The sequence below is a fragment of the Leptosomus discolor genome, chromosome 13 (assembly GCF_034619465.1).
Source record: "Leptosomus discolor isolate bLepDis1 chromosome 13, bLepDis1.hap2, whole genome shotgun sequence".
In the NCBI taxonomy this organism is placed as follows: domain Eukaryota; kingdom Metazoa; phylum Chordata; class Aves; order Leptosomiformes; family Leptosomidae; genus Leptosomus; species Leptosomus discolor.
The window spans coordinates 16,563,795-16,689,976 of NC_141403.1; the positions used below are offsets into that span (position 1 = coordinate 16,563,795).

The 126,182-nt window shown below is 39.9% G+C and overlaps 1 protein-coding gene across 1 annotated transcript; it reads left to right on the forward strand.

Moving 5' to 3' along the window:
* Window positions 1–14,270: 14,270 nt before the first annotated feature.
* LAMA1 (laminin subunit alpha 1) lies at window positions 14,271–121,355 on the forward strand. The gene is made up of 63 exons (XM_086472474.1): window positions 14,271–14,442; window positions 34,622–34,792; window positions 35,143–35,255; window positions 44,006–44,248; window positions 49,089–49,268; window positions 52,152–52,241; window positions 52,712–52,829; window positions 53,908–54,086; window positions 55,568–55,673; window positions 56,168–56,328; window positions 58,239–58,379; window positions 59,346–59,519; window positions 61,136–61,237; window positions 61,979–62,190; window positions 64,228–64,339; window positions 65,239–65,349; window positions 66,117–66,244; window positions 66,837–66,923; window positions 67,173–67,384; window positions 67,931–68,037; window positions 69,027–69,207; window positions 70,495–70,631; window positions 73,256–73,492; window positions 75,918–76,061; window positions 76,439–76,618; window positions 77,240–77,425; window positions 78,266–78,393; window positions 79,200–79,320; window positions 79,457–79,594; window positions 81,303–81,424; window positions 82,330–82,416; window positions 82,668–82,861; window positions 83,844–83,986; window positions 86,803–86,901; window positions 87,882–87,993; window positions 88,156–88,318; window positions 90,640–90,850; window positions 91,084–91,200; window positions 91,293–91,456; window positions 92,643–92,781; window positions 93,466–93,559; window positions 94,836–94,952; window positions 97,954–98,136; window positions 98,452–98,606; window positions 100,328–100,471; window positions 102,025–102,158; window positions 102,376–102,526; window positions 103,046–103,170; window positions 104,148–104,298; window positions 105,423–105,567; window positions 106,186–106,327; window positions 107,465–107,579; window positions 107,788–107,958; window positions 108,656–108,807; window positions 109,316–109,501; window positions 109,972–110,134; window positions 111,249–111,361; window positions 112,335–112,524; window positions 115,333–115,491; window positions 117,313–117,466; window positions 118,082–118,215; window positions 119,300–119,522; window positions 121,195–121,355. The coding sequence occupies exons 1-63, from the start codon at window positions 14,271–14,273 to the stop codon at window positions 121,353–121,355; spliced, it is 9,384 nt and encodes a 3,127-aa protein (XP_086328600.1).
* The last annotated feature ends 4,827 nt before the right edge of the window (window positions 121,356–126,182 follow it).

Genomic DNA, 126,182 nt, shown 5'->3' on the forward strand with positions numbered 1-126,182 from the left:
TTAAAAAAAAGGAAATAGTGTTAGGCAAGACACTGCTGCAATCATCCCCAGCCTCCTCCTGATGGGCTCCACAGCGCGTCCTTCTCGAGCTGCCCATGACCATAGTTTCCACGGCACAGCTCAGCTGAGGCGTAAGCTTTGGCAGCACCGCGTTTGTGGCGGCGGAGCTCCGGTTCCTGCTCTGCGCTGACTTGAAGGCAGGAGTGGCCCCTGATGAAGACTTACTTCCTCAGGCATTTAGATCATTTGGGGTTTGTAATACAAGTGCTGACAGAGGAGCTTTGTTTCAGACAGGAAGAATACTTGTGATACAGCGATACCGTGAAAAGACTTTTTTTAAAAAGTAAACATAGTGCTAAGTATTGCTATGACCTCTGGTTACATCTCTTTGTAGGTGGCCACTATTTTCATAAGCTATAGAGCTACACTGTGTATTGCCAGCATGATTATTAAAATTCTTATGTTCCAGAATTAGATAACATTTTTATGCAATCCATTGCATTTAGGTAATTTGAGAACACCTGTGACTGTGTGAAGGTATTTTGTATTCCGCGGCCTTACCCAGACAAAAATATTTTCTAAACAGCGGGCCAAATCCAGAATCAATGTCAGTCAATGTTGTTTATTTTGGAAGTCACACCTGTTAATTCTCAGCTGGAATGTGACCCTCTGGCTTTGCATCTTAAACATTCACACGTATCTCAAAGTAAAAAATGGGGGAGCTTTCTTACAATCTTACAATCACGTCATTGCACCACTTCCATACTTCCGACACTAGAAAGATCTCTGTCCACTGATTAATAGAAAACTGTGCCTGAGCAGGTGATTTCCTTTTATTTAAACTCTTTGTTGACATTTTAGTGGCAAATAACTGTACAACATTTTAAAATTTGTTCTGTTGGTGTGGCAGTTAAGCCGAAAATGAATAAAACCCCAGAGATTTGCACACAGTGATGGAGTTTTTAAATGTACATGGTATAATTTATTAACTGAAAGCCCATTAGTTCCCGACAAAATCTAGGAAAAAGAGTCACAGTATAAATATTTAAAGCATTAATTCAAAGACTTTTAAGGAATATGCAGATGATACTGGAGTATGGGCTTTGTGTAAGGCTTGCCGTTGTGAGATTTGTTTGTGAGATTTCTCCTCTCTAAACCACTAAGCATCCTAGTAGAACATAAAGGAGCTAATGAAATACTTCATCAATTATATAAGAATCGTTACTTAAATATACCGAAACATATGTACAGTTCAGTAGTTGTGATTTATTGATTTCCTCACATGATGATGTGATTAAAATATGCCAATGATGTATGTTTCCAGGAAATAAATTCTGCTTGCATTCAGATTAGGAAAAAAAAAAGGTTTGAAGTCAGTTATAATACTGTGGCATGTTGTCAGAATAGCTTTTATTCAGAGAGATGTTGAAACTGGAATGTTTAGCATCATGAAGTGGCTTACGGCATTGCCCACCACTGGCTCTGTGCTCCTTGCTCTTCCAGATGGATTGGGACTGCCAAAAAACCGTGGCCCCATGCCTTTTTTTTGAAAAACTAAAAAGCCACAGCATGTGGTTACTTTGCTGTTGGCAAAACAGGTGATGCCATTTGGAAACATACCCAGAACTAAAATGTTCATCTCTCTGTGAATGAAAGGCATGGAGTGGGTGTGCTCTGGCCAGAGAAGGGCGCTCAGCTCCACAGGCAGCATCTGGCCTGCCTTTTAAATCATGTCCCGTCTACAGCCACCTCTTCCTCCTCTGCCTCTGGAGGTGAAGGTGGTGATGGGCAGAGAGAGCGCATCAGCACGGCCATGCTCTGCCCAGTGGCACAGACGTGGTTGGGAGCAGAGACGCTGGGTACTTGTTGTGACCTGGAGCCTTTATTTCAGAGACGTTGCTCCTGGTTTAGCCATGCAACTCACGGCCCTGTATCCTTGTCACACCAGTGGATCCCACTCTGATTTTGAACCGGGTGCATTTCTGCATCTCCAGCATTTCTGCAAGAGGAGTTTAGCTGGTGTATGGCTACCGCTACCCTGTACGCTAATCCCCTCGTCGAGTCACTGGCCATTTTCTACCTCTGCCCTGTGAAATCTCATACATAAAGTAGAAATCTGGGATGTGGGCTCTTCAGAGAACAGGGGGAATCATGATAGCATAAATAAGTGCTCCAAACCCATTTCCTCACAGCTCCTCTGTCCCGATTTAGAAAGATCACTTTTAGAGATAAAAGGATAATTCAATCATCATTTAGTTTCTCTTCCTCTGAGACTTCCAGCCAGGAATGATTTATTGAAAATTGCCATGTGTCCTGCTTTTGCTGAGACAGAATCTCAGGCCAGCCGTGGCACGCAGGCCATTAGCAGTTTCAAGCTGGGCCGGTGCTCAGGCTAGAAGGGGCAACGGCCAGGGCAGCTGGCCCAGACGGGCTCACAGGCGTGTCCCGTACCATAAACCTCCCACTCGTGATAAAATGGGGCAGTCTGCTGAGAAGGGCAGGAGGGGGGACTTTTCCCCTTTCTGCTTCTCAGGACTGCTCTCCTGTCAATTGTGACTGCCACACGGTCATTGGGCTGAGTATAATGTATATTGTTGTCGGCATTACTGCTGTTTCATTGAACCTCTTTTCACTTCAACCGATGGGTCTTCTCTTCTTTTCCCAATTCCCCTTCCTCACTGGTGAGGGTTCATCAGGTGACAGAGCAACTTATAGTTTAGCCCAAGGTACAGGCTAAATGTAGACATCGTGATAGCTGCTATGTTTCAGAAATTCTTGGAAAGGCTCTTTCATAATGTGTAGCCAATTTGCATGGGTATGAAAATCAACTTTATTTTAAAGACAGTTGTTTTAAAATATGTATTAGAGAAAAAGACATTTGAATTTAAACTGAACAGCTATTAGCTTCCCTTGACAGTCTTTTTAGTAACAATTGCCTATTAATTATTTACTGCCAGGAAGAGATTTGATCTCAAGCAAAAATCTTTGGGTTTTGTTGGCTTTGCTGCAGTCACTGCTGCAAAGCTGGTATGTAGTCATTCCAAATTCCTGGCTCAGTTATTCACTTTTTTTCTGTGGCGAGGTTCAAATTTATTTTAATGAAATATTTGCTTCAGGAGGGGATGTGGAATTTATTATTTTGTCAGTATTACACAATATATAAAAATAAAACCTGTTACCTTGGCAAAGCAATTTAAACCCATGAACTTTCAAGGCATCCAACTTGTCAAATGCAAATAAGCTAGTTCAATATGATGCAAGAGGACCTCAACAACAGAAATTTTGAGCAAATAAAAGGCTCCACAAAGGATGTTTTTCTTTGCTTTTAAAGCAGATGAGGCTAATGTGTCATTTAGACGAAGCAAAAGGTAGATATTATTTCCTTAAATGCAGTGAAACGCTGTAGCTGGGAAGTACCCGTTATACTTGCATTCATTTTCAACCTTGCATATGAGCTCCTGCACCCACCTGCACCCCCCTCTCATCCGCACCACAACCTTCTCTGGACTATGCTTCTTACAGCAATGCCATCAGGGGAGCAGTGTGTGAAACAAGTCACCCTTCAGGCCTTGTATGCACGATGAGGACGGTCAGTAAGTTACATGAGGCAGGTGAAAAAGAAAGGCATAAAACTCATGCTTGACAAACGAAGCTAATGCTAAACTGTTCAGGAGCAGGAAAACTCCCCTACAGACAGCCTGTCTCATCATTTTTTCCATCAGAGTGGCTGTTTTGTTTGCCTAAAGCATCCAGAGCTGGCCAGCCTCGCGGTACCACCAGCACTACGCCCCAGCCTGCAGCAGGGTCGATGTAAAACTGAACCTGGGTTTTCTGCTTTGCTCTGGGAAAGGTGCAAAAAAAAAAAAAAAAAAAGTTGCCAGGAAAGAGGCAGCTGGTGGGCTCTGCTTTGCGAGTAGAGGTTGCATTGATTTCATTAGCACGTTGAGGTGGGTGTTGGTAGGAAAGGAGTAGAGGGTTTGACTTGCAGTTTTACAGTGCCATCCAGTGGCTGCTCCAAATGGCTGCAGGGTACAATCGGGAAAAGGGAGCTTACTGAAGATTTCAATACGTAGCAAGATTTTCAGATTTGAATGAAACGGAACACAGGTCTTACAAGTGAAATTACATTCAATTGATTAACTACAACATATCTGTTGGTTTTAATGATTAATTTTTCATTACGAGTATTTGGTCTTTAACAAGTTTTAAATACTTTTCTGCTTTTAAAACAAATGTATTATTTGTATTAATATTAAAAATTTGATTAAAAACCCAATTAAATATCCAGTAAGAACACAATCCACCAAGGCACAGCCTCTTTACAAATAACTTGGCAGGGTCTGAAAATTGAACCGATGCTAAAAAAAAATCTTATTAGGAAATTCTTATCCTACATGTTAGTGATCTGGTTTGGGAATTAAAGTTCTTTTTTTTTTTTTTTTTTTTTTCCTGTAGAGTCTTGTGTTTGTGGCTTCATTTTCACGCCAGTCCATTGAATCTTATATGATGTTTGTGTCATCAGCTTACAGAGCTTATAGAGTACTTTGGAAATGTTCTAGTAAAAAGTATTCACCAAAAATCACTCTGTAAACTCTGTGTGCTGACTTGTTTATTTTATAATTGGCTTGTTTTCAGTCATTTTTTTGACAGAGCAACTTTCAATCTTCTGTAGTTCCTGACATTTTATCAAAAATCCTACAGCAAAAATAGCTACTTTTTCTGTTCCTTGATAGCAGTTATAAAAGACTCTTAAAAAAAAAAAAAAAAAAAAGTTGGCTTGGTGTGTTGTGTGTGCAGTATCACTCAGGGTTTCTTTCCCCCTACTTTTACAAATGAGAGAAACCAAAAAGAGAGAAGCCAGTGGCCTCCTGGGCAGCTCAGGATGAGACACAAACGTGATCTTCAGGCTGATAGAGCCTCTTGGCAGAGGTGCACATTCCTGGGAGTACCAGTGGTGGGGTCACCTCGGGTTGCATGACAGTGGAAGGGAAAGGGGAAGGGAAAGAGAGTCTTTGCAAATGGGGAAGAATTTGAATTGCTGCTCGCAGGATGGCACCTCGGCCTGATCCCTGGGGATGACCCGAAATGGGCAGCGAGGAACGCGGGAATGCGGGAACAGTAAAGACAGCGCTGCAGTGTTGCTGCAGATAACTACTGACCAGAGCTTGACAACCTTTCCATTTGTTTAAACACAGGCACTTCTTGATTGACGCCAAAGACGAGCTAGAGCCCCCACCTCCTAAGCTCTCCCCTCATCAAGCTGATTGGCTTTGTGTCTTGTTCTCCAAAACAAACCTCTAATTAGCAATGGAGTTTACACAGAAACACTACCTTAGTAAATGCAGCCTGATGATCCATCATGTGTGTAGTATTTACGCAGACACAGTTGTCCCTTTTTGCTATGCAACTCAGATTCTAAACATTGCCAGTACCTCTTGAATTCTTAATTATAATTTAAAGTGGGGTTGATATCTTGCTGGATATTAAAAACCATTAGACTACTTCTTCACTGATGAGCATTGGCTTACACAGCACAAAAGAGACAGCAAATGCTACTGTCAGGCTCAGTAGCGTTTAGCACTGACTTTGCACTGTAGATAGCACACCAGTAGAAAGGGAATCAGAAAATAAGAACCAGTCAGTGCAACTTAACTTGACAGTAATTAAAATAAGATTGCCCCATAAACTGTCCTTTTGCCTACATTTATTTATGAATTAATAGGGCATCTGATTTCCCCTATTTTCCAAGTCAGGCTGTTCTTTCCATACAACTTAAAAGACTGATTCCATAACGACATGAAGCCAGTTCAATGTAAGTGTATTTAATTAAAAAATCATACACTTCAAATAATGCAGAGTTCATTTCAAAGATAAAATGTAAGCGTTAACTCTGCTTCCCCTCTATGTATCAATATAATGTTTGAGTAGCAGAGGATCTCTCTAAATAGCATCAGAAAGATGAGCACAGAGATTTCCAGACTACATCGTCCTTTTTTTATCCACTTGTGAAAATTCAGTTGAAATACATGTAAGAGTACCCATCAGATAGTAGGAAGGCACATTCACCTGCTTTTATACACAGGAAGAGTTAGTGGTGGCTTTGAAATAATGCTCCCTGAACCTCATGTTAGGACACTCCTGCTGTTCCCCAAATTAGGAACCTGACATAGATTTTTGGATTTTTTTTTTTTTAAATGGCTTCTGGTTTCAGTCTTCGGCAGGGCTAATTTCTTGAAAATTGGAAGCGATAAATTATTCAGTTTGCTAATAATGGCTTTCCAGATAGTGTAAGGCACTTTCTTGCAATAGCAGGAATGGCAGCGAAGATTGAAAAATAGCTCACATTATGTGCATATTTCCTCCCACATTAATAAAGTTAAATTGCCTCTTGAATTAGATTCTACAGCAAATTTCTGTAACAGAAGCTTACAGCTGACATCAAATCCATGTTCAAGTGTATAAATAAATGACTTCATTTTAAAAGCTACAGAAGACAACTGGAGATGTTCATTGTTCCACATGTTCGACTAAGGTGACATAATTAGGCTCTGGGCTTTCATCTTCTGCTTTCTTGAAGTTTTGTTTCTTGCATTATCTCTCGATATTCTACCAAAAAAAAAAAAAAAAGGTAGCAAAACCTTGCTAATCTCACACCAAGATGCCTTCTTCTAACTCAGATTTTGCATAGGCAGGTTTATGTCTCTGGGCAGCAAAATCTCAGCACTTACTGTTAAAAGCTCAACCACCAGAACAACACTGATGTCTTACGGATCTTTTCCCAACTGCATACCTGACTACACTTGAGAAGAAATGCAATTCACTGAAGAAAAGATCAGAGGGTATGATTAACTGATTAACTCCTATTTAATATTTTTTGCAAAATAATAAGTAAGCAAAAATTAGTCACAAATTTAACCTCCTCTCACAAATTAATTGTGGTTTAAAAGTATGAGCTAAATTATAAATTCTCTATCCATTTAGAAATATCTGAGATGTTAGGAGAACAAATTAAATGTCACTTAGCTTGTACATCTCTGTAAGGGCCAAGTTATAGTCTCTCCCTTTTCTAATACAAATTTGGAAGTGATGGGCTTGGATCCTTCAAGTCCCACAAGTCCAAGATCAGTTTGGAGACAATCAGTAAGATTTTTCCTGCTGTTAACACTTGTTCTTCATGTTATAGGTATCTGTCATGAACTTAACTGTGGCTGTTCCTTTGCATGCATGGGTTGCTGGAGCCTTCAATCTCTTGCAAACGGTTTAATCAAAAGGTAAAGAAAAGTCCCATGCCCAGACAGGGAACAGCATTATGGAAGGGTTGTTGCTGACTACCAACAGTGAGGCTATTGTATTCCCTATTGCCTGTGGGTTCCATTTTTTCAACAAAAGAAAAATGAATGTGAGTTCACTGTGATTTTGGGGGAGGAATTTATTCACCATAATGCAGTATGCCATCCAATCGTTCCTGTTGCACAATAATCACAATTTCCAGCCTGTGAGCTGACCACAGAAAGGATGCTGAGTCTTGCCTTCGACACCACTGATGCCAACTAGTTCTAGTAGGCACCTGATGTTCTAGTAGGAAAACAGCATAAACCAATCAACAGGAAAACATCACCAATTATTTTGTGATGTGGAATCAGTGCAGCTCTATTAAGCTATTGAATAGCTACAAACCATGCCGCCCTTTGCAGGCACAGCTTCCTGCTACCCAGCCTCTCTTGCTACCTCCATCTCCTGCTTTGGTAGCCGCGAAGAGACAAGAGTTACAAGCAGTGTCTTTGTAGTCAGGTGCCTAGGCACAATCCAGGCACGTGACATTTACCACAGTATCATGAGATGGTTCCGTATTTAATTTCAAAACAAGTAGGAGGCATTCAATCCATTCATGCCTCTTCCACTGGCCTGTGACAGCTCTGTGCAGGCCCCTGGAGCAGCTGTTTTCCAGGTTCCTCCAAAACAGCAGATTTTCTTTAATCCTCATGGAAGCCTTTATCATCTCAGAGCCAAATTATCGTAACGTCTATTTCGAGTTACAGCCTGAAATCACTTTCAGGAATAGAAAAGGCAAAGACGCTGAAGCAGAGTGTCAGGCTACCAGCCTGAGAATGCCAGGAGGGACCTGGGAGATGCCCTGGCCCACACCTCTTTCCTTGGGTTGTGCTTCCAGCCCGTCAAGCTGCAGAGGTGGTGTCTCTCTTGGGAGGAAGTTGTGGGCAGGGTGTGCTGTGAAGGGCCTTTCGCTTTGAATTTAGTCCTCTCTTTGGTCTGTCATAGCTCAGATTTATTAACCTCTGGACGTACTTCACTGACAGAGAGAGAAAAGCGCTTGAAGTGTTCTGGGGAACAACTGAAGCGTTATCTAAACCAGCTTTTAGTAGCAGCTGAACGTTTATTAGAGGCAGACATGCAGTTTACTGTTTTGGTTTTTTCCTCCGATTGCAAGTAATAATTATTTCCAGAATGCTTTTTCAGAACACTTGGGAGGTGCTTATGAGATAATGAGGCAGAGAGACAGAATGGATAGCAAATGTGTGCAAAAAAGCCCAACAAAAATCAGCTAAAATGTAGAGACTCTTGATTGTACAGTACAGCTATTGATAAAAAACCTTATTTAGCCATTAGATATAGCACTGGGTGGGATTTTTGACTGGTTATATCAGTGTACCTCCTTCTGGAAATGACTCCAAATTCCCTACCCCAGTTCCAGGAGATATTGTGTCAATGGTGTTCGCAGCTTACAAATTCCCCGATGCGTGGTGAGGAGAAAGGACCATTGAGAGCAGGATGGGTGGTAAGGTGGGATTGTGGGACATGCAAGTTATTAAATGCTATGAATGAGGAAAATCACGGCACCACTGACAGCTATGAGTGCCCCCACTGCCCTCCGGGGTCAGGAGGTGACCTCCTGCTCCTGAGGAGCCTGAAGGGAACCTGCCATTAGCACAATAGCTCTGCCTTAAGCACAGCCATACAGACAAAAGCTGAAAAAACATATTTGGTGTTCACTTGGAGTTTACTTAGGTGCAGGATAGCAGAGTGGTTCCATTCAGACTCTGTGTATTTGGGCTTTCTCCAGTCTGAATTCTCCCAAACCTCTGTTTTTGCCACAGGCAATGTCTTTATCCATGGGTTGTTATCCACAGATGGCTAGATTAACATATTCACTTTATGCTACATCATCCTAAATCCTAGGATTTTCCATTCCTTTGCAACTGAAACAGTCCTGAAGGCAATTCATGAAAACTGGTGAGAGAAACCGAGATTTTAAAAAGTTCCTTATAACCACATCTCTGCGTTTCTTCTGGGTATTTACAGACAACTTTTCTTCTCCTACATAGCAAACTTTTTTTGTTTTATTTTGTAGTAAATTTTAATTAGCAAAACCAGTAAGAGTGAGGCATTCAGAAATTATCCTTCCTAAAGTTTGTGACATCTCTGTCATTTTTTCAAGTGAAGTTGGAGCAGTAGAGACTTAATTGTTTGACAATATAGAAGTTTCCAGTGCTATGCCAATTTGCAGCACTACTATCTATGTTAAGCGTATATGATCTTGTAGCACTCAGAGTTTCAGTTTATGCAGATGGGCTTTGGGGACTGTATAAACACGCACAAAAGTGCAGTGCCCTAAAATGCCTTCATTCTCACACACATTTCTTGACTCGTTCAAGACCTTACCTGTACCACAGCATTCCATTTTCTCATCGGATTAGTTTGTCAGACTAAGAAACTTCTCATCTTCAACTTATAACACCCGATGCACTCACTCAGTGTAAAGCTGCAGTGGAGTTGCTTAAGAAGCTGAGATTCTCATCTAATGTCATAATCATTCAAAGCTTATTAGAAACCTACGTTAGGAAAGAATTGTATTAATAGTGCTGTGTCTTGAACCGGTGATCATTCTGATTGCCTGGTGCTCTGTAATACCAGCAAGGAACTCTGGAAAACGGAATGATAGAAAACACAGTAACCTTCTCCTCCAAGAAGGTATGTACTCAAATGAAATTTGAGGAGAGTCAGTCTTCTTAGGGAACAATTATAATGGACACGGAACAATGGTGATGTAGTCCTGCAGACTAATTCAGTGTATATATTTCAGTTACAAGTTGTATACAGATGTTTAGAGTTAAACTATAATAATCGAGTCAGATGATAAAGTCCAGAGCTGGATCTCAATATACACTCTCTAGCTCTTGTGGAATATTCTGATGAGTATAAATGCATGTAACAATAAACTGGCACTTCTCATCACATGGATGTAAGATAGTACTCTTCAGCTTCCTGTAATTTGAAGAAATGGTTGAACTGATTATAAAGCTGTAAACTGGCAGGATTTTATGTTGCACGGATGCTCCCTCTTCCCCTTTTGTTTGTACTTGGCTTCCAACTGGTACTTGCGAGCCTGCACAGAGGATTCCTTAACCTGACCTCCATGATACTAGAACAAATGACACCCTGGCTCTTGAAACTTGTTGACTTTTCTCTCCACAGATGTTTTCCTTTCCTCCTCCTCATCTGTCCTGAAATTTAAGAAGTTCCTGGTGTGAGCAAAGGATGGATCTGTTGGAAGGGGCAGATGTGGAGTGTTATTTATTTGCAGGCTTGAAGGCCTTTGATAAGGTTTTATGGCAGAAATTTTTCATTTTTTATCTCCTTGACCTATAGATTTTTCCTGTTTGTCTGTTTTGAATATAAACATTGCTATGCCTTCTCAAGTATAACTCATAACTCTAAGTTATATGATAAGAAGTAGCTTTATTTGACATAAAATATGTAAATCACTATTATTTCCCTGAATTTCTTTACTGTGATCAATGAAAACAATCAGCCAAACAAGCTGAAATCTGAACTGTGTTAACAGCTGCCCCCAACTTGAAGAACACACTTGCAGCCTAATTCTGCTCATACAACTCATACATATTATTGTATGGTGAAACGTGGTTTTAAAAGCAGTATCATACAGAGCAGCACAATGTTTTCCTAAAAAATAAGCAGCGTGCTTTGTCAGCAGGGATTTGCATTTGAGGGACAGTATCTGTTGACTAAAATTCCCTCACCGCAACCAACTTATTTTTGGAATACGGTTCTCTTCCCAGGAAAACGTTGCTCCTTGCTGTAACCTACTTGAAATATTTATTAAGGAGAAATGTAGATATGAGCTCTGTGACCTGACAAAGCTTAAAACAGGGAAGTCTTATGGGAATGAACTTTCCTAAAGTATTAAAGAAACGTGTCTATCTTGAGGAATTTCCACAACCAGTTTGTTATGTTTTATGCTAGTTTCAAGAGGTAACTGATCATCAAAAAGTTGCCAAGACTTCCTACGGGCCAAAAGCAGTCAGCTTCTTAGTTCACCAGCTGAGAAGGGAACTCGTTTCATTTACAAACATGGCTGATTTACTGTGTTTATGTGGAGCAGAGGCTTGAAAAACATCAGCACGGGCACGAAGTTTCAAAGTTGGGGATGACAAATTTACAAGGGAAGCCTCAGCAGCCGAATTTCTTCTAAACACGCGAATTTATCACCGCGTAGGAAAGCTGCCTATTGAACTAGCTTAGCGACGCTTCCCCCCCCCCGCACTTTCACCTCGCTATTTCCCACCCTCACCTTTCCCTTCTCCCCCTCCTCCTCACAAGAAGTCCCCGATCGTTACCCTCAGCTTTCCAGAACTTTTCAGGCACCGGACTCGGGCTCGTCGCACCCCGCGCATCCCCCGCACCGCGCGTCGGGGGCTGCGGGCGCTTCGGGGGCGGTTTTGCGGGGACGGACACGTGTGGTCCGTGAGGGTGCGTGTGTCGCCGTGCGCGTGTGTCACCGTGCGCGTGTGACCGCATGCGGGAGCGAGCCCCCGGCGGTGCGGGCGCGGGGCGGGGCGGGCCGGGGCGGGCCGGGGGAGCGTATAAGGCGGGCGCACTCGGCGGGGTGGGCAGTGTCCCTCACGGCGGCGGCAGCGGCGGCGATGGGCAGCGGCGGGCGGCGGCGGCGGCTGCTGCTGGTGCCGCTTTTGGCGGCGGCTTCGCTGCTCTGGGCGCCGGGGCAGGGCCAGCCCCGAGGTGAGCGCGGCGGGGGCGGCTCTCGGGGTGGGGGGGTGCGCGCTGGGTGCAGTGCAATGCAATGCAGTGCAGTGCAATGCAATGCAGTGCAATGCAGAGTTTGTTTGCAGCCGCCCGCCGCGTCCCGGGGCAGGCTTTCTCCCCCCTTGGCGGCGTGCCCCCAGCCCCCGCCGGGCACAGCCGGTCCGTGGGGGCCGTGCTGCCCTGCAAGGGGAGCCCCCGCGGCGGGGGAGAGGTGTGTGTGGGGTGGGGGTGGCTGGGGTCCGGCAGTGCTGCCCGCCTCGCTGCTACGCTTTTTCCCTGCGCGCCCCCCACCCCCTCCTTGATCCCTCTGCTCCCCCCACCTCCGCGCTGTGCAGCCGCCCACCCCCCCTCCTTTCCTGGAGCCCTTTCTTCTCCCTCGGCGGCGGGGGCCACCTCGCCCGGCCGCCTCCGGGGCCGCCCACTCCCTTTGTGGGAGCCGAGAGGCGCTGCGGAGCGGCACAGCCCGGGGGAGGGGGCGGCACGGCCGCTGTCCCGCTCCCCGGGGCGGGGGGGGGGGGGCAGGGCTGGCGGGCGGCCCGCGCTCGGGGAGCCCCCGGGACAGCCCCTGTCCCCCCCGGCGGGAGACCGGGGGGCCGCAGCCCCGGGGGTCCTGCTGCGGGGAAGGGAGAGGAGCGGGCAGACCCGAAGGATGCCTCACGCTGTCGCTGATGTAAACCAGATTTAACTCTCTTACAAGGGCTGAGAGGGGGTCAAAACCACTTCCCAGGCATGAGACAGAGGTAGCATGAGGGAGCAAAGAGATAATTTACTCAAGTTTCGGGTTTTTTTTTGGCACGCGGGGCTGGCCGGTGCATTGCAGCCGGGATACCGGGCGAGTTCTCCCTTTGAGTAACTTCATCGCGCGCATCCTCTTTGTTCAAAGAGCAGTAGCTTGTGTTTTCCGAGTGAGCCCGGAGCTGGTGACCAGCAGCAGTTCCCTCTGTTACTGGGTCAGCAGGAGTGGAAGCTGCAGCGTGCTGGGTGAGGAGGGAAAGCCGCGGTAGGCACCCGGGGCTCTCGTCTTTGGATGCAGCTCCTGGTGGCCTCAACAGCAGAATTCCTACTGGTCCCTGCTCCCTGCACGTTAGTCCCCAGCCGCATTAGGCATCTATTGAAAAACAAAAAATGAGAACGGAAAATGGTGGGAAGGCATATGTTGTGCAGATGCACGTCTTATTTTTCTTTACAGTGAAGCGTGGTGTTCAAGATGGGTATAGCGTGGGAGATTAGCATCTGCGTGTTCACACGCAGTGAAAGTGAGTCTGTTTATTAATATTGTTACGTGTATACAACTTCGTCCTTCAGGTAAGGATGACAAAATGAAGCCCATGTAAATTGCAGAGCCCATATATTTCAGCTTGTAAATAAATACACTTCACTTTGGTTGTGAAAATTCGGTCTTGGAAACAAATGAAAAGCCAGGCAAAACAATGAAAAACTTACTTTTAACAAATATTTGTTGGTAAGGTACCATCTTGTGCACACCAAATAACCTTAATTTGCTATTAACTTCTGTTTGAATAAGTATGTTAGTGCAGGGTTCAAAAAGGTAGGAATTTTCCTAAAGCTGATCAAATACAGGTGACGAGTCCATACTTTCTTTCACAGAAATTTGCGATGATCCCGGTGCAGTAATCTGCTGCAGCTTTTGCAAATAGGTTAGTGTTGCTATTCTAGTTTTTAGATAGCAGCTCACATTGTTAGAGGTATCTTGATAAAATGCATGTCTTTATATCAGTGATCAAAGATACCAGTACAGTTGAGTTCACCTAAGCCACCCCTCCTGGGGCTCTTTAAATTCATAATTGCATTTTTCTAGTTGAAAGATCAGGTTAGGAGACCATTCCTTCATTAGATCACGTTGATAATTTTTTTCTTCTCGGCATGAGAGCACATATCATCTGAGGAGGCAGTGAGTATCCACCCCCACCCCCCACACCCCTGGTGGATAACTGCCTTAGAAAAACCAGAGTTCAAGATAACTGATCCTACAACAATGTGAAGAATGCGATGCAGATTAGAATAGCCATGTTGCTTTTGTGGAAAGTAAACAATTGAAGCTCAAACTTGTAAGCATTGTGATGATGTAAAAAACACCGTTTATGGTGAGGCTGGGGAGGTTTCTCAGAACTGTTGCAAAAGCATCGGAGAAGTTTGGGGATAGTTATCTTGGCATGCCCGTGGAGGGTACCATGGTAGAACTCTCAGCATTTCTTGGTTTTCTGTTTGTTCCTGATTTTGCCTGGTCAGCAGATGAGGAAACTGCAGCGTATGGTGGTTGCAAGGGTCTGTCAGAAAGTGCTGAAGTCCAATCTAAGAAAGAGAAACATGGAATAGTAGTCACTGCACTGAACAACTTTGCAGGTTAATGATTGGTTCTTTCAGCCTAAAGTTTAATATCTACATACCTATAAAATTTAGTTGGTGTTTTAATTGCAGGTGTTTTGTTCAAGTGTCCCCATCATGTTGAAAAATTTGGTTTGTATGGTCAGTTGAGTCTGTTGTATCCACTAGTGGAGTAACTCTTTGTAAAGCATGTATCACTAGTGTCTGGATCCAGGTGAGAGTTACTTTACAACCTCAGAAGTCAATAGCCATTTTGGAGGCTTGTGCGGCAGCTTTGCTCTGCTGGAATGCATCGTAATTACACTGGAGGTAACAGCGATACAGGTCTACAGAGTAGAAAGGGAAATCAGTTAATGGTTTTGTACACTACTGCCTATATTTCATAAACTTAATTCTGTTACTGTTGGGTGATTTTCCTATAGTTAAGAAAACATCCTGCTACTGTAAATGTGTGGTAATGGTAACTTTCAAGCCTGTAGTTGTAGACTAAATGTTTCCACACCTGCACCTTAACTCAGCTTGTTTTTGTAAGCTGGGGTGCTGTAGTAGCCTGTGCTGTTCTTACCTGGGGTTTTGAAATCAACAGCCTGAAGTGCTGATGCTCAGGGGATTGAATGGCCCCTGGAAGGTGCCTGGGGTGCTCCAGCTGGACAGAGCTGAACACAGGTATTTCTCATGCTTATCATCACTTGGGTTTCAAACCTACCTTGCTTCAAGAATCCGGTTTAGTAAGTATGCTTAGGCTATGACTAATACACGAATTATGACATTATGGTCAGCAACCACATTTTTTGTGGAAACATTAAGTGATATGGTTTGCTTATAAATCAGATTAAGAGCACTTGCCCAGGAAGTGGGAGATTTAGTTTAACCTCCTTAGTCTGAGATGGTTTGAACCTGTGTTTCCAATTTATGTATAGTGCTGTATTATCAAGTTGCTGTGACAAGTAATGTGGGGGAGGGGGAGGCAGAGACATAGGTATGTATGAAGTATCTCCAAGCCTCTGTTTGAAATTGAGCTACTGTGCAACCAAGAATGCAAGTTTAACGGATGCAGAAGGAGAACGGACAAGAAAAAAAACCTGATGCTAGAGTTGGATCATTAGGGTACTCAAAAGTGGAAGCAGAATCAAATTGTAGGCCTTCCTCTTTTTTTATTCTTTTCTGTTGCAAGCAGCAGTTGGGCATCCAAATTCAGGAGAAAAATGTTTTTACTGTACCTGTGTCTGCTGGTGTGTGTGGTGGCTTTTTTTTACTGGGTCACTCAAACCTGGCACCACTCAGTGGGATGACTGTGCATCCAGTCATCAACTGGATGGTGAGTTCCACCTTGGAGGGGATGTGCTTTAATTGTAGGTGTGACAGCATTTGGCAGGAAGATACTTCAGTTTTGTTGGGTTTTTTAGATCTGGCCTTTAGTCTCCAAGCCTAGATCGGTAGATCTTGCACTCTTAGTTGCCTTGCTGTAGCCTCATGCATTCAAAGGTGTTTTGTACATTGATATAGTTACCTGTGACACTTTTGAAACTGAGAGCCGGACTTCTAGAATGTACTTGGATGACCATAAAACATTGATGAAAGTCTTCTTACACTTTCAGGGTGAGCTGGATGTTGCATTCTCAAATGCTTTCTGTATGAGATGGAAAAAAGTCATAGGTGCTTTGCCATAGTGCTTTGTAGGTTGGTGTATGCTAATGGCTTGAATAGAGCTTGTTTCCATCAGTCTTAAATGCCAGATTTTTCATGAAATCTGCAACAAAGAGTTGAGAGATGGGACACTAGAAGGCTTCTATCCTCTGCAAAACTTGTCTTTTATTTTTGAATGTTTTCCTTTAACACTTCTGCTATGCTTCCACTGGTGTGAATATTCTTTCCTGATAAGAAAACACTAAAAGAAACCTCAAGTCCCTTGAGACTTGTGGAAAACTTAGAGGCGGTGTTGTTTGCAACTTGCAGTGTGTGGCAGGAATCTGAGTCAGAGTCACTTAACACTGTGGTAAGCTGCAAACTTTAATTTTTGGCCGAATGGCTTAAGTTCTCGCTTTTTGCCTGGATTGAGGTCAGTCAGTTACAGTGAACCTATACACCCCTTGTGTCTCTGTGTGGGTTAAGTAGCAGGGCCACAAGGTACTTATTAACTGTCCATGCTCCGTTTAACTTGTTAGATTATGTGATGTCTCATGTCCACACACACACAAAGGAGCAAGGGGGGGCAACCCCAGTAACAAACCCAGAGAAATGAGCCCCTGCCAGGGCTGTCCCATGACAGCCATCACTGAGTTATGGGAGCAGCTCTCCAGAGTTTACAGGGTGGTGGTGGCTGTTCTCTCATGTCCTGTTTTTTTTGTTTAACTCTGTTTCTAGCTTCTCTGGGTGAGAGGGTCTCTGTGCTGTGTGCGTGGAGTTATGAGTACCAGTCAATGGAGAGGGGACCACAAATTGCAGGGCCTGCATGTCTTGGGTGCCCATGGCTGGAAAGACTGGAGTGTGTGTGTGTGTGTGTCTGTCGGTGTGCAATCACCAGCAAACATAAAGCCAGACCAGCCAGCAGGATGGGAGGCTTGGGAGCCAGGTGTCAAAGCAGCCATAATTTTGGAATGGGTACTGGAGAGACCAGAGGGTCTGCAATTTGTCTACTGAAGGGAGCAGGAGATCCAAGGTGACTACTGCGTAGACCGTGGGGTCTGGGGCCAGCCAAGAGACCATCTGCATGCATGTGTGTCTGCATCAGGCAACTGGTGATGAGAAGATCCAGGACCAGCTACAAGGTAGGCTGAATGTCTTGGCCAGTAACTGAGGGATCCATAGTGGGTGTGTGGTGGGGGTAGTGGTGTATGTGCAAGGCAGTCTGTGGACCAGCAGCTGGAGTGGGGCTGAGGGCCTCAGGGGCTTGTGTGCCTAGGCACCAGTAACAGGGGAGACCTGAGATCCAGGGTGGGCAGTTGATGGATAGACTGAGTGTCCAAGTCCAGCTACTGAAGGAATCCACATTGCACATATATCTGTACACGAATATATGTTTTCTACTTAAGGTCTCTTGTCCTGATCAGCTGGAGCAGGGAAGAGGAGGAGACTGTGGCTCATGGTTGCATTTGTGTGTTTCTGTCTTCGTTGATCTCTGTGGCAGGCAGTATGTGTATGCATATATGTGTTGTATGAGATGTGTGTGTGTGTGGCTCTGTACGTGCCTGTTGGGAATACATACTCAGCTTTACTACTGATTGGACCCGGGAATATGGAGCTGCAGCAGTTGCCTCTCTTGGGCTACAGGACTTGGCACACCCCAGTAAAATGTTATAGAAGAGCAGATGTAATTCTAGAGCTCTGGGCTTTTGTTTTCTGACACAATTTGGCTGTTGAGGCCTTGGTGTAATGGACTTTGATCTATATGGTACTCTACAAAAGCCAATTTTAAATGACTTGTCTATGAAGTCACCTCAAACAGGGGCCATGTTGCATGTCCCCAGGAATGCTGACTTTGTGGGTACCATTGTGTTAAAATAAGGTTCCCTGAATTAAATAAACACTAGAAATATATTTTAAAACCTTTATTAAGAATAAATGGGACTTGATCATATTAAAAGGAATTTGTAGTGTAAAAATTAATGTAACGTGATGGATCTCAACTAGATGCAAATTCAGCTGACTTGAGGTCTGACTTGAGGATGGGAGAGAAGGAGAAAGAACCATGAGAAATTTCAGTTTTTCTGGTGGTCTGCAAAGAACATCTTGGACATTCTGTGGGGAAAACATTGTACTTGGCCTTGATTATAAAGTCCTAAATTTAAGATCTGCTTTGTTTTTTTTCCTCATTTTACAAGAAAGCACCAACAAGCCACGGACTGCTTCTTTTCTGAGTACAAAGGTATGTGACAGAAAAATCCCATGAAAGCATTCTAAGTAGACTGAAGATTAAGATAAAAAAACCCCATTTGTCTGCCATAAATATTTTCTCCATTCCCTGAGGGCTTAGAAAATGTATCTCTGGAAATTCAGGACTATCAGTGTGTGTTGATCAGCTGTTGGTATTTACAGCAGTCTCACACAGGCTGTTCAGGTGGGGTTTGATGCCTTTTCCTATGTCTGTATTATCTGTCTTCCAGGCACCCCTTCCTGAACCAAACAGGAATAGTGTGTTGAAGTTTTGTGAGAGGAGATTGGTTAGGTCAACTTGCAGGAACTGTGATTTGTTAGTTGGCATAAATCTTAGGTGCACATCAATCAATCTTCCCATTTATATGTGGTTTTAGGTACTTAAGTGATATCTCAGAGGCTGTGTACAGTGCTTCTAGGCATTAGGCTAATGGGTACAGCTCTCTGGCTTTGAGGTTTGAGGTGAGTGCTTCATTGGCTTGTGGGTTAGAGCAAAAAAAAAAAAGGTTGGGTACATCTGTGTTCATTCTTTTTTTAGTTAATTCTGCTATTTAAGGACTTCAATGATTTCACAATCGTTTTGTATTGTTTTTCTAGGATGAGGAAACCTGCTTTTGCCCTGAGATATAGTTTTTGTACACATTTTAGGGTATTAAAAGTTGTATACATCACAATTTTACAGGAAAACTAGAAGACTTATTTTGTTGTTACAGTAGATTAAAAACCACTAAAAATAGAAAGCATAAGAGTGTTAGATTATAAAAATACTATCAAAGTATAAACTTTTGATATTCTTATTATAAAGATATGTAGATGCCTGTAATTTAGACTTCCCCTCCTGATGGGAAGCAGCAGTTAAGGATTCTGGAGAAGTTTTTGTTGTGTTCCTGGCAGAGCAAAACAAACTTGGGGGATGTTTTGGTTTTTAAACTCTCCCTGGAAACTCGCTCCTGCTGTAATGGCCATGTGAGCTCAGAGGGCTGTTGGAAGGGCGGGGGATGCGTGGCAGGCAGTCTGACCTGCTGCCTTTTCCAAAGTGGTCCAACCTTGCAGGCTGTGTAAAGCAGCAGCTAACGTGGGTTGATGGGCTGAGTTGGTTTGTCTTGTCTTTTCTGGGATTTTCTTACTGGGCAAGGCCATGAAGATCCCACTGCTGCTTTCTGTAGGCAGAGTAGATTTCAGCCTTCAGCGGTTTCTGCTGTTTTATCATCTTTAACTTGTTAGCTTTTGAGGCTTTTTAAACTGTCATTTAATACAGTAACCACTCCGGCAGAGATTTTCCCTAAGCAATTCTTTTAAAGTTTCAGATTTGAAAGTCGTTTTGCAAGCATAATATAATTCCTTTCTGTGAGCTCATTTATTGTGCTGTGAGATCCAGCCCCCCGCGATTCCTGCGTGAGAATAAAGGTTAAAAAGCTGTTTAAGAAATGGTCTTCCTGAAGTGGAAACTTTATTTTCCCCTTGGCTCTTCTTGCATTTTTACTGCTGTTTTGCTCCAAAATGACCTTGAAGATAGTCCCATGTCTGCTGCCTCTTATCATACTTGTATAAGCTTTCATTTGCTGAGAAGCTGAGGGGACAGTGCAGAACCTGTATAAGTAATTCAAAACAACTTCTGTAGTCTTGATTTGATTACTGGATTATTATTTTTTTTCTTGCGGACCTGTTGAAGCAACAAGTTTTTAATAGCAAAATCCTCAGTCTTTAGAAATGAGGCAAAGTCCTGCTGACTATAACAAACCTTGGAATTCAACTATTGAACATAAATGCAAACTGGATCTAGTACTGATGCTTGCTTACGTGAGTATTGATTGTTTTTATTTGGTTTTCTGAAAGCATAGCTGGCATTTGCCTTCTGTCACAAAATTCATCCGATCAAAAAACGTGCGTGTGGGAAGGAGAGGGGAAAAAACCCAGTAGCAACTGGCACTTCCAGTGTGGTTTGATTGTGGCCAAATGCTGCCTTACCAGGGAGGACTGGAGCAGGGGTCTGAGTGGTCCCTCATTTTGTTTACACGAGTGCTGGTGGAATGGGCTTGGCAGCCATGGCACAGGGCGGTGAGCAGGCTGGGGAGCCTGGCTGTGCTTGGTGCTCCTCCAGCTCTCCCTGCCCAGGGCAGAGCTGCTGTCAGGCTGGATGGAGCCCGGCCAGTCTTCACTGTCTTCTCAGGGTTGTTCCAGCTCCATCTAGACAGCGAGCGAATCGATGAGAGTCTAGCACCAGCCCTAGGCCTGTGCTTGAAAAGCCAATTAATCGAATTCAGCATTCCCTGTTTCTGGCTGTTGCTTTACAGAAGTGAGAAAACCGGCTCCTGAAGGCATCTCTCTGCTGACAAAACTGTCCACTGGTTTATCATGTCCAGTTTTCAATTCCAAACGTTTCTCATTCAAATGCATCAATAGCTACTGTGTGTTTTGTTATTCACTGTGCCACACCATTCATAGATTTTACTTGCCTTTATGGTGCTGTCCTTTGTGCATATCTTGCACTGTTGTAAGAGGTGTGGGCAAAAAAAGGCTTGTAACTGTGTGCTAATGCCTCTGGTGACTAGATTGTTTCTACTTTATTGGCTGAGAAGGGCTAGATAACAAAAGCTTGATGTGAAGGTTCTTTGAATTGTCAGGATCTGTGGAAACCCTGCTTTAAATTAGGGTTGTGAAATATATGCTGTTGAAATTTCTAGCATTCCTTTTATTTGCTTTAGCTTGTAGAGTCTCTAAAATGTGCACTCAATGACTTCTAGAGAACACCCTTTAAAATATGCTGAAGAGGTAAAAATTTTAATGGCAAAACGAGGGATTAAATGAACTCCACCGTCTTCAGGAGAATCGTAGTGAATTTGCATTTATCTACAGACAATTGTTCATTTATTACTTCAGTAGTTACTAACTAATGTGATGGTTCGGTAAGGCTCTTTTTTATTGCCCGAGTAGCCCAATTTGCTTTTATGGGGTAATATATCTCACAGGCTTAAACTTTTTTTACAAACAGAAAGCAAATCTGCCATGCATCTAGAACTCTGATTTCTGAGTAAAACTCTGGGTATTTTTAAGGGTTATTTTTTGATACTAACAATAAATCTCATTTAAAGTTGATCAGAGTTTTCAAAACCATAATTTTTTTTGCTAATGCAAAAATGTGAGCTTGTTACCGAAGTGGACTTTAGAAGTAAACATGAATTTTAAGCTAAAACTTACAGGAATAAGTCCTTCCAAACCCTATCCCAATCTATCTTCCTTGAAGTAGGTTTACAGTGTGTCTGCCAATGTCCTCCAGAGCAAGTTCATCATTGCTAAAGGCATGCAGCAAATGCAGCTACTGGAGGCAGATGGATGACCACTCTTTACTTGAGAGTGGTCACACAAGGGACAGCTTAGTTTCTTGCATATTTGGTGGTACTGTATGGGGACACTTCTAACTGAAGAAATGATTCTGCAAAGTGCAGTGCACATCATCTTTGAGGTGGAGGAGGCTGATCTTTGCAAGCCGTGAGCAAGGTATGAATGTGTCTGGGCAGGGAACTTCAGGATGAGTTGTGTGATGACTAAAGGACAATAGATCTCTCCATAGTGATGAGCGATAGTATTCATTTAAAGGCAGTAATGAAGCAGCAGTAGGCACAAATCATGACTGCTGGTGGACAGCTGCATTCAGTGTGTGACTTGGCATGGGTCAGAGGTTGCCGTGCTATTGTTTAGCTCTGGTGATACGTCAGGTTACTCAGAAACTTTTTACTGTGGGTACTTGGTGTAAGGTTCTGCTATTAGCTGCCACAGCTAATAGTGGTAATGGACAAATCCAAGTTTGGATATCTCTGGTAGGCTGAAAATCCTGCTGTAGTGATAAGAGGGTAAGAAGGGGCTTCTCAGTGGTGCAGTGGTAGCAAAGAGGTCAGGCTGTTTGCACCAAGGAAGAAAAAACCTTCTGTATACTGTGTGGTACCAACCGATGATACAATCTCTCTCCAAAACTTGAGCAGCCCTTGTCATCTTTTCTGTTCTTAAGGACAATGAGAAATAAGCTGCCCACTTTGCAGCCCTACCTGTATGATCGCTGCATTTGCTTCAGTAACCAGCAAAAACATTCGGGGTGTTTCAGGGTAGGATCCAGATGTGCCTTGCAGTTTTTTAGTGTTGCAATAGCATTGCTGAATTTTAAATTAAATTACTTGAGCTCTCAGTCCTGGTCTTCAGACTGTTAGAATTTTCTTTGACAATTGCCCTTTGGGCTGAAATGCTTCGTGCTTGTTTTCAGGCCAAAGGCGAAATACTTTCAGGACACTTGATTAAAATTCCATGTGGCTGGCTGAGTTATTGAGCTTTATGGCAATACAGAAGAGAACTTAAAAGTTTGCAGTATTGGTTGGTTTTTTTCCCCCTCTTTGTGTCCTTAAAATGACACTTTTTCAGGAATTTATCCTGTGTGACACAAGTGCCTTTGATATTCATGAAGGCATTTACTGAGAAATAATGAAATGAGGGTTTGAAAGGGATGAGGGCTGGACACCTAGAAAATGTGCAACAGGTGACTTACTATTAATATTTTTAAAGTAGTTGCAATATGTGCAGTGTGCATTTGTTAACCTGTGTGCCTGGACACCAGCAGATATAAATAAACAAAGCATGGTGTTTTGCAGTTTTACTCTGCCTGGAGTAAAATGCCTAGGAAAAGTAGCAGGTTATATATTTCACTTTTTGCAAAGAGCAGAAAGTAACCACTATAGCACGTTGAACAGTTGAGTATAACAAAACAAAAAACCTTCAGAGGTTGTTTCCCAATTAACCATTTAAATCGGAGATTGCCAAATCTTGTCAGTAGAGATAAGGGAATGATCAAGTTTTGCATGTCTTCGGTGTTACACAGTTGCAAATACTTTCAGCTCTATTCAGGCTGGAGGAAATGTGCTTCCTTCTACCCAGGAAGATCTGGCAGTGATACAGGGCTGTATGTGCCCTGATAGTGGCTTTGTGCCTGCTGGAATGAAAACATTTCTATCTCTGGGAAAAAAAGAGTCTTTGTAACAAAAAAAAATAATAAAAAATATGGTACTCCTGATGTGCCAAAAAGTCTTAAACTTGAAATAGCTTTTGCTCATTAATGGAAAAAACTCTGCTTATTTTAAATAGAAATTTAACTTCATCTAAGGCAGCTGCAAGTTGTAATGTTAAGATGGTTGCATTCCTATCAGGAGAGTGGTAAAAAAATTAATTTTTTGAAATTAGGAAAGTGAAATAAATCTTGTGTATGTATGGCTTGTGAATAACAAGCTTAAATTAAGTGGACAAATACGTTTAAGAGTTCCTTTGTAGGGCAGCTACTTGCTGTAAGAACTTATGATCACAAGGTGATGCCATCTGCCTCAAGGGGTCCTTCATGTTTACACAGTTAAAAACTAGTAAAATTTTGTTTGGTTGTGATCCTGATTCATGGTGCAGAAGTGACCACAACCACTAAACCTTTAAAATTCTTCTCAATCTCAGATCTCTTAGACTTTGCGAGTGATAGATACAAATTTAGAATCAGGAGAGAGCTAACAGATACTTGGGTCGTAACTTCCTATTTATTATAATAAATGATTCAGTGTGAAGCCTAAAGCTGAACATCTATGCATGCAAATTTAATTAGGATTAAACCTAGACAAGATTTTCATTTACAAGGAAGACTTGCCTCAGGTTGAAAAGTGGTGATAGGAGAGAAGTGCAAGGTGAGGTGTTATCTATTAATAGATATTAATAGGTCATAGTGAAAGGTGGGGGGGGTGGGGGATGTGGGGAAAGGCTACTTTGGATCTAGTATCGGTAGGAACAAAAATGTTCTGTCTTGTTGATATTGGGACACATCGTAAGTGACAAATGACTGAGGTTCCTAGTGTTTGACATGCCAATCATACTGCCAGTGCTGCTGTCATATTGTGTCCTGTGCTACATGTAAGCAAAACTGACAAGCCACTGGAGTATTTAATAGCTGTGGCTTGTATTTACTTAAGGTTTGAGTGAAAATCATTCCCAAGATTAAGGTGACTTCAGGAGAAGCTAGCTAGTGTAATGGTTTCGGGGTTGTTCTTTCTTTTACCAACACACACAATGATGTGGACTCTCAACATGTGGAAAAAGCTTTGGATGAACAAGAAAGAACTAATTTCATGGTCTGGCAGGTTTGTTGTTCCTTGGCAGCCTGCCCATCTGTCAACTCAACTTTTGGCTCTTTTGCTTTGGTGTAAATGCTGTGACGTTTCGAGGCAGATTCTTGAACAGGTCAACACCATACAAAAAAAATCAATACTTGCAAGACATGACTTGATGGAAGAAATATTGATTATACTTTGAAAATGCATGATATATAGAGACAGTACTCACAAATTACCCACCTTTTATATTAAGTTGTACTGTCTGCTGAAAACTAGAATGAAAGCTGGTTTTCTTCTTTTCTTCCTACTGCCCCTTAGCTTGTTCTGATGGAAAGAAAGCAGCAAGTTACCACCAATATTGAAAGTATTAGAAATTCCTGTGATAAAAATTTTTGATGCTCTTATTTTTTCTTTTTTTTTAATCCCCAAGAACTCAAACTTAAATATTTTTGCCTCAGATTCCTGAAATTTGTGAAGGACTAAGCCATAATCCTAGAAACCACATCCAGGGCTGTGATGTAAGCTATTAAACCTATTGTGTTTACCAATGTTTTCTATTCTCTCAAAACATTCAGCTGAAGACTGTCAAGGGTAATGTACACCCCTTTGAGAGACAAGGTAGCTCATTTGTAGGAATCATTGATGGACTGAAAAATCAGTTGCTCAAACTCTTTCAGTGTTAAGCATTTGCACACTGACCTATGTCCTTGCATCCTTATCCTCTCTGCTTCCAATTTAGTACGTGTGTTGTGACATGGTCTTTATTTACACAATCTACATCTATTTGCGAGCTCTGAGCATGAGAGGGACTCAGAAGGTGGGACACTGTAAAGTTTGCATTAGCTAGCTTGTTAACACTTAGTTTCATAATTTAAAGGATATTGTTTTAGTGTTGGTATTCAGTCTAAACTAGTATCTAACCCATCTGTGGTGTTAAAAACATCAATACTTTGTATAAGAAAACTTTAGTTACTGTGTAACTAAGGTGACAAGCTTCAGTTTCTTGTGCTGATGTATTAGTATTGCTTGGTCTTCCTTTTTTTTCTGAACATTTAATCTGGAAGTCCAGATTTTCTTTGCTATAGATATTTTTCAGCAAGTTTGATAATTCCCTAATTGTAACTTTCTAGCTTTCCAGTACTGCAGATTTGGAAATTTAGCATATTCATGGGATGTAATGTTTTCCTGCCCCTTACTTTACCTTAGCTTTCCACTGCTGTTATATTTAGCGTGCTGCTTCTTGCACTTTGAAATTTAAAATTTTATTAGAGTTCAGGTTTTCTGCCCTCTTCTTTGGAAGAAACTTTGCTTTGTTCAAATTCATTCTTACATTCTGGCCACCAACTGGCTGTATGTTGGTGTTTAAGAAATTTAAGTCAGTCACGCAGGTTATGCCAGACTCTTGCTCTTTAACCTTCACAAACTGGGAGGGGGGGGATAGCACAGCTGATGTTCACTCTTGGGTGAGCAAACTCTTGCCTTGCCTGTTGCTGCAGTACCCTGTCTCCATGAAGGCTGTCATTAATAATGCTGAATGCACATGAGCAACAGCAGAAAATGTTTGTCAGAGAAGCCCTTTGCCACTTGGACGGAGGAAGGGGCAAGGTTTGGTCTTTTGTAGCTTGTTTGTGTTCTAACAGGGTGCAGGGTTCAAGCAGAATATTTTTGGTGATGTTAACCACTGTAATGGATTTTTTGTTGGTCTTGTTTCTGGTGCTCCAGTTTTAAGTGTGATTTGCAAAAGCTTGACAGAATCAGAGCTGTAAAATAATCAGCAGATTGTTCTGAAAGCAAATGTTCATGAGCATTCAGCAAATGGCTGCAAAATAGTCTGTTTTATAGATAACCTGAGCTCATCCCAGGGCCTTATGTGGTGTACAAGTCTTTCGTGACTGACCAGCCTGCAGTACAACAGAAAAGGATCTTTTACTTAGCATGCAATGCAAAGCAAACTGTAGTGCCTTGAAAAGAAAGAAAAACTTATTCTGGGGTGTGTTAACGAAACTGTCAAGAATTTAAGAAATTACTCTACTCCAGTTGGTGCTGATGAAGTCTGAGGAGCTGCCCTGTTGGAGAGATGCAAACTGCCAAGAATTCAGAAGGGTAAGAGGTTTAGAAAATTGACTGGAGAGATTGAAAGGGTTGTTTACTTAGTCTGGAAAAAGAGAAAAGGGTGTGCAATAACAGCCTTTCAGGTAATCAGAAGCTGTAATCAAGATCATGAATGCAGCAAAGAGGACCAAAACTTTAACTATTAAAAGTGATAAAGCACCAGAGTAGACTTGTCAGGAATGTTGAGGAATATCCCTTATTGGAAGCTCTTGAGAGCAAACTTGCTTGTATTGAACACTGATTGAATTAAATAAAGGTGATCTTCCCCAGCTAGTGTTTCTATGATTGACACTTAGTCAGCTTTGCTCTCCAGTATGAGAAAAGAGACCAGGTTTTAGGAGAAGATAGTGGTCTGTCATGGTACTGAGGTTTCGTTTTAATCTGAAGTAGTTTAGGTTAAACGTTGTCAGTTAAATTTTGCAGAGGTTCTGCTCATAAAACCATACTCCTTAGTTAGCTCCTGTAAACTTTGTGCTAGCAGAAAGTCTCTGTAGGGCTACAGAAAAATGAGTGATCACTTTTCAAAATAATTTCTACCTACTGGCATGCTACCTAAGCCTTTTCTGTAAGTTGTAGTGAAGCTTTCAGCTTTCCAAATGGGTCAGTGCTGCAGCTAATGCATATTTTTAGGCAGTGTCTCCACAAAATAGGTTATAAGGCAGGTTGAGTGTTTTACCCCAGACTTCTTGCTGACTGTGAACAGGGAATTTGTGCCTGAATTCCTGCAGTTAAAGTTAGTGATTTCAGCCCACTTAGGTTAGGGAAATTAGCTTGGATTTTCATTGTGATTACAGGATAGGATTCTCATGAAAGTGTATAGAAAAGGTTAAGCTAGGGACATTTGATGGTAAAGTAGAGTGAGGGTAAATCTGGTGAGTAGACAAGGAATCTAAACCCAAGCCTGATAGTTCCAGGGCTTTTATTTAATGAACTAATTTGATCCCAAACTTGAATAAGACAGAACAACTAAAACAAATCTCTGCCATTGAAAACTCTGAGACTGTTACAAAGAATGTGACTCGACTTGTGCAGTGTAATACTGTTACATATATTATACCTTCTAATACTCTGACATTTTATTACATTTTGTCCTTAGCCCTTTGTGTTTTCCTGAAGTTCATCAGACTATTCTGAACAACTGTCACTGTCCTCAGTAAATGTTTTCAGTAAATAGAGAATCTGTTGCTTGTGAGCAAACTTCAACATTGCCTGCTTGTTATGAGCCACTGATTGCCTTAACATTTTTAAAAACGCTAACTTGCAAATGAGATTAGACCCCTTCAAGTATTTCTGTGTTCTTAGAAATGACAAAATAAAAAGCTCATTGTTACTGCACACATCAGCTCTTTATGGTTTTTAAGTCACATCTACTTTGTTCACTTGCGAATTACTGCTTTATTACACTCGGCACAAAAAAGCCAAAATACTTGGGGGGGGGGGAAAGTCAGGCTGTTGCTTTGCTGAATGCCTCAGAGTTGCTTACTGAAGTCTAGTTGGGAGTCTTCATTATATACACTGATGAACAATCCAGAAAACATTGTCATCTTCTGGGCTCAGTGCTTGGTTTGCTGCAGCTAATCGTTTGTGTTCATTTCCCATCAGTTTTTATCTTCTGATTTTTCTAAAAAAAAAAAAAACCCAAACAAAAAAACCAAAAAACCAAACAAACCCCAACCAACCAAAAAACACAAAACAAACAAAAACCCCAAAACAAACAAACAACCAAAAAAAAACCGCTCCAAAAAACTAAACCAACCCCACAACCTAACAAACACTTCCCTAAGTTGTTTAGCTTTTGGGGGATATGGGAGAGATTAGTGAATCTGGATTCACAGGGAAGCTGTCTGAAATGTGGATTCCTGTAAGAAGTTTTGCCATCCTCACTGTGTTGCTCAGTATACCAAAAAGCATTATCGTCTCTGTTGTGCTTATTGAACATATTTGACACAGTGAAGCTGATGTAAAGCAGAACTCTACATCTATGCCTCTGCTAGGTAGATTGTTATTCTGGGGAGCGTCTCCCTTTCTTCACTTGCCGTCTGTAAAAAGTGAAGAAGTACAGTTTCACCCTGTCAGTGATGTTGTGAGAAGCCATACAGTCAAACATGGTCAAAAATACAGACGATGCATGGTTTTTGCTGAAATGCACAAATCCACTTTCCCTTCACCTGAAACAGAAGATCAATGAAATACTACTAATTGTCTGAGTGGAAAAAAATCATTAATTGGGAGTGGAATTGGGGTTTCATTCAGATCTAGCTGTACAGAATGTGCCTAAGAGTCCTAAAGTAAGAATACTTTTTAAAGATAAGGAAGGGAATAAAGATGTCAAAAGCTTTTGTTAAGTGGTGTGCAAGCGCATATGGTTTCCATATTTCAATTAGCGATGCATATGTGTTGTGGTCTGAGCATGGAGAGCAAGTCTGATGTCTACGCAGTGCACTGATGCTTCTGTATGTGGGCAGGCTATCTGAGCTAGACAAAATGTTCAAGTCCAGGATATGTCAGATCCACCGTACGGATACTCTGGAATTCTACTCATGTGCAGTAAATCAGGTGTATCCATAATGTAGCAACAGATGTGCAGTTGGGAGTTGACAGCCCCTGAAAATGTCCCAAGTCCTTGAAATTCTCCTTGGTGAAAACTTCCAGGGTTCTTGGTAATCTATATCTGTAACAAGATCAGAGTCTCCGGGGGAGATGATGGTACTTATCTCTGCAACAAGGAGCTTGTTGACTTCTGTAGGCCCTGGGTTTAGCTAGAATAATTCCCAAAGAAGTGTAGGCCATATGATCGGTTATAACCTTTACCATAGAGGGATAGCTTTCCTAGCTGCAGACATCTTTTCCTTATGCAATGATTTACCTCAGTGGTTGAGGGTTGAGGCTGGGCTACTAATGAATGACGTGCTCTCTAACCCCTATACCCTCCCAGAAAGGGAAGGGAGAGTGAATTGGGGAGAGATTTACGGTTTGCAAAAAAAACCCTAAAACAGCTTTAATGAAACAATAACAATAAAAGAAAAGATAATAAAAATAAAAAGAAATATATACAAAACCGATACCCAACCCACCTCCCAAGGATCTGTCACCACTGTTGCTGCAGGGTTGGCGCTGGGGAAGTCCCAGGTTGGACTTGGCAGTAGGTGGGAACTGGATGCAGGAATGTGTGGATTGGGATCAAAGACAGAAGAACAGACGGAGTCCTCCTTGGATGTTGACCATTGAAGAAGAGCGCTTGACCCTCATGATCCCTCAGCTTTATATTGAATATAACATATATGGGATGGAATAGTTACTTGGTCAGTTTTGAGTCACCTGTTTGGTTTGCTTCTCCCTGCAGGTGTGACCTTTTTATGTGCTTGCAACCCTTTTCACTATCAGGACCCCAACATGGAGTACAAGATTTAGCAGTGGCATTGGTTGATATAGGAGCAAGTATAAGCAAGAGCCTTTCTGCATACTGTATCAACTGTAAACATTGAGTGCTATCACTACTAGGAGTGGACAAGGGCTGGAAAAACATGCTGTTGATTTCAGAAAGTGCAGTTGCTTAGAAGAGACTTAACTGAAAAGTAGAATTACTGAACAGAATTAGTTCTTTTGTAGTTCAAACCAGGACATCAATTCATGATGACTTTGTGTAAATTGTCAGCACTTTGAATCTGCTCCAATAAACTGCATGCTCCAACTATCCCCATTCATTCTGAAGGATTAGAGTCAATAGGCATATTGAAGGACATAAGATAGAATTTGACTGCCTCACAGAATGTTAGGGGTTGGAATGGACCTCGAACGATCATCTAGTCCAACCCCCTCAGAGCAGGACCACATAGAGTAAATGCTCTTTGCCTGTCTTCCTTTTCCCTGGCGTACTGCGTGGTGACCACCTGTTCATCATTCAGATACATTACAACTGGCTTTGTATGAACATGTCTTTTCTCTGACTTTTCGAGAAATATTGATACTGTGTCCTTCACCATAAGATCTGCCTACTGAGCTATACCTATAGCAAATCCATCTAACCTTTGGGTTCTTCCTTCTTGTAATTTCTTTAAGCATTGTCACAATCACACTCTACAGTGTTCAAATTCTGTCATACCCACATTGCAGACCACCTTATTAGGGATTTGATTCCATCAGCCTACTCTGAGCTTGGGCATTTTGCCCCTGTAGGAAAGCTCTGAATGACAATTCTGACAGCACCCACTCAAGTTTTCAGTTTTAGTCATGCATCTGTCTAAAACCAACTCCTTACAAATGAGAGCAACTTGCTTGAACATCTGATGAAAACCTTGTGCTCCGTTTTTATGCTGAGCTGAAGTGAACCAGTTGTTACTCTTTCTTAAGGTCAAATTAGCACCTATACGCTATTCATTTTATGGCATTGGATGGGTGGTATGTGAATCTTTGGTTTGAGGCAAATGGGCTGCTGAGTAGATGGAAAAAAATGGAGTAAAGAGTTTACCTTACCATGAAAAGAGCTGGCCAGCCGTTAGAAGTAAATGAGTTTAAATATAAAATTCTTACAGCTTTTCTTAGGACTACAGTAGTCTCTTGCAAAATGCGGAACAGTAATTCCCAAACAGAGATGGGGTGGAAAGATGAAATAGCAAGTACTTATGTGCAAAGTTGGCTGCAAGGTGTTTTAACAAGTGGGATATAATCAACAAACTAGATTAGCAAGCTGAGAAGTCATCTACTGAATGTATATCTGCTGTACAGATCCATATGGAGATCTCTTAGGCTTGTTCAAAGCCACAATTGTCTAATGTGATAACGGAGTCTGATAGCTCAGCAGTGAAACAGTGAGGACTTTGTACATAGTACTTACCTGCCTTTCTAGTGAAAATAAGTGTGATAAATCAAATCAATCATTTGTGCTGGACTTCAGATAGCTAACTGTAAAAGTTACATCAATATCTTTAAGAATGCAAATATAATTTGCTAAAAGTTCAATTTAAAAGTACATGGTCTCGAGTTTTGTGTTTGTTACGGCCACTTGGATTTTATAGCAGCATATGATGACAGTCACTTGTTTATAAGTAAACGGGTCATTGAAATGATGATCCTGTGGTTACTCATCTTTATTATACCTATCTCTTCCTAAGAGAGAGGAATTTTTTTTAATGTGTTTTACCAGCTGGTTTTATTCCTCTCTTTATTTTGTGTTGATTTTTTTTTTTGTTGTTATTGATTTTTTCTTTTTAAAATTTTTTTTTGTCAGAAGAACATCTAAGTGTTCTTGAACTCACAATTCTGAGTACCTAACTTTTCTTACGAAAAGATTTTTCATAAGAACATGCTGAATGACTGAAGAGGAACAATGTTCTGTAAAGATACAACTCATTAAATTTCACTCTTCTATTTTATCACAGACACTTAGAGTTTTTTAATAAATCCGCTCTTACACTAATCTCAGTCTCCGCTGCAGTTAGTGACTGCAACTCAGCAGGTTGTCTTAAAATTTGATTGTGTTAAAGAGAATAAGAAGTGAATGTATCAGCTAGGATTTGAAGAGATGGAGTACCTTGCAGGATGAAGATAATAACCTCTTGATTTTTGTTTGGGTTCTGGGGCAAAATTCCAGTGCAACTTGGTTGGATTGAAATGTTCTTTTTTCTTATTTCTATAGGACCCAGAAAACTCATCATGAAACCTTAATGTTACCATACCGTTATTCATCCCGTTATCAACCAACTTATTTATTAGAAGTCAGTGAGATGCTTGATGTCAAGCAGACGAAAGGCTAAATCCAGGGTGAACGCTATGGTGACTTCAGCTTGGTGTTCAGGAATGAAGGTTGGCCAGCACAGCACTTGCCATCAGCACTTTTTCTTCAGAGCTTTACTATTCCTTTGGCACAAGTCCATTGACTGAAGGTTATTGTAGGCAAATTATTTCACTGTAAAAAATGACCCTGAAAAGAAATGGGAGGGCTATTGTGTAACGTGAGCGAAGGTAATGAATGACCTGGGAAGTAATGGATGGCTCTTGAAGGCTCGCTGATAGATGCCTATGTGAACAGTAATGAATACTGAATACAGAAGATTTTGTTTCATTGGAGAGTAATGTAAGAGGGTACCCTCTTCCACCACTGAGCTTCCTTGTGCAGTACGAAAACGGAGGGCAACGTTTCTGCTTTGCCTTCCACTTCAGGTCTGGAGCAATACTGTCCCCGTACTGCATGAGGTGAGAGAAGTGCAGAAAGCATGTTACTGGGAGAAGCACCTCACCAAAGTGGTCAACAGGATATCTCCAGCATCCTCGTCTGCATCAGATGTAGTTATAATGAGATGGCATCTGTCCTAGTCTGGACTCCATCTCTCTCCTGTTAACTTTGGAGTATAGCACAATTGAAAACACACTGTTTCTCATGCTGTGCTGCAGAGGGTTACGATTTAGCCACAATTTCAATAACTGAAGTCAAGGTTTAAATGGCACTAAAACTTTTCTCAAGGCTTTCCAGGGTAATGCAATTACTGGGCAAAGACACTTGAAATTAAAGGAATATTTAATATTGCTTTGTTGAGATGGACAGCTAACAAAAGCAAAAGATTCCAAACTTTTTTGATACATGTTGTAGATTAATGAAGTAAAAGAATTTGTACAGTCTTACTAGTGAAAAAAGCATATACGTTCACAGCTATGACTGGGTGTTTTTGTTTTGTTTTCAGAATTCCTTAGAAGAAAAATGTGATTTTAATACTTCACTATTGCAACAGTACCAATTCTTGTGGCACTGTTAATATGCCATACCAAGGCTCTAGTTTTGATTTCAGCCCAATGTGTTTAATCTCTAAAGACACAGGACTCTTTTTTTTTTTTTTTTTTTTTTTTTTTTTTTTTTTTTTTTTCCCCTAAAATCATTACACTTTTTCAGAGTTGCTTCTGAATGGAAATGGAGTATCTCTGTTATACCATAACCATGCAAGAAATAAAAGCTTTTTAGCTCAGGAGGAAAGACTTGGAAACTGATAGCGACGTGGCTGAGAAGCTGTGCTTAACTTTTCTGTCACATGCAGTATTCTTTAAATTTTATCAGTTGCCTTCAAGCCAAAGTAAAACTTTACTCCTTTTAGAAAATACTAAGTCCGGTAGTAGTGATCTGGAAATTCTTAGTCTGTTGTTTCTTCGTTCCATTGCACAAGAGCAACACCATTTGAATGTATGGTAAAGGTTTGTGTAAAGATTAATAAGTGGCAAGCAAAATATCCCTTAGGCTTCACACAGGCTACAGAAAAGCCCAGAGCAAAGGTCTAAAGTGCAGTCCTTAAAACTTGCAAGCCTGGAGCATGTTGTTCAGGGCGGTGGTGTTGCTGCTGTGGAGAGCTCCTGTTAAATGCCATTTTCCACACCAGCCGAGTGCATACAGTTCCTCGCTCCTGGCAGTGGGCCAGTTGTCCTGGTTTTGATCAGCGCTCACAAGGTGAAGAGAAGGTTTAGTAACTGGAAGAGTTAGTTTACTAACTCTTGTGTTCCTCAGCCATAAAGCATCCAAATGTGGAGTGAAATAACAGGGTTATTGCAAACAGGGTGCCACGAGGGCTGGGGGCACCTTGGGCTCCCCATGGGGTCCGTCAAGGCAGGTTTTGGCAGCCAGGGCCTGTCCCACTCACTGACCCAGCAAGGAGCAGGGCAGCCGGGGGGCACCGGGGCAGCCCCAGCCCTGGGCATCAGACATCTCCCTGGGGATGGCCAAGGTCAGGCAGGGATGTGGGCTAGGGGGAGGGAGGCCCAGCTCCGCACAGAGGGGAGCTCCGGGGGGAGCTGGAGGCCATCCCTGCTGCGGCACCGCTGGGGCAGTGGCCGATGGCCCTGGGGGGCTGAAATGGGGTCCTGGGCTGTGGTGGGTAGAGCCCTAGGCGGTGGGCAGGGACAGACAGTGCCTCAGGGCCATGACGATAGATGTGCTGGTGTCAGTGTGGTATGGATAATTTTTTCACAAAATAAATTGGTTTTGTTGCATTTTTCTGTATCTCTGACTCTAAGCTAGAACCCTGTATGTTCAGAGACCTGTCTCATACCTGTGTCTGTATTTTGCTTGCCTTATGGTGTGGCTGATAACTGTTATTTCTTTCAAGGCCTGTTCCCCGCCATTTTGAACCTGGCCAGCAACGCTCACATCTCCACCAATGCCACCTGCGGGGAGAAGGGTCCGGAGATGTTCTGCAAACTGGTGGAACACGTCCCAGGACGGCCCCTGCGCAATGCCCAGTGCCGTGTCTGTGACCACCACAGTGCCAATCCCAAAGGCAAGTTTCACATGGTTGGTGGTTTGGTTTTTTTTTAGTTTTTTTGGTTTCATGGGTTTGTGTCATTCTTTTTGACCCTTCCCCATGAATACAGGGCGTATTGGGGTCAAATACTTTTTTATTTTTAGCCTCTCTACTACATGAGTCAAACTACCTTTGAGCGAAGGGCTGACAGAAAGCATGAGCACCTTAAATCACCATTAAGCACCAATGACAGCCATTTTGTCTGGGGGCAGATTTCAGCTTTTACTTCTTTATCGTGTGCTCAGTGTGAAATAAATGTGCAGGGTCAGAGAAAATGCAGTGAGATCTGTTTTTAAGAGATGTTTAATTTTTTGCTTTAAAAACAGAGCAGCACCCAATTTCCAGTGCAATCGATGGTACCAATAACTGGTGGCAAAGTCCCAGTATTCAGAATGGGAGGCAATACCACTGGGTCACCATCACCTTGGATTTAAGGCAGGTGAGTTACACTTAGGTGAGCATAATTTATTTTATTTTTATATAATTCAGTACAGTTGACTGCAGTTCTTTTGTGTTTAGATGGTAGGATATTTAGTAGTTAACCATTTAGTACGACTAAACATGGATAGTTAAAGCTAATATGAACCAATTTTTAAACAGATGTGGTTTTCAATTCTTGTTCTGTAGCACCTTGGAGATTTCATTCCTATCTGACTGGAGTGGAAGTGACTATGTTTGCAAGCATATAAGTTACAGGTTGTTGTAATTCATGACACAGTAACAATTCTATATGTGTGGATGAGAGAGTTTACACAGGCATTTCTTCTGTCTTGATAACATTCCTCTGCCTGACCCTGCTGTCCTCTAATATTATTTTCCTCCACCTTTGTTTTTGTGCAGGATGCTTGAAGTTTGAGTTATCAAAGATTTATTTTCAAGCAGCAAACAGTGTTTTTAGGGTATTGTCACAAGTGCAGATTTTATATGTGAGGATGCACCTGTTTCTATTTATAATTATCAGCCTGTCACCTGATTGTTGTTTCTTAATAAAAGAGTAAATGATTTGGAGTAAGATATGGTAGAGAAACATTTGATGTTTACTGCAAGAAAACAGAGCACAATATACTTCCGAATATGAACTCTTTTGATCCGTAGGTATTGTAACTCAGATACTGAGTTTCAGAGGAGGAGAGAAAGGTAAGTGACTGGAAGATTATTCTACTTGCATCAGTTATCTTACAGTAGATCTCAAGTTAAACTCTTCTGTTTAAATTTCTCAGTATTTTTGTATATTTACATTAAATATGTAAACATGTTAATGCAACATAATGGTCAGATCAAAGTAGAAAATGTCAAAGTTCAATTGCAGGTTCTCCAGAGCCCTAGAAACACAGACTTTCCTCAGCTGAATGATATCCTTCAGGATTAGAAGGCAAAACACACATAAAATGGGGCAAAGTTAGTGTTGCTGAGAGAAAAGTTGATTTGCCACTTTCTGCGGTTCTCTTTCACCATCCTGTTGGAAGGAACACTGGGAAGAAATGTTCTATATTATATCTTCTATGAACTTTTGCTGTCAGTTGTTCTGAAGAGTTAGGGATTATAGCTCTAAAACAGTGATTTCTGACCCTGGGGAGGCTGGAACTGTCTGGGCAGAAGTTGGTTCCTCTGTTTTGGCACTTCATGGCAAAACTTGGAGGGATTCATCATTCTTAGGCATAAGGCTGCTAAACTGTGCAGAGCATTTGCCAATTTATTAGTTTGTCTGTTAGATATGGAAGAATCGGAAGCCTCCTACCCTGCTTCAAGAAAAGACAAAATAATTTCGGAAGAAAATGACGACTTCTTGTTCTTTTGCTTTGAACAGATCTATGTGTTGGCCTACCTAAGCTGTTTGAAAATTGTAGCTCAACAATCCATTAATATGGGGATATTTCCAAACTCTGGAAGAAGCTTTGTTACTAAGAAATGCATGCTTGAGGTGTACAGTTGGTGACAAGCTTTTGCAAGATTTCTAGACCCTGCTTGAAAGTTATTTTAAAGATTAAAATAGAAGGTTTGACTTTGATGTTTTAAAGTGAAGCATAGGTTAAACAAGTGCTTAGTTTGCTCTTTAATTAGAAAGCAGAATGGTTAGAAAAATAATCACAGGGTATCTTTTGTCAATGACAGAAGGTTTGGATAGGACTTTCTTGTTGTTTGAAGAATTGGCTTTGTATGGGTTTGTAAGTGGACAAACAGGAAGGAAAAATGAAGGCGGAGGGGGAATGCCTTAGTTTTTATCTTCCTAGAACATTTTCCCTTTGGAAACAGACCAGCTGAGCTGCCCTCTAAATCTTTTATTCTCCAGCCTTAGTACTGTTGATGTTTCACCAAATACACATCTTTCCTCTCTTGACCCACGCTCAGTTTCACTAATTCGATTTGAAAAGTTTCCCCCAAGGGGCCTTTCTTCTGTGTTTTCCTTAGAGTTTCAGAGAGAGAAGGCATCTAGGGCTATGCAAACTGAATGTAAATTACTGCTCTGTGAGAAAGGATTTGGTTAATAGAGATCGCTTGAAGTCAATGAGTTATTAGAGCTGACTTGGTGTGCTTACTTTAAGCGAGTCAGCACAAGTAAAGAAAACAAAAAAGAAAATTGTATTAAGGACCTTAGTGGTTTTACTTACTGTTTACTTCATAAATTTGCTTGAGAATTAAAGTACTCTTCTAGGGCCTTCAAAACTATTCCTGAAAGGCAGTACCTGTAACTATACTGCAACACATGTATCTTTAGCAGTGGTACTTTTTTTTTATGTTTCAAGCTTGGTGCATTAAGTCTGTCAAGTAGCATATTAAAGTAAGTATGTCCTTTAACTTTCCTTGCCAGAATATAAAATATATTCACACCCTTTTGTGATGTGAAGAATGACCATCTGGTCATTATTTATGTTTTTTGAGTGATTACCAGATGTTCTAGCAGTAAGAGGAATGGATTGTTTCTTAGGATTGTTACCAATGTACAGTTTAGACATATCCAGCTGTCAGATTGGCGAGTGCTGGAACATTGCCTTGGCTGGCAGATACGGGGAAGACTCCTGTAGCTGGTGAAAACTGGCTCCATTGCAATTTACCCTAGGTGAAGTTCTGGCCACAGTTTGTGTCCTGTATTTGGCTGTATTCATCTCTTGGCTCAAATTTGAAAGGAGGAGAGGATGTTCTTTCAGCTAATATTCTGCCTTGCACCTAGTTTATTTAGTCTAAAAAAATCTGTACTGAAGAGCAGTTTGATGGAATCTCATTAAGAAAAGAAGGCTGGCTAACAGAATCAGTATCAAAAGTGGTGGTTTGATCTTTCTCCTTTGCAGAGTCTGTGCTATTTATAACTAATACGAAGCGTTTCGTGAGGGTAGCCAGTGGGTACCTCATCATTTTTAGCTCATGTGGTTTGTAACAACTAGGTATGTGTATTCTGGTGTGCTTTTCAGTCTTTCCAGGATCCAGATGTATGATAGTCTTCCCTTTTTTTTTTTCTTCCCTTTCCATTAAATGTATGGCAAAGATCCAGAACTGTGGAAGGAGTAGTTTAGCAATGAGGTGTAGTATTGATGTACAAGATACCAAGATTTGATTTATGACCTTGTGCTTCCTACGCTGGCAATTCCACAGAAACAAAACATGCAGCAGCATTCTTAGATAAAAACAGCATTTTTGCTGGAGTTTGACTCCTCTGGATAGCTACTTTATGAAATTATAATGAATTAAAATAAGTGCTGACTCTTACAAATGTCAGCAGTGTGCTTGGGCCAGCTGTAAAATAATTCTCTGTCACACCATTAAATGAAGAATACTTTCCTCAGTTTTATTACCATGCTTCAGACTTTTAAAGGTACTTAAGGGTACTTTGTACTAGGCATAGCAGAAAGACACAAGTTTGTATATAACGAAGTTCTTCAATTGTAAAGCAAGATGGATTGCTCTTGTAAGACCCATACTATCAAGTTGAGAAAACATCTCCACTTCTGATTAAGTCGTAGCTCATGAATATTTCGTGAGTACTGGATTACCGCTCAGAGACTGATGTAAGAGTAATTTGTAGTTTCTGCTATTAGGAAGTAAAAAAGAATGTAAATATTATAATATGATTTGTACAGAGCTTTTATCCTTAAATCAGTTGGCAAGAAGAGATTTTTGTAAGGGTGAATCCTTTGCTGATGTAAAATGTATTTTTCTGTTGACTTCACTGGATCAGTGCTAATTTATTTTATGTGGCAAGCTTCCTTAAAAGCCTTTTGTGGCTTTGTAAAACTGATGATGCAAGATTCAGGGTGCTCGTCTGTACGTTCTTGCAATATGCTTCTTGAGTAAAATAAATTTTTCTTCTATTCCAAAACAGTGGATAATGAACATACCAAATACCGAAACATAATGAATCAAAATCTTAAAGAAAAGATAATTCAGGAGACTAGAAATTCTACTGGATTTAGTTTATTTTGCACTTTTAACATCACAAGCTCCTCAAAGCAAGTATTGCAAGCAATTGCTAGGCCTCACAGTCTCTAATAAGAGCCTGAAGCCATCTTTATCCCTTAAAAAAACATTTCTGTGAACAGTATAGGCTGATCCCTTTGTGTAGTTGTCTACTATTTGAGAGTCTGCACAGATTAATTTTAAAATTTTTGGTCAATAAAACAGAATCTGGGAAAAAGAGGCTTTTCTGTTAACAAGGTTTTACTGTGTTGACAGCCCTAAACAGAATAGATTTTGCAGTTTCACTTAAAATGCAGAGTAATGTTAGTTGTATTTTCTCCACAGAACTTATCATTCTACTTTGAACAACATACCTAGCTGTTTTTTTGATTCCCTTCTGTTTTTTTGATTCCTTTTCTGCACTCATCCTGAAGGAAAGATATAGCTGAATTTATAAAACTGGGAGGAACCGGTCTGCCGAGAGCCTTGCTTTCCTCCACGCTTTTTTATTTTTCAGTCTTCTGCATTATATGGTTTATGTTCTGTCAGTGTGATTTCAGTAACATGTGCAATGGGACACTGAAAGTCATCCTGAGGACCTAAAATCGTATCCTCCTCTCAGGTTGTTTCAAGGTCAGGTAGAGTTTGGATTTGAATTGGGGTGTAGACTTGGAGTAGAAGTTCGTACCTCTGTTCTTAATAGCTTAAACATTTCTAAAATTTAGGAAAAAAAAATGTGTTGGGACTCATCATTCCCGTTAACTTTCCACTTTTGGAACCTGGAGCTCAAATACTCATAGATATGAAAAGACAGAATCTTCCTTTATTGTTGTCTTGATTTGTGTAAATTGAAAAGAATAACTGTGAGTCTTCATCCAAACAGATTATTAGGAAAACTGCTTGCCAGGGCACGTATCTGTGAGGGTTGTAAGAGCCCTGACCATGACCTTGGAAACAGGGACTTTTGGCTAGCATCTGCTGCGTGACCACTGCTGGCTGAGTTTACAGTCTTGAGCAAAAAAAATGCAAAATTTCCCGATGAATGGGAAGAAGGGTTTGTTTATAAATCTGTTTCAAGAATTAATGCACTTGGTGTTGCTGGATCTGCATTCAGGGAAACAAGGTTGTTAAAAAGACTAAATAAAGCAGAAGTGACTTGTTAATGTTGGTATTGCTGCTGTGAAGAAGAGGTTATTCAGTACCAATTTATTTGGCTGGTTTTTGCAGGACTGAAATGCCTGTAAAATGACACCTTTAGTCTACGGCTGCTTGGGAATTGCTAACTTGCTTTGGCTTAACCTTTTTACTCTTGTAGCTCAGTAAGGAAACGAGTTCTGGGAAAGCTGTACAGTCAGGCTAAAGTGTACAAATCATTAGTTCTTGCCACACAGCTGAAGTTTATCACGTGGCTGGTTGGTGGACACTGAATGGATGTGGAAGGAGGTAAGAAGCCACCTTTGGTGATGTTCAAACCCGAAGAATTTATGAAAGTAAAAATCTGTAAACAAGTGCTGTAGGGATGTTGGAAAATCAGCTTGCATTACATGGAGCTCCTGGTTCGGATCCGTATTGGGTTGCAGAGGCTGCGGGATATGAGGTCTATGAAACCCCTGCCTGCTGACATTGCTTAAAACGTCTTCATCTGCAGACACTGGGAACACCTTAATCTCTTCCTCCAGCTTCATTCCTTTGTCTGGGAACATAATCCCTGGGCATATAACTCCTGCCGATAGGTTGCCTTGTGACTTCTTGGCTGCAGGAGCATTTATATGAAATCCTTTTGTTTCTATATTTAACCTATGTTATTTCAGTTTTTGCTGATATTTATTATCCTGGGAAGCTACCTATTTTTTTTGTCCTGGGAAGCATTTTGGGTACCCATGGGCTATGTATGTAAGTGGAAGAGAGTTCAGAGGATCTGGGAGAAAAGAAGGTTAATGGTTTTCTACTATGCATACTTAAATGTTTATATAACTATTCACTGACTTTTGAATGCCTCTTTTTTTTGTTCTTAGTGTCAATTATCTTTATTTCAGCTGTTGGTGAACTGTAGGCATGCAGGAAAAGTAAATCCCTACGTGTCTTGATAACCAAATATGGCTGCTGTTTTTCTGGAAAAATGTTGACCTGAGATTTAATTTATTGAATTGTGCATTGAAGGTGCACAGTTGCTGTGAAAATTTTTATCTTTAAATGGCTTTTCCCTTATCTCTCCCCTCACCAAGAAACTTGATATTTAAAATAAATTTAACCTGGTTACTCATGTGAATATATTTTATTTCTGCAGCAGTGGCTGCAGTTAGTTTGTGATGAAGGATAGCTCATTGTTACTAGTTGGAACTGGATTTAAAACTAGCTACATCAGCTGCAGACTATAATGGGTCCTGAAAAATCCCAGTGTAATCAAAAGTAGATTATTTGTTGTTCAGCCAACTGTGTAATAAGTAGGGAAGTAGTTTAGTTGATGACAGCAAGCAGAGAAAAAATAAATAAATAAGAATTGAGGTTTTGAGGAAAATTGTCTACCATGGCATTTGAAAAAAATTTGAGTTCTGTTCTTTCATCTTTTAAGCATTTGAGAGAGGTGATTGACTTCAAAGGAACTTGGAGGTGCATAGCAGTTGCTGAGCTCAGTGAATAAAACTTCCGAGTTTTAATAGAGTTCTGCAGTTCTCTTCTGTGATGAAGGAAATATCCTTACAAGTGACTCTTGTCACATACAAGTGTCTTCAGGTTAGGGGTACTGAAATGATGATACCCCAGATTCTGCTTGTGCATAATCTAGCACAAAACAGCTCTATAACTCAACTATTGATAACTGAATCAATGAAATCCAGGTTGTATGCAGGGAATACAGTTACTTGACTTGGAGTCTGCCAAATTCTGTTCTTTTTCGTTTAATAGCATGTATTTTAGGGTTGGTTTTTTTTTTTTTCAGTTGGAGCTTGTGTCATGGTGTAAGTTTTATTTAGAAGGGGCTCTTCTCTTCATGGAAACTGGATTATGATTCTTGGTATTCACTTAACTTAGATCAAATTTTAAGGTTGTGTTGGACAACAGAGGATTCACAGACCCGAGAGAAATTTTATTTCTAAGATTGTAAGACTATGACTAAACAGCGAGCTGGCTGCTTTTTGTTTACTTCTGCTTGCATTGCTAAAATGTCATATAAGTCAGTAGTCAAAATCCTCAGTTTATGTAAATTTTCCTATTTATTGAAACAACTGGAAATGTTCAGTTTGTGCATGTATGGTGTCTTAAAGGATAAAACTGCAATGCCTGAAAAGAAAATCACACCAGCTAAATATCATGATTTAAATTACATCTGCTTTTATCAAAACTGAGATTGTTTGACCTTTTTTAAGGTATTAAATCTATAAGTCATTTGAAGATAAGTACCACCAATTTTTTTTTTCCTTTTCATGCCTGCAAGATCTCCTAAGCAAAGCTCTTTTCACTTAAAGAATGTTTTGTTTCAAAACATTTCCTGAATTGCCCACGATGCAGCCACTATTTATCTCTGCGTGTTTATTTCCCCATTTGATAAAATTAAAATCTACTTTTATGTGGCAGGTGCTATTTTTGCTCTGGCTTTAATCTGTATTGCGAAGAAAACCAACCTTAAAAAATTGAAATGTCTGAAAGAACTGATTGTGGCTAAATTGGAGCTCAACACTATTAATACTGCACATGCAGACAGGAATTATGATGATTATACCAGCTGACTGGGCAGTCTGCTCAAGTGAGAACGCATACCTCTGAGATGGTTGAATAATACAGCATTTTTCTTTCATCTAATTCTGGCTTGATACTATAGTGCATATAAAACACGAAACTCCTATAGAGAAGTCTTATCAATTTGCAAAGACAGCTTTTTTAAGTGAGCTGATCTGGTAGGTGTCAGGTATGGAAAAAGATAGTAGCTTTGCAGTAGGTGCACTTCAGTGTTTCCCTCTAATGCTGTAGCTAGTTGGGGGCCAGTGCAGGTTATGTAGCTGCCATGACAAGGTCGTTTAAAAGTGATGTAAACTTAATTACTGGCCTGCCTACTCACAGAAGTGCTGAACAGTGCTGTTGTGTGGATAGAGATTTCACTTTGGACCCAGGACTGTTAACAAAATAGTCAATATGCCTGATTAGATTAGAGAGTACACCTCTTAAGAAGTGCTGTTCTTCAAGGTTATCATACTTGTGTTTGTTACATTCATCTTACTGTCTCTGTGTGTTTTTAGTGTCTGTAAGTAGTCTTCTGCTTAAATAACTTCAGAATGAGAATGGAATGCACAGAGGTTTTTAATATAGGGTGTAAAAAGCTTATCAGAAATGCTATTACTGAGAGGATTAAACTCCCAGCTAAAATGAGAAACAAAGAGTTGTTTGGTCTGCAGCTGTTTTGAAAAAAACCAACTGCTACTTTGAAGCCCTCAGTGGTTCAGAAAAGCTAAATAGCACATTTCCCATAGAAAGAATGTTACACCCAAGTAATCCTGAAATGTACAGTGTAGATAGAGATTTCAGCTATTAAATTAACACAGAATGATGCACTGAGTACATTGTCTCTCTTAATCATATAAACAAGTATTTTGTTGTAATATTTAGGGGTTTGACAAAAAGATACATATTTCTGTTAGGAAAAGATTAGACTGCCTTTTGTCAAAAGTTTGTGCAAAAAATTTATCCAGAGTCAGTGCACCAAATTTTAGGCTCTCCCCACTCAAACTCTGTAGTACCCAATTGGCGTCTATGGGTGTTAATGAAGCATAATGAAGTGTTAAAATTTTTTTCTTGCATTTTTTTTAGGTCTTTCAAGTTGCATATGTCATCATCAAAGCTGCTAATGCTCCACGACCTGGAAACTGGATTTTGGAACGCTCTTTAGATGGCACAGAGTTCAGACCATGGCAGTACTATGCAATTAGTGATACCGAATGTTTAACTCGTTACAATATTACGCCAAGAATTGGGCCACCAACTTACAAGAGAGATGATGAAGTGATCTGCACCTCCTATTATTCCAGACTAGTTCCCCTGGAACATGGAGAGGTATGTTTGGTTTTGCACTTGTGGTTTGTAAGGACATGGACTGATAGCAATCGGAAAACATTCAGATGGCAGTTTCAGAGTTCACCGCCCTCAGCACTACCAGATGATCTGTTATTCTTCTTTAATGATACTATCTTTACACCATGTACCAGTATAGCAAACTTTTAAAAGTTGGGATGAAACATGTCTTTGGCTCTACATATTCCTATTACGGAACTCTTTGTTCTCTCTCACCACATAATTTGATGGTAGCTATTAGCTGTGAATTATTAGTGACTTTATCCTGAAGGACTATAACAGAGGCGCTGTGTTTTGCCAGGCTTTTCATTTGATAAAGAAAACCCCTGTGTTAGGAACACCTGGTTGTGTTAGATAAAGCTGCAAACACTGTTGAAGTGCTCAGCACAGCTGGAACTCCTAAACAAGCCTTGGCATTGTTTCAGGGTTGTAGCATAATTAAGAGTTACGAGTTGTGCAGCCTCACTGTTGATTGTTCTTTCTTTTAACAAACTCTATTCATGGTACTTGTGTAATTTATTATATAGAGGCAGCCATATAATGCAATGATACTTTAAAACCAGCAGTTATTCTATTGTGAATGCTATAATGTAAGAGCATGATAATAAATACAGTGTTATCCCATGGAGAATGCTAGTAACTCTTAGCTTAATAGAAGACAATATGGTTTTATTTATTGGTTAAAAAAAGACTGGAGTGTGTGCAGCTAAGGGCTAAAGTGCGTCAAACTTTCATGTAAACTTAGAACTATGTTTCAGCAAGAAAAAACCCGATAAAATGCAGTAACATCAAGTCCCATTCACTTTAATCAAATTTTATTGCAGTGATGTAAACATATGCCCCACAGATCAGATGGAACTGACAAGGAAACTTAACCTGTCTCTCCACAGAATTCACCAGAAAACCCTTAGGTTGACTCTATATGTACAGTGCCTTTTGTAATGTGTGTCTCATAGGCCATAAAACTCCAAACCCAGGAATGCCAGCGATTCAGTTTAGTGACGGTTTTTTATCATTTTTTTGCTGATGTACACAGAATTAATTAATTCTGTGACACTATCCAAAATATTGTTTTTTTTTTTTTTTCTGAGTGCAGTAACATAAAAATGTAAGAACATAAATAATGACAGAATTAAATGACTGTGTACTACACAGAATCATAGAATCATTTAGGCTGGAAAAGACCTTTAGAGTCCAATTGTTAATCTAGCACTGCTGAGCCACCACTAAACCATGTCCCTAAGCACCACCTCTACATGTCTCTTTAATACCTCCAGGGATGGTGACTCAACCACTTCCCTGGGCAGCCTGTTCCAATGCTTTAACAACCCTTTCAATAAAGAAATTTTTCCTAATGACCACTCTAAACCTCCCCTGGTGCAACTTGGGGCCGTTTCCTCTTGTCCTATCGCTTGTTACTTGGAAGAGACTGACCCCCACCTGGCTACAGCCTCCTCTCAGGTAGCTGCAGAGAGCGATCAGGTCTCCCCTCAGCCTCCTCTCCTCCAGGTTGAACACCCCCAGTTCCCTCAGCCGCTCCTCATCAGACCTGTGCTCCAGACCCTTCACCAGCTTCCCTGCCCTTCTCTGGACACGCTCCCATGCCTCGGTGTCTGTCTTGCAGTGAGGGGCCCAAAACTCAACATTTTTTGAACCTCATGCAATTGGCTTTGGCCCATCGATGCAGTCTGCCCAGATCCCTCTGTAGAGCCTTCCTACCCTCCAGCAGATCAACACTCCCCCATAAAAGCTGTCATTCACAAAGGACAGGCTGCTTTTTCATAACTGGAATGGCAGACCGGAATGTTCCCTGCACAAAATATCTCACAACCTGTATTAGTGAATCTTGGGACCCTTTTGGAAATAGATAATATTTAGTACTCTGTAATTGGTTCTGGCCAACCTATTGAACTTAAGTGGGGGTCTATAGGAAGTCCTGCAGACCAGCTGGTCTCTACGAGTGCCTGCCTTGTATCCAGCATTTGTTAGCATCCCAGTGTTCTGCAGCCAGCTTGTAATGCCCTGGTGTGAAAGAACTGGTAGGGTAAAAAGACTGCATGTCTAAATATGGATGTCACCTAAGTGACAAAAAACCCCGTTTTTTTTCCAAATCAGACGTTTTGCCAGTTTGGTTGCTAGATTTTTCACAAGTTTGAAGGGGTATAGCTGCTGTACTATAAGCGCTGTTGTTTACATGATTTATACTGCTTGAAGACCTGCTTCCAGGAATTTACATAATGAAGTCAGGGCTTATGATGAATTCCAAGGCTTAAACTACAGTTGTTTGGAAATGGTCTTGAATTATGGAGGACAAGGAAGCCAAAAATGTATGATACAAATATATCAGTATATACAAGCAATATATTAGACAAATACAGCAGTGTACATGGGGAACCGTTCTTTTTCTTCCTTAGTGTCTTAATCTCTATCCCTACTATTTCTTCCTTTTTCTGCTAGGAAAGATTCTTCTATCTCTGTAGTAATTATAGGGTATTATTACAGAATTTCTACTGGTCAAGCCAGTAGATAACTTTAGAGTTAAAATATGAATAACGTTTGACATTTCAACACTTGAAGGCACTGTTCATGAGTAGAGAAAGCGTGTATTACCAGAGAATTGGAAATTTAGACAGGAAAGACTGTGTCAAATGAAATGGTGTCACACAGGAGGTGAGGTTATACCAGGCCTTTTTGGATCTTTGAATCTCTGGAGTCTAAGTGACAAAAAGGAAACACAACATGCTAGAACTCCCAACGCTGTGGTTGGGTCCTTCTCTCTTCATTGTGAAAATCAAAGGATTGCACTAAGTCCAGCAAGTTCTACACCTGTAGTTAAGGGTAAATGAGAGTAGGAGGTGGTGCTCCATACTAAAGTTGAGTTCCTCTGTTATGAGTATATATGTATTTTTTTTTTAGTGGAAGTAGTGCAGTGATATTTGAATATTTGGCCAACAATTGTGCCTTGTAATTCACAGCAGAAAACATGACTTGTGAATGAATATATCGTAACCAGTTTGCCTAGAGAGAACAGACTGAAATGGAGTGGGCATGTTCAGTCTTCAGTTGCATAAAACACAGGTAAAAGGAGGGATAATCTGTTCTGCATGCCTGTGACAGGATGGAAGAAGTGGTCTGAAACTGCAACAAGGAAAACGTGATATAGAGATTAGGAGCATTTCTAACAATAAAGCCAAAAAGGGCTGGAATAAATTGTCTTGGAGGATTATAGAGTCACCACAAATAGTGGTTTTCAAGAACACATTGGTCAAACATCTAACAAAAATGTGGTAAACTGTGCTTTGAGGTAGGAAATGGACTAGAAGAATTCTCTGTGTTTCTGTGAGAGCTGAATATTATATGTCTTCATCCCTGGAGGTGTTCAAAAGATGTATAGATGTGGTGCTTAGGGACATGGTTTAGTGGTGGGCTTGGTAGTGTTAGGGTAATGGTTGGACCTGATGATCTTAAAGGTCTTTTCCAACCAAAATAATTCTATGACTCTTTGATTCTATGTAAGGTGGTGTTTAATTTGCAGGATTGGACCTGGAAAAAGTTTTGGGTTTCATAACTGTTATTCTGCAGTTGGAAAATGGATGATGGTTAGTTTCTGAATGGGCTGTTAGAAAAGTGAAATTCCTTGAACACAGTGTATAACAATATTTAGGAGTGGTGATAGCCCATAAATGGCAAAATTATAACATTGGGAGTGTGAACTCCATTACCAGTCTCTGTTTGTATGTCTTTGAAATAACATAGTTACTGTCCAGGAAGCTCCTAGCTCCACTACAGAATTATAAAATAATTTAATAATAACTTAAATAATAGCAATTAATTAATTATTAAGAAACTCTTTAATAATTAGCAATATTTTTAGAGGAACAATTTGACAGTACTTGACAAAGTTGGAACTATAAGTTCAAGAGTAGTATACAAGACAAAATTACTCTTCATAAATGAGGATATGTCATGCAGTCTAAAATGTAGCTGACAAGCCCAAAGCATGATCCATTGTTTGTGGTGAACACAAGGTGAACCGTTTAACAATTATTTGTGGTCTGTAGGGTCTCATTTTTAAGTTATTTCCATAAAATGGAACAGGAGCCACATGGTCATATGAGGCTAAATCCTTGTGTGCTCTTGCTTTGTAAAGAAGGAAGGGGCTGTTGCCAGAATAAGTTGTGCAGCTCAATACTAAAAGCCATCTTAGTGAGGCTAGTTGGGATTGTGTGAGAAAGACGGAGCCAGATGCATTGGTTTGTGGTGGTAGCCCTTTGCTTTCAGTTGTCACCTGTGTTGTGGCTTCCCACTGTGCTCTCATGCTCTCGTGTCACTGAGTACTCCTTGCTGCTTGGGCAGCCCTGTCCCAGCCAGGCATAGGATTAATGACCCCAGACTGAGCATTTGCACCATATTATGTTTTGCAATAAGATCTTTACAAATTGCAGAGGAGCTATTTGTAAGGACAAAACTGTGCTTGTGGCCAGAGTTACATTTTCCATCTCAATAAGGGAGAGGGAGGAAGACTGGAGGAACTGAGGACTAGCTTGTGGTACTGTTTTTCTCTTTATGCCATCTCCCCAAGTTTGGACTACGATGAGCTGAGAGGTGGTGGTTTCAGAACTGCGTGAGTCAGGAAGCAGGAATTCTACTTGCAGATAGAAGATGGGGAAGAAAAAAGAGTTCGGAGTAGTTGAACATCTCTCCATCCTGAGTTGTTGGAAAACAGGCTCAAGTTCTATGTTTTTAATTCTCGCGCTAAGCTGTTTGTTGTTGCAAATGAATCACAATTATGTTTATGATTTAAGCCAGTCTCTCTCTCTAGATTCACACATCACTGATCAACGGGAGGCCTAGCGCTGATGATCCTTCACAAAAGCTTTTGGAGTTTACTTCTGCACGGTACATTCGCCTACGACTGCAGCGTATTAGAACACTTAATGCTGACCTCATGACTCTCAGCCATAATGATCCTAAAGAACTAGACCCCATTGTTACCAGAAGGGTAAGCTGATTGTTCATAAACCTTATTCAGTATGACTCGATGGGAGAGCCTTTGCTGATCTGTTTGTGGAGGAGGCAGTACTTGATGCTTGCCATGCACAGAGTTGTTTTGGTAGGCTGTTACATAATACTTGCCCTCCCTTTGATGTTATTAACAACACCACCTTGTCAGAAACAACTTCGAAAAAATGCTGTTTAGAGATTGTTTTTTATTTGTTTGCTCTTTGTTTTATTTGTTTGTGTAAATGATTATGCTAGTAAACGTGTATTTATAATGCTTTGTCATCAAATAAATATGGTTTGGCTGATGGAGATGTCACTTGAGGTTGCTCTTGATGCAACTGCAGTACTTTTTCTGATGTATCAAGGATTTCAGGACCCAGTGCTCTGGTTCATAAAAATAATTATTTGAAAACCTTGACATTGTGAATTTTAGTGTCTGGTGAGAGTTTTCTTAATTTTTTTAAGGGTGTTGTAATCAATTGTTTTAGAGCCCATGAATTAATAATAATGTAAAACACTTGAATAGAATTCTGAGAGTATTAACTGATCTTTTTACACATTTGATACTGAAACTGGGGAAATTGAGGCACCAAGCACTTACGCTGACTTCTTCAAGCTCTCACAGAAATTTGGTGTTGGGGCCCCTAATAACAGTAACTGTAACGACTAACTCTTCTGCATGGTTCTGCTTCATGTTTTGTCGTTTTGACCCTCTCCTGAGACCCATAGATTAAGACATCAGCTACTTCAAGTTTTCTATGAAGGCAGACTTTCTGATGAGGACAGAAGAATGAGAAGCGTTTCCTCTTCCCCTTCCTTTGTAGCTCTTGGCCTTAAGAACAACCACAGGCAACTCTTCCTTGCACAGCAACAGGACTCTTGCAATCTGTGGCTTCTCTAATACAGGCAATCCTTGTTCATTGACACTGCTTCTGTGAGGTCCAGCTGGATAGCTGGGTGCAGAAAGGAGAAAGGGATTTGGTCAGGGTTTGGTGGGTACTTTCAAGGCAGTCCCACTCTTACCTTGGCTGTGGAGATGCCCATTCAGCTGCAGGAATTCTCGTGCATAAAATCTGGATGTTCTGCCTGTTCTCTTTGCCCCATATGGGAATTGCTAGCATGGAGACAGCAAGAGCAGAGTATTAGACAGCTGTTCCAGCTGTGCCTTGCTGGCTATACAGAAATGGTTAATGCGCAGCCTGAGCACATGAAATGTTCCTGTGGAGCAGGCTGGTTCACTTTTAGGTCTGTTGTAGTATTGTAATATCAAGAAATATTCCCCAAAAAGAAAGGCTCAATGTGGAAGCATACAAACACACAGCTGGGAAACAAAGGTGTTGAGGCCAAGCATTCCCAGTGCTTTTGTAACACACACAGGTGTGCAATCCAGGGCTCAGTACTACCCCAGTGGGCACTGCTTAGTCCAGTTTTGCATGAAAAGCTACACATCTTCAGCTTCACAAGATGTGGCTTTTATTGAGCAGCATTCCCAAATCCCAGTATCTTACCTTGTGTCTCACTGTGCAAACCTACTACAACCAAGGTAATAACTTCCAGCTTTCTGGATTGTGTTTTTGTTATTTTTGAAGACTTTACCAATTGTTTTTAGTTTCTTGTACAAGGGCTGATACAGAACGTTTCGAAGCATTCAACAGCACCTTTATTTCTGTATTCTGCTTATTTATTTATTTCTGTCTGTAGATTTCATTAGCATTGGTCTTTCAATCAACTTCAAGCTGCACACAGCTGCTGTGGGCCATACACCGTGAGTTTTAAGAAAACAAGACAAAGGAGATGAAGCAGGGAATGCAGTGAGAAATACAGCTCTGCTTTTGTCCTCCCGCTTTTCTCAGTCCAAACCTGCTTCTCTGTAGTTAAGGACCTGCTCTTCATGATAACTCCTTGAATGTTTTTTGTAACTCAAACCCATAACATCAACAAAAATTACTAAAATACTAAATATAATTAAAAAAAAAATTAAAAAATTATGTATGAAATCAAAGAGGCTAGTTTGCTCCAGTTCCAAGATCTTCAAAGAAATAACAGTCCAGGAGTCAGCATGTCTGACCACCCAGGGCCACCACCTTTTTCTCAACCAGATGACTGCGGGGTTATTAGGTCTGAGAGCCTTGAACTCTTTCCTTAGAAGCATACTCAAAAAGTGTTTCTTTTTCATTCCCCTGTAGTACATACTTCCCAGGATACAAACAGGCCAACCATGTTGATACTGCAGCTGTAACTGAACCCAGATGGTCATTTCCTGCCTCTTCCTTGCCTTGAAAATTAAATCCTTTCCTTATGTGTGTTGCTTTTGCTCAACTCCTGGCAATATTAATGGATTGTACACTGCTGTATCACTAATTTTTAAGCTAAGAATTTGGGTAGAATAATACACTGCCTATACACCAGTAGCAAAGAGCTGGTCTGGAAGTGAGTGCGCAGACTGGTTTTAAAGAAGGGCAGAGTTCCTCCCATTTTAAGAAAGCATGTTCTTACTCCCCAGACTGAAATTAAAATAAAGCAATTTCTTATGCTTCATGGCTGCTTATAGGGTGAAAAAGTGATTTCTTTTTACAAGTAAATTTTGGCTGAGGTCACATTTGGTGGTCTTCCCTGAAGCCAAGGAATTGTGCATACTTATTTGAAGTTAGAAGTCAGTTATTGTTTCATACCAGTGAGGAAAAACATGGTGGGGAGGGGGAAGCCACAAAGTGGAAGGTTTCCCAAAGTGGCAAAAATTCAAAGCTTCTTTTTGTTTTCAAGTATTTCTTTTATTTTTCAAGTCACAGAATAGTGGAATGCTGGTATTTTATTTTCTAGAGGGAGGAGGGAACATGTAAAAGTCTTTCATTCATACTTTTTTCAACTGTGTTTTTTGTAGTACTACTATTCAATAAAAGACATCTCTGTTGGTGGTATGTGTATTTGTTATGGCCATGCTCGAAGCTGCCCTCTGGATGAAATCACAAAGGTATTCTTTAATCTCATTAATTTATTTTCACAAAACAACTTTTCCAGTATATACAAAAAAAAGGACTTTGCCTAAGGAGATTGAGAAAGAGGAGAAGGCTAAAAGAGATCTTACAATATGGTGCACACAAATTATTTGCTATAATTTTCTTCCTTTCCTGTGCAAGCATATCTAGGTCTCTAGTAATGTAGTTTTCTTGAAGTATCAACTCTTTTCCTTTGGCATTAAATTTAAACAATTTAAGGGGCAAAACAAGAAATAGTATCTCTTGCAACACAGGAGATTTGTCCCTCCTCTTCTAGAAAGGCTATTCCTCAATAGTTGAATCAGCATGGTTGAGCAGTGTAATGCTAATTGTGGGGTATTTGTGGGTCTTGATGTTCTTTAGAGTAAGTCTGTTATTAGGCAGACTTTTAGCAACGTTATTATTCATTAAAAATATTTCAAGAAAGCGATTTTTTTATTATTAGAAATTGCAGTGCCAGTGTGAACACAACACATGTGGAGAGAGCTGTAACAAGTGCTGTCCAGGCTACCACCAGAAGCCATGGAGACCAGGAACCATTTCTGCTGGGAACAAATGTGAGAGTAAGTATGCAGAGGTAGTTTCCTAAAGGCTTATTTTCTTATTTGAGGTTGCTTTTCATAAAGATCTATACTAATACCCAACCAAGAAAAATCCACAAACTATTAACTGTCTTCATGGGATTGTTTATACATAGAGGACTTACTTCTAATCGTAACAGTTAAGATAATTTAAAATATTCTATCCAGTATGACTCCCTGGCTGGTGAGGTCTTTGTGCAGTAAAGCTTTCAGAGTCTCTTTTTCAAAGAGACTTGGGGATTTATTACACTCCTGTAAAAACTAGCAAATTTGCATCAATCATTTTCTTAGCTACTTGAAATGCAAATTTCTTACATTGATCATAATTTTTGTCAGATAAACAACTTTGTTCTGATAACAAAGGTTTTGAAAGAAACTCCTTATTGGGCAATTACATTTCAGATTGACTTAAGCTGTGCCAGTATGGCTGAATGTGTTGCTAGGGCTAGTTAGTGCCTTTTCTCTCTTCACATCGCTAATGCATAGCACAAGCTGCAGACAATTCAGAACCTATTAGATAAAATTTACAGTTGTGAATGGAAAAGTAGTCTTTGTAGTTGAAGTCTTTATACAAGTCTTAATGTCGCTTTTCAGAAAGTAAGTGGCTATGACTGCCTGGACTGACTGTATCCTCTAATCTAAATCAAATTCATACTTGCGTACTGGCATTGTTCACTTCTCAGACTTTTTTCTATAATAAAATAAGAGAAGAATTAAGCAGATTTTCTTCTGCAATGCAGAGGACAAAGTGAAGGAACAGTGATTGCTAACAGCACACGTCACTATCGACATCAGTCCTGACAGGGCTGTCTTAGTGGGATCTACAGGATAGTGTTAAAATCAGTGCTGTTAGAGTGGTGACAGTTGTTTTGAAATCTGCTAAGAAATACAGTGTATCAAGAGATCTGAAGCACATAGCATGGTTAAAGGGAAAAAAAAGCACACTTTTGAGATGAATTGATATGCCCTTGTACTTAGGTTTTTCACTTTGAAAAATGTTAGTTGTAGGAACTGTTATACAATGTAAATAAGTATCGATTTCTCTTCCATTCCTTCTCAGAGTGCAACTGTCATAACAAAGCAGAAGATTGTTACTACAATCAGAGTATTGCAGATCAGAAAAAGAGCATGGATGTTCATGGCCAGTACGTAGGAGGTGGTGTGTGTTTAAACTGTACTCAACATACTACTGGGATCAACTGTGAAATGTGTGCTGATGGATATTTTAGACCACAAAAAGTAAGATTTGGAAAATAGCATTCAAGTGTTTTCATGAATTTCGACACGATGTGATGATGTGTATTTCAGCTGACTGTAATTAATATATTTATTTTTATCAGTGGCAGAATAGCTAAGAACTATAGAGGTTTTTTAATAGATGACACACCACCAAAACTTTCAGAGGAAAAGAAAATGCTTGTCCAGTTGTGTGGAGGGCAGGTCAAGCTGTTGGAAAGGAAAAAAATAAGAATAAGTGAAGAAGTCCTAGTGTGGAAATGCAGATGTTCTGATAAGAAACCTATTTCTCTTGTAGATAAAGCTCTTAAAAGTGCCAGTATTGAAGTTTCAGTGTCTTCAGAAATTGCCAAAATTGTGTACAATCCTGTGTCAGCCCATTTCAACCAATGTTGAAAAGGACTGTTACATACTTATAAGCATGTATAAGTCATTATAAGACTCTTTGTCTGATGAGATGCTGAAACAAATCTTTGTCTTGACATGATTACTGTAGAACGTGCTCTCTGAGCCTGGGTACTTTCCAATTTGTTGATAAGTGTCACTCATTGGAAAAATGACCTAAACTCCACAGAAGACATTTGTTAAGATGTGACTAACGAAGTTAAACATATGAACTTCCTGCAGTGTCTCTGTGTAGTGAGACATGCTGAACTAAAATTCTGCTTCACAAAGTCTGGCTTTGGCAGGTTCATGCATATTTTCAAAAATCCCTGCTTTAGAAATCCGACATAAATTGGTGCAGAGAGCAAGGGTGAGTCTGTAGGAGTGTGGTTAGACAGCAGGTACAGCTCATCCAAAGAAGTAAACCGGAGTCAGAGGTTGTCTGATTCACTTGCTGTAAGAAGCATTGAAGAAAAGTCTTCAATCAACTCATAGCCAGTAAATGTGTATCTAGAGGTCATTACTGATTTGCTTTACATCTGAAGCACCTCAAAGGAAAATTTTCCCTGAAAGAAAATAAAATCCTTGCCATATGAGTTGTATTGCCTTATATTTCAAAGATGTATAGATCGTGAAGTCAGAATGAATCTTCATGAATAGTTAATCTGTCCTTCCATTGAACACAGAGCCAAGGATTTCTTTCATTTCCTTTGTCTTTGAACCAGAGTATCTTTGCAAAAAGCATCCATTCTTGTCTTAAATGTTTCCATAATCTTTGGCAAACCATCACAGTGGTTAATTGCTGTTACATTAAAAAAAAGAAGTCTATGCTGAATGTGTTGGGCTTCAGCTTTGAGCCATTAGCAGTTACTATACCTTTGTCTGTGCTGTTGAAGACTGAATTTTGTTCCCACATTTAGACTGCAGTCCCCTGATCTTCTGTTTGCTAAAATTAAACTAGTCCCTTGTTCTGTTGCTGCATATTAGCTTTTCTAGTCTTCATTCATATCAATTCTGGTGATCCCAGACAAGAGTGAGATGTAACTTTACTTTTCCCAGTTAATAATTTGAGAGTTTGATAGAGAACATTTGTTTTGTAGGTTTCTCCCTATGAGGATCACCCCTGCTATCCCTGTGGCTGCGACCCATTCGGCTCTCTGAGTTCTGACTGTGTTAAAGATGAGCACCATTCTGACTCACAGCGTGGTAAGGGAGCAGCAAGGACCTTTTCTCTGTTTCAAATCTGTCTGTGTTTCTAGATGTTGAAGTCTGAGGGAACACTATCTACCTGTGAGTGGCTGCCAGTTAGATACCATTTCAAAACAATGGTAAATATTTAGGAAGGAGAGGTGAGGCATAACATACTTTTAGGATTTAAAGGTGTCAGGTCTCTGAATGTGTTCTTGTGTGGGGATGGTGGGCTCTGATTGTGTAAAACAGTGGGAAGGACTGAGATCTAACACTGTTTATGAATGCTGTTACAGCTGTCACAAAATCCATTCCGCTGCAGTTTCTGTGCATCTGGTATGATAAACATGAAAAATAGATGGTGAGACTATCATGATGCCAAGTATTTGTGTGGAATAGAACATGGAGTGTAATAAAAAAGGAATGCTAAATTACTTACACCCTCAGAGACATCTTGAATCCAACCTATTGCCTGCTCTTATTTATTTGTTTCTCTGTTTTTGGTTTTCAAGGGACTTGGCCAGGTCAGTGTCGATGCAGAGAAGGTTATGCAGGAGAGAAATGCGATCGTTGTGCTTTTGGGTATCGGGGCTATCCAAACTGTCTGCGTTGTAACTGCAGCCTCATTGGTAGCATTAATGAAGATCCATGCACAGAACCTTGTCTTTGCAAAGTGAGTATTAAACTGTCATTTAAAAAAAAAATAAAATCTGTGGATTAATTTGTAAACTCCTTTTCAATAAGGAAATCACTTGATTAACTGGAGAGATCACTTCTAACAACCTAGAACTTAAAATGACTGACTATTCTTTGTGCTGAAAAATATGGTAATTTATGTTGAATAGTTTTGTATGTTACTGGTACAGCATTTTCTACAATAATGGGCCAGACTGACATCTAAATCAAATAATAACTGCGCGTGTGAGTATGAGGGAGAATCACAGAGAATGGCAGTATGCCTAGCTGGGTTTTGTTTTAGGGATGAGCTGGTATTTCTCTTCAAAGTCACTGATTTCTTGTAAAGAAAGGGTGTGTTTATAACATCTGCTTTGTATGAAGAAACAGCATGCATTTGGGAAGAAGTATTGGAACAATTACATTAGATGTATGTATGAAATATTTAATCATTTGATTACAAAATATAAACCATAAAAAAATAAAGTTAAAAGAGAGCGGTTTTCCAGCCTTCTTTTATTTTTTGGTAAATATCCAAATGCCTTGAAATACGTTGCAGCTGAATGTTCTGGTAAACTTTATTACAAAGCTGTGTGTCAATATTTAAAGAAGTTACACTTAATTTTCTGAACCAAATATTATCTAGTAGGTTATTTATTTGTTGCCAAGTATGACAGTGAAGAGGAACCAAAAAAAAGTGGGTGTTTTGGACAATTTTCTGAAACTTCTTAGTCCTTTTGCGTAATTTATCTGATACAAAATATCAAACATAGAAATAACCAGAGTCTGGAAGAAAGAAATAGCTTCAATGGCCAATTTAAATGCGAAGAAAAATATACAACCATTTTGCCTGATTTTGAGCTAGAGTAGCACTATATCAGCCGATGCAGCTACCTGCTGAAGATTTTGGTATAAACTAGATGAGAAACTGTCCCCTTTCAGCGCTGTCATGGGCATGAGCCTGGCATACAGAATTTTTAGGCCAGATCACTGAGAGTGTCACCAGCCAGCAGCCTACCTATAGAGGTGAAACAAAGGAAGGAGGAAAGTTTTGTGCTCCAAATAGCAAATGAAGAAAAGAGGTTTTCTAAGCCTATGCAGTCTCATTGAACACAGTAATGCAAGCTATTTCTTTTCATGCTCTGAGTTTTGTAATATTTGATCTTTTGTGAAACACAGCTCTTGATGTCTAGGCATTGGATGTACTGCTTTGGATTGCCCCCGTAAGTTCCACATTGAAAGAGCTGTGTAGCGGTATGCTCTGAAGTACGTGGTTTGCGTGGTAAGGAGGCAGCAGGCCAGTGAAAGGAGCTAAAGGAGTGGAGCATCTCTACTTTTGGAGCAGGAGTTTCTGGTTAGCCAAAGCATATTAGGAGGAAGAGCTGCCAGCTAGCATAAGTAGTGTATGTGGTGTTCTTCCAGAAAGAGGTGGCAGCAGTGGAGCAGATCACAGTATAAGTATTAATAGATGGTTGAGGAACTGTTGTCTTGAAGCTCGCTGTGGTAGCTCCAGGAGCCTGGCCTTATGGTGAGCTATGCCGTATGTAGACCATCTGGATTCAGGAAACATGGGAACTTTTCTCTAGAGCAACGTACAAATTCAAGCTACGAGAGAAGTAGACTGGCAAGCTGGCAGCAGCTTTTCAAACCCTGCCTGTGTGCTGAAATTTCAATGCAATAGAGTCCTTGCCAGGGCATGTTTAGATTTTGATGAACTGGCAAATTCTGATGAATTTTTCCAATCAGTTTTCATTTTAAGCTCTAAGTCTTATTCAATAATCCTGCTGTGCTGAAATCTGTTTTCTTTTATAACCTTCTGAATGTTGTTATGCCTAAATCCCATCTAATCCACTTTATTTGTTACCATAATAATGCTGATGTGAAACAAATGTTATATGCCATTGACAGGAAAATGTAGAAGGTGAAAACTGTGATCTCTGTAAACCAGGATTCTACAATTTGCAAGAAAGGAATCCTCAGGGCTGCACAGAGTGTTTCTGCTTTGGGGTTTCTGATGTCTGTGACAGCCTAACATGGCCCATCAGTCAGGTATTTATGTTATGTCCATGACCTAATACTCTTTCCTCAGGCAGCTGCAAAATGTACTATATTTCTCTTTGACATGCGCCCAAGTTAACTCCGAATTCTGGCATGTGTTTCCTTACAGAGTAATGGATTTTCAGAGTCATTTGGCAGCTCTGAGGTAATCAGTGTGCCATCCCAATGCAAGCTTTGGCCCCACTGGCTTGCAGTAGTACCAGAAGCACTGGGTAGTGGAGGCTGTGATAATGTACTGGAAAAATGCACTTATTTTCTGACCTCGTGCTGTTAAAAGTTTCTTTGCATATTGAAGAGATGAACCCAAACCTGTTTCCTTGCTCTCAGACCTATTGGGCAAGTGACCTCTGGCAATATTGTCAATACTCTTTCTTAGGAAACAGAGTGATTTTAAATATTACTGTCTTCTGAATAGACATTTCTTGAGTTAGGGGGCTTTGATGCTATTTTTCCACTACATTCCTTCTGTATCTTTGCAGAGCTAGTCACCCTTTAGTCCCCTGTTTTGTGTGCCAGTGAAAAGAGGCGAAAACACATCAGATTGACTGAAATTCTAAGATGCTGTTTGGTGAGAAGAACAAAGTTCTCTCATCTTGCTCCCTCTTCTGGGACTCTGGATTTAACTTTTCTCCAGCTGAGCCCTATCTGTAAGTGGGGACAATAGACCTCAAAGCCCTTGAAGTTCTGTAATTCTACCTCAGAGAATTACATATGTATAATAATAATTTTGTTGGGAGAATGAAAATCACACCTGTTATATTTTTGTTCCTGTCTAATAGAAAGGTAGAGACAATCCTAGTCTGAAGTGGCTTGTTTTCATGTATTGGATATCAGACTGGGCTAATGAAAGTGTTGGAGAACCATCAGTTCAAATGACTGTCTAGGGAGGGGTTAAATTTAGTGACTGCTTTCTCAGTGACACAAAACCTGACTCAATATTATTATTCTTTCTTGCAGATATCGGACATGACTGGATGGCTTGTTACTGATCTGTATAACGCAAGGAGCATGCAACCCCAGCGAAGCCAATTTGATGGACCCCATCAAATAAGTATTAATAACACTGAGGCTGTGAAAGTACTGAAACATGCTTATTACTGGTCAGCACCTGAAATATATCTAGGAAATAAAGTAAGTTCTCAGCTAGAGTCAAAACTCCTTTATAGTTTCTTTATTTTAATTATAACATTACTCTGAATATGTAGTTTCTGTAACTAAAAATTACACATAAACCCAGTATTACCAGACTTCTCTATCTCTGCTCTTCAAATCATAATGTTCCTATCAAAACATTCTCTGTACCCTTTTCTAGCTCTTTGAGCTCATTCGTCTCCCCACTTCCTTCTCTGCCTGTCCTTGACACAGTATAATCTCTCTTTTTTTCCTCTGGACTGTTACTAGCTTACATTCCCCATACTCTTGGCTCCTGTCCCAAAGTTTACACCCTTCACGCCTTGTCCAATACAGTAGACAGGACCATTAAATTCCTCTTACCTGCCTCTCGGCCATCTCCCATTTCACATTTATCAGTTTCCAAGCAGCTAGTCTTTAATTTTTGCCTTGGTTACTACCTAAAGCTCTGGATCTCACATTATTTGCAGCAGAATCGCAGAATAGTTGAGGTTGGAAGGGACCTCTGGAGATCATCTTGCCCACCTCCCTGCTCAATCAGGGTCACCTAGAACAGGTTGTCAAGCAACATGTCCAGAGAGCTTCTGAGTATCTCCAAAGATGGAAACTCCACAACTTCCCTGGGCAGCCTGTGCCAGTGCTCAATCACCCTCACAATAAAAAAAAAATGTTTCCTGATGTTCAGAGGGAACCTCCTGTGTTGCAGTTTGTGCCCATTGCCCCTGGTCCTGTCACTGGGAACCATTGGCTCCATCCTCTTTGCACCTTCATCCAAGCCTGGCTCCATCCTCTTTCCACCCTCCCTTCAGCTGTTGGTATACATTGATGAGATCTCCCTGAGCCTTCTTTTGGCTGTACAGTCCCAGTACTCTTCAGTCTTTCCTAACATGAAAAATGCTCCAGGCTCTAAATCATCTTTGTGGCCCTTTGCTGGGCTCTTTCCAGGATTTCCAGCTCTCTCTTGTGCTGGGAAGCCCAGAACCAGACTCAGAAATCCAGCTGTGGCCTCATCAGTGCTGAGTAGAGGGAACCTTGCAACTTCACATGTAATTGTTACCGGTCCTGTCTCTTTGCCCATGCAGCCCTGTTTCTCAGTGTGGTGACACAGTAAATGAAAACAAGTCTCAGAAGCGTAGCATTAAGGAGTAGTTTTGCACAGGGCAACATTCACTCAAATTCTAATCTCTTATTAATTTAATATAGGTCTAACTGCTGGTACTACTCTTTAACTTACTTTGAAGTAGTAGTCGGCAGCAGTTGCGGGGCTAAGGAGCCTGAAGGTGGAATATGGAACGTGAATAACTCCAGCATGCTGTGCCGCTTGGCTAGGATGATGGTGTAAACCTCTGCTGTTTGTTGAAAGTCCTGTAGGTGTTTCACTGAATGAGGGTGCTTCTTAATCATCTGTAGAGCCTTCAGGTAGTCTTCCCCACCTGCACAGCAGTGAGCCAGTGCTTGTCCCGGTGCTGATACACGGCATGTTAAGTTTTCCCTGCGAAGTGGTATTTGTAATCCGTGTACTCCCATAATTCGGATGTTGTACTGTCCCATGTCACTTCTTTGTGTGTTGGTTGGAGGTTATTGTGTTGTTAAGACTTTGCTTTTTGTTATTTCAGCTCACAGCTTTTGGTGGAGACTTGAAGTATACAGTATCTTATGACATTCCAATGGAGAGTATGGACAGTGATATAGTATCTAGTGTGGACGTCATCATTCAGGTGGATTTTTTTTTTTTTTCAGCCTGTTGCTATTCAGACAGTATTAGGAAACTGTGAAGGTGTTAAAAGAAGGAAAATAATATTTCTATACTGGTAGTTTTGTCAATTGCAAATCTCTTCTTAAAAGTCACTACCAAGACTTTGTTGCTACTCATTTCTTTGATTTTTCTGATTAATTTTTCTGGAATTGTAGATATACAATACTAGTTTCAAATGAGAAACACCTAAATTATAACCCATGTGTAAACAGGTGAGGCATTCATTACTGAATGTACAAAGCTCTATTTATGAAAGAAACTACAATAAGCTGGAAGGACTTCTGAAACAGATGAGTGTTCTTGCTGATTGCTTACTTTTCTAGATTTATGTTGCAGTTGAAAAAGAAGACTCTATATTGAATCCAGGCACCTCCAAAAAAGCATTATTTTGTAATACATACTTAGTAATAGAATAAAGGAGAAATGAGATTCTGTTTTGTAGAGGACTTTGATTTTTGAAATTTAATTTAATTCTTTTCCCAAAGCAAAAGTAAGTATTTATGAAGTCTCTGAACCAAAAGAGAACGGGATTGTAGTCTTCCTGAAGCCACGGAAAATGCAAAACTTTTATTTACTTTTTTTTCTAGTGCAAGAAATCTAGTTTGCCTCTTTTCTGTGTTATCTGGATCTGACACTGAATGTAATTGCTTAATAACATTTTCATGCGAGTATGGAAAATGTTTTCACTGTCTTTCAATTTCAGGGTAATGGGCAGATTTTGGGTACAAGAGCAGCAGGCTTATCATTGCAGCCATATGAGGAGTACTCTAATGCAGTGAGATTTGTATCAGAGAATTTCATAGACTTCAATACAAAAAAAGCGATAGATCGGGAGAGGTTGATGACTGTTCTGGTAAATGTGACCCATCTTCTGATCAGAGCCAACTACAACATTGCCAAAAAAGCCGTGTACAGGTGAGGTGGGGGGAAAATATTCAAGTTAATCTATATACTTCTATTATTTTTGTGCATATGAAACACTTTATAGTGGCAGTATTCCTAAAGTTTTATATTAATAATTGATAGAAAAAAATTTTTTTTTATTGAATTTTCTCAAGACTGGTCTTGTCTCCAAAACATATTAATGTGGAATGTGTGGAAAAGGGTATTTGGTTGTTTTAAAAGATATCTGATAGCAGAAACATTGTTTTCTGCTTTAAAGGAATACTGCATAAAAGCGTTATTACAATGGCTGCTTTGTTAGAGGGAAATACCTCTGAAACTCTCAACAGTACGGTTGTTTTGGTATGTGGCGAGTTAATCCATCACTGACTATTGAAAACCTGCCAGTAAAGATGTTGGCTGTAATTTTTTTTGATGTCTGTAGATGTTACTGGTGCTCATCTCTAAGGGAGAGCTTAATAGGAAAATTAAGCTGGAATGGATTAACTGGTCATTCCATAGTCTGAAGTCAGCATTAGGCATATCTACACCAGATCTTACAGATCTGTTTTACCTGTTCTCCAGGATATACAGGAATAAAGTCTTATTGTTCTCAAGGGAATCGGTTCCAGTGCCTCATAATATATTTACTTAATTCCCTTAGCTTCGCTGATAGCCTTTCTTCATCAGTCCCTAATCTGGTAGCATTTCATACCAGTAACATTGAACTTGATACCAAATTTGAGGCCTGTATCTAGTGGAGTCCCTCAGGGGTCGGTACTGGGACCAGTACTATTCAATATGTTCATCAGTGACCTGGATGAGGGAACAGAGTGCACTGTCAGCAAGTTTGCTGATGACACAAAACCGGGAGGAGTGGCTGACACACCAGAAAGCTGTGCTGCCATTCAGCGAGTCCTGGGCAGGCTGGAGAGCTGGGCGGGGAGGAATTCAATGCAATACAACAAGGGCAAGCGTAGGGTCTTGCATCTGGGAGAGAACGACCCCATGGACCAGTCCAGGCTGGGGACTGAGCTGTTGGAGAGCAGCGTAGGGGAAAGGGACCTGGGGGTCCTGGTGGGCAGCAGGATGGCCACGAGCCAGCAATGTGCCCTCGTGGCCAAGAAGGCCAAGGGCATCCTGGGGTGCATTAGAAGGGCTGTGGTCAGTAGGTCGAGAGAGGTTCTCCTCCCCCTCTGCTCTGCCTTGGTGAGACCCCATCTGGAATAGTGTGTCCAGCTCTGGGCCCCTCAGTTCAAGGGCAGGGAACTGCTGGAAAGAGTCCAGCGCAGAGCCACAAATTTGCTTTGTGTCCTTTTGTGCCCTTGAGGAGTGGCAATATTTATGTCCATTTAGGGATAGCGTGCTCATCTTTTTGCAATGAGTGTGAAGATTTATTGAAATCGTTTTGCCTGTGGCTGAGAAGATTCTCTCTGCTGCAAAATGCCATTATTTGTAGTAAGAAGTTTTCACAGAATCACAGAATGTCAGGGGTTGGAAGGGACCTCAAAAGGTCATCTAGTCCAACCCCCCTGCCAGAGCAGGACCACCCAGAGCAGGTCACACAGGAACAAGTCCAGGCGGGTTTTGAATGTCTCCGGAGAAGGAGACTCCACAACCTCTCTGGGCAGCCTGTTCCAGTTTTGCTTTGCTCAGTTGTGTGCAGCACCAATGAACTGGTGCTGCTTCTCACTACTTACCCGCCTGAGATAACTGTCTATTTTAGACACAGTGCAGTAAAGCTGTCTTATTTCAGGACAACAATAGAAGGCTGTCCCACTGATGTACCTCTAATACCATGGCAGAGGGGGAAGGTTTTGTTTAAACCTGCCACAGAAGAGACAATGGGAGTAACAATGATGATAAAGGAGGAGGGCACGTCTACTAGAATTGCAAACACAGTGATAAAACTATGTTCATGGTCTTTTTACAGCAGAGGTTTGTGCCTTTCCTCAGCTATCGCTGACAGGCAGCAGCACTCAGCAGTGTTATTCCTGTAGAAGCAAACTATCCTGTTCAAAATCAAGTTTGGGTAAACAAATGATGTGATATTTTCATGCTTGATCCTAGGCTGGACTCTGTGACCCTGGATACTGCAAGTGCAAATGTTATAGATCTTTCTTCAGCACCAGATGTGGAATTCTGTGAATGTCCTCAAGGTTACACAGGAATATCCTGTGAGGTAACCTCTTACAGTGTTTTATGTATGCAAAACTATCTCCTATCTGAAAGGATCTAGGTTTTAAAGGCAGGGTGCCTTTAGTTATACTGCCATAAAAGTATATGTTCTGTGGTGAAATGCTGTCTACTGTACTGTACACAATACTGTAGATGTTTTCTTCCAGATACACTAAATGGGATTTTAAACTTATTTCTTGAATTCTATTTGGTGGCACTAAAAGATGATGATACACTTTAGAACATTGATGTTGCAGAGGGAGCAGCTATAAAAGCTCTGTGAAGCTGTTTTGAGCTTACCTTACTCATTAATAGCACTTTTCCTGGATCTGAATTGTGTACAGTGTATTTCTGTTTTATGTCATTAGGTTTATGGAGGCAATAAGGAATCTTAGCAGGGAGGAATGCTAGCCTTTGGAAGATCCCATAAGAGTCAAATGTGTCATGCAAGGTGGTGTCTTTATATAGCTGTGAATGGAAGATGAGGGAGGCAGAGCACCATCTGCAGAATAGCAGGAATTATTCTGACAAATAATTTCAGTATGAACCCTTGTGCCATTGCGTCATTAATGATTCTGCAGGGGAGGTAGAACATCTGTTTTTTATTGTTCCATAATAAAGAACTTCACATATTCAGCTGCTCAAAACTTAACTTATGTGCCTCCAGGGGACAAAGAGCTGAATCGAAGTTTTATGGAGTTAATTCTTATCCCCTTTATCCAGTGCAAGTAAAAACCACCAGAAAAGACCTGCAGTGACATCAATAGAGTATAAGAGCATTCAGTTACCGCAATGTGAATGAGTCAGATGGTGGGTGGTCAGAAGTGGGCTCTTTGAAAGTGTTTTGATGTGTACTTTTAGCACATATAATGCTACTGCTTTTTCCCCCTCATTTCTTCTCAGTCCTGTCTCCCTGGGTACTACCGTGTGGATGGAATACTCTTTGGAGGTATTTGTCAACCCTGCAAATGCAATGGGCATGCAACTGAGTGTGATATTCATGGTGTTTGCTTTGTAAGTCATCCTTCAAAGTGTTTGTGTTTTAAGCATCTGTTTAGGAATTAGGAGAGCATTTTGGCTGTGGAAGACAAGTTTACAGTGCACGTTGATTTCAAGCTGTAGGTAGCAAGTGTTTATTTTTCTTGCTTTTCACTGTTTGCCTCAGAATATGTCCAGGGGCTTTATTAAAGTGTTTTCCAGTAAAGGATTTGTTTCAGTTTATCGTTTGAAGTGGAGAATAATCAAAACTAAACTAAAAATGTCACCATATACTGTCTGATAAAAATCTTAACTTTGCTTGCTGCAGGAGACAACAAAACCTTTTAAGCATTATTTTGGGTCAGTATCTGTTTTTGGATATATGCACATCTTCCATGACTGACATCAGTGGAAATTACACATTGCCTTCTGAAGAGAGAATTTAGCTTTCAGATCTCTTCTGAAATTTAAAGGTCACAGAAATAAAATGGCTGAACATCAGTAAGAAATATATGGGAATTTTGTCACTGCAAATGTGTGCAATATGCAAAATATGTTTAAGTTTGCATGTAAGTAATGTGGCTGGTTTTGTGGTGTAAACTGTATTCTAAAATGTAGGAGAGAAACAATTAGGATTTGTTGTTATAACTCAGAAAAAAACCTACTTATTTTCAAAATTCTACTCTGTTCTTCATGGCCTGTCTCCTTGAATGTTATACTGCATGCAGACTCCTGCAGGGATCCCTCAGGGGTTGAAAAACCATCAAGGGTAAATATGAAAAGATTTTTATCCTGTCTCACAGGCTTGTCAACACAACACAACAGGGCCTTTCTGTGATCAGTGCTTGCCTGGCTTCTATGGAAGTCCGTCCCAAGGAACTTCTGAGGACTGCCAGCCGTGTGCGTGTCCTCTGAGTTCTGCTGCAAACAAGTAAGCTGCTTATGTGAGATTTTCTTTTGCATCTTCAGCAAAATCAGAAAGCGAGATAAAGAATGAATGTCATGAAATCTGAAGGAGAGAGAGTAGGAGGTTTTTTTCTCCCTCTTCATTTGAGTATGTCTCATAGAACGTTGTTTTTCCAGGTAGACAAATGCATAGACTAAGCTAAGACAGGCTGAGTGAACTGGTGCAATTTGTATGTGAAAGTTGAAAGTAATGCTTTGAATACTATCCTTGAACTTGGCAGCAAAATCACAGTTATCTTTCATGTTGTTTCAGAAAACAACAGCGGAAGTATTGCGTGTGAAAAAGAGGAGCTTGGTACAGAAATTGGACAGATTTGCTGGAAAGAGGAAGTTTTAAAAGCTTCCTTTCCTTTAAATTAAAAATCCTCAAGAAGAGTTTTTGAAAACGAGAGCTTTATTTTGACAAATTGTGATGTTTAAAGCATTGATGTTAATCTGGAAAAATGTGCAATTATGTGGTTGTATAGATAGGTGCTTAGATTTGAAGGGTGAATAATTGAATGTTTGTGGAAGTCTTGCGATTCTGTGATACTGACTGCCATAAATATTGTTGATAGTTTCAGTCCTACTTGCCAGCTGAGTGAAGGAGGTCAAATTGTCTGTGATAAATGTCTTCCAGGCTATACTGGTTCTCAGTGTGAAAGGTATGTACACTAGCTTTGGGTAAAATCTCTATCTATCTGCTGTCGCTAACTGTTAATCATCCTACCTGCCTTGATTTGTTCACACCATACACGTACAGAACATTCCTGACAAAATTTTCCTTCCCATTTTGTCTTTGCTTGTAATAGACACACTTTAGATAAAAATTTAATAGGAAATATTCCCTTGAGTGGCGAGACTGTTTGACATGACCGCGTTCCAGCTAATAAAGTTTTTAATCTCTGGTGCAGATGTGCTAATGGTTACTATGGAAACCCACTCATGCCTGGACAATCGTGTGCTCCTTGTGAATGCAATGGCAATGTAAACCCTCAAGAAGATGGCCACTGTGACACCTTCACAGGACAATGCCTGAAATGTCTGGGGAACACCGCAGGTCACCACTGTGAAAGGTGTGCTGATGGGTATTACGGGGATGCAGTGACTGAGAAGAGCTGCCATGGTAAGCTATTGTTATTAATACGCTCCAAATTTAAAGAACACAAGAATGTGGTGTACATGTAGTAGAATGGATGGGGAGATATGCACCTTTGCTGAAAGAGTTAACCTTCAAATTGTGAGTTGGCAAGTGCAGGTTGAAAACTATGGGGTTGAGTTAGCCTGAGGAAGGAATGTATTATTCTAGGGTCTGACACTTCATATTCCTGAAACTTAGGGGCTTCCTTGACGCTGTCCCTCCAGTGACCTGCTGTAGATATTTTCTACTTCTGAATGTTACATATAGGGCTAGAAGAAAGAAACTTCTAAAATGTTTCTATTCACAGAGGTGGGTTTTTTAAAATCTTTTAGCCCAAATATGTAGTACAGGTATTACTGTGGTATATCAACATCCATGGTACATAAATAGGTGAAACACACATTATAGACCAAGTTTGGAATTCTGTATAATAATGAAATCATACAGATAGATGTTAATACTTCTGGTTTTTTGGTTTTTTTTTGTTTTTTTTTTTTTTTTAAATTTGATTTCTTTTTGTCTAAACGTTAGCCTGTGCATGCCATGTGAACGGTTCCCTTTCGAGTACTTGTCATCATGAGACGGGCTTCTGCCACTGCAAATCAAATGTGATCGGAGAAAGATGTGATAAGTGCTTGGTAAGCAAATATTCACGTATTTCTAATATCTACGTTTTCTTGTATTTTGGTCTTCCTGTTTATCTACAGATATTGATTAGAGCAGATAGATACAGAGAATAGCTGCATTCAGGGGAGAGGGGACCTGTTGCTGGAGCGGAGACCAAAGATTTGTCTGCGCAGGCTTTTGCAGCTGCAAATTGCTCTGCCTGCGCTCTCTGCAGATGTGCAGCTGTGTCGTTGACTGGGCACCCTTCTGATCAGGGCTGTTCAGGCTGGTGCTGCGCTCACTGGCAGCGTGCACTCGTGGTGGCCTACTGAAAACACAAGCCAAATGCTGCTAACGGACCTGAAGGGATCTTAGCGCTGAGCTTCTGCAAAATGAAGTCTGAGTGGGAATATCTGAAGAAGGTGGTTGGCGATAATAAATACATCGGCTGGATGCCAAAACGGGATTCAGCTAAAAGACAGGGCTGTTTTAAGAACAAATAGATATTCACTGGGGATACAAACCAGCAGTTTCCAGCCTTTGCAAAGTGCAGAGCTGCCTCAGAAACCAGAGCAGGAAATCTGTGCCCAGTTGCTGCCCTTGTGCCAGCCCAGCTGAATGCCTTTCAATGCACGTGTACCCATGGGTCACTGACCTGCTCTGTGCTGGTCTTCTGTTCACGTTCACAGAAATCTCTGTCTGGTCAGCACAATCCACCCTCACCTCATGCAACTCTTTAAAATAACCTCAGTCATTGAAACATGAAGTCTCACTGGTGAGATTAGAGGACCACGAGAGCATTTCGGTGTTCGCTTTTCCCCTCGAATGCATACTTGCATATAGCTGGGAACAACGAAGAGATAAGGCCAGGGAGTCCTCCCACAGCAGTCACACAGTGCTGACCAATATTCACGCAGGTCAGACAGCAGGAAAGTAAACAAGAGAAAACAAGAGTGTACATCGTATTGTTTTCAAAAATTTATGAAATGCAGCTCAAATGTATTTACTTCCTGTCCAACAGAATGGTTATTATGGCCTGCTTACTGGGCTTGGCTGCGTTCCCTGCAACTGCAGTCAGTTTGGCTCGGTCTCTGAGGCCTGCGATCATCAGGGGCAGTGTCACTGTGTACCAGGAGTGGCTGGAGAAAAATGTGATCGTTGTGCTCATGGCTTTCATGCATTCCAGGATGGTGGCTGCACACGTAAGCTCTAATCCATGATCCTTTCAGGGTTTGTCTGCAATTTCTTTCAGCAATATGTTTTATGTTAAACTCCAGCAGAGATCAGTCCTGTTGATGACTGTATGGAAAAATCTGTAGAATGCTCTCCTAATACTTTGATTAAGCTAGGGAACAAAACATTTCTTTGTTTGCTTATTGTGTGGTTCCTTGCGAGAGGTGGTGACTATGAGATAACAACTCATAAAGGTTGCATGAGAGACATGCTACATCCTCAAGAGTTCCTTTGTCTATTTTTTTACAAAACTTTTCAGAGACAATCGAAACTTTTTTCTGCAGTCATAAAAGTTGATAGATTTTTACCTTGTTTTACTCTTACATATTTTTACCTTATTTTTTAGTTTAATTCTTAAAAATATATTTTGTACTTTGATAAGATGTTATTGACTCTGTTCCCATCGTTACCTGGGTGTGTACAATTTTTAGTCATGATACAGAGGAAAATGTTAATCCAAATGGAGAACATACCATAAGTTAGGTTTATCATGTTAATAAGATGCCCTTTTCACACAGTATAGCTAAAGGAATGCCTACCTCTTTCTCCAACTTGACAGAAACATTTTTTTCATGCCTCAAACAGTATAGTAATATGAAATCTGCAGTGAGATTATATGATAGTATTATCTTTTGGAACATATATACTCTGTCTTTACTAAGAAGCAAAGATCCCTTAGGTTACTTTAACCATTTCAGTCTCAAGAGTTTTGTAAATGTTATTAAAACAATTGATAAAACCACTTTTCTGAACTGCAGCTTTTTAGCAAGGATAGTATTGCATTTCTTAAATTGACAAGTGCTTCCTGCAGCAGTTAGTTGTTATAAAAATAGTTATTAATCCCTATGATTCACTTAAGCAATTCTTGAAAAGTACTAATTCCTGAGATTAATCCCTTTATCTGCTTGAGAACATGATTGTATCTCCTGATGAATTTTCTATCCTCTGTAATAGAATTTTTTTTCCTACAAATTTACTGTTCTCCACAATAATTATGTTTGGCTTTGATTCTGCTGTGGAAATGCAGCAGTGCTTTTTAAACCACCAAACAAGCTATGTTAAGAAGCAATAATGGGCTTTCAGTAAAAAGATGAAATATCATAATTTGTTTCTCAGTGATTATGGATGGCAAGGAGTTCCTAGCGGAATGGATGAACTGTACTGCATATTTAAGAACTGTAAGACTGTCAGTGATCCTGAAGTTTCTTTGTAGCTAAAGCAAGTATAAAGTTAATTTGGTCCTGTTTCTCTTACAGCCTGTGATTGTGCTCATACCCAGAACAACTGTAATCCTGATTCTGGCCAATGCATTTGTCCCCCTCACACTCGGGGACCAAAATGTGAACTCTGTGAAGAAAATCACTGGGGACTCTCTCCTAAACTTGGCTGCAAGGTATGGTAGGCTGGCTGAAAAGCCATGGCTGTTAAAAGCAATTTGCCTTATACTGATGTCAGAATTGGACTCTTGCTTTGAGAACCTCAATCTTTATTCTCTGTCTCAGTGTTAGTGCAACATGCTCACATAAAAAAAAAACAAACACCACACCACAAAAAACCCCCACAAAACCAAAAAACAACACAAAAAACCCCCAAAACCCAAACCACAACAAAAATCAAAACCACAAACAAAACCCCAAAAAACGCCTGTAACCTCCTGAGAAAGCTGTCTTTGAAAATACTGATCAGAGTGTCTATTCTGGGTAGGTGCATAGATCTTACTAAGATTTTGAAGTTTGTATTCTAACTTTTAATTGCTTAAATGGTGATGCTAAAACCAGTTTATAGCAACAGTTGACAGCAAGGATCACAGTTTCTGTGCTAATCAAGGAGTGATGATGATACGGTTTTAAGAACAATGAAATCTAGCTTATCTTGAAAGTCACTGCACACTTTTTCTGAATATTTAAAATGAAAATGGTATGGAGTAGTAAATGTTTCATGAATGGAAAAATGGTAACTCCCATTATGTCAGCTTAATATTTATCATTAAGCAGTAAAATGCCACAACTTGGCGCAGATCCAAGGAGTAGCATTATGCAATTAGGTTCGTGCAGTAAATTCCTGACAGATATGGCATTGGGCCAGTATTTATTTTATAAATGTTGAGATTTTAAAAAGCCTCAGAATTACGTGAAGGTAATAATTTCAATGGAGAAACCACAACTATAGTCAACTTGACAAGGTCTATCATTATATGGAGTAAGTACAAGTATCAGCCAAATTGTTTTCTTTTTTCTCTCTAATTTATTTTGAGTAAGGATGATAAAATAGTTGTATAATACCTCTTCAGAGTTTACCATCTTAGTGATTTATAGCAACTTATTTGGCAGCCAGTCTTTAAACCACTGCTTTGTCAGCTACCAGCTACTGTCATTCTTACCTAATGTTCTGCAAGTACAATGGCTGGTCCCTGTGCGTTTCCCTTGAAGTGTTCCTTTCACAGGGTAACTCCGTAAATGTGTAATTGCTCGCTTTTGCTAGGTTGTTCAGCATTCCTGTTAGTTTCAGCATCACAGTAATTAACATGAATTGCTCTAAGGTTTTTTAGTTACTTTCTTGATGCAGCAAACAGTACTGTGATGTGCAGGTAACAGTCCCAGCAGAGGCTCCCCTGTGCTGAACAGTTAGCTGTGGCAGGCTGAGATCCAGTGCAATGTCTGCTGGCAAACCCTGGAAAGGCTCTTGCATGCTCTCTACATGGACGAAATTGGGGAGATGCTGTGAGAAACCATCTGGCCTGTTTTTGCAACACAGACTGCATTAGTGGGATAGTTCATCTGGCTCCGTTTCTTGTAATTTTCTTGGTATTCAGCATCAATTTCTGGGTGCAGTGATGGAGCAGAGCTGTAGTCATATTTTGCTTACACCTCTTTTCAAGTGTGCTGCAGCACAGTTAAATAAGGACTCTAGGGTACAATTATCTACAGATAGAGCTGTAGACCTTTAACGATATCTTGGAGCCAAAGTTGTTGTCAACTTATTTGGTCATAAAGTGTATTAGACTAGGCAGTGTAGTACCTAGTGCTTGCTGCTAGAGTAAAAAACTGCTTAATACAGAGGATTATTTGGTGAGCAGCAAACTTGTTAAGAATGCTAAAGTATACGTAGTGATGCTAGCAGATACTGTGGGTCTTTGTGTAGAGTGCTCTACAACATAAGACATTTCGTCTCAAAGCGAGATGATTCCAAAAGAAGACTCAGGGAAAATGCTCGCAGTCAGGTGATGATAGAGGGAATGCACTTTTTGCCTGCAGTGTTAGAAATAATCACAGTGCAGGATTTGACTTGTTAAGTAACTAGAGATGTGAAATTAAGACTGAAGATCAGATCCAGGCTGCTTCAAAAAACGAACAACAAATTCAGTACATCCACTTTGCATATTTGTAAGAAGAGGTTCATATTACTGATTGCATAATGAAGGATGGGCTCTGCCAGGGAACAGTATTCCTTTGGTGATGAGCTGCAGCGCATGCTGAGCTTCCCACCTTTGATTGCAATGAGATTCTTGGTTCCTCATCAAACACAAACTGAAGCTCGAGCAAGATGTAGACCCTATTAATGCTTCTTGAAATCTTAAAAAGAATGTCAGTATTAAGATTTTTCTATTGTATTTATAAAATTATTGTACTTATAGGTTTATTTCATCAAACTTTTATATAACATTATTTTAATCTACTTGTTGCACTCAATACATAGTATTTTAAATTAAGTCTTTAGGATTTTTTTTCTTTTTCCTCTGGAACAGGTTCCTTCAACTCCTTTGGTTCGCAACCCAAATTTGGGAATCAAGAAAGTTTCTTACTTTTTGCCATCCACTGTTGGCTGGAAATGCAGTTCTTTGTTCAAATACAAACCAAACAACCCTATTTCAATGGGATTCTTCCCTTTTATTATTGTATAGCAGTTGTTGACAAATATTGAGTTTTAAGGGCCACTCTAAATTTAGTTTGGCATTTGTTGTAATAAAATTGTTTTTAAAGATCTGCTGTTTATGATCATTTCTTTTTTTCATCTAAGGATTGCAACTGTAGCAACACTGGTTCAGCCAATCTCCAGTGTGATGTACTGACGGGTCAATGCCAGTGCAAAGTTGAATTTGGAGGACAAGACTGTTCCAGGTGTGCGTTAGGCTACAGGGACTACCCGGACTGTGTTGCCTGTGACTGTGATTTGAGTGGAACCAAAGCGGAGATGTGTGATGACACTGAAGGACTTTGTGGTTGTGAAGAAGAAACTGGCATCTGTACCTGCAAGGTACTGAAGTATTCCTTTTTGGGACAGCGTTGGGGTTTTCTGGGAATTTATTACATAGAAGTCATGGAAGGTGTAGTGCTGAAAGGACTTCAAAAGGCAGTCTGCATCCCTTCTTTGAAATGTTTCCGAGTACACCTGAATCACCCCTAAAGGACTTTCTGTGCCACCACTAAACAAGTCTTACTTAGTCAGTGGGGTTAGAAACTGCAAGATGATGTTCCCCACTTTGGACAGACACAACACAGCTGTAGGTAGAAGAGATAGCAACATTACCAACGGGGTGGTGTTATTTCTGTTCTCAGAAATTACTGTCATAATACTAGGCAGTTTGTGTCTCCTACCTCCCTTTGCTTTGTTTTACATAGCCAGGCTATTTTATTTCCAGTTTGTGGTCATAAAATTAGAGTGGCATAGGACTGTAGTTCTCTTTTGGACAGAATTCCTGGCATTTGATGTGGCCGTATGTTAAGTAGTCAGGACAAAGACCCGTTGTATGCCTAATCATTCTAGGTGACTAATGCTGAATCCTTGCCAAGTTTACAGAACAGCCACTGTACATGTGATAGAAAAATGACTGGTGTCTTTCTAGTTTTGTACAGGATTTGTCCTATTTCACAACTATAGTCTCACTGCAGCCCTAAATTCAAATAGATTTCATTTGCTTAGTGTAGGATCCATGTGTTTATTTTGTATTAAGTGAATTTCTGTAACCACCTCATTCTTGTAGTACATTGAGTCCTTTTTTTTTGTGGGTTAGTATGGTAAGGGAGAAATGAATAAGGATGCATTTGTCTTGCGTTTCCTTTTGCTGCTAGATCTCTGTCTGCCTCCTTTTGAATAGGACAAAGCACTGGCCATAAGTTCTGGGAATTTTGTTAAGTATGAGAATGGTGCTAGTGACTTCAATGTCACTATATTTCTCTGTAAATGCCTTTTGATGCCAAGAACAATTCTACATGTATTATTTATCCTACTTGTGTTTTTCTATAGTTGCGTTTTGCTTTGCAAATAGTTCCAATAATAATAGTTCGTAACTCATACGCAGTATTTCTTAGTTGCTATTTAAAAGGTGTTTTATTTTTTCAGTACATTTAGAACATTGGAGAAGAACCAGCTGTAACAGACAAAAGTATTCTAATGCAATGAGGAATACAGAGAAAATGTTTCTATCTCAAGCCAGGGAAAACTGTTCCTTCATGGAGTCTAGATATACTTTGCTGCAAGAGTTGCACTTCTGAGTGCAGGTCGCATTAATTGATATCATCTTTAAGTTTCTGAGCAGACATTCTCTGATAAAAAGGTTGTTTTCTTCTTAACTTAAAAACATGAATTCCCTACATGCTGCTTTGGCAATGAATTATTTCATTTCTGTGTAGAGGCAGAGAGACAGCACTTCTACAGCATCGTCCATCCTAGATGTGAAAGCATTTAAAAAAACTAATGAAATGGTAGAAAACTCCAGTGAAAAAGCTATTATATTCTTATCCTCATTATACAAATGGAAAAAATTAAATAGAGGATTTTTTTTTTCTGCTCATACACACATGGTTTTATTAGGTTTGGGAACAGCAAGCTAGTTCAGATGATGCAGCCTGCTCTTCTGAAATTCCAGGTGATAATGATAGGAAGAAACCGATAAATACAAAGAAACTGATAAAAATGGAGAATCTCAACCTTTTTTTTTAAATGTGGTTATGTTGCAAGATCAAATTTGTTTCCTATGCTATAACCAAAGGCAGTCCCTCAGAATAACTCACATATATTGCTAATAGTGAAATCTGAATTGATGTTCTTGTGTAAAAAAAGGAAACATTAAGTACAGAGGTTTGGTAGTCCAGATTTTTCTGAAAAAGTGGGAATCTGTTCTTGAAAGACTGAGTGATAGAAAAGAACTTCAAGGCAACAAATACTATGACTTCATAGGTCTCCTTCCAGTCTTCTGGTTAAAGGCACCAGTGGGCACTGACGGTAGTTTTAGGTGCTTCTTCAAGTTGGACTTAGTAGTTGGGAATTGAGTGCAAAACCAGACACTTGGGAATAGGTCCCCTGATTCCTCTGCATACTGAGTAGTTGCTTTGGCTTTGAGAGCCCATTTTCCAGATTGCGGGGGGGGGCCAGGGGGGAGATTTTTTCTGTCTGCTAGAAATCAAAGTACATGAGTTTTGCTTGAATGTTCTCTGCTTTTTTTTTTTTTTTTTTTTAAAAACCCAACAAAAACAAAAAACTGAAACACTAGCATTGGAAAGTAATGAGGAAAAAAAAGGTACTGCATAGTAAAACAGAATAGATACAATATGTATCTATCCTGTTATGTGGTTTACATAGCAACTAGTTTTTCTTCCAAAAAGAACCATCTTTCATTCAGCTAGCAAAGTAACATGAGTGTGCTGTTATGATTGTGCTTTTATTTTTTTATTTCCTCCAGGAGAATGTATTTGGTTTGCAATGCAGTGAGTGTAAACCTGGAACTTTTGCTCTGTCTGCAAACAATGCACTAGGCTGTACTCCATGCTTCTGTTTTGGGATGTCCATGTTTTGTTCGGAACTAGAAGATCACGTGAGAATTCCTGTAAGTAAAGTGACATAAATAGGCAGACACAGTTTGGTGTTATCCTTGTGTTAGGTGCCACACTAGTGCGCCTAAAGTTGCCTACAATTCATGAATCAGGCTGAAGGCAATTGGCTACCTTACGGAGGCAGTGGCATATGGCAGAGCAACAAAAGAAAGCAAATGATAACTGATCATAGTCTTATTTCTGAAACCTCGTGTTTCATTCTTCGATTTAAAAAAAAATATCAAACATGTTTCCCAATTTTTTGGTTTGGGCATTTATTACTCTAAGATGGACTATTGACTATCCTAAAGCAGCTAAAACTGTTAACAGTATGTTACACTGAGATAGAGTATTTTTGATGAATTAATCTTTTTTGTTCTTTGTATTGCAGATAACTTTAACTCCAGATCAGTCCATTTTGCGTGTAGTAGCACAAAGTAACCTGACTGGAACAGTGGAAGGAGTATTTTCGCAGTTTCCTGATGTTTTACTGGATGCTGCCGTAGTCAGAAAATACTTAAATACAGAAACATTTTACTGGAGGTTACCAGAGCAGTTTCAGGGAGACCAGGTGAGACCATTAAATAATTAGAGTGCTTTTTAGATAATTTCTTTATTGTCTAATAGTCACTCCTTTATTGTATAATAGTCACTTTATCTTGATAACATTTTTCTGTTAGTTCTATTCTTGTAGGTCATAATATTATAAATATTCAGTGACTGAACTTATTTATAGCAAGCACAAACACTATGTTAACGTGACCCTTTCCTAATGAGATTTTTCTTGACCCTGTGAATTGGTAACACCCGTATGTAATTACCATGTTACTCTTCAGATATCGCATGGGGGGGAAAGAGTGATGTATTCCATCTTACTTTAGAAACCTGAAAGAGTTTTCAACCTTGATGCTATATTCAGTGTATAGATCATGGAATTCCTATTGCTTAAGAATTAAAGGACAATTGAGTGCACACCTTGAAAGGGTGTAAAAGAAGAAACTGAGACTGCTTTTTAGAAATATGCATTTAACCTTGGTGCAAGAACTGCTGAGTTTTAAGTCAATTTTCGTGTTTTATTGCCAATTCTTCAAAGAACTGACAGTTTTCAAGTTTCCCAATGATGTTAAAATATTTTCACCTAGTAGCTCTAACCTTGGAATAAATAAAAGTAGTAATTTTTTTATCCAAACAGCTCATGGCCTATGCAGGGAAGCTGAGATATACTGTTGCTTTTTATGCTTTGGATGGCTTTGGAACCTCAAATTTTGAGCCACAGATTCTAATGAAGGGAGGTCACACCAGCAAGTTGGTCATCTATGTAGACATCCCCGCTCCAGAAAACGGAGTAAGAAGTGACAAGGAAGTGGAAATGAAGGAGGTAGGCCAAAACATTGGTGTGGAAATATTTCCTTTCTTCTATATGCTTTTACAGAAAAGCTCTATTTATTTAATAGAATATGTTGGAAAATGCATGTCTGATTTTAAATGGCTGAGTTAGAGTGCTTGGATTAAAATGTGTCTATTTTAGGGGAAAAAAATAGCTGGGAATATCATGCTGTAGCAGCAAATAACATTTTGACATCGTTTCCTCTTTTGGAAGTGCTGAAGGTTGCTGTGGCAAACTTTTCAAACACAGACTCGAATTTCAGTGACAAATGACAGGCAGCTAGGTATCGTCAGCCTCGGGCAGCCTCATAATTTTGAGGCCTGTACATTGCGCTCGCGTCCCAGGAGCGTCACACAGGATGTGAATCTTAGCCCAGCAGGAGCAGTAAGTTGCGGTCGTGCCCAGCGGACAATTTCAGAGGAGATAACAATGAACTCCTCTGGTCTCTGGAACTCTCTGCTGACTGGGGCTTAGGTGAGGTCTAGTGGCTCTTCTTGACAGGAGGCAGGACCCAGTTACAGCAGCTGTTTCTAACTGGACATAAAAGGAGTGCTGTGAAGTCCTGGTCTTTCGGCTGTCTGGGTTCTCCAGATCTAGCTAGAAGAAGCTGCGCCATGCAGGTCTGAGTGCTTTCCTGTAGAAACTGGTCATGGAATTTGAGTGCAGAGGAGAAGTGATACAAAACTGTGTCTTGTTCTAACATGGAGTTTTCTAGAGTTTAGACATAGACACTATGACTGCATTTCTGAAAACACGTAAGGAGGAACAGAGCATTGCCTTGAAGTGAGTTTGAACACTTATGGTTTTAGTAATATGTGTATGTTTCCCTAGGATTCTTGGAAGTATTTTAACTCTGTGTCTGACAAGCCTGTCTTACGTTCCGACTTCATGTCTGTGCTAAGCAATGTTGAATACATCCTTATCAAGGCAGCTTATGGCCAAGGATTACAGCAAAGCAGGTAAAGCAATCTCTGATTGCACTTACTTAACATATTGCATTTACTGTAATTTAACCTAGAAATAGTCCCAACTGAGCTATACAGTAAAGACTGAACTTCAATTAGAGAAATTTCCAATTTCCTATTTAGGACTTCTGTTCTTCCTCTGATAAGAAAACATTTGACCTTTAATAGCAGCAGAATACCTCTGTAATTCTTTCTGTAAAACAATAAATGTCTCTGCTGCTTAATCTGGACAGTGAAAGTAAAGTATTCCCACCTCAGAATGGTAGCATTTTATTGCATTTTGAACAGAACTAGGTTACTAATGAGAGGGAGGAGATGGGATATGGTTGTTGCATCTGTCAGTTTGGAAACTAACAAGACAAGCAGAGATGCATCCAATGAAAGCCCAATACTGGTACATCTTCACAGCTGTGAAGTGTGGTTCCACCTTCAGATTTGAGATTATTTTTGATTCATGTGCCCTCAAATATCTTTTTGTGGGACAAACCAGATGTATTTCTATCTAATGTTTCTGAGGGAGAAGTACATACTCTTGTGTGGTGGGTTTGTCAAGTTTTGCAGACCAATGGGAGTCAACCTATATTACTCTGATGTCCTTCCGATTTGTTTGTTATAGGTCCTGAAATCCCATAAATAAGTAAAGAATCCTCGGATTGTATTGGGATATTTATTTGCACGGGGAAAGGGGGATCATGGGAGATTATGTAGCCCTGACCTCAAAGCATAAAAATGTTTGGATCTCAGTTTTGGTGCTAGGACTTCTCTAGATGTTCATACTGTCTTCTGCATATATCTTGTAGAATTGCAAATATCTCAATGGAAACTGCTGTGAAGTTTGAAGAAATGCATCTAGGCAGAGCTAAAGCTCATCTTGTAGAGCAATGTAGGTGTCCTGCTGGTTATGCTGGATTGTCCTGTCAGGTACAGCAGCCTTGAATCCTTTTTGTCTGTCTAATAGTGAGATAATAAAAAAATTATTTAAATATTTTTTAAAATTGGTTGTAACTGTTGGTAGCTGTGATCCTATATTTTTTTATTTTACTCCCCTCACAAATAGAGCTGTGCTCCGGGATACTACAGGGGAAAGCACACAGAACTCAGTGTAAAAGAGCCTCACGCTCTGATGACACCTTGTGTGCCATGTCAGTGCAACAACCACAGTGAAACCTGTGATCCTGAAACTGGAAAGTGCTTGGTATGTACAATTTATTCATTTTTCTGTTGGTTTTGTTTGAGCATGCGATGGCAGTAACCTATGGAAGGCATTTCTGGGAGAAGTATATGGCTGTACTATTTGGATAATGTATAATTTCCAATCTAAAAAATGGAAAATCTGAGTAGTATTTCCCTTAGGGTCCATTCAGTAAAATCGTCAAGCTTTTTGGACACTAACTTCGTAAAAATCATTGATTATTTTAGTTTTAATTTCACTTTACAAATTACTCATAAATCAGTTTAGTTTTATCTGTTTTTCTGTGAGACTTTTTAGGCTTCTGTCCTTGGTCTGGCCAAGGTCTGCTCAGTCACACAAAAAGGTAGTAAAGGAAGTGATAAGTCATATCACACCACAGACTAGATCAAAGTCAAATTCTTTCTCTCTCAGGAAGAGAATCTTCTGAGCAGCTTTAAGTGAGGCTTCTTTAACTCCCAGAAACTAAAGTGATATAAGGATATGCCTCAGCTAAGTTAATTTGCTTGCTTCTCTCATTTTATCCTGAAGGTTGCAAAGAGAGGCTACATCTGACTAACACATTGCCTCTCTCTTGTGGGCTGACAGCCCTGTGGAGACCAAATTCTCAACTAACCAAATAAGGCACAATAAGTCTGTTCTCTGCTATGACTCAATATTCTTTCCTAAAGCTTTTTCAGTTGCTTTGTGTTTCCAATGGTGAGTTGGTTAGTTCAAAGTCAGCTTCTGCTGAATTCATTCTTGAAGTCAGTTTTTAAAGTGAATTCCCTTAGTCCTTTAGGCTTCTGTAAACTATTCTTTTACGTACTTTAGGACAAATCTGAAAACATCTCATGAGTAAGAGCTATGGTTCTCACTTCTACAAGGCCAAAACACATATTTCTCTTGTGCTAGTGACTACTGGTCATTCTTCCTCTCAGCTTCTTGTTGCAGGGGTGGCAAGTCACCTGTGAGTTGAGATTACTGCTTAGACATCTTCAGCTGAGTAGTGTAGGCAAAAGAGATGGTTTTACCTCTGACTTCTGCTCCCATACAATAGGAGGCTGCATTGCCACTGCTTACTGTCTTCAGGTGACCTCTAACATATACACACTCACAAGGATATGAATTGGAAAAAAAAAAAAAAAAAAAGGAAAAAAAAAAGGAGAAACAGAATTTTATTCACTTAAAGGATCAGTCAGTTAAATTATGTTTATAATACCGATTTAGTGTTGTGGTAGCACTGGCTGTTGGTCAGTACTGTTGACAAATTAAACATAGTGTCTGTGAATCCTGACTGTGGATGGTCCTTGCTTTAGAGTGTTCAAATGCATTTGCTGAAACATTGAATCTTACATTTTTTCGTCCAGGTATCCTCTTTAATATTTCTATCAGTTGGTTTTTTTTTTGGGGGGGGGGATTTTTGCTTTGTACTGTGATTTCCCAGCCTGAATTGGATTAATAGAAGCAGAAACATATAAACCTTAATGGAAACTTAGAAGAGAAATTAGGTCAGCCTGCCTGAGGAGGCATTCACAGAAGACAAAATATGCAGGAATTCTGCTTATTTTTGCATAAAGAGTTCCTCCGCTCAGAGAATGCTGACCCATGGGTAGTGACATTTAGAGACGATTGTTGGAAACTGTATGCATTTATTGATTTGGGGGGGGGGGGGAAAGTTCCTCGTGTTGTTTGTTGTTGGTTTAAACTGTCCAAATTCCTTTTTGTGTATCAGAACTGCAGAGATAACACAGTTGGTGATTACTGCAGTGCTTGTGCCCCAGGCTACTATGGGAAAGTACTTGGATCTGTCAACGACTGCTCTCTTTGTGCCTGTCCCAGAGCCAACCCTGTTAGGTAACCAGAACTTACTGAATCCAATGTATATTGTAGTGTTCTGGATTTCTTGTGCTGCATGTCCACCTCCTACTGCCCCCATGCTATAGCAACAGGAGTTAGTTATCATTACATGTCCTTAATTTTTAGACATTTGAAAGCTACCTATTTTAGTAAATGGAGATTACATTCTGAGTTGTTCACAGCTAGTGGTAACTCTGTGAGGTTTTAAAATAAAAAGATTAACTGATAGATAAGCCAATTTTTCTCTTAAGAGTAGATCAGCCGCATAGAATGTGTTATAGATAATGGAATAAGTTGCTCTGATAAGTTTTAGTTTCAAATGTGTGTCTGTTTTCATTCGAAAAGCAGTGCTTTTTTATTTACAAAGTTTCAGGCTGTCTCCAGTCAGTGCAGGAACTTAACATGAGATCAGTCTTAGGGGAAGAACAAGTACTCTTTTGTTTGAAATTTATACATCTGTCTGTTTGGTAGAGGAACAGTTAACTTCATATTTTGAAAATCAAAATGCTGCGCAGGCTGTTTTTTCTTCAGAAGCTTGAAAAGCGTATTTGTTATTTGCTTTTGGATAATTGAATCAGAATAAGAGTCTAGCAACTCTGGTGTTCTTGTGCAAGTCTGTTAGATATATACTATAGATGTATCATGCAGCATCCCTTTTTCTTTGTCCTGTCTTTTAAAAGGAAGGCCATACGGTGCTTTAGCATATTGAGCAGTAATGGACTTGTATTGGGAAAGCAAACTTTTTAAGAAACAAATAATTTAAAGTACAAATTCTAGAGCACTGTATCAGATTGAGCAAAGGATGCTATTGCTTACAATATTTAACTTGTGGCTGAAGGTGTTCTCTGTCTGTAAAGTCTTCTATTTATGTGCTAGCAGGTATTTGTTTATCTTTCCTCCAGTTTTAGTCCCACTTGTGTCCTGAAAGGTGTTCAGGATTACCAGTGTGATGCTTGTCTCCCAGGATATGAAGGACAGTACTGTGAAAGGTGAGTTACACATGATGTCCCCATTTATCCCCAACTCCCAAGACATATTAATGCGAACCATATTTGTGCTCAGAATGGGTTGTTCAGTGTTCATAAATATATGAATGAGTGCTCAAGGACTTAGTGATTTGTAAGTTACTCTTAAGAAGCTGTTAATTAAAAACCTAACAGTGATTTTCGGAGATAAATATAACATCTGATTTCATAATGAATATCCCCTGATGTTCAGTGTCTCATTCTTCCCTGTGTAGGTGCTCCCTTGGCTATTATGGTGAGCCTCAGCTTCCCGGTGGCAGCTGCCATCCATGTCGGTGCAATCCCAGTGGCTCTGTTCATGTTAATTGTGATCGTGCAACTGGCCAGTGCCTCTGTAAGCAAGGTGTGACAGGACAGCTCTGTGAGGAGTGTGAACCAAGACATCTTCTTGTGGAAGACGAGTGCGTTTGTAGGTGTTTTTAAATTGTTTACTTTCCCAACGGACTTTGGTCTGTCTGTTCCAGTGATATTTATATACACATGATTATTCCTTGAATGTTTTTATGATGTCAGGCCTTATTCTTTCTATGAAAGGAAAGAAATCTTAACAACTTAATATCTCTGTAAAACAGGAGGGGGTTGGAGTAGATAATCTCCAGAGGTCCATTTCAACCTCAACCATTCTGTGAACACAGAGGAAACTGCAATAGAGATCATAATATGAGACAAGCGATTAACTTTTAAAACGGCTTGTTTAGTGTTACGGACAAGTTTAAGGAAAGATAATTTTAATACTTTTTTGCTGTCTGTAGCATACCTTTATTTGAAAATGTTGAATTCCTCTGTCATTGACCCTTTGGATGCGAGGTCGCTGTAATAATACTTTTGGTATTATCCCAGGTATGTAGGCATTCTTCACCAATAAATAGTCATATTCCACCAATAATTCGTTAGGTAGTTCCTTATGAGAGGGTGGATAGCAGAAGGGCATAGCAAGTGCAGTGATCTGCTTTTGCAATAAACTGTGGTTTAGGACTCAGATTTTACTTTGTATAAGTAAAAAAACCAAAACAAAACCAAGGAATAACTGGCATTACACCACTATAAGCTTGAATTTCCTGTCTCCTAACCTGTTTGAGTGAGTGTCAGTGGCATCACCCTGGATTTATAGCAATGTAGCTAAACAGACTCAATAAGCTTATAATACAGCAAGCAGCTCAAGAGCCAGCAGGACCAATAAGGCTTGAATGTGTGCTAACCTAAGGAGAGTATGTTTGGAATAGGTCCACTCTTGGGGCAGGAAGGGAGGGCAATCTGTGTATTCAAAATTGTTATACTTAATCATTCTTAACTCAAAAGGTGAAGGCATATACTGTGTATGGTATATGTCTATTTGGTGGCTTCTTTTTTACTACTACTGTTTCTTCCTCCTGTTAAAATGGTTTATTTAGCTTGTGATGACAACTGCACAGGAGTTTTGTTAAACAGTTTGGATCATCTCAACAAGGCCATGCTTTCGATGAACCTCACTGGTGTTGCCCGTGTGCCCTATGGGATATTGTCAGAGTTGGAGAATGCAACAAAACATCTGAAGGTAAAATGAATGCACAAATAGTAGGAATTCTTAGTCACACCTTTAGAGTAAAACTTGCAGCCACTCACATGTGCCAGTAATTTAGCAGAAGCCCTTCGGAAATTCAAGGCTTGAATGTGTGTATGTGTAAGTGATACCAGGTTGAGACCATTGCGTTTGGTATAGAAATTATCCAGCTGTCTGCATTACTTTCTTTTCATTTGTTGTACTAGCGTTTAAATAAAGGGATGAAAATATTTTTCCATCAGCGCTGTGATTTCTGAATGTGCTCTGTGCACGTGGTTCATCTTGATTACGTGCATCCCCGAGACTGGCCCAGACCCACTGAAAGCAAAGGGAGTCATTTTCAGCAGCAAAACCAGAAACATCAGGGCAGGTCTTTTCCCTTTTTGGTCCCTTTGCTAAAGAGCTGCCAAGGCATAGATCTCAAGGCTGTTCTCCTAGAGTGCCTTAGGACTCCCCTAGAGTGGTAGGCTGCTTCTCCATTAGCCAGGGTGCCTGGGATGCAGCCGTTTGCTTTCCTTTTGGTTGCGTGGCAGTCCAGGTGCCTTACTGTGTCCTCCATCTCAGGACAGAAGAGCCAGGTAGAATGTTTGTGTTGGACACTTTCAGGCTGCTTGTGGCAAACTTTCCTTCCAGCTCCTCTCTCCCTTAAACAAAGCATGAAATACCACATTTTGTTGTTCTAGAAGGTTATTTATTATGCTGAGGATTGATTAAGTTCATGTGGTCTCTGCACAAAGCCAGAGATAAACAGAATCCTCCCTACTTCATGACCACAAAAATATGTACATTTATTGATAAGAGTCTGCTCAGCAATGTCTCAAGCAAAACAAGCTCCAAGATGAACAAAGCTATGTTCTTTGTGTTCCATTGTATCACAAAATCGAAATAACATGAGCCTTCTTGTTCTGCTGAATTCAGCAAATTAAGCGTTTGAATTAAAATTTCTCCTATTTAAGATGTAAGGCAGACTGAATTCCAATCAATGCACTTTAAAATGTTTAGAATTACAATATCTGAAGGCAAAGTTGATTGAATTACACGTTTATGCTTCAGCAGAAATACTCTTATCCTTTAGTTTTAGTTGCTAACCTTGTAGTTATAATGCTTCAGTTATCCTTCCCTTCTTTTCTGTCATAAGGCATAAACATACTGAATTATTGTAATACTTGAAAGATACAATTGACCTGATTTCTGTTTTGTGTTGGTATAGGAGCATCATCTTCTGGGACTATAAACGTTATTCAATATGTAGCGCTTTAATTACATAACAATCAAATCTTTTGTAAAAATAAAAGCAGTTAAGTTTCTCCTTTAGTACATCCTTTTTTTATATATTAAAATCAAATCAAAGCCATCTGTCACTCTTGGAAGTGGGATGCTAAAAGTAATATAAAACCTCTTGTGTTTTCTGTTTATGTAAGGCCACAATGGTCTTTAAACAACTTAATCTTGAGGGTAAGTTTTCTCATAACTTTTCTCTTTTTGGAAGCAGGTATTCCTCTCTTTCTGGCTAATCAAAGATTACCGTCCCTTTTGCCTTGTTCCAAAGGAACTGTAGCTGGAAGCCAGAAAATCCCCAAGTTTATGTGAATTACAGATCTTCCCTGAAGGGCTGTCCCCTGCACTGTATTGTCTCTTTGCCTCATGCTGGTCGCTCAGGCGCTCGAGTATTTCCTCTTTTCTATGTATTAGGTGAGGGTCTTTCCATAATGAGAAAATTACCAAGTCAGATTTCTACTCCTCATTGCTTCTGCATCTCCAGTCCATCTAAGGACCTAAGTAGTTCTGTTTTTCTAGTTAAAGCCTCCTGCTTTGCTCCTTCTGACATACCTAGACATACTTGCTGTCCCATTCTGGGTTTTTGAACTGGACTTTTAAAGAAACCTTGCTGTGCTTTGTCCCAGGAGGGTCAAGAGCTTCAGCTTCTGTTTTTCTTTCACTTGTCCTTTCCTCATGCTGAGGAAAAGACTTTGAAACTTCCATTTGACACAAGGCTGTTGGATAATCCTGTGTATTTACTTCTTTAAAAAGTTGGCAAAATGATACTGTGGTATTTATAATTGTTGGCCCCGAAACATCTGAAATCTAAAAATAACCTTTCCCAGACTTAGTGTCTTTTTAAGAGGTGCCTTAAGTTTCTTTGTGTCTTTAGAGAAGTGGTATTCGGTTGCAGGCCTTGACTGTATCAAATACGATACATTTGGGTTCAATGGCCTATTTATTGCCATATAGAGCTGTTTTGAGATTACCTTGAAGCCGAATACAGCATATTATTCTCTCTCTTATTGGCGAGAGGATCTGCAGGGCTTCTTGTGTTACCTTGTTGTGTCTGGAGGGCCAAAATCCTGAACTCCTGAGTGCCATGCGCTGGGTTTTAACATGGAAGCATAGAGCTCTCTGGGGTCATCCTTACAGATACACCCTAGATGCAGCTGTTCTGACAACAGTAGCAGCTGTGGGACTGCATGGAAGCATTTAGTTTGGTGGACCTTGGAACTTCTCAAAGTAGCTTATTTGGGCAGCTCAGACTGTGGTGAAATTGAGAATCAGGAAAGCAGAAATAATGCTTGCTTCTTATTACTTGACTGAAAGTACAACATGGCTGGATCCTTGTTTCCTTAATTAAAGAAATGACACACTTCACGTGAACTGTATGTATGTAATTACTTTGTCATCTTACGTGCTTTGCAAATCAGTCATTTAAAACATATAAATAACCTAAATAATGTGCATAGTTATTTTCTTCCCAGAACTTTTCTAGACACACAGCTTTTAAATTCCAGCATGCTGTTTCTTCTTGTTTCTTACAGGGGTCTATAGTTCCTAGAGAAGATCCAACTTACTCACTAACTACAGCAAAAGAAACTCTTCTGAGTTTGTCAGGAGGAATTGATCAGCTGCATGAAGAGGTAGGTGCTGGCTTCTTTATTCTTAGCCTTTCCGGAGAAATCCTTTGAGAATTCATAGCATGGCACATAAAATGCCATAGAGCTGTTTAGATACTACTTTAAATCTATAGAGTTCAATGAAAGAATTCAGTCCATTCTGTAGTCTTTCTGAGGAGGGGAATTAATTAGTCGGTAGAATTCTTCTGCAAATATGGTGTTTTATGATATTGTACAGGAAATTTGCATGGTTTCTATTAACGTTCAGAAACTTTTTGTACTGTGATCACTTAAGGCCCTAAAACTGGAGAAAGGGAGATATTTTCTTCTGACTGATTTTTAACACATGGAGCTTACTCAAAATTATGTCATAGCTGAATATTCACCAAAAAGCCTTTGATGCCTGTAGTATTGTGTTTAAAATGGTCTCAGCAGAAATAAATCTGTTGGAAATCCACACGAAAAGTAGACAACATTTGTATTCTTTATTTAGTTTTAACACAAGAAAAATTGTAGGTAGAAAATTGACAATAGTGCTTCAGCCATTAGATCTCATTTGCTGACCATATGTGTATATGATTTTCTGACCACATACATGAAATCTAACTAGGTGCTTGCACTAACAGTGTTGTTATTGCTAATAGTGATGTGTCCAGAAGAGTGATTTTTTTTTTTTAAGATACATTAGTTGTAGCTGAAAAAAATGTAATGTTTATTTTGTTAAAGAAATACTTTTGTAATTATGATCTTATTGATTATGAAAATTGATAACACAATTCTTCACTGGTATCAGAGGCTGGAAATTTCAATATAAAGAAGACATTGGCATGCATGGAAGAATCAGAGATTTATGAATCAGATAGGTCTATCTTAACAAAAAACATTGTTTCCTCTCTCAAAGTATTCTCAAAATTGGGGAAGAAACTGTAAAAATCATAGACAAATGTCATGAATTAATCAGTGTTCAGGAGAACTGTCAAAGAATGTCTCTGATTTTATTCTAGTCATCTAGATTTTTGAAAAAAGCTTGGAAGCTTAACACTGTGACTCAGGAAACCAGGAATAAAAGTCAAGAGCTGACTGGATTTATTGACACAGTACATGCAACCATCAAAGGTATCCTGCTTTTAAGATATTTCCACTGAAGAGAATTTAGAAGGTTATTTCCTTTACAGCTCTTAAAGAGCTATTTACATGGAAAGTGCTGCAGTTTGCACAGGGGGTTCACATATATTCTTTTTTTAATGGTATGCCTAAATTGTTTACTCTCCTACTTAGTACTTGCTGAAGTTGCTATGTCGCTAAATGAAACACTGGGCCTGCACCTCCCGCTGTCAAATGCTACATCTCAGAGCCTGCAGGACGATATTTCTGCCCTTTTGGATGCACTGCGCAAGAAAGATTTTGCTCAACAGCACCATAATGCTAGCAGTGTCCTGAAGTAAGCCTGTTCTTCTGAAAACTTTATTTCACGTATGTCTGTACTATGCATTACTGCTTTTCGGAGAGGTATCTGGAGAAACATGCCATAATAAGAGGCAGTGTGATGGATAACTCGGCCAGGTGGAGCTATATGAACTCTGAATTTGGAGTTACATGATTTGAAGATAGTTGGGCATCCCACATGGTACTAATATAGCCAAAACCTGTTTGTTTGGATGTGATACAAAATACCCTTGCAATAAGCAAAAAAAGCTCACTGCTTTCAGTTTGTATCAGATCTGGCTCCTTGTTGCTTTTGTCTGGGAGATGTCATAGAACTGTCTCAGTCAATTGCAAGCCCATGGCATGTCAGATCTGCTGAAGGACGTGACTATTTATTGTCACCGGAATATGTATCGCACGGATTTGCAAATGAGACCGAGGCATTTGTTTCAGCATTCTGAGCCACTGTTTAAGATTGTGTTCCGTTGCCTTGATTTATCCCCAGTTAAAGGCTATTTTAAAACTGCTTTTATACTCATTATTAGTGCTTATGGCCAGACTTGGCAATATAAAACATTGACTGTTCCAACAGTCAGCAAAATTTTTGTTCCAGCTTCAGAAATACTAAGTATTGCCCTAGCCCACCAAAAGCTGAAAGAATATTAACACTGGCTTCAAGGATCAAAGGTTTAGACCAGTGTGGAATGTTTCTGGAAATTTGGCTTTTCTTTATGAAGTGCTTTGGATTAGGCAGGATAGAATGTATTGGTAGCATGTCTGATTTTGTTCAACAGACTCCTGTGCTTGTCCTTGTGCTGAATGTTAAATTGTATAGAAGCTAAATGGACATGAAAATGGACTAGAAATGTACCATTTATTCTTATATTTATCACGAACTTCAGATAGCTTTTTTTGCACTTACAAAAATGTCTCAAAATGTCCTGTTGCGTAGTAACAGCGTTCTGACTTTCCACATCAGTGTTTGAGCTGTTACACAAGGCATTTATAAATTAACTTTTTCAGTTATAGGCTCTGTTGAAATTTCTGAAAGTTTTCTGATAAGTGTCCTTTGACAGATCAAAGAAGAGAGTTAATAAGATTTATAAGATTGTTTGCTCTGCAGCATTTATCATGCAATGCAGCTGTAAATTCAAAGCTGGCTTAAATAAGCTGCTTGCCAGCCCATTTTTCAGGGAGCAGAAGTTACCACATGGCTCACAGTGGACTGAGCTTGTGATGACATACTGTTAAGCAACATTCATAACTGAGGTCTCCACACATTTGCCATGTACAGGAAGGTTCCCAAACAATTTGAAATATAACTGGTTTTTACTCTACCTGAAATAGAAGCCATTACTGTCTTGTAAAAAAAAAAGACTTTCATTCTTGTAACGTTTTTAAGGCTATGGCTTCTCAGCATAAAGACTCTGAATTGCTGAATAGATGCAAATGCACATCTGCTATTCAGTAAGGAAGGTGGAATGTGTTTTGCTGTGTATAATTGTGAAATAAACTAGGTTTCTTTTGCTTTGGCTAATGATCTGTATGATTTGAAATCAGATTAAAAGGGACAAACGTTTATGTAAAAGTATCATTACAGGAGTTGCAGTGTGCAGTGTATGTGTTGAAATGAAGAGAAACGAAGGAATAGACTTTCAGGATCATTTTTCAGTTCAATTCCTTCAATACTGGAAAGCGTTCAAATGGAGATACAAATATTCCCAACTAGAACAGCTGAAGCAATTAATAACTGGCAAATTTGGGAGGATTTGATATTTCCCAGATCATGTCTGTTACTTACTGAAAAAGATAAGTGCAGAGATTGCTCCTTTCAGTGTTCATTTTAATTAGGCTATTTATTTTTGTTTGATAGTTAAACATTGCAGGGCTCTTGGGTATATGTCTTTCAGTTCTGGTTACTTGTTTCTTTCCAGTGTCAGTCCTCATAACTGATGTTTTGATCCTACATTCAAAATATGAATCACTGCAATTAAGATGTAGAGCAGTCCCAGAGGAATGTTTCACAAAGATTTTGCTGTGGAGGATATCCCAAATTAAGTCCAAGCAAACGAGATTTGTACTAACCCCTTTTCCCTCTAGTCACCACAAAGTTCATGAACTGTATGACTGCCCTCTCCCCGAGGCAGTCATCTTTGTGTGGTAAGACAAGCAACGTAAGCTACCATGTGTATGTATACTATTCTAGAAAAAAAATGCAGGCTTTAGTAAGAAGATGCATTTAAATTAATTTCACATGACCACGTTTTCTCCTGAAGAAATCCATGTCTAAGTATCTCCTTTGCCATTTATTTATTTTCTGATTCCTCTCTTTGTCAGAGCTGCAGAAAATTTGTTGATCCAGGTTCAGAAAGAGTATCTTAAACCCCAGGAGGAGCTTGCTGAACTAAAAAAGGATGCAAGCCAGCTCTTGTCAAAGCACAACAGCAGACTGCAAGATGTCCAGGATCTGGCGAATGAGGCACTCGCTAACGTCAATGAGACCAATCGCTTGTTTCCTCTTATCTCTAGCAACCTGGCAGAGTTAAATGTAAGGCTGGACAATGATGTTGTTACATAAGAATTACCAAATATGAAATTGTGTTTAAAAGCTGCTTTTTAGACTTTAATAAGATTGTACATGTTTAAATGTGTTAATATATGTGATCCCTTAAAAATTTAAAGGAAACCAGACCGTGTTTGAAAACAAAAAATGGTTATATGTTATGTGAACTCAACTGCACTAGCTGACTTCACATGTCAAACACTTGATTTATGCTACAGGACAAAAAGCTAAATATAAAGGAAGGTGAAGAAGTCTCGACCGCACTCATTAAAGAAGGGGAGGTCCTAGTAAATGCTGCTGCTGCTCTTGCCCAAGATGTAAAGAACTCTACATCTGTAAGTTCTTAAGTTTTAACGTTCTCTTGGACATGTTATATCAGGTGTATTTTGCTATTGAAAAAAAAAGAGGAAACCATTTTGTTGTGCAGAACCTGGAGGTCCACCAGGATGGGTTAGTCCTATGGAGCACCAAACTGCGACACCACGTGGATGAACTGGTGATGCAGATGTCTGTGAGAGGAGTGCTTGACCTGGTATACAGAGCTGAGGAGCATGCCACCCAGTTTCAAAGACTTGCAGATGCACTAGAGAGGTGAGAAACTCAAGAAATACGAAATCGGGAGAGATTTACAGATGTGTCAGATTTAATTTAAATAGGAATAGCTTAATCCACTGAAGGAATGACCTGCCCATGGCATGGCAGTTGGACTAGATGATCTTTAAAGGTCTCTTCTGACACAAATTGTGCTGTGATTCTATGATCAATTTTTATTACCTATTTCATTTGAAGTGCTTTCTACTTTTAATGCAGTGTACCTTTATTAAATGACGTGGAGTGTATTGATTAGTCTCGAACTTCGTGTGGCGGACTTACACAGTAACTAGTGAATTATTAAATGCCCAGTCAGTACATCATGGTATGGCTTGAAAAGCTTCTGGCCTGTGTTTGAATATTTATTTCTTGACAATGTATTTCTGAATCTCATGAAGAAACTATTCCTACTATGCCTCCATTATTGTTGCTTTCAAAGCATCTTGCAGAAATGAGTGGGTTGCAATCTGAAATCCACTCAAATTCACTCTTACAATTTCAAAATTGGGAAGTCATTCCAGTTAATTCAATGGAAAAATTAACCTTCTATCTCAGGAATCCTTCTAGCATTCATGCTGTTTTGTCTTTTAAAGTCAGCAGGTATGTGTTAAATGCTAAATCATTTCAGATTAGAAAAGTAACATTTTAAGTTTAAGAACAGAAAATTTTGCTTTGAGTAACACTGAGCAACTCTAACTTCACTGCAGACAAATAAGTTCAATAAAGCAAAATTAAATACAGAATAGCTTTCAGATGCTTATAATTTCCTGCTGTATTCTGTATTTCTCCACTTTGCCTTTGAGCTCCAGGTAGGAACCTGTTTCTGTTCTGTTTAAGCGGTGTGATTTGTTTGTTCTAAGTGACTAAGTGGCTTTATAAAATGAAAACCTTGACCAGGAACAAAAATGAACAAAATAGAAAAAAATAGGTGAAAAGGAACAAAACAGAACAACAAAGAACAAAATAGGGGGGGAAAAAACCCCCAACCTTCTTTGAACTGATTTTTTCAGTTCAAAATAAATGAACTTAAAGCCCCTTATGCACCACAGGGCAAGGTGTGCTCATTTTTTTCAGAGTGCATCATGTATTCTTGAAAGATGTACGTGTCGTGGCTGAAGACATGGAACTTACTGCTTGATTAAGATATGCCTATGAAAACAGAATTACTTGTTAATTCTCTATTTAGTGGCCTCTCTAAAGTAAGAAATGTGACTCTGAACACAACTGCTGCTGTCTACGCCCACTCCAGTGTCAAAAGTGTGATTGAAAGAACAGAGAGTTTGGCAGATGATGCATCTAGAGTTGTGAATGGCCCCTTGTATTTAGTAAGTACCAATATTAGTGTTTTAGTTAGCATCTTTCCCTTTCTCATTTTGGAATATTTGTTGTAATTGTTTTTGTACTCGCTGAAATTTGAGTCTTCTTGATGGAGGTATGTATGGCAGCCTGGCCTACCAACCAGTATATACTGTATCCTGAATCTGTACTCCAAGGAAGTTGTGGCTCCAGATTTCATTCTGTTTACCTCACTGTTCTGTCTGCCATGGTACCATTTTACCAGGGTGATTTTGTTTGTTTGTTTGTTTTTGTTTGTTGAGGTTTTTTTTTTAATGTCTAATGCATGGTTAGCTGGGCTGGACTTGATTCTGTATGAGTGTTTACATCAGTCATCTGACATCCATTCCTGTAGAACTTAAGTTCCCAAACCTCTGGTGCTCCCGGAACCTTTGGAATTATTCAACCATCTCCGTATTTGACCTGTCCCTCTGGTTTTGTTTCACAGTCATCTTTTTTTATTAACTTACAAACAGATTCAATGTCACATTCTTGGACAAACAATTGCAACTTGTATTTTTTAAAAAAATTGATGCTTAATAAGGTAAATAAATAGGACATCTCATAAATAACAAGAATGTTCAGTAACTTGAAGTAGACATCTACAGATACTTAAGTGTTTTCAGTTGAATTTCTGGTTTTCATATGTGGCAAGTGAAGTCTGTGTTTTTCAGCCAGAGGAGTCTCTTGGTCTTCTTGGAAAAGAAACTCTACTGCTTAGCTCCAAATTTCAGAACGAAGCTAAAAATGTGAAGAAAAAAAGTGATGGTCAGTTCTTTGGAGTTCACACTTCTGCTTCTATTTCTTTTTCTATACTCTGCTTTGTGGTGGGTTTTTTTAATGTGTTTTTTTTCTGTGTGTTTTTGTTTGTGGGTTTTTTGTTAACTTAGTTTATGCTCATCTAAAAGTAAAAAAAAGAAAAAATACTGCATGAGTATACATGACTATGTATATTTTCATACAATTTAGGTTGATGTATTGTGGAGTCATGTGGTATTTTACTTCTTTGGGTAAGAACGTAATTTCTCTCTGTAAACATGTAAAAAAAATGGCCTTCACTATACCTCATTTATCTCCAAGCAATACTTTCTTTAAATGTTTTTCAAAATTTTATGAATTAAATCATTGGAGATTGTACAGTAGATGAAGAACAAACATAATTCTTGAAGAAATCCTTTCATCCAATTTTATCTAATAAATCATGGATCACACAAGTATGTAGGATGGTATATTTGAATTGTAATCATTTTTACTTGTTACTTCTACACAGCCAAAATGCAGTAACAAGCTGAACTTTTTTTGTCTGTACAAAGTGCCTTTTGGCTCAGAGTCCCTCCTATAAATTCCAAAATCCTTTTGTTTTCTTATTATTCCAAAGATATCATCAAGGCATTGAAGTCTGAACCATGGAAATTCAAAAGCATTTTGAACACAGACTTTATAGGAGCAGAGGCTGGCCCTAAGGGAAATTTTGGACAAAATTGAACAGAAAGTGAATGTTTCACAGAGATAAACTGTAACTGTAAAATAGTCTTTGCTTTTAATATAAGTGGCTTTACAAATATGTATGTACACATTTTATGTAATTAAGATGGACAGAATACATACCTTTTTTGTTCTTTCTGTTCTACATATTTCTAGTGAGAGGATTCTGCAAACAGATCCCAAATAAATAAGAGAAAAACACTTCTTTGGCTCCTGCCAGGTATCACAAAAAGAGAACAACATCATAAAAATTATAAGAGTTCACAGTCATGAAATAACTTTCATTTATAGCCTTTTCCTGGCTATGTTTCTACCAATCCAGTCTGATGAAATTGGCTAAAAAGGGTAACTTTGAATGGAACAGTGCCCACAGGAGCTTATCTGTGCATACTGCATTCATTTTGCATTCCTGTTTGTAAAATGCTCTTTCTGTTAAAAGACCAAAAGAACTTCCATTGATTAAATAATTTGAATGCTTGTTATCCTTACATATAGGGTTTGTGTGGGTTGTATGGTATTTGTTTATGCACGGAAAAATCACAGTTATTTCTTCCAACAGACCTTTTATTTGGATTGAATGGGTTGAACAAAAGGGTAGAAAAGATTCAGAAAAGTACTAATAAAATTGTCAACCAGCTTAATGATTCCCTGTTGACACTAAGAGCATTGCCTAATGGTAAGTGAAATTTATATTGACGTTCTCCTTATTACAGAACTGTCTGGTTTTATTACAATTATAATAAAATCCTGTTTATTGTCTGATTGCAGAGACCTAGTAAGAAACTATACTGGACACTCATTTAGCCTCCTCCCGTACAAGGAATGTTTTCCACTTTTTTTTTTTTTAGTATACCCATGAAACATAACTGGGTTATCATAGATGATCTGTAGTCTGATTCCCGTTTCACACTCCTGTAAATCAGGAGGGGCTTTGAAAGCTGTATAATTACACTGATATGAGAAGAGAGTGAAGTCCTGTTTAGTCCCATATGGAGAGATGGAACTGTGAGGTTTTGCTTTCTTTCGACAGCTTGTTTCAAAATTGTTTATACTGCCCTGTTAATCTTACCATCTGCATCTAAATGTTTTCTTGTTATAAATGCTGACTTCATTTAACTGATTAAAACATTCTTTCTGTGCTTTTCCAAAACAAAAGAATTTTGATTTTTTTTTTTTTTCAAAAAAAGTCATCATTTAGGATGCAGGCAAGACCTAGAGTTCATGGAAACTAGTAGAGAAAATATCTCTGAAGCTGTGAATAAGAAGGTCTGAAATACTTTACCAACCTTAATGTTTTGGGGTTTTTTAAGGTAGAAAACAAACACCTCCTGCCTGGGTTGTGTTGTACTGTATGTCCAGATTAGAATGCAAAGTCCAAAGCTTTAAAATACCCGTTTTACAACTCAGGCTCTTAACCCACACTGAAGGGTGATATTAGTGGTAAAGTTGCACTGGATATTAATTGCAGAATACTATCTAACATAAAGCTACATGTTGAAAATTAAGGCATTATTAAAATCATAGGACTTGTCCTCCTTAACTCACTGTTAAACATTGGTTGATTTCTGTTTTGTTGTTCATTTCTTGAAGTTTTCTCTCTCTCCCTTTTTTCTTTCTTTTTTTTAATTTTTTTTTTTTCTTCCAATCCGGGAAGATTTTCATGGTGGTGTTGCCCTCTGTATAGGGTACTGGTGGTGAAGAAAGGTCCCTGAAGGCCTAAATCAGGCCTTTTGTACCAGCTGCAGCATCTTCATGCTATTCTGGGCACAGGGGGTGTACGGGGCAGGCTGACACTGGGAGTTGTGCACTCACTATACAAGTGATTGTAGCCCAAAGTAACGGGTATAATAGACTTGCCTCAACAGCTTTCTGTAGGATTCAAAACATAAGTCTCGGACTAGTGACTCTGGGTGCCAACACTAAACACTGTGAGAACATTAAACACTATGACTCTGATGTATTCATATAATCTTCCTGTTGGGATAGGCAGAATCAAGTTCCCTGTCACTGCGTCCTGTGTCTGTACTGTATTCAGAGCTGGTCATGAAAAAGAAAACATTTTTCCTAGAATTCAAAACTTGAATTAGTGAAGTCTTTTGATCAAAAGACTTGAAAATCTTGAGTGATTAAAATTACTGCAAATTCTATTATTTATATATGTGTGTAATATATTTTATTATTGTGTACCCCTGTGTCTGTGAACGAACTTAACTACATTTATAGCTATATCCGTGTCTGAATCATAGAACAGTTTTGGTTGGAAGGGACCGTCAAGATCATGGAGTCCAACCTTTATCCTATCTCTACCAACACCACTAAAACACATCCCTCTGTACAACATCTACCCGTCTCTTTAAACACCTCCAGGGATGGTGACTCCACCATCTCCCTGGGCAGGCTGTTCCAATGCCTGACAACCCTTTCAGTAAAGAAATTCTTCCTCATATCCAGCCTGAACCTCCCCTGGTGCAGCTTGAGGCCATTTCCCCTTGTTCTATCGCTTGTTACCAGGGAGAAGAGACCAACCCTTTCAGGTAGTTGTAGAGAGCGATCAGGTGTCCCCTCAACCTTCTCTTCTCCAGGCTGAACAACCCCAGAACCCTCAGCTGTTCCTCATACGAGACATGCTCCAAACCCTTTACTAGCTTGGTAGCCCGCCTCTGCACCCTCCCAGCACCTCAGTGTCCTTCTTGCAGTGAGGGGCCCAAAACTGCACACAGAATTTGAGGTGCGGCCTCACCAGGACTGAGTACAGGGGCACGATCACCTCCCTACTCCTGCTGACAACACCATTGCTGACACAGCCCAGGATGCTGTTGGCCACCTTGGCCACCTGGGCACACTGCTGGCTCATGAATTAACACCCTCAGGTCCCTCTCTGCCTGGCAGCTCTCCAACCACTCCTCCCCAAGGCTGTAGGGCTGCTGGGGCTTGGTGTGACTGAAGTGCAGAACCCAGCACTTGGCCTTATTGAAACTTGTGGAATTGGCCTTGGCCCAGTGATCCAGCCTGTCCAGATCCCTCTGCAGAGCTTCCCTGCCCTCCAGCAGATCAACACTTCCACCCAGCTTCATGTCATCTGCAAACTTACTCCATCCCCTCATCCAACTCATTGATAAAGATGTTAAACAGAACTGGCCCCAGTACTGAGCCCTGGGGGTCACCACTTGTGACCAGCTGCCAACTGGATTGAACTCCATTGACCGCAACTCTCTGGACTCGGCCATCCAACCAGTTTTTCACCCAGCAAAGCCAAGAGCAGTCAATTTCTCTAGGAGAATGCTGTGGGAAACAGTTTCACTGGCTTGGGAACATTTACCGTGTTTTTTGTTCAGGGGCCTAGCTGTGGCCATTTTCCAACTTAATAACTGGGCAAGAGGAGTTGTCCCAGCCTCCTGGCACTCCAGTTTCACGGAAGGTAAACCTCCCGCTCTGTAAGCCATGGCACATTCAACAGTTAAGCAAAGTTATATTGCTGTAGGTCTTGGTTTGGAGCTCCCCTCAAACTGAAGAATACAAACAAAAATATAACTCTTGCTATGAAAGGAATGTAACTGGTAGCATTTCTAGTGTTTTGACTATGTATATAACTGTGTTGTGATGAAGCCAGGCATTTACTACTCCCAAGTATGTATGAAAGCTGTGAATTTTTTTTAACCTGGGAACTGTTGTTTCAGATGCAAGGAAATACATGTTTGAGGTGAAAGATCTGGCTATGTCTGCAAACACCAGTGCTGTGGTGGGTTTAAGTCACTTTGGGGATTTCAATCAAAAGCTGCTGAATACTTCTTCTACATTGTCCCGAGTTAATGACACATTGAGGAAAACTAGTGAACTTATAACTGATTCATCAAAAGCTGGTAAGTTTGCTGCTTCATTGCTCTTCAGAAATGTCACTGCTTGCAGAAGCCATACTAGTATTCAGTTTTAATAGGCATTAAATATGAGTCTGACAGACTGAAAGTTTCTTCCTAATTCAATAAAAATGTGCTAACTTTTTGAAAGACCTCTAAAGGAGTCACATGGGATACCCTTAACTATGCACGTTGCTTACTGATGTTTAAAATTGCTGAAAACAAAATGATCAAAACCAGGCCACCTTGGCTAAGTATTTTAGCGATGAACAGTACATTTCTCTTTCTACCAGGCTCACCATTTCATTTATGTTTTGGCAGCAGTCACAGCTGAAAAACAAGTTAAAGAAGTTGAAGCGCAAGCAAGTCTTTTATTGGATAGGCTGAAACCTTTGAAAATGCTAGAGGAGAACCTGAGCAGAAACTTGTCTGAAATTAAAGAGCTCATCAGCCAGGCCCGCAAGCAGGCAGCTTCTGTAAGTTCTATCATCCCAGACTTACCTGGCTTCACTTTCACTTTTAGCAGAGAAATTCTTTGAGATAAAGAGCCTAAAATTTACTGTCAAAGTACCTGATGGTTCTGGGGTCTCACTGAAGTCAGAGATACTGACTAATGCTAAAAGCATACTGGCAGGGCTGTTGATACATTTTATAATTTTAGCTTCAAGTTTCTTATTGCATTTGTGAGTTTATCAGAACAGCAAGGCAGCAATTTATTTACTATTTCCATTTAATTCCTATAAAAATAATGAAATACAATATGTCAGCAAGAAATCACAGAGATATTTTGGTGAGAAGAAGTGAGGGAACGGTGCTGCCATTCTTTTTAGGACAAGATATTAATTTCTAATCTTAATTTAGTGATTGGTGTTGGGTGCCTCCATATAACATCTAGTATCATTACAAATTTTTTAACAAGGGTGTTGATTGTATCGATAAATTTCCCAACTATGCCGTGTCATGTCTACATGTTCTTCTTAGCAAGAAGCTGCCGTGCATCCAGAACACTTTAAGACAAAAGACATACTTGTTTTTAAATCTCTGCTCACCCCTTAAAAACAACAAAAGTGAATCAACTGTGCTATGGACCTCGTTAAACTGTGAGGGGAATATGAAAATGACTCTGCACTCAGTAATTTTTTGATATGCTTTTGGCTTTAGTATGGGTATGTTATTGTAAGGTTTAGGGAGGTTTTGTTTTAAAAAATAAAAGGCTTTTAGTTCTTTCTGAAAATCTTCTTAATTATATGATTATTGCTTCTCTGTCACAGTCCACTGAAGCTTAATGAATCCACTGCAGAAAAGAGGGAGTAATATTTTCTGAAGTGTCATAAACCATAGGGGTTCCTGGCAGGGTGAAAAGAAGTATTAGCAAAATCCCCTTTCCCGATTTTGACAGTTTGTTCTCGTATTTTTGTGAACTTTTACTAGAGGAGAGAAACTTCATGTATCTGTGTCCATACACATATGCACATGTGCTTTATGTATTTAGTTGTTACAGGCATATTCAATGAAGTTGATGAAGTTAAGGCTTTTCTGTTGTTAAAGTGAGGTTTCTGTCATTGAACTACCATGCTTCTTGGAGTTTGGCTGCATTTACCTTGAATCGATATCCTATCAGTATACTAGACAGTGTTCAAAGGAGTTAGTGGTATGATAAAAGGAATATGAATTTCTTTACTTAATTTTAAAAAAGTTTAACCTGCAATATATTCACAAATGTATTTTTTGAATAGTCATGTAAACTGCGTTGTGAAACTTTGAAATAACCAGAATCACTGCAGACTGTCTGCCTCTTAATTTAAAAAAAAAAAAAATTCTCTCAACATAGACTAGAAATTATTTTTGCTTTTTTTTTAAAAAAAGGTTTTGAATTTCTGTATCTTTATTTTCTGATATTATTACGGTAGCTTTTACTGATAAATGTTGTTTTCTGAGGTATTTGAATAGTTTAATTTACTGGCTTCAGATCTCCTAATTGAATGAGTGAATTATGACAGCTTTTATTCTTTTCTATTTGTGAATCACTTTGTCAAGTGATACCTACGAGAGTGCTGACGTCTAACCCAGGTAGCAATACTTAAATTGCATGAAAGTATCTCAGCAAACGGCTTGCATTTGTTGGTCAGAAGCTAAGTACATATTCCAGAAATATGTGCTGTGTACACTGAGACTTGTTTCATTCTTTCCCCCCCAGATTAAAGTTGCAGTATCAGCAGATAGAGATTGTATTCGTGCTTACCAACCCCAAATTTCATCTACAAATTACAACACCTTAACACTCAATGTGAAAACTGCTGAACCAGATAACCTTCTTTTCTACCTGGGTAGCAACGGAAAGGTAAGTTTCTGGCATTCGTTTGCTGAAGGTGATGGTAGTCAAACGTTTTAAATGACCACATGTATCTTTTTTTCCTACTTGACTTCAAACTAAGTATCCAAGTGAGGCCCCTTGCAGACAAATGTGTTCACTAGGGGTGGAAATAAATTTGTGCCTTAGATGATCCTCAAAGGTAGAGATCGAAAGCACATGATTCCTTAGCATTGCCTCTGGGCCACATCATGAAACTCCCCCTTCCTTTTCCCATGCTGTGCATTAACCTCACAGAGTGTGACACTGTGTGATACTTTCATAGAGTATGCTGGAGTATATCAAGCAATTTGCCTGGTATCACAGAGAAAGTGCTTGAATTTGGCCCTCGTGAGCATGGCGTATCCACCCACTTGACAAGCAGCATGATGGCTCACTGTCACATTATCTTCCTCTTTCTTCCCTCTGTAATCCTCATAAATGCACACCCGTTAGTTAGCTCCTTGTGGCACGCTATCACGTGACAGTCCTTTTTCATAGGCTGGTAGGTCAGTTCAATACACTCAGAACTGCATATTTCCGTATGTGTACATCACATGGTTTTATATGTCTATAAAAAAAATGTTCACCTACTTGTATACAAGCTGAGCATTTTGCTTTCGGTACAAGTAAAGATGAGTGAAAACTTGGTGGGCCTGGTTTTGCTAAAAGTCAGCTCCCGTAATATGGGATGTAGGGACTTGAGTCTGGAAAGACTTTCTCAATGTTCCATGTTAAAATACACAAAACAGAAACTACATGTTTGATGCCATGTTGTCTTGGTTTGAAAGACAGGTGTCTGCGGAGGAAGGCAGGAGCCTCCCTTGAAATGGAAATGCAACTCGCTTCCCTCCAAATTATTATAATTTTGAAATTAACAGGCCTTCAGGCAAAGATATGGGGAATAGGAATAACAGTTCTTTACTAATATATATATATATATAAAACACAAGGCAGGGAAAAACAAACAACCCACTGGTTTACACTGACAAGAGTCAGAAATACAACCTGACACCCTGTTAGGGTGGCAGTAGCAGTCCGATAAGATGCTGGCTGCAGTCCTCCTGAAGCGATGGGTGTAGTTCTGTGGAAGCAGCAATCAGGTAAAAGAGTCTGGTCTTCCTCCGAAGGTCCAGTGGTAGGTAGGTAGCTCTTGTCCTCTGGAACTCCAGTGGGGGGAAAAGCTCCTCTGGGAATCCAGTGGAAGAAAGGCTGCTAGGGTGTTCGAAATCTCCGTTTTTATTTGGCATGGACTGCTTGGCTCCTTCCCCCGGGCGGAGCATCTCACAATGGGATGGGGAGTCATGAGGCAGTTCCTTGATGGGCCATTAACAGGAGATAGCCCAGGAGCGAGTTATCGATGGGTCAGGCGATAAGGCATTGTTGTGCCCAGTAACAGGAGATAGTCCAGAGGGGGGAGGCAGGGAGCACTGCCCCACCTGGTCTCAATAGCTCCTGAAGATGGTGATAGAATACTTTTTTTGGGCACATCTTATACTGTAACCGAGGACACATTTATCAGAATAAGCCCTGCTGTTTTGCAGACAGACTTCCTTGCGGTGGAGATGCGACGTGGTAAGGTAGCTCTTCTTTGGGATCTGGGCTCTGGATCAACAAGACTGGAATACCCTGACTTTCAAATTGACAACAACAAATGGCACAGAATACATGCAACCAGGTAATTAAAATGAGAATGGCGTAAATGTTGGATAGAAAAGTTTTTGGGTTTTTTTTAATGAGGTGGCTGTATTGTAGAAATGTCCAGCTGCTTAGTGAGTGAACTTGGCATAAACAGCAAAAACCATCTTCATTTTTCTTAATAAGGGAAGCCAATAGCACGTGTTGATTAAGCCTGGTGATTTCTAAAACTATTTATTAGTATTTGTACTTGGCAGGTTTGGAAAAACAGGCACACTCAGCATAGAGGAAACGAACTCCAGTCAGAAGCCTTCATCTAAATCTGCAACCTCTCCAGGGACAGCCAGCATACTGGATGTTAACAAGTCAACCCTAATGTTTATCGGAGGACTTGGAGGGCAAATCAAGGTTAAGTTCTGAGATCAGCATTCTGTAAAATATTTTATCATGTTTGAGAAATACTTTAGACTTAGAAATAATTGCATGAATGGGTTATTTCGTCAAGAAGTGCGAGCTACTCTGGACTAGAGCAAAGATGCTATAAGGATGTTCTAGTATCCTGAAGTTAATTTTCCCTGGAATTTTTTGCATAAAGTGTTAACCAGGACAGGCTGTGTGTATATGCATAATACACAGACATTACACAATGAAGTTGTTTTTCATTTCCTTCTTCCACGGCTTCTTTTAGTTTACCATTGTTATCCATGCCATGAGGACATAGTTACTTTACTTTTTTACTTGCTGCAAAACTAATCTAATACGATTCAAATGATAGTTGTTAATAGTTATGCTAAAATGTGTTGTTCTTCTATTATGATTTATATCTAACAAAGAGTTCAAGGAAAGCAACCAAGCAAAAAATTTCGTGGCATAATTTTCAGAGTACTTGGTATTAAGTGTATTCATGAAGTATTTCTTGTCTCACAGAAATCGCCTGCTGTTAAGGTGACCCATTTTAAAGGGTGTATGGGAGAGGCATCCCTGAATGGCAAATCTATTGGTCTTTGGAATTACATGGAAAGAGAGGGCAAGTGCAGTGGCTGTTTTGGAAGGTATTTTGTCTTACTCTTTGTAACAGATTTAGAGTAATTCACATCTATAATACATATTTCTGTGCTAGCTAAAAATAATGAACTCAGACAAATTGCAGTATTTAATTGATCGGTAACTTGCAGTTCTGAACACATTAATCTGAATGTGCCAGTCGTGTAAAATAATTTCATTATATGGAATTTTATCACTTATTAATTGCTTTTTCAGAGGAGTTCTATTGCTGTGGTCTGTTTCGTGCATTGAAAGTAGGGAGTGCCAGCAAACCAAACTATTTTGGAATGTTTGCTTTCCAGTAATTTCCAGCAAAACAAATGTATTCTTTCCTAGGATAAGAAAGGGTGTAAAGTACTCTTAAGAAAAATACATCCATAGCAAAACTGTAGCCACTGAGCTTGCTACTGTTCTGTAATCGTTGTAAAAGGCGATTGTGGACTGTCCTATTGTTATGTCTAAGGACTTGAAAAGAAATGCGCTTGATCATATTCCATTTTACAGAATGTTTCGTGGAGAAACAGCAGAGGGTGCTGCTTGATTGTATGAGATAATTTTACAAGTATTATATTGCAGGGAAAGGGGCTAATAGAACACTTATTGTAAGTGCAGTTATGCAAAGCATTTTGATAAATGGATGACATGCTCTAAGTAAGAGGGTGTATGTTGTAACAATTTTTTCCCTTAAGAAGTTGTTGGGTTGTTGTTTTTTTTTCATACATCAGGGAGGAACATTTTTTTAATCTTGTATACATTGTTCCTCATGGCTAAATCATGTATTGTGAATTCTATAGTGAAAGTGGCCTTTGGCTGGAATCCTTCAATTATTCATAACATCCAAGATTCAAGTCACTTCCCACACTTTCTAATCATACTGCCTGGGGCTGCACCAACCGATCTAATTTTTCTTATGCTTTATATAAAAATGACTGGAAAAACACCAATATTCAGTTAACATTTTAAATTCTCTTTTCTACTTCTGTAGCCCACAGGATGAGGACACTTCGTTCCATTTTGATGGCAGTGGATACTCAGTTGTGGAGAAGCCACTCCGCTCAACAGTGACTCAGATAATAATATTTTTCAGTACCTTTTCACCTAATGGGCTGCTTCTGTATCTCGCTTCAAATGGCACTGTAAGAAAAAGGGATCAGATTCTTAAGCTGTCTAATACTATGTTTAGATCACTTCATGGTTTCTTGGTTTCTTCTTTGTTATTTTTCAGCTTACATCTACTAAAACAAGTTAAATGTATATTAAAACAAGTTTTTATCTTTGCATAGATTATCACCTGTGATTGACATCATAAGCCAAAGGAGTAAAGACAGGAACCCTAGAGATACCTCTGTAGAGCAAATATTCACACATACTAAGAGAAAAATTAAATAGCAATGAAAAGAATTCTCCATACGTTTTTTAATTCTAGACTAAAATTAATGATTATTTAACTAAAGGCAAGAAAAGAAACAGTAGGGACAACAAACTAGTTTAGAATGTAAATGTTTTGGAACTGAGCCTGCAGAAGGACAATGTAATATTGAATTAAATGCATAAGATGGGAATTCGGTAAACTGAAATAAATTAAATAAAACTCCCTTCAACAGCAATATAACCTAGACCCATCTCCAGACCTTTGTTGTTATGTCATGCAGCTTACTGCATACTTAGCTGGTGGTTTTCTTTTCCTGAAGGAGGACAAAGCTTTGTTCAACACGGATTGTTTCAGAGTACTGCATTATTCATTTGCTGTGTTATGTACTCGCTGCCTGAATACATTGCACAATATCTGACTTAAGTTTTACAGTGCAGAGGGGGCGCTTTTACTAAAATTCAGAAAGTCTTTTTTACTGTGTGAAGAAGCTCTTTGCTTCTTGTAGAAAGAACATTGTAGGGTTTGATCGTTATGCTAACAGTCAAATCAAATTACTCTCAACTTCATCCAAAAAAAAATCAAATGTGTCATTTGTTATTTAAACCTTTCTCTGCTGAGTAATCACAACCCATGATGCATTTAAGAATGTTTAACAACAAAACAAAACAAAAAGACATCCTTGTGAGGTACATGTAACTTAATTTTCATAATCATAGCAAAGATAACTGTCTTGGGCCTAAAAAATAGTCTAGGTACAAGAGTTAATAAATCTTTTTCACACAGTGGCCCAAACCTGCCAAGGATGCATCATTTTGGAAGACTTTATTTCCAGGAATTTAATCTGTTCATTTGGGTTTTGTTGTTTTGTTTTTTTTTTTTCCCTCCCAGAGAGACTTCTTGTCCCTTGAGCTTGTCGATGGCAAAGTGAAGCTGATGGTTGATCTAGGTTCAGGACCTCTTGTTCTTACAACAGAAAATCGTTACAACAATGGAACATGGTATAAAATTTCATTTAGTCGGAACAAGAAACAAGGTAGGCTACAGACTGAAAAAAACAGTTCTCTGCATATTTACAAATACAAATATCTAAGATAGTCACAGGGAACATTGCTGCAACCAATTTTGGTGACTTCCAATGCAGTGCTTTAGCAGCCACACTATGTTACTTTGCTTTCAGAAGGGCAGCAGTGTAAATCTTTGGCTTGGTTTGGCACATCTTGTAAAGAGCAAGTAGTGCAGAAGCTGCCAGACAAAAACATTTCAATAGTCTTTAAAGAGTGAAAGGCCTTTGTCCAAGTCTGTGTATCAGGGATCATGTTTTCTGTTCTGTGTTTTAATAGTACGTAGTACAACAGTATTTTGGGGCCTATATTGGGAAGTAATGCATTACAAATAATACATGTTAATAGCTATGACACAGTCTCATATATATAGTTGCCTGTAGACTTCCCCTGATTTTGTTTTGGTAGAGAATAACAAATGACATAAACAGAATAGCCAGAAGTATGATAAATTACTCATTCTAAAGATAAGAAGATTGTCCAAACATGTTTGAGTCAATGAATATGTTTTCCTTTATCAGAGACAAGGTGGCTGAAATGGAAGACTAGGTATTTGTGTCCTCAAGATCTTTACTCTCTTTTCTTTGCAGGAATTTTGGCAGTCATGGATGCATATAACCTTAATTATAAAGAAACCAAGCAAGGAGAATCTCCTGGTGTTGCCTCGGACCTGAACCGCTCTGATAAGGACCCAATCTTCATTGGTGGGCTACCAAGATCGAGGTCTGTGAGGTAAAGTGTCCTCTTGCTTTTCCCCCTTTGCTAGGACTCCTGTAAGTAGAGGGAAGGACTTTAACAAGCTCTATCTCTACTGAAATTAGTGAAAATCAGTGAAGTCTGGGGTCTTGTTTATAGCCGTACATACCACAGAATTACCTGTCCTTTGCCTTCAAACTCTAATATGGTGCTTTTCACTGGTAGGTCTGACACTGCAGTTCAGATCAGAGGCAAGCTACTGTTTTTCCCCTCCATGGGTGATGTCCATGGCAGCAACTGCCACAGTAGCCACCTGTTCTTTGTGTCAGACTGCAGCAAGTATTCAGCACTGCTGCCTGGAATGATGCTCCTTTATTCTCTACCTGTGTGAGCTTTGTGTTTTCCAGATGGCATTTATGGGCAAAACTGTGCTTCAGGATAAAAGTTCTACTTCAGAAAGGAGTTCTTGTAATTCAGTTTTGAAACTTGGAACAGAGGAGAACAGTTGTGAACAGATCAACAAAAAACATTATGAATATGTATGTCTCTAGTTTATGGTTTTTATATCGCACAGCCCTGCTGAACTTGTAGTTACATTTCTTCCAGTGGCTTCACTTTGAAAGGATAAACATGGCAAAAGAAAATCTAATTAAACTGTCTGCATGCGCTTGACAATAAGGTAAATTCCAGGACAATATTGCTCTCTATGCAGTTATTGCAGAGGTGCAAACTTGATAATCTTAGCTGGCATAGCAGCCTGTAAGGGACTATGGCAGGACAGCCTTAAATTTCTCTGACTTAAACCTGGAACCAAATTAGGCATCCTCCAGACTTAAGAAACAGAATTGCTAGGTAGTAGAGCCACAGTTACCCTCTCACACAAAAGCCATTACATTTCAGCTGAATATTCAGGTTAAAGTTTTGGAAAATTACCTGGCCTGACACACAGGACTACGCACATAGATGTTTCCGTCTGGGGACAATGTTGCCTGACCCTTTTTAAGATCAGAATATCTGCTAAGAGTAAACCCCAAATTACCCTTATTTTCACTTATATTGGGCTGACTGCATTCTTTAAAAAAGGCCTTGCTTTCTTATTGATGAGAAAAGTATTTTCTCCCAGGAGATTCCAAATGCTACTCCTTGGAAAAAAAGCCTTGTTTTGTGTTTCAGGAAAGGTCTTAATAGTAGAATGTATGTGGGATGCATCAAGAATCTGGAAATATCCCGTTCAACCTTTGACTTGCTTAGAAATTCATATGGAGTAAGAAAAGGCTGTGTATTGGAGGTAGGAGACTTTTAGATTTTGTGACCTGATCTTTATTGTTATTGAACAATGAATAGTAGTGTTTTTGAAAGAATATAGTGAGTTGAAATGTGTTTATCTTGAAAAACTCAAAGACAATCTAATCTATACTCGAATTTATTTATCTTTTTTCTTACTGGGTGCTGTGTAGGGACAAAGTCAATAATTATTCCTCTTCCTCATAAAATAGCCTATTCATAGTGTGAACGTCTTCAGCAACGGATATATTGAGTTGGTACCCAAGTCCTTAAGCCCGGAATCAGAACTGATGGCAACTTTTGCTACAAAGAACAGCAGTGGCATCATCCTTGCTGGACTCAGCAGGGGACTGGGAAAGCGACGACGCAGACAAGCACATTTGGCAAGTACTGAAAACAAAGGTTTTTTGGTATTGTTGTTGCCATTTTTATTTTGTGATATTTAGTCAGGTTTTAATGACTGTAATTTGCAAAGAATGAGAAAGAAAAAAGTTTATTCAGTTTAGGAAGGCCCAAATACAGAGGCTAGGTGGGGAACAGAGGTTATTCATTGTAGCAGAGGAGAGGTGAAGGATCAGTCGGCAGAGACCTATTACAGTTACTAGGACCCAGAATGCTTTTGCAACAAGGAGGAGGATTGCATATGAAAGTCTTACTTCCACTTCTGTTAGTCAAAAATAGCTATTGAAGAATTTGAGATGAACAGCTATCTGATATCTGGTGGACTGATTTGGAACTCCTGGAATCCAAGGACAAAGTCTTAGTAGGAAAACCTGGCCCTTCTTATTTCCTTCCTCTAAAGAGTGGAGTGGGGTGGTCGTGGCATCTAAAAAACCTCCTGCGTTTTAACCTGAATTTTTATCATGACCAGAGAAATTTTCAGCTTTTGTGTTTCCTGTTAGAAGGCTTTGCACTCTGAGAGGTACCAGTACATGCGTACTAGTCTTTGAGTTTTGTAAAAAAGTTTGTTTACAAAAAAATTGGAGGTAAATTTTTCCAAAGTATGTTCTATTTAAACATTGAATGAGTGACAGGAAATTGAGTTATAGTTAAAAATTAATCTTCTGATTGAATCCACAGCCCTTCTTTTCCATCATGTTGATTGATGGTCATCTTGCAGTGCATGTTAATGCCGGAGATAGAGCAAGTACTAGGAAGGTAATTCTTCAGTCCGCTAATGGAACATACAGCGATGGACAAGAACACTCAGTCATCCTAATCCGGAATAAGAGGTACATGTGGCTGCGAACAGTACTACCCGTTTAATTACTGTGTGCTGTTGTCAGTTCACTGCGCTCTCTGAGGAACTGCCTTTGCTAGCTCATTAAGTGCAACAATCAGGGCTGTGTTTCTCTGGTGTTAAAGGAGGTGTTCTGATTTACATGGTAATTGTATGCAGCATACAGCCATTGATGAGGTTGTAGTTAAAAGCTCTCAATCTCTAGACAGCTTGGGCCACTTCAGTAGAGTATACTAAATAGTATTAGAAAAAATTCAGCTATCAAAATGATTTGGAAACATACCTATCAAAATAATTTAGAAAGATATTTGACAAAATTCTACACGTTAAAAAATATCTAAAGATAATGGTCTAGTTTCAAGACATTGAAAGGGTTATCAAATTGATAGAATCTTTATTTCTTAGAACAGGACATTTCTGAGGCTGAAAGGAATACTTTTCAATTGAAAGTGAATGTCTAAGGTGCGTGTTGAATGTTTTCCCTACTTTATCTTTTTCAGGATCATAACTGTACAGGTGGATGAAAGCAACCCTGCAGAACTGAGGCTTGGTTCATCAGCAGAAACGAGCCCCATAAATATTTCCAACTTCTACGCTGGTGGCATTCCAGCAGGAGAGGGCATCTTAGGGCTAAAAATGGCTGGCTCCTTTCATGGCTGTATCAGCAATCTTATTTTTAACAAGGAGTAAGTCATAGGGGTAACTGCTCTGATTTGGAAACCTTCGTATAGCAATTATTAATTGTAGTTTGTAATCTCTTTCATGACATTGTCCGTTTGCCTGGTTCTTAACATAACATAAACACGATACTGATGATCTGGGCATCATAACAGGCAGACAATGGATATTACCATCTACGTTTCCAAATAGCATTAAAAATGTCTTTAATGTGTATAGAAACGCTGAACAAAATGCAGCTTTCTCTGCTATAGTTTCATCTGCATTCACAGACAGAATGGTCTTCCAAGAATATTGTCTGTTAATATTCTATGAACAGATTATTTGCCACTTGTCAATCTTTTTGTCCCAGCATGCCACTTCTTTCCCTTTCTCCTATTACTGGAGAAAGACCCTGTAAAATACTCTCCTTGTGCTTGGGAAATGTAGGGTTTTGGGATTTCACCTCTTAAAATGTAGGGTTTTTTTTAAAACACAGGCTTTTGTATTTCACCACTTCCATGAAGTATGAACATGTGGATATGGACAGCTGCTTTTTGTCAGAGAAGCCTAAACCAGCCACACGGCCAGGAGACCTTGAGATTCAACCTGAACTTCAGGCTTTACAAGTTCCTCTGAGGCCTCTTACAAATGTAAAAAAAGTATGTATTACAGCAAAGGTCTACTGCCTCTTCTAGGAAAGTATTGAACAGCAAGATACGTTTTAGCTTTGCAGAGAATTTTTGAAGGACCATATATATTTGACTCTTTTATGGTACAGCATGGTTCAATGAATGTAGATTTAAAATTATTGTTTCTTATAGAGAAACTGTGATATAAACCTTTGTAGCAGCCTGTTGGCCTTTTGGAAGGGAAATGTAGTGAAGTTTACTGCTGTTCAGGCAGCAACAGTAAAAAAGACAAGAAAAAATGGAGTGATAATCCCCCAGCAGAGGAACTTGACAGAAACTGTTACCTTTAGTGTATTCCTGCCAAAGTGGCTCTGTGCTGAGATTTGCATTAGCTGTGCAATTCAGCATTCACATTTTCCTGGTCGCACACATGCAGTCTCTGCTCTGTGTCAAAGAGGAGGCACAAACCGTTCCAGAGACATGCAGTGTCTGAATGCAGCTTGCATGGCACCTGTTTCCTCTCACACAGTCCCTGTTCCCAGGAGAGAAGGCAGCATTACTTGTCTCCTTCTGCAGCTGCACATCTTTATAGTGAAGTGTTTCCAAAGTATCCTGAAATCATTTTTCTGTGGCAACAGAAAGCAGGATTTTATGTTTCATACAACTGTGGCTATAAAAAGAAATAAGCTGTCCTTAGAGCTAAAGTATAGCTTTGGCTCATACTCTGTTACTCAGCTCTCCATCCTGCAAATCATAACAAAATCGTACATCCTCACTAAATGGGAAAATATTTCTACCAAGTCTGTAAGATTTTCACACTGAAATTGTACTCTGTCTTCCAGCAGTTGTTATCAAAAGGGCTATCAATTAAGACAAATGATGAATGAATACTTCTCAAACATTTCTCAGTAGAAAAGACCAAGTGCTGTCCATAAGACATAGCTTAATCATTAGAACTAATTCTTTTTGAGCCTAAAGATAGCTCAGAATGATTGGGAGTTTAGCTAATTGATGTTGCTTTATACTTTGTGGTTGTCATGTGGCTCAGCTGTGCTCCTTTCAAAGTTCTGCGTAGGCACATTGCCATTCAGCCCTTGCTGGTCAGCACCTGATGCTATTCCTAATAAAGTCCTTTCGTTAACAGGTAGTTTGTGCAAAAGAAGAGCTACCTGGTCATGTTCAAGGTGCCTATCAGTTTGGACTTGCCAGAGGCAGCCACTTGACACTGCTCTTCAATCAGTCTACTGTCAGGAAGAAGTGAGTATGTCCTGAATCACACATGCACCTAGTGTGTTGTATTGAGCTACAAGAAGCTTTCATGAATGATTGCTGCATTATTAGCTTTGAACATGGCCCTCGCTTCAGGTTTCTCTAGTTCCTCATGGAAGAATGTATCACAACCACCTCAATATGATTAATATGTCTTTCCCAGGTTTGTGATCATGAGTTAACTCGTGGTCAGAGTTCTGCAGAACATCTCGCCCTGTCCTCTGAATTTTCTGCAATTGCACCTTCCATGTCTGTTTCACTCCCCAGGTCACTGAAGGAGCTAAGAGACTGTTGAGAAGAATCATTCTGTTGAGACTTAACGTGTGATAGCCTCTCAGCCACTCTTATTTGTTTGAAAGGCTCCCACAAGGTCTCCAAAGCACAGCCTGTAAGCTACTTGTGTATGCTGCTTTCGACTCAAGAAGCCTCTGCAGGCGTTGAGAAAAGAGCCTTTTTCCCTTCTAGCCCTTCTGTTGTAACTATTGAACATAAGGACATTGCAGAGGATTGATGCTATGTAGTCTGCACCTAGTGTCTCCATAATGAATGGCTCAGTCAGCTCCTCTACCTTTTAAGCCTCGCTCTGTTTTCAGTCTGCCCATTATATCGCAGCAAGCCCAGCTAGTAGTAATGGATGCCATCACATTATCCTGGAATTCGTTCCTTTCTTGGAGCAATAGGCAAGCCTGCGGTTGTGAAGAGCCCGTCCCTCTTAAAGCCCAGCTCACTCTAGGACAAACACTTTTTCTGTCTCTGACAGGTACAACCCTGATTTCCATTATGAAATATGTTACAGGTCATGGTTTCTTAAAATCAATGCTAATTCTACTTTCCTGGCCTTTGTAATAACAAAATTCCTTTCATAATAATAAATTGGTTGTGGCTGTTCTCTGTCTCCAGAAAAGCTTTTTATCAATGCAGAAGAAATGTCTTTCAGTAACACTGAATTTTTGTTGTCTAGACTTTCTGTCCAGCTGAATCTCAGAACCTTTGCCTCCAGTGGCCTGATTTACTACATGGCTCACCAGAACCAGATTGATTATGCAGCCCTACAGCTTCATGGGGGACAGCTCTATTTCTCATTTGATCTAGGCAAAGGAAAAGCAGTAGCTTTTCATCCTGCTGTTATCAGTGATGGAAAATGGCATACGGTAGGTAGTCACCAATCTTGTACTCCATTTTGTCTTTCCTGGACTTACTGGCATGGCTTTTCCCCGCCTATTCTGTATGCTTTCTGTGTTCCAAAGGCAAGCAGTCTTTAATGGAATCATGAAACCATTCAGATAACTTGTGCTTGAGTCTAATTATTTCCTTTTTAAATTCACGTCAATGATGTATTGATTCCAGCGTCTAACTACTGTCAAATGTCTCAGATTATTTAGAAATAAAATAGTTCCCACCTATGTAATGATAGCCATCTTCACCAGAGAGGAACCCAACAGAGAGGTCTAGAAAATCTGACTTTTTCCACAGAAAGCTTTCCATGCACTATGTCACCAAAGACCTGCAACTGTGTGACAGGGTGAAAGATTGAGGGGTGCACAGTTTCTCCTTTCTCCCACTTGCTGCTGAATACCTGAGCATGTCATAGCAGCTAGTGGTAACAGGAAACAATTCTCTTTCCTTTCCTTGGTTGATGCAACATGAGAAAGGTAGATGTTTGGAATGAATGGAGGCTGGAGCGGGAGGACTTGGCAGAAGGAGAGTTTGAGAAGTTATGGCTACAGCTTTCAGGTGTCATGTAACATTTAGGGCCTTCTTTACAAAGACTCTGTGACAGCCTCTATTGGCCTGGCCAGTTCCTCTGGGCAACCCACCTGCTGCTGGCTCTGACTTTTTTTGTGAGAAGTGACTGTGATGTCTGCTTCAGTTTTAAAAGCAACTCTGACCAGGTTATTTTTCTTAAGGCACGTGAGGATGACAGTATTCATCCTGCTAAGATTCCCTTCCCTTGTCCAGACATGAAGCCTTAACTCCAGGAAGTGGCTTCTGTGGGACAAAGTGATTGATGACACAAAGCTGCCACGTCTCCTAGGTGCCTTGGGAAGCAGCAGAATGTTATTTTTGCTTTTCGTGTATAATCAGCAGAAGAAAAACCAGCAGAATCTAACATAAAGCAGATATGAACTTCTGTCAGAGAGAGAGATCACAGTTAAGCTCTGCTGCCTACCCTGAAAGGAAGAACACTCCAGGATTTACAGATGCATGTTTAAAATTAAATATACTCACGTAAAACTCATACTCACACTATCCACTTTTGAAGAGGTGACAGATTCCATATGAGAGCTGATCTGCCTTTACTACCCAGGACATAAAAACATGAGCTTGAACCTTTTTTTTGGAGATTAAGGCTGAGTCACGCCACTTCACATCTGGGGGTGATTATTGCAGTAGCTCTACAATCAGTTTAAGCTAATATGCCTTGCTGCTGAAAGAAGCACTTCTTTCTATTCTCTGCCATCTGCTTATATCATCCTGCTGTACCACTTTATCCCCTTAGCAACCCAAATGTTCATGAAACTAGGTCAGGATTCTGAGTGGGGCTAAAAGTAACCAAGGAAGGATAAATGGTTAGCTGACTTCAAATGAAGTCCCTCACTTGCATGTAAGTAATTGTTTTAGTTCAAGGAAGGCATATGGGCATGAATGAACAAGATGGATGCGACTGGAAAGCTTTTTGGTCATAGCAAATTCAGCACTGCCCATCATAGGATTACAGCGTAGGAGTGTGCACTTCAGAAAGCCAAGATGACTAGTGGGCAGCACAATAATTGCAGAAGACCAGCACAGCTACTCCCCTCTTTAAACTCAGTGATGTTTTCATATCCTATGGCAATAAACTAGTGTCTTTAAATAATCGTAGAATGGGTTGGGTTGGAAGGGACCTTAAAGATCATTCAGTTCCAGCCCCCCTGCCATGGGCAGGGACACCTTCCACCAGACCAGGTTGCTCCCAGCCCCATCCAGCCTGGCCTTGGAACACTGCCAGGGAGGGGGCAGCCACAGCTGCTCTGGGCAGCCTGTGCCAGGGCCTCACTGCCCTCACAGGGAAGAATTTCTTCCCTGTATCTAATCTAAATCTCCCCTCTTTCAGTTTGAAACCCTTACCCTATGTCCTATCACTACATGTCTTTGTAGAAGGTCTCTCTCCAGCTTTCCCTTAGGCCTGTTTTAAGTACAACCCCAACTCTCTCAGCCTGTTCTCATAGGAGAGGTGCTTCAGCCCCCTGATCACTTTTGTGGTCCTCCTCTGGACCCACTGGAGCAGGTCCATGTCTGTCTTGTGCTGGAGGCCCAGAGCTGGACACAGCACTGCAGATGGGGTCTCATGGGGATGGAGTAGAGGGGCAGAATCCCCTCCCTCGACCTGCTGGCCACGCTGCTCTGGATGCAGCCCAGGATGCCATTGGCTTTCTGGCTGCGAGCACACGTTGCTGGGTCATATTCAACTTCTCATCCACCAGGACCCCCAAGTCCTTTTCCACAGGGCTGCTCTCCATCCACTCATTGCCCAGCCTGTGTCTGTGCTTGGGATTGCCCTGACCCAGGTGCAGGACCTTGCCCTTGGCCTTGCTGAACTTCATGAGGTTTGCACAGGCCCACCTCTCCAGCCTGTCCCTCTGGATGGCCTCCCTTCCTCCGGCATGTTGGCCACACCACACAGCTTGGTGGTGTCGGCACTCGGTGAGGGTGCACTCGATGATTAAGACACTGAAAGACTTATGCAGGACAACATGCAACCATTGTGGGCCATTGGCGAGACAAAGAAGCAGTTTAGCTGCTCAGTTGCATTCTGAAATGGCCTCAGCCTCACAATGATTTTCAAGAGGATGCCTCAGTACAGTATATCAAAGCAATGTAACCACTAAAAAATGGTCTTGCTTACTTTTATGGCAAATGATGACTAGGTAACTGATTGAACTTAGTGATTCATATTTGCGTGCTCTCATTTTTTCCAGATAAAGACAGAATACGTTAAAAGAAAAGGTACAATCATTGTGGATGGACAGGAATTGGTAGCAGTCAGTGTCCTGGGAGATGGTAGCACTTTGGACGTGGAGGGGAAGCTCTACGTGGGAGGACTTCCTTTAGACTACGTGCCGAAGAATCTTGGGAATGTAAGAAGGTTTGGGGTGGTGAGGTGCCTCTGGCATTTTTGCAATACTAGAATGAGTATACGGCATCAAACCCATCTAGTTCAGTATCTTGTCTCTGACAGGGGCAAAAAAGAACTACTTAGAATCATACAATGGTTTGGGTTGGAAGGGATCTTGAAGATCATCTGGTTCCAACTCCCTGATCATCTTTGTGGCCTTCCTCTGGGGTCTCACAGGTGGGGGCTCACATTACTGAGTCATATTGAGCTTCTTGTCAACCAACACCCGCAAGTCCTTCTCCGCAGGGCTGCTCTCCATCCACTCATCCCCCAGCCTGTGTCTGTGCTTGGGATTGCCCCGACCCAGGTGCAGGACCTTGCCCTTGGCCTTGCTGAACTTCATGAGGTTCACACAGGCCCACCTCTCCAGCCTGTCCGGGTCCCTCTGGATGGCCTCCCTTCCCTCCAGCGTGTTGGCCACACCACACAGCTTGGTGTTGTTGGCAGACTCGCTGAGGGTGCACTCAATGACACTGTCCATGTCCCTGACAAAGATGTTAAACAGCTCTAGTCCCAATATTGACCCTTGAGCAACACCAGTTGTCACTGGTTTCCACGCAGACATCGAGCTGTTGACCGTGACTCTTTTGAGTGTGACCATCCAGCCAATTCCTTTTCCAATGAGTCGTCCATCCATCAAATCCGTGTCTCTCCAATTTAGAGACAAGGATGTTGTGAGGGACAGTGTCAAATGCTTTGCACAAGTCCAGGTAGATGACGTCATTTGCTCTTACCTACCAATGCTGTAACTCCATCATAGAAGGCCACCAAATTTGTAAGGCACGATTTGTCCTTAGTGAAGCCATGTTGGCTGTTACCAATCACCTCCTTATTTTCCAGGTGCCTTAGCATAGTTTCCAGGAGGATCTACTCCATGGTCTTGCCGGGAAAGGGATCATTACTTAGGGAAAGTAATAACAAAGAAAGTATTGACCCTTTATCAGATAAATCTTTCCAGCTTTCTATGACTCTAGCTAGAGCTTGTATCCTTGTGTTTTAGTACTAGCCCTTAATAGATTTTTTTCTTCTATCAATTTTTCTGTTAAAAATAGATAAAGAGTATAAATTCCTGTGTTTCCTAGTATAAGATAAAAATATGACCTAGAATCTCAGACATCTTGGTACCTGAGTCCTAGTGTATTCAAACAGGAATTATGTGCCTTAAATATCTCTGAAAGGCTGAGACTAAAACATGCTTTTTGTACGTGCTTTTAGAGGGTAGGTTTTAGTCACCTTCCTCCTTGTGCAGTCCATTATCTCGGGGAGGATTCTGGTGATAACAATGTTTCTCAATTCCTGGGCATACTTTCATCACCTGTGCTTTTTAAGTGGATGATGGGGCTAACAAATATCTTAACACTGTGAATCTGCAATTGATGAAAATAGTAATAGTGAGTAATTCTAGTGAATCTTTTTGCTGGATAGAACTCTGGTGATCTATACTTACAGAATGTCTTACAAAATCTTGGTTTGCTTGTTAACTTGCTGAAGCATGTTTGGAATGTGTTTAACTGTTGGGGGTATCCCTGCTCACATTCAGGCAAACACAATTCTTTCTATATATTATAGCGTACTGTGTTTCTGAACAGTATTTATTGTGACTCTAAGACATTATTACATTTGTAACCATATGTAATAAATATAAATGTAATTACATAAATATTTTAAATCCTGCTGCGTTCTGTTAAGAGAATTTTTATTTACAATAACATCAGGTGAATCACTAAGAGAGCATTGCAGCAGTTTGTATTACACATTAACTCTTATATTTCAATGTGCTTAGGTGACTCACAGTATTCCTGCCTGCATTGATAGTATGACAATTAACAGCAAGCAACTGAACAAGGAGAGCCCTGTCTCCATCTTTGCTGTGAATAAATGCTATGTAACAGTGCAGGAAGGTACTTTCTTTGATGGGAGTGGCTTTGCTGCTCTAGGTAAGTGTCATTAAATGAAAGCAGTACCTTAGCGAATTAAAGTTAATGAAAACATACTCTTTCTACGTCGTGCTGGGACTGTGTGTAATTAATTGACTCCTCACACAAAGAGTGTGTGCCTAGCATATGTATTTCTGAGCCACTTTACTCTCTACATCCAAAAGTGGACATTTCTGTGAAGGGCTATCTTCCACAAATGAAAGTTCTAATGATTTTAGCACTGGGAAAGAAATGAGCTGCCTCTTTCTTCAGCTGAGGATATCCGTGTTCATGATGTTAAGTTAAGGTCTGTTAAAGGGTATGGAGACAAAAGACATAGGGTACTTGTGAAGTAACATGAAGGATTATATTAATATGTGCTCTTTTCAGTTTCTTATAAATAAGATAGAATGTATTAAATCTAAATTAATGAAAGAAAGCTTATTTGGGAATTTAGCTTTTCCAGTATAAAATGTGAATTACAACTTTGGAGGACTTATTTTTCAGGGGTTCTGCAAGGTCCTATCCTGGCAGAGTAATTAACAAGCTTTTTAGGCCTTTTAAGGACAATGTATGTATTCTACTTTGTACTGTGGGTTACAAGGCTTCTATTAGAAGCTTATAACTTCTTTCCAGTCCGACAAGGTTACAAAGTCCGATCTGACGTGAACATCACACTGGAGTTTCGTACGACAATGATGCACGGTGTTCTTCTCGGGGTCAGCAGTGCTAAGGTTGATGCCATTGGACTGGAGATTGTAAATGGCAAGGTAGGCTGCCCTGTGCCGGCACACTCATTTCACGAGGCTTCCTTAAAACTGGGAGCCTAGAACAGTTGGGTAGCACTAAACAGACACCACTGAAATGGGATGGAGGCAAAATGTCCAAACCAAATCCCCACAGAGCTATTATGGGACAGACTTTCAGGCTCAAGGTTTATCATCATCATTATATGGTAAAATATGAGATTAACAGAAGTCACTGAAACTTTTTGCCTTCTTAATTAGTGTAATTTATGTTAACCTGCAGCCACTGTGACCTCTTTACTACATACCTTTTATGTTAGACCAAACATACACTTTTCTTGTAGCTTAATACTTTTTCTGCCATACTTGTCCTTGATAAACATATTACTGCATGTACAAAGCACCCTGGTTTGTAATCTCTTCTTCAATGTTAATGAGCAATTAACTCACTCTCTACTTCTACTGGCCATTATGCTCCATAAACCTTTTAACAATCAATACATAGTTCTCCAGTCATCTCCTGCATGAAAAATGTATACTTGATTGCTCTTAAGTATTTTGTTTTCTTAGAAATAACTCATTTTTTATTCAAAACTTCCTAGCTAGAGACAGTATTAAATATCACTGTTTCTGTGGGACATAGTTTCTCCATGAATATTTACATATTAATCCTCACCACAGAGTTGAGGAAATGTCTACTGCTTTGACAAATGAATACATTAAGTAAATCAATATATGTATTGGCAATGACAAGTGCTTTCAGTCAATTCTCTTTCTCTTCGGTTAGATACAGTGGATCTTCTTTCAGATCTGAAGTCTCAGCTTCTGTGAGAAAATACTTGATTTGTATTTGTAAAAAACATTGAAATCTCAAGTATACCAAGCTAACCTAACGGACCATTGCAGAGATAGATCTAAATCTTTTAGATTTTAAAGCTACTTCGATAAGGACACACTCTATCTATAAAAGTAAACATTAGCTTTGCATAATCACCAAATGTGTGTTAAAACGGAAGTCTCTGCATCAGCATGATTGTGCTTTTATCTAGGCAAATTAGTTCATGTATTCTTACTCTATATCTTTATTGGCATCTGACTGTTTATACAGGTTTTTTTCCATGTCAACAATGGAGCTGGCAGAATAACAGCTGCGTATGAACCAAGAGGCACAAATAGTTTGTGCGATGGAAAATGGCACAAGCTTCAAGCAAACAAAAGCAAACATCACATTTCGCTGATAATTGATGGGAATTTGGTTCAAAGTGATAATCCCTACATCCAGTCAACATCTGCAGATACGAACAATCCCATTTATGTTGGAGGCTATCCTGGTAGGTACAATAATATTTCTCTTCCCTTCTCTCCCTCCTGCTCCATCTCTCTCTCTCATAAGAATGACTCTTAATACATGCGCTCTCCGCCCCCCCCCCCCCCCCCCCCCCTTTCCTCCCTTGCTCTCTCTGTCTGATTCATGAAGTTCATGATTGAGTTATAAATCGTAATTACCATTCTCCACATTGTCAATGAGATCACAGCATGTTAATAGTTGTGCATACTGTCTTTGTGAAGGACGGCATTTAGCTGTTGAGTGTGCTGGCAAGATCAACTAAACTCTTGTCACTCTCCTACACAAACCTGCTCCTTGGTTTCTGAGAAGGATTTCCTCCACATGGTTTATCTTTCGCAGTCTCCCTCAGACTTCACAACTCTCTGCCTGTGTATGTTGAGGTGTGGTTCTCCTGCAGTCAAATTGATATTAGGGCTTTCCTTCACATTCATCCAAGTAAGATTGCTACAGTGCTTTTCCCTGCTTTATTTCTGCTAATGTTTTGTGTCGGGGGCTGTGCAGGCAGAAGTCAAGCTGCTGCAGATGAACATCTATTTCCCTTGTTCTGTGCAAATTCCCTTCTGAAATAACTGTCTGTCAATCATACTACAACTGTAATATAAAAAGATAGTAACACAAAAAATATATAATTGAATTACTTTTCGGTTAAGTTGTGCAGCTATTAGTTGATAATTTGAGCCAAGACCATGTATTCATTAAGAGGACTGAATTTTGGACATCGTGAGTCTGGCCTGTTTTCAGGAATACTTTTTAATGACCACATCAGTACTGCAAGTGAGTAGGCTTCGTATAGTTTTGAGTGTCTTATGCTTTTAAACAGCATAAAATGCCCATATCCATTTGTCTCTGAAACAGCTGTTAGAGTTTAGCAATTCAGATATTTCCATTTGTGTGAAAACAGAGTGATGAGGTCTGAAGGGCAAACTCAGCTTTTAAATATTTGGAAAGCTTTATGGATAATAGCTTGAAATGTTACAGAGCCTTCTGTTGGACAAGGTTTTGGTGCTTTATGAAAAATGATTTAGTGCTAATTAACCAAATCGTGATTAATATTTGGTCTTCTTCAGATACCAAAGCAGCTTTATCAACACCTTGTGAACCTTTTTTTTTTAAATAGGCTAATGTGATACTAATTGTTCTTTCAGTGCTCTATCTGTAAAGAATAGGGTTCGTAGAGAAGAGAGAAATTGTTTAGCTGAGTACTACAGAAGTAGAATGAATTGTTTCACAGGTTGTATGGAAAAAAGAGTTGGACACTCTACCAGCCTCATGGTTTGGTTTGCCGGTGGGGTCCATGACTGTGTACAGCTCAGTTGTTGTTCCATATTCTGCCAGTTTAACTTGGAAGACACCTACATAGAGTGGTCTTCCCCTCTCTTTTCCCTTGGCTTATCTCCCATTGTCATCTGGGACAAATTATTTCTGCAAACTCTGCACAGGTTTTCCCCGTGCATGGCTCACGCTTGAAGGCAGTGGTGACTATCCACAGTGGGATGTCCCAGATCATCCAAACATGAATGGAACTTGTTGCTTCTCAGGTGGTGTTTTTGTATCTTGTTTGGGAAGGAGGGGAAGCAGTTGAATAATAACCTGGTTCTTTGTATTGTTTCAGTTCACTGGAAACAGATTCTACATCTTTCACATTTGTTTTTCAGCTGATGTGAAGCAAAACTGCCTCACAAGCAAGAGCTCATTCCGTGGCTGTTTGAGGAACCTCGTGTTGACCAAGGGCCAACAGGCAGAATTGTTTGACTTCAGCAGAGCTTTTGACCTGCGTGGAGTCTTTCCTCATTCCTGCCCTGGGGCTGAGCACTGAACTGCAGAAAAGCCTGTCTGGACTGAGAGGTGTTTTTATTGTTGTTGATCTGTTATTTTTCATTCTCATTTTGTAATGAAAACAAGAATGGGTGGGAGCCTGCATCTCTTTGATTTTCTGGTTGTTTTCCAACTCAGGTCATAGTTGTGGGGTTTTCTTTTGTTTGTTTGTCTTATTAGTCGGAAGCTCTTTGTCTGCATTTTAACTAAAAGGTTTTAAACAACAAATACCTCTGCTATAATGTTAATGGCATTAATTGTGTATTTTTTGGGGAATTTTATTAATCAGTGTTTACAGTATGTTTTCTTTTGATTACTTGACAGTATTTCATTTTATTGTGTGTTGGTCATTTTATAAAAAGGTAATAATTTTGGACCACATAATAAAACTACAATAAACTGTGCATCATTTCGTGTAGTTCAGTTGTCCATACATTTCAGTTAGAAGAAAAAGAGCCAGGAGGCTAAGTGAAGTGTAAAAGTGGATAGAGTCCAGCAGAGGGAGCAGGAGACTAAAGGCATAATTTTGAAGATCTCAGAATAATTTTGAAGATTCAGAGTCTAATGCATAGAATTTCTTACTTATACTTTGTATGGTAACTCCAGTCCCTTTAATTTCTGCCCTAATATCCAGTGCTTCTGACCCCCATTATAGCCACATTGTCTAGGAAGATTGTGTTCTTGTTTATGGTTTCATGTGTTTTAAAGAAACAATTTGGGTCTGGCTTGGGAACAGCTATGTATTTTGGCAATGAGATCTAATGCATCTTAGGAAAAGAGTATTTCTTGCAGGACACAGGGAAGCACCTTTGATGTTCCGTGGTTCTTAATTCACGGGACAGTCAGCAGTTCTGTCTTGACCTTTTCCTACTGTGTCTGCCTCTGTTTCTAAAATGAGTCTTCCAGGAGTTGTGCTTGAACCAGGTTTGGGGGACGTGCTCAGTCCCACTCAAGCAAGGACATTCATCAACTGGCCAGATCATTGAGCAGTGACAAACACGTCTCATGCTTGAAGATGCGTCTGTAGAACAGTTCTTTAGTCACTGTCATCTCCTTTTTTCTCTTTGAACTAGCAGTATTTTTGCTTGCTCCTTACAATTTTGTTTGGTTTTTACAATGCATTTTTACAATTTGTTCTAAAGTCAGTTTTGCTCTGTGTATTTCATACTAGTTTAAAAAATATTGGCTCAAATGTAATCCCAAAGCAGTTTATCATTGATTTCAATGAGACAGGGTTCCAAGCAGTGTCATTTCGTATCTTGCATTGAAGTAGTCTCAGAGAAGAGCTCCTGGAGCAAAGGACTGATTCACTTGAGCAAAGGTGGCAGAATGTGGTCCTTTGTGTAGCTCGCTGTTCAGGTGCTGTAACGACAGAGTTGTTTTTAAGATGGATTCACCACTGCTTTTTGCAGTTTGTCACCTGCTTCTGTCCAAACCCCACGTGTTTAGATTTGAAGAGCTTTGTCTGTTGGTACTGTTTTTATTTTTGACATGGATACAATACAATGGACACATTCTGCTGTACAAATACACTTACACATGAGCTTACTTCAACAAAACACATAACATAATGAGGATTGTAAGGGAAACGTACGTACAAACATTTTGCTTTGATTAGTGGCATCGTATTATTTTCCAGAGCAGACACGAAGTAATGGAAAGCCATTGAAAAAATAAAAGCTGAAACACAGTATGTTTGTATTCGTTGTCTATTAACCCCAAGATCTGATCTCATAAGGTTCACATTACAAGCAGTAACTGAGGCAACATGGTTTGAATAAAATTTCATCCATATCCTGAAATAAGTCTTTTAATATATATTTTTTGGTAATTTCCAAATCTTGCCCCTTAGAAGGAGAAACCTTTTATCAATGCAAAAGACTAGTGGAGAAGTGAAATTAATAATAGCAAGTTTTGGAATAGTAAAACTAAGCCAAAATATTTTTCCTGGAAAATGCAGAGTGAGGTAGTTACATTATTATAATAGACACAGACAGATTTGCACGCATGCACACGTTCTAGTGACATCAGCTGCATAAACAGGTTAGAGCGTTCCAGTCCGTTTCCTACTTGCAATATTCTCTCTCTCTCTCTCTTGATATGCAAAATGCTGCCTTTGTAGAACCATGGAGTACATAAGTGCTTGAGGCATCTTTGGAGTTTGCTGAGTAAGTTTCTCCCTACTTGATAACACTTTCTTATTAATAGTTTTCCACCTGCGTCACTTTTTGTTAGGTGACAATCCTATCCTAACTTGGTTCTGACTGCTGTTAGGAGGAACAAAATTCCTGGTGCCTCTACCAGCATTTTGAAATATAAGGCCGCAAGTTGAGACCTCATATTCAAAAATGTCATAGAGGTTGTTCAGTTTGCCTGGTGCGTATGAGATCAAGTTAGTGTACCACAACCACACAAAACAACTTAATGTGTAACAGTATTAACCACAGTACGCATGGGTCATTAGGTCCATTTGTATCAGAATTTTGCCATTCTCTTTCAGAGACAGCAGGTATTTGGCCATGCTGTAGTAGTCCGGGCACTGTACTTAGAATCTAGTTCGTCTGCTGATATGCATGTCTTACAAAGTTATCGAAAGGGTGGATTTCGTCACATCGGATTTGGCTTTCTTAAGTTGTGTAGTGGTAAAAGGTGAAAGTTTTCCAAAAACCCCTTGTATCCAGTACAGAATAAAGTGAGACCTATTTCAGAAATCATTGCAATGAAGTCCTCATTTCAGAGTCCAGAACATGCTGAGCGAGTTACCATGTGAGCACGTGGGTGCTCTGTATTTCCCCTTGCAAGGCCATTGAGAACACAGAGCAAAGTGAGCGGGCAAGGTGGAGGAGGTCAATGTGGTTGTCTGAAAGTACTGTAGAAAGTTATCTCATTTGCTACGACATTTCAAATTCTTTAGTTAGTGTTTAGGCTTTCCATATAGTCATAAAAGCTCTTTTGTTGGCTATAAATATAATGATGCTTAGCGTTTATATGACGCTTTTCTTATTCAAAGCACTTTCCACATAAAATCCCTTTGCTGAGTTTGTCCTTCCTGGATGGGTGTTTATAACTCCTGATCTGCTCAGGGAATTGTTTGGCTGCATCTGAGAGCAGAATTTAACTCAGCTAATACTCGTGTTATCTTTATAAGGAAAGTACTAGTCCTGTTTCACAGCTAAAAGAAAAGGGCAGCATAGTAGAAAGAGTTGTCTGTTGGCACAGAGGGAACTAAAGGGAATGTGGAACAAAGCACTTGGCAAAACGTTTATGCTTAGTCCAAGGAACAAACCACAGATCTACTATCTCTGATATACTTAAAATAAATAGTTGTCAAAATAAGCAGTGTATTTTATAATGCAACTGTCCTGGTCTTTTCCTGACTGCAACTGTGCATCCGTTAGCGTTAAGAAAAAAAACAAAACAAAACAAAAATTTCACTTTTAAAGAAAATTAAAGGATAATGTTGCTAAATTTTGTATTTTTTTATCTCAAGAAGGTAAGAAAGAAAGATGGGATCTGCCCTCTGTAGACATTATTGTTGCTGGTAAAATTGCTGCTTCAATGTTGATTTCTTTCACTGAACACTAACAATGGAAATTAATTACAGGAGAACACGAACCAGAAGTAGGGTTTCTAAAATGTGAAAATCTTCATTGCACAGCTTCAGCAGAGCATCACAAGTTACAGGCTTTCTCTGCCGGACAGCATACTTCATGTTCACCTGGAGGACTTGTTTCAGAATGCTTTTACAGTGCTACTTGGTAAACAAAGCACCAGCTCCTGCCTCAGCTGTGCATCCAGGTCAGGAACAAAACCCACTGCTCAGACTGGGTGAATTCATTGTGCAAGATCATCATCCAATGACAGAGACATGGCAGTGCAGTTGAAAGCATTAGTTTCCATTTTTTTGCATAAGACAAAGATGAAAAAAGTACGTGCTGTTTTCCAGAGACTTCTGATTTCCCTGCTCAACAAACGTGCTTTAGTTCTATAAAGTATAGCCCAAAACGAGAGGGTTGGGTGAAGAATGGTGCTCACCCGTGTGACTGGCTACAAAGTAGACATACTGTCTTACATTTGCTGTGCTGCATTCCCAGTGCAGTTGCAGCCCACTGTTCTCCTGTCAGCCTGTGTGTTTTCGTAGGCTGTGTGGCTTCCGTAAAAGGAGCTGCAATTTGCTATGTCTTTGTAAAACCCCCAGAACAACTGAGCTTAGTTTGGCTATGGTTTTAAGGCCCTAATGTATAAATGTTAAATAAGAGTAGTAAATCCCTCTGCTCATTGGAAGCTCTTTTTCTTCTCCATGCTGTGTTATACAAGATCCAGACAAAGATCTCTCTTCTCAATGCGGCTGAATAGTATAGAAGATGTTTACATATTAAAGTAAAATAAAGAAAAGAAAAGCAATTAGGTTACAAATTAAGAAACTATAATGTTTTTTTTTTAAAAAAAAGATGATTGCTGTAAGTGGCACCATTAACACATCTCTTATGGCATTACACAGACTTAAATCTGAGAGTATCAAGTGAAAAATAGAGCCGGGGAATATGCCTCTTCTCACCCAGCGTTTGTCTCCCTAAGCTTGTGTGGGTGGCGGGAAGGAAGGAGAAAAGGGTTTGTGGTGCTACAATTGCACACAGCAGTGTGATCCAGACAGGTGGTTTTGGAAGAATGTCAGTAATACATACAGTGGTACATACATAAAGCTGTATAACTGTCTATATGGTAGTTCTTCCTCCTGCCTGCCTCCCTCCCCCAGCTTCAGGTACTCATGAGGAGTGACTGAGAGACGTAAATATTGCCGTAATGCACACTGTATGAGTGTACTTGC

Bases quoted from the DNA above. Each gene is read 5' to 3' on its own strand.
- LAMA1 (XM_086472474.1), top strand. From the start codon at position 14,271: ATGGTAGAACTCTCAGCATTTCTTGGTTTTCTGTTTGTTCCTGATTTT. The intron at 70,632-73,255 runs GTATGGTAGGCT...TTTTCATCTAAG, and splicing joins CTCCTAAACTTGGCTGCAAG to GATTGCAACTGTAGCAACAC. The intron at 82,417-82,667 runs GTGAGTTACACA...TTCCCTGTGTAG, and splicing joins GAAGGACAGTACTGTGAAAG to GTGCTCCCTTGGCTATTATG.